This window comes from Nuphar pumila, chromosome 2 (assembly GCF_984573655.1).
Source record: "Nuphar pumila chromosome 2, dmNupPumi1.hap1.1, whole genome shotgun sequence".
Taxonomy (NCBI): domain Eukaryota; kingdom Viridiplantae; phylum Streptophyta; class Magnoliopsida; order Nymphaeales; family Nymphaeaceae; genus Nuphar; species Nuphar pumila.
In genome coordinates, this window is record NC_143250.1 from 9,642,196 (window position 1) to 9,786,374 (window position 144,179).

General features: G+C 36.7%; 2 protein-coding genes and 1 pseudogene across 2 annotated transcripts; 2 read left to right on the forward strand and 1 right to left on the reverse strand.

The window, feature by feature from the left end:
• Positions 1-4,180: 4,180 nt before the first annotated feature.
• Positions 4,181-119,955, forward strand: LOC149844701 (uncharacterized). The gene is made up of 13 exons (XM_089985978.1): positions 4,181-4,590; positions 6,146-6,224; positions 6,344-6,433; positions 6,514-6,558; positions 21,341-21,376; positions 25,978-26,071; positions 48,286-48,353; positions 70,440-70,550; positions 70,654-70,805; positions 70,884-70,923; positions 92,675-92,737; positions 92,842-93,041; positions 119,475-119,955. The coding sequence occupies exons 1-13, from the start codon at positions 4,181-4,183 to the stop codon at positions 119,953-119,955; spliced, it is 1,869 nt and encodes a 622-aa protein (XP_089842104.1).
• A 1,752-nt stretch (positions 119,956-121,707) lies between these two features.
• LOC149844702 (phosphatidylglycerophosphate phosphatase 1, chloroplastic/mitochondrial-like) lies at positions 121,708-129,581 on the reverse strand. The gene is made up of 5 exons (XM_089995172.1): positions 128,916-129,581; positions 128,695-128,772; positions 127,092-127,165; positions 126,909-127,016; positions 121,708-122,113 (listed from the first exon to the last, which is right to left on the reverse strand). The coding sequence occupies exons 1-5, from the start codon at positions 129,376-129,378 to the stop codon at positions 122,009-122,011; spliced, it is 828 nt and encodes a 275-aa protein (XP_089851298.1). The 5' UTR covers positions 129,379-129,581; the 3' UTR covers positions 121,708-122,008.
• Positions 129,582-143,009: 13,428 nt separating this feature from the next.
• LOC149844703 (galactolipase DONGLE, chloroplastic pseudogene) overlaps positions 143,010-144,179 on the forward strand; it is a 1,325-nt pseudogene continuing 155 nt past the window's right edge.

Here is a 144,179-nt window from a genome sequence, read left to right on the forward strand (position 1 = left end):
TTATGTAAAAGCTTATACACACGGGTAAAGACTCGCAATACATGTAAAAAACTCATAACATATATTAAAAAGTTCTAATACATGTCAAAAGCTCATAATATATATTGAAAGCTCATAATACATGTTGAAAGCTTGTAATACAGGTTGAGAGCTCATAATATAGGTTGAAAGCTTGTAATATAGGTTGAAAACTCGTAATACAAGTAAAAAACTTATAATATATATTGAAAGCTTATAATACAGTTTGAAAGTTTGTAATATATGTTAAAAGCTTGTAATACAGGTTGGAAGCTCGTTATATAGGTTAAAAATTTATAATATATGTTGAAAACTCATAATAGAGGTTGATAGCTAAAAATATGGGTTAAAATCTCATAATACAGGTTGAATGCACATAATATAGGTCAGAAGCTTATAATACAGGTTGAAAGTCCATAATGTAAGTTAAAAGTACATAATACTGATAAAAAACTCATAATATAGGTTAAATGTCCTCTATACAAGTCAAAAGTTTATAATACAGGTTGAAAGCCCATATTACAGGTTAAAAGTTTGTAATATATATTGAAAACATGTAATATAGTTTGAAAGCTCATAATACAGGTTAAAAGCTTATAATACAAGTTAAAAGATCATAATACAGGTTGAAAGCTCATAATACAGGTTGAAAGTTCATAATATATGTTGAAAGCTCGTAATACAGGTTGATAGCCTATAATATAGGTTGAAAGTATGTAATATTGGTCAGAAGCTTGTAATATAGATTAAAAGCTCATAATATAAGTTGAAAACTTATAATGCAGGTTGATAGTTCATAATACAGGTTGAAACCCTATAATACATGTTGAAAGTCGGCAATATAGGCTTAAAACTCATAATATAAGTTGAAAGACCATAAAAGCTTGTGATACAGGTTAGAAGCTCATAATATATGTTGATAGCTCATAATACATGTCAAAAACTCATAATACAGGTTGAATATAATAATTGCTTGTGCTTAATTAAAACACATGTGAGATTATTGAAACATAATTAATCATACACGAGCACATACAAAACAAGAATATATATTTAACATAAAAAATTATGAGTGTTTGGTATAGGGACCTACACTGTAGAGCGTATCGACAAGAGACAATTTTTTTTTTGAAATATCCTAGGGAATTTTCCTCCAAATGCGATTTTCTGACGATCTTCACGTATGCACAAGTACATCAAGGAAGGTGGAGTCAATTTACGTAAATTGGGTAACGGGAAACCGATAAAAAAAGATAACTGATTTGAGGAAAATCGGGTCACTAAGAATCTGAACAACTAGGAAAACCATGTTATTAAAGGGAGAACCAGTTACCAAAGGGCAATAACGAATCAAGGGGTGAGAACTGAGCTAAGGGGGTGCAAACCAGCTAGCCAAGGAGGCGAACCAGGTCAAGTTTAGGGACAGAACCGACTGGGTTGAAGTGGTGGAGGACCACCAGTTTTGGTGGTTGAAAGGGTGGCTAAGAGAGGGGACAAGGGAGAGAGGAAGAGAGGGCTCAAATGAGGTCTTGAGAGACAAGGTGCCCTCCCCTTTTATAGGGGGAGGGAGGGGGCAAAGGGGTCATAAGGGGGTCGCCACTTGGCTACCCTCCCATTACAAGTGTTAATGCACTTTAAAATCCATCACAAACCATGGTACGTAACCATCAACGATGCAGGGTTACCATAGTGGGTCTGGATATAGGCCAGATCCAGTTCCACAAATGCAGTAAATGCCTTGGTTTGGTTAGAAGTTAAGTCATTCTTTTTCCTTCTCTTGGTCTAAACAACCAATAGTTTAGTTGTAGTTAGGTGATAACTAATTCCTAGCTAACCGTATAGCCATTTCTAAATGGCCATTTATCTCAAATAGATACTTTTAAGTTTAAGAATTGAGTTTTTTGTGAAGTAGATATTGTCAAAAACAATTTTATAAAGTTGATCAAGCTTGGTTAACAGGGGCATGAACGAAATTGACCCTCAAGTCACCACGATCCCTGAAAACCATCAAAATTACCTCTATGCCCTTAGAACTTGCCGACCATGTTTCAAATGCATTTCAACTTTGATTTTGATGAAATCAAAACCATTCTTCTTTGATTTTCGATAGGAAAGCAATTATGTGTTTGGAAATTATAAAATAGAATTTCACAATTATGATTTTTTCCTTGGTGTTGTCGGGCATGCTATAACTTCGTATGAACTCTGATTTTGACGAAATCACTTTTTTTTTCTTTGAATTTTCGATGTGAATGCTACCATATTCTCGAATAACATAAATTATGGTTTTGTCATTACTGAAGAAAATGAAAAAATAATAATTTAGTAGTTCTTTCGATACTCATATTTCTCTTGAAAATTTTCAGATAAAAATAAATGTTGTCATATATCCGAGATTTAATGATCCAATAACTTTAGTAAATACCAGAGTATTATTGATAAATAATTTGATAATAATATTTAATCATAATTAATGTCATTAATTATGCAAAAATAGTTTATTTAGAATCCTAAAAAAATTATAGGCATTATTTATAACATTTAATCACAATTTTTGTGTTTTGAAATCACAACCATCCATCACTTCAATCACTACCATTCATTGCAAAAGCAATGTGGCCACCAACATTACTGATGCCATCAATTCAGAATGGATGGTGGTGATTGAAGTGATGGACTATATTAATTTCAAAACACATAAAACTTGTGTTTTGCCAAATCACCTTATCTGTCCTTTCAATTTCATATTTCATAAGATCTCTCTTTCTCTAGCTCTACAACTCCAACCCATTCCCAAAATCGGCCTCACAATTAAGGGTGCAAATGGACTGGATGAAGTTGGATATTTGATCCCAATCCAACGCATTACTTTAGGATTGAATCTTAAAATGAGATTAGAATGTACATTCAAATCGTAATGGGTTCCCCTATGATCAGACTTTTTTTGAATTCATAATAGCAGTCTCCATCTCTAACCATAGTTGCAAATATCACTGATATTGTGACAATTTGGCAATATGTTCAAAGCTATGTCAGATGGATAGACCATTGTTTACTTCATGTGCAGGGTCACAACATGACACGAGGATACGATACGTGAGACGTATGAGCAAGGATTTAATATTTTAATAAATTTTAGTTGTTTTAAAAATGTTTAAGAATAAATATTCTATACATTCAATATAAAAGATTGTTTTTTATAAATAAAATAACAAAAAAATCAGTGTTCCTGTATTGTATCTTGAGAAAGATTGCAAACTTGCAACATAAACTCGTCGCACCAAGCCATGGGGTTAATGTCAGTGACATTGTAACATAGGCTCAAAGGCCTATACTATACCCTCACAGCATAATATTTTATTAATGTCGCTTAGTTTGAAAATGCCGCTTGTTTGACATAAATTAATATGATAAAAGTCACTTTTTACAAAGTTTTTTACCTTATTAATATTTTATGCATACACTTCATATTTCTTTTAAAAAAATTAGGTTTTGCAAAAAAATGACATTTTTGTCACCGATATTTTTTCCAAGAACAATAATTCTTTTTGAGGAACTACAAGTATATATATGTTTTATACTATACATATATATTATATTTGTATTATCAAATTTTAAAAAAAGACTTAAAATATATTTAAAAAAACAAGCCAGCTGGCAATCAGCTGCGCACTAAAGTGTGCAATGTGATTGCACCTGATCTGTCATATCTCTTGTCTGATCCATATCAAATGTGGATCCAAGTTCAACTCTGTCATGTGGGATCTAGTTCGGGCTCGAAGCATGACTCGGATCGATTGCATAATGTTCGATCCGGATCTACCCTGACTACTGGACCGGTTCCCGTCCTACATGGTGGCGGTGCCAACCTCAACGCATCTGAACTTCGGCTACGTTCAATCCTCACCGCACATCTGAACCACTCGGAGAACTATGATAGTGGGCCCCATGCGATAGGAGATTCAACAAAATGGGTCCGGTACGACTCGCTTATTTACAATACGGTCCGATAGAGTTCGGAACCGGATCAGGTCTCTGATCGTCGCATAACGTTCGGATTCGGATCTACCATGATCCGGACATTATCCAAACCGTTTGCATCCCCAACTCCTGGCGCGCTCCCAAGTGAATTTTGCCAACTCTCTCACTCTCACTCTGACTCATGGCCGACTCCTCATCTCCTTCCTCCGCCCCCATTGTCGTACAACTGAGCGTCGGCGACTCAGAAGATGGCGATTACAACCCTCAAAGGACCAGAAGAATCACCAGGAGCAGTGCCAGTGGGAGGAGGAGCAACAGCCGAGGGAGGACGAGGAGGACGAGGAGGAGGAGAACCACCAGCTCCCCCATCGTCCGCTCCTTAAGCCCTGAGGAAGCGCAAGCGTCCGACGGCGATCGCCATCCAAGCGGCGCGATCGACAGCGAAGAAGACGGCGTTGGTGAGAAGGAAGAATCGAGGCAAGATTGCGGCGGAGCGAACGCGGACCAGGGTGCTAGCATGGACGATTCGAAGGATTTCAGTTGCCCAATTTGCACGGAGCCGTGGACGTCCACTGGCGCCCACCGCGTCTGGTACGCCGAGAGTGAATGCGCCTCTTTCGTTTTTCTTCCGTTCCTTTCGTCCCTTTCGATGTTTCCGTTCAAGCAGTTGGCTTTCTTGCTTCTCATTTTAGGAAAATGTTCCTTAATTTGCTGGTTCAATGTATTTTCTGTGTTTTTTATATTGGCGTTACCCTTAAATAAGAAATCGAACCGAAGTTAGTAAGAGGAAGAGGTCTACCTCCGTAACTCGAACGAGTACTAACTGCTAATTCCTGTGTCAAACTCGTGAGGGTAAATTCGCTTGTGATAGACAACGAACTGGATTGAAATTGGTCTTTCTAAGGCTTCAACTTGTTCAATTTTAGTATGAAACTGCAGAAAGTTTTATCTGTAGATTGGCATTTAGTGTTGTTAAGGTTGACCTGTTAATTTGTAATTCCATAATGAAAATTTGTGCATCAAACTTTGGGCTCTGAACGTTTAATCGATCGATCAAGATTCGTAATGTTTCTGCAGTTGGGCTTGAAAATGACTCAATCTTAACCATTAGGGATTGCGGGAGGTGCATCACTGCAGTACTCTCCATTCTTCCCAAGATCTCAGATTGACCCTTTCGAACTCGCACAACATTGCAAGGAGATTCATTTGACATTGATAACATAGATATCCATTTTTTTCCATTTTCAAGTAGCATATGGATTATGGAAGTTTCTTTGTAGTCGTGTTGGCCGTGTCATCCGAACCTTTCTTCTTCTTGTATGTTACTATTGGTGCAGCTTGAGATTCACAATGGGCATTGCCCGATAACGTGGATAGGATACAATTAAGTTTGTGCTTTGCAAAATCTCTGTTGAATTAGTGGCATGAAAGGTTAATAAATGCAATCTCATTGGGTATGTTTTGTATAGTAAGTGCTATTTTTTCTCTTGATAATTTAAAAGCTCATGCTCGAAGGCTGATGAGAAAGTAGGGATTGAATTATGTTATATGTAAATTGCCATTCCTGTTGGTTGTTTATGGTTCCAGCAACAGTTTTGCAGTTCATTGGGTTGCTACCTATGTAGTTCTTCTTCTTTCTCTTTTTCTTTTTTTCTTCTGTTTTTTATAGATATATATTTGTTATATATATATATATGTTTTCTACATATATTATGTATATATCTGTTTGTGTGTGTATGCATGTTCATGTGTCATATATAACATGATTTACTATTGGGCTTTACGATTTTTATGTATATACATGTGATTTATGATTTTACTAAAACATATGACAGATTAAAATATCATTATGTTCTGATTAAGTGGAACAATCATTCTTTATTTCTAGATTAATAGTTTTAGAGATTCCTACTTTTGGATCCTTTCAGTTTTCTCTCCCTCTTTTTCTTCTTTACTATTGACCCGATAAAAGGTAGATGAACTTTTAGTAACTTTGTGAATTGGTCTTCTTTGTTATTGTCAATCTTTTTTGTATTTCATGCTGGTACCTCTACAAACTAGTAATTATTTTCTGTTGATCTACAACTACCACTATTTCATTTCCAGCAACTCCAGACTAAACAAAGTGTTTATTGCAAATATGCAGTTGTCTTCCTTGTGGTCACGTATATGGCAGATCCTGCATCAATAAATGGATTGACCAATGTGGAAGAAATAATGGCGCGGTATAATTTCCTTACCTAGTTCATTATCAATTTTCTAACTTTTTTACTATTTTGGTTGTACATTTCACTATTCTGCTACTTTATTTTGCTTCTATGTTTAAGCTTTGTGGCTTCTTCAGTGTCCCCAGTGTAAAAAGAAGTGCAAAGTAAAAGATATTAGAAATATATATGCACAAAAAATAGCAGTTGCAGATGAAGACTTGCAGCAGGTATTGCTTTTCTATATTATTTATTCTAGGATGTGCATGTATTTTAGTTGATCCCGATGGTGATTTTTGTTGCATGGCAGGAAGTCGTCTCACTTCGAGCTGAGAATGAATTTCTTAGACTACAGGTACAACCACTATGATAAGTGAGACATTTGCCTAAGCAATCTTGGTATCAATTCTTTAGATAAGTAGGATAGAAATATTTCTTATGCATCCATCTTACCTTGTGAATGTCCCTCTGGTGGCTGATTAGATGCTCTTTTCTGCTTCTGCAACATTGACTGCTGGATTCTAGGTCTGTTAAGTATTTGGTCCACAAATTTCTTTTGTATTTGTGGGCCCATAGACTCTTTGTGTTACCATGGCGAAGAGCTTTAGAGGAGGATATTTTATTTTTATTTTATGTTTGTTCTGTACATGGGATAAGGCATGGAGATGGTGATGGTGATGATGATTTCATATTATATTCTTTTATTCTGGTAAAGTTGCAAATTATGATTTGTTCTTTTGAGCTACTCTTTCATACATATAGTCCGAATTTTCCCTTTTCCCTTTTCCCTTTGTTTTTATGGGAAACTACTACTACTCAAAATGCATATATTATTTTTAGATGATTTCAAGCATGTTAGCTGCAGGTATATGTGGAATTGGAAACTTTGGACAATTTGGCTTTACTTATTTATTATTTGTAGAACTTTTTAATATAAAAATACTATGCATTGGTTATTCAACATTAGATGGGTTCAGCTATATCTCATTTATATCCAGTATATCTCTTGCAACTGCATCACCCTGCACCCCAAAGGAGTATATACAGGAATAATCAGCAGTATTCATGTCATGATATAATTCACATTCTAACAAATGCTCCATTTGGTAAAATAGATTTAATTTACTCAAGAATATGTGAGCACCTATGTCACAGGGATTCGGCCAACTAGGTGTCTTACCCGCGTTGATGCGACGCGACGCGGATGCACGTGTGGGTGCGGCATCCGGTGCAGTCAACCTGACCCTGGGTGCGGCCAATGCACCCAGGGTCATTTATGTCCAACTTTTGGACTTTATATATATAATTTTTTATATTTTTGCCGCAGCCCCACACCCCCGTACCCAAGTTTTTTGAAAGTGCCGCACCCCCGCACCCGCACCCGCACCCGCACCCGCACCCATGTGACATAGGTGAGCACACATGAACGACATCTTGGGAGAGTTGAGGACTGGGGACAAAAGGAAATATGCTTGAATGAAATGTCAATGACCTGATGGTTTATCAAATTGGAGCATTCTCTATTGGGTCTTTGGTGGTCCATTTTTTGTTTCTTTGTACATATCATGTAGATTATTTGTTTACTTCAATTCTATTTTATAGTGGAAACAATCATTGGCAAGGCTTGGATAAATACTTTAAAATTTTGAAATATGGAAATTGATGCAAGTTGCAACTTACAACTAAAAGTATAGCTATATATAATATCCTCAATAAATTGGGATCTTGGACCACTGAAGCTGGGATTTTGTTGCACCATGGGCAAGAAGGAAAAGGAGGAAATCATAGCTCTTGTGAGAGATGGGCAGGCAGAGGCTTTTTTTGTCATTTTATGCCTCAGGAGTATTCTGGTCATTACATACTAAGACAATGGCAGATTGATTACATTGCTTTAATTTATTCATTATGTTTTATAGCAATGTATTATGTATTATTGGGATCAATAGTAATACTCAAGGAAAGTTATGTGATTTTACCTGCCCTATGCAGTTACTACTTACTAGTATATAGACACTAATGGGATGCCCCTAGGAATCAATTTTAGGGTCTCTTTCTTGCAGCCAAAAGCATCCCTCCTCATTGTCATTTTTCCCTTCTATTTCAAGACATACTGAAAATCATTTATGGTATCAAAGCAAGAAGCGATCACCAAGGTACTCATTATTCCCTTCTCCTCCTTAAATCTTCCTTACACCATTCTTTTGATCTCCTTTCTTGTTTGGATCCATTTTCTTTGATTCACCCTTCTAAAACTCTTCTTTCTTGATCTTCTTTATAATCCTTTTCTTCAAAATCAACCCCAAAACCTATTTTTCTCGTCTAGATCCATGTTTAATCAAAAGTGATTCACACAAGATCATGTTTGTTAAATTCTATAGAAGCATGGCTGGACCATGCAACACTTGACCCAACATTGTTTATGCTCCCATCGTCCAAAAAAATATCCACTTAGGTTGTGTTTGGGAGCCTGTTTTGGGGCTAGATATGCCAAATCTTGGATTTGACATATCTAAGATTTGAAGACTATGGGATTTGCCAAATTTGATTTGGGAGCATAGTATATCATTCTCGGGAATTTCTCGGTAAGGGAAAATCTCAGGAGATTTAAAAAAAAATGTTTTTCTCAGAAAAAACTTTGGAAAATCTCGGCAAATTTATATAAAATGTAAAAAAATAGCAAAAAATAAAGACAATAAAAAACATTATTTTATTTTGGAAAGACATCAGAAAATTCTCGGTGAGACGGTAAACCTAGTAAGTCCTCTGAAAAAACATCGGGAAACTCACGGACCACGTCCATTTGCTCCAAATGTGTCTCTTGGCTATCCGTAGCGGACACACTGATCAAGAACACCGCACAACCTTGCTTGCAATATTTAGTGATCTTCATCACAGACACAATCTTCACCTCACCCACCAGTCTAGTCGCCTGAAACACCAATGCTGACAGATTAGGTCGATTTAAGCTGACCTTTTTGCCTCGACATTGATGAGTCACATTATGCCGTGATAGCCAATCCATACCCTGAATGACATCGTAAAATGTCATTTCGAGTATGATAAGATCGGCTGACAACTCGTGTCCCTCTATGACTGCTCGAACTGTAGGGAGATACTTCGAACAATAGGTATTATATACCTATAAGAGAAGTAACTTTTAATGCGGTCTCTAAACTAAACGGTGCAATGTCATGTAACCCAGCAAAAGAAGAGGATATAAAAGAATGAGTTGCCCCCAAATCAAACATGACACAAGCAAGATGATCAACGACTACAATAATACCTTTGATCAAATTGGTCTGATCGTCCTGCTCTGTGGCCGTAGTAGCGTACACCTGTCTATTAGTCTTCCTCTGCACCTGCTGTTGCTGCCTGCCCTGGGCTCTTGACTTATTCAAACAATATTGGGCGATATGATCGGGCTGCTTGCATTGGTAGCAAAACCAATTGAAGAGAGGTCAAGAACCGAAAGGATGATTCTTGTTACATCTCTTGCATATCGGCTGTGTCTTTCTCTGTTGCTGTTGCTGCTGAAGACAATTCTTGTGGTTCCCCTGCAGAGTCTTCTGCTTCTTGCTCTGTGTCCCCTGTGTCTTGCCACCAGCAGGTGGGTTCTTCCGAGCTCCACCATTGTCGTTATCACCCTTCTTTGACTGCCCTATCTTGAATTGCTCCAACTCCTAATTTACGATGGAGGCCGATTCAATGACATCGCTGAATATCGTAGGACAACTAGTCATCATCCGAAAACGTAGCCTGTCCTTGAGCCCCCTCACATATTTCGCTGCCCTGATCGTTTCATCAACAAACAGGTTAGGGCAGTATCTTTACAAACTCTGAAATTTGGTAGTATAGCTCACCAAACTCATGTTCCCCTTCGTCAGCTCGAGGAACTACTGTTGTATTTTTTCCCTGGCGAAAGAAGGAAAGTATGCCTTAAAAAACTCCTCTCAGAAGGTCTCCCAGGGAATGGTCTCCTCAGTGACGTACTTCACTCTATGCATGGTGTCCCACCACTTCTTGGCATCACTTTTCAGACGGTATATGCCAAATCCAGTTAGTCAGTCCTGTGGTACAGGCAGGACACGAAAAACACACTCAATCTCCTCGACCTCTTTCTCAGTGACTTCAGGGTCAATCTTTCTGGAGAAAGTTGATAGATCTAACTTCAAAAATTTCTCGTAAGTCATTGTACCAGGGTTCGCAGTCATAACTGAAGCAAAGTGTACACACATCGTGGGCTAAGCAGTCTGTCCTCTGGTACAGGCAAGACACAAAAAGCACACTCAATCTCTTCGACCTAGCTCTCAACAACTTTAGAGTCGGCCTTTCTGAAGAAAGTTGGTGGATCCAACTTAAAAAATTTCTCGTAAGTCACTGCACTAGTGTTTGCGGTCACAACTGATGCAGGGTGCACACAAGTCGTGGGTTGAGCTCAAGCGCTTGAATATGCGTAGTCACAGTCTCAGCCAGTCTATTGAGGGCATTCGTCAGAAAATCTCTCTCCTCTTGCTAGTTTTTAGGCTCATTAGCACGAACACAAGTATACATCTAAAAAAAATTGAACTAAAAATTATCGGTAAATTTATACCTCTAGATCAAGCCTACCCCCTTAGGATTGATCCTGTTAAAACAATACATTTATATCAAGCATACAATTTAAATCATCACACACTGATTTAAATATAACTATCCATACAATAAAAAATAAATGTTTTCATAAATTCAAGGCATTAAGTAAACAAAAATTCACAAGATACCCCTTAGGAGTGATGTAGAGACTGTTTCTAGAGTGCAAGTTTATGATCTGTATGGTGGTGGTTCTGACTAGCTTTGATACCAACTCTGTAACGATCCCAAACTGACCTTCGAAAAATGCAATTTTTTTTAAACAATTGCGGAAAAACTTTCCAAGGACCAGGGCACATTACAAATTTAATATTTACAACCCATCAACCATTTCAGACATAGAATAAATTTAAACCATGACTGAAATTAAATTAAATTTAATTGAATAATCTCAATGAAGTTTCACACCGTTTTCAAAACAAAAAGACAAAGCATCCATATCCGTCAGAACTCGATCCACCAAATCCATAACCCTTGAGTCCTCCAGCCAGCTAGTCCCATCATCACGAAGCCTCAACGCCTGAAAAACATTTTTAGAAAACTGGCAAGAACTGAAGTTCTCGTATGAGACCTTCTAAATTTCCAATAGTAAGGAAATATCATAAAGTAAATTAAGCATAAATTTAAGAGGATTTACAAGTAACATATCATCAGAACATACTTACCATCTAAGCAGTTCAAGCAAACACTCAACAATTGCATGCTAAATTAACATTTAAGGATAGCATGAAATCAATGCTAAACATTTAGGGATGCATGAATCAATGCAACATGCATGAACAACTTTTTAAGTTAATTTATCAGAATTGCTTTTGCATGCATGTCTCTATTTAATGCACACAAATTTAATTTTGACTTTCTTATAAACTTGCAGATACTCAAAATGGGCAAAGTTCTCGAGGTTCAAGGCAGTTTTCAGTTGTAGCTTAACACACAATTTGTATTTTAATTACTGGGTTCTACACTTGTTATTCGATCGATATTAAGAATCATCACCATTAATCAGAACATTATGAATCATCACCTAATGCCGAGATATCAAGAAAATCATCATCCATTGACGTCACTTTCTTGGTGTACCAATAAGTGCAGTTAGTCAATAACACCACCCTTAGACAAAGTGGTTGAAAGTTCCCTACAACCGTGGCTGGGAACACAAACCACTCATTGGGTTCTTAGGCATAACAAATGTTTACAGTGTTTAGTTGTTAGATTTCACTAGGATTTGTCACACGTAAAAAGAGAGATGAAAGAGAAAGGAGGAGTTGCATCTGTCACGATTTTTAATAATAAAATTGTGACCTAAAATGTGTATATATATTCTTTGTTTACAGTATGAATCGGGTCTGATATATTATTCAGACCCAGAATACAAAATAACAAATACAAGTAAAGAATACACAGACAATACACAGACAAATAGACTTTTTCACCCTCCTCAAGTTGATCATGGTTTTGAACCATAAACAACTTGCCTTTAAGTGTCCAAAAACGATCCTTGGTCAAGCTTTTTGTGAATATGTCTGCAACTTGTCTTTCAGTGTTAACAAATTCAGGCTCGATCTCTTTTTCTTCAACCTTTTGTCTCACAAAATGTTGATCTATCTCAATGTGTTTGGCACGACTGTGATGAACCAGATTGAATGACATGTTGAGAGCACTTTGATTGTCGCACAACAAGATAGACTGAGATATCACTTCTCTCACTTCGGTTAGCAAATGCCGGACCCATGTAACTTCAGCAGTAGCGGCAACCATGGATCTGTACTCGGCCTCAGGACTTGATCTAGCAATGCCTTTTTGTTTTCTACTGCTCCAGGATACTAAGTTTCTTCCAATGAAGATGCAATATCTTGATGTAGACCTTCGTTCATCTGGATCCCCTGCCCAGTCTGCATCACAATATACAGTAATTTCGCACATGTCCTTGCCAGATGGTTTTGGAGAGTATATCAATCCATCCTCAATTGTGCCTTTCAGATATCTGAGTATCCTTTTAACAACCTCCATATGCCCAGTACGCGGTTCATGCATGAACTGGGACACCTGATTGACTGAATAAACAATATTAGGTTGAGTGAATGTGAGATACTGTAACATCCCCATTAGGCTGCAGTAGCTGGTGGGATCCTCACACAAGTCTCCATCATGGGCACTCAGCTTTTGGTGAAGAATACTTGGAGTCCCTAGAGGTTTACAATCCTTCATACCTGCTTTGGTTAGAACGTCCATCGTATACTTGTGTTGGGTGAGAGTCAACCCATCAGCTCGGCTATCAACTTCAACTCCAAGAAAATAACGTAGGGCTCTAAGGTATTTCATTTTGAATCTCTGACTCAGTAGTTTCTTTACTTCTTTGATATGATCCTCAAAGTTTCCTGTGATGACAATGTCATCAATATAAATTAGCAATAAGGTGATCACATTTTGCCCTCTAAAGATAAACAATGAGTGATCTAGTAGGGAGTGAGCAAAGCCATGCTTCTGAATCTCAAGAGAGAAGCTGTCAAAGCAAGAGCGAGATGCTTGCTTTAGACCATAGATAACCCTTTTTAGTCTTTATACATTTGTGTTACAATCTTCCTCATAATATCAAGGTGGTTGTTCCATGTAAACTTCCTCATTCAAATCTCCATGCAAAAATGCATTCTTAACATCAAGCTGACTCAGTGTCCATCCATGTTCAACAACTATGGAAAGAATGATTCGAATCGTTCCCATTCTCACCACTGGACTAAAAGTCTCATCATAGTCTTGTCCTGCTTCTTGTGTGAAACCCTTTGCTACGAGTTTTGCCTTGTATCGTTCAATGGTTCCATCTAGTTTATATTTTATTTTGTAGACCCATTTGCATCCTACCACATTTCTGTCAGGCGGTCTGGGAACAATTTCCGAGGTTACACATTCATGCAAGGATTGCATTTCATCATTCATGGCTTCTACCCATTTCTTAGAAGTGGCTGCCTGATAGTACATAATAGGTTCATCCTCCTTGTTGAGAGCAGTCAAAAAGAGGGAGAAATTGTTGTAGCTAACCCACCTATCAATAGGATGCCGCATGCGACTAGACCTCCTGACGTCAAGGGTGTGTGAGGAGGTAGGTGCAACCTCTTGAGCCCGATTTAGGAGTTTTGAAGCAGTTGTTCTCTGTTTGGTGTAGGAAATGCTTTTATACCTTCTCGATTCCAATGGTGGTGCTGCTTCACAACTCTGTGATTCCGATGTACCAACGATCTTGGAACTCTCTTCTTCGTGTTGCACACAGTCCGAATGACATTCTTCATTCGAACTATCAAAGAGCTCTGAATTCAGTCAAGGGTAATAAACTTCAACTGAGGTAGATGGCATGTCACCTATGTCAATTTTATGATCGAAGTTCAGCTCGTCAAAAACAACATTTTTCAAGATTTTGGTGCGTCAACTAATGGGATCATAACATCTGTATCCTTTGTAGTCATCCGCATATCCCACAAATCTACATTTATGAGGCTTATCCCGAAACTTGTTTCTCAATGACTGATCAATATGCACATAACAAACACATCTAAAAACACGTAAGTCATGATACTCTGGATGAATTCCAAAAAGGCAGTGATAAGGAGATTTGTTTTCTAAAACAACCATGGGCAGTCTATTTATCACATGTATAACAAAATGAAAAGCTTCTGTCCACATATTGATGGGAAGATGACTATCATGGAGCATACTCATCGCACTTTCAACAATATGCCTATGTTTGCGCTCAACAATCTCATTCTGTTGTGGCGTGTGTTAAAATGTAAAACTGTACATATATGTATATATAATAATATTATATTATTATTATATATATATATATATAAATACATTTTTAATTTCTTTCTTTTCTGTATTTTTTTTCCTTTATTTTTATTTTTTGTCTTTATGTCATCTAGTTCAGTTTGAACTAGAATGACTGTTGCTAGTCAAGTCCTGTCCAGACTTGACTAGCAATAGAGCTGTTGGACTGACACAGTCCAACAGCTCTTAATAGAGCTGTTGGACTGTGCCCAACAACTCTATTGAGTCCTCTTTCAGCTGTGTATATAAAGGGGTGCAGCCCCTCTTGTATTTCACTCCAATGCTTCTTAAGCAATTGGTTTTTCATATCAATAAAGAATACATTTTTATTTTTATTTTGTTTCCAGTTATACCCTTTTTAAGGGTTATGCTTTAGTGTCATTCTTGACACTTGCTCTTGTTAATCAAAGCTCGTGTTTCGAAGATCCCCATTTCATTTCATGGTATCAGAGCCGCGGAAGTACTAAATCTTGAGGAAAAGCTGCCTCGGTTTTCGTGCCCATTTGCAAAAGTGTTCGCCACTTGAAGAGAAGTGTTTTATCACTTCATTGGAGAAGATTTCACATCTTGTTGTATTGTTTTTTTTTTCTTTCTTTCTCATTTTCCTTCTTGTTTCTCTTCTATCCCTATTCTTTCTCTCCTTGTAATCGATGGATGACAATGATAAAGTCACCATCATGCCTATGAAACTAAGCGATACGAACTATGTAACATGGGCTTCAATCATGAAGCACCATATATGGGGAAAAGGCTTATGGGGGATTGTGGATGGTTCCGATTCGGAACATAAGCTATCTCTTACTAAAAAGGAGGGAGATAAAGACGTCCCTCTATCGGAAGAAGAGAAAATCAAGGCTATTGCCTCATACGAGAAGAAATGGAAAGAATGGAGAATATCTCATGCGAAGATAATGTCATGGCTTATCAATAGCGTTGACATTAAAAAATGCTCAAGTCTTGCCAAATTTGATCATGCCGATAAGGCATGGGAATACCTTAAGAATATGTATTCCCTTAAAGATATTGCACACGTGTGCAACCTCCAAGAAAAAGTTCGAATGATGACACAAGGAGACAAAACTATTCGTGAATATTACAATGGGTTGTCCGAACTTTGGGAAGAACTTTCCCTTTTAGAACCAAAGTGGCATTGTGCCGAAGACATCGAGCTTCGTCAGAAACAACTCGATGTTGAACATTTTTACCAGTTTATCACTGGATTAAGGCCGGAATTTGAAACCACTAAATCGGCCCTACTTCACCGGGGAAAAATTCCTTCTATTGTTGAAACTATTGAAGAGTTAACAATGGAAGAAAATCGTCTCCGGAAAGGTTCTTTAAAAATTGAAGATGATTCCGTTTTAGCCGTGTCTAGACCAGGGAATCATGTTCGATCATATAGGCCTCCTCACTTTAACCGACAAAATGGTGACTATGATAAGAAGAAAGTTATTTGTCATCACTGTCATGAACCGGGACACTACAGGCCACAATGTCCCAAACTTAAGGAGCTGAGAGAAAAAAGAGCTGCAATTGCTGGATCGGAGCCTAAAGATCAGGATGCACCAGTTTCCCTGGCCCAACTAATGGAGATCCTTCAGCCTCTCATCAAAGGTGCCTCTTCCTCATCTGAAGCTTCAACCGGCGCAGCAGCCTCATCTTTTTCTGATTTAGGTAAAATTTCTTGGCTTCTTGACTCTGGTGCATCTTTTCATATGACCCCAAATAATCAAAGTCTATCCAAATGTGTTAAAAATAAAACAAGTGTGTCAAAGGTCTTTACTGCTGATGGGACTTCTCTTGAAATAGAAGGAATAGGAGATTTTGAAAAAATTTATAAAACAAAAAATTTTTTTATTCCAGAAATTAGACATGTTCCCAAATTAAATTTAAATCTTTTATCTGTATCTCAAATTTCTAATTATGGGTGTAATATTTCTTTTTCTTCTCATGGTTGTTGGGTACAGGATCGCCAGTCAGGCAAGCTGATTGGGGAAGGCCATAGAGAAGGAGGACTCTATTACATGGATTTTTTGGAAATGCCGAAGAAAGCTTTTTGTTATAATATTCAAAAAATAGAGTTGGAACTGTGGCATAAGAGACTTGGTCACCCACATATAGCCAAAATCCAACATTTTCCAAATCTAGGGAAATTTTGTAACTCTGAATCATTTGATTGTAAAGATTGTATTCTCGGCAAAATGAAAAGATTACCATTTCAGAACATAACCTTTTTCTCTTCAAGACCACTTGAATTAATACACTCGGATGTTTGGGGTCCTGCACCAGTAATTTCTAAAGGAGGATTTGTTTACTATGTTATTTTTGTCGATGATTTCTCCCGACATACGTGGATGTACTTTCTCAAACATAAGTCTGAAGTATTTTCATACTTTCAAACTTTTCATAATATGGTTAAAAACAAATTTCAAAATGATATTACTATTTTTTGCACAGATTCAGGGGGAGAGTTTTTATCCACAGATTTTCAAAATTATCTTAAATTGCATGGCATCACACATCAAAGATCTTGTCCTTATACACCTCAACAAAATGGACTGGCAGAACGAAAACATCGCCATATTATAGAAACCACTAGAACTTTATTAATAGCAAATCAAGTCCCTAAAGACTTTTGGGCAGAAGCTGCCTTAACTGCCACCTATCTCATTAATAGGATGCCATCTTCTTCGTTACAACATATCACTCCCATTGAAAAACTTATGAACATTTCTCCAGACTACTCTAGATTAAGAATATTTGGGTGCAAATGTTTCATATTTACTGACAAAAATGATAAACTTTCCCCTCGTGCGATTCCCTGTGCCTTTTTAGGATATGCTGAAAACCAGAAAGGTTATAGATGTTTTGACTTCAAAAATAATAAACTATATGTGTCTAGAAATGTTTCCTTTCTTGAAAAGGAGAGCTTCTTTGATTTTAGAAAATTAAAAGACGTCACTGAGTACTCCTTTTTGCTAGATCTAACATCAACATCTGATGAATATGACCTTGATTGTAACTTTGATGATGATCCAAGAATTATTGATCTTAATGTTGAAAATGAAGAAGTTCATAGAGATACTAGTATTCAATATTCCAGGCGACAAGAGTCTAATACTCCATGTGCACTTGAGAAATATTCTAACATTCCAACTAGACAATCATCCCGAATCTCGAGGCCTCCAGAAAAGTTTGTATCATACGAGTCTTTCTCACCCACATATAGGGCAGTTATTGCATTAATTCACTCATATGAAGAACCATCCACATATTTTCAAGCAAAAAATGATATCAAATGGATAGAAGCCATGAAAGTTGAATTAGATGCACTTGAAAAGGCTTCTACATGGAATATTCAAGATCTTCCTCCAGGGAAGAAAACTATAGGATGTCGATGGGTTTATAAAATTAAAACCAAGAGTGATGGTACTCTTGAAAGATATAAAGCTCGTTTAGTAGCCAAAGGTTATGCCCAAGAATATGGGATTGATTATGAAGAAACCTTTGCTCCGGTGGCTCGTATGACTACTGTCCGAACCTTAATTGCCTTAGCTTCTATCAAAAAATGGTCTATTTTTCAAATGGATGTCAAAAATGCTTTTTTAAATGGAAAGCTAGTTGAAGAAGTATATATGGAACCCCCTCCTGGTCTAAGTATTCCTAAGGGTAAAGTCCTTCGCTTAGAAAAAGCTCTTTATGGACTTAAACAAGCACCAAAAGCTTGGTATGATAGGTTTAGTCGTGTTATGATTGATATTGGTTTTCAATTCTGTTTAACTGACACTGCTTTGTTTATTAAGAATTCTGATGCAGGGATCATTGTGCTTCTTCTCTATGTGGATGATATGATCATCACCGGAAGCGATAAACAGGGAGTTGAAACAATCAAAACACTTCTTAAATCTCATTTTGAAATGACTGATTTGGGCTTGTTGAGATATTTTTTAGGCATTGAAGTTGCTTATTCTCCTAGAGGATATTTATTATCTCAGACTAAATTTGCTTTTGATATTGTTTTCAGGTCTGGTATTACTGATGATAAGAAAGTTGACACTCCAGAAGTTGTTAATGTTAAAATGAAGATTGATGATGGAGAACTTCTTGCAGACCCTACTCCTTACAGACAGCTTGTCGGGGCACTTTCCTATCTATCCATTACCAGACCAGATATAGCACATGCTGTTCATACAGCAAGTCAATTTCAACATGCTCCTACTTCTGTTCATATGGGAGCAGTCATGCGTATTATCAGATACATCAAGTCCTCTCTTTCACGAGGACTTTTCTTATCTTTCTCCTCTTCTCTTGATTTAATTGCATATACTGATGCTGATTGGGGAGGTGATCCCAATAACAGACACTCAACCACTGGCTTTTGTGTCTTTTTAGGGGAATCATTAATCTCGTGGAGGTGTAAAAAGCAGCAGAAGGTATCTCTCTCATCCACCGAAGCTGAATACAGAGCCATGGCAACCACGACCATGGAAGTAGTTTGGCTCCGACGACTGCTTGCTGACATGGGAGTTGAAGCAACAAAGGCTTCACAAATGTGTTGTGACAACAAAAGTGCGATCTACATTGCCAGTAACAGAACATTCCACGAACACACCAAACACATCAAAATGGATTGTCACTACGTCAGAGAGGAATATCTACACGGGATAATTGATCTGCCATATGTCACTTCAGAATATCAGTTAGCAGACCTCTTTACAAAGCCTCTCGCTGCTCCCCGATTTCACTTTCTCTTAGACAAACTTTCGCTCATTGTACCGTAAGTTTGAGGGGGAGTGTTAAAATGTAAAACTGTACATATATGTATATATAATAATATTATATTATATATATATATATATATATAAATACATTTTTAATTTCTTTCTTTTCTGTATTTTTTTTCTTTTATTTTTATTTTCTAGACTTTATGTCATCTAGTTCAGTTTGAACTAGAATGATTGTTGCTAGTCAAGTCCTGTCCAGACTTGACTAGCAATAGAGCTGTTGGACTGACACAGTCCAACAACTCTTAATAGAGCTGTTGGACTGACACATTCCAACAGCTCTAAATAGAGCTGTTGGACTGTGCCCAACAACTCTATTGAGTCCTCTTTCAGCTGTGTATATAAAGGGGTGCAGCCCCTCTTGTATTTCACTCCAATGCTTCTTAAGCAATTGGTTTTTCATATCAATAAAGAATACATTTTTATTTTTATTTTGTTTTCAGTTATACCCTTTTTAAGGGTTATGCTTTAGTGTCATTCTTGACACTTGCTCTTGTTAATCAAAGCTCGTGTTTCGAAGATCCCCATTTCATTTCAGCGTGTGTGGGCATGACACTCTTCTTCCTATCCCATTATTTTGAAGAAAAGAAATGAAGTCACTGGATGTGAACTCCCCTCCTCCATCACATTGGAAAAATTAAATGGACTCGGAGAATTGATTTTTTACTAAGGAGAGGAAGTTCTGAAACAAAAAGAAAACTTCAAACTTATTTTTCATGAAGTATATCCAGGTGTATCAAAAGTAACTGTCAACAAAAATTAGATAGTACTTGCTTCCAAATCCAGAGTTGACTGGAGCAGGCCCCTATACATCAGAACATATTATCTCAAAAGGCTTTGAAGCTCTCTTATTAATGGAACGAAAATGTAATACATGACTCTTGCATGAAAGACAACTGGAACACTTTTGACTTCTCTCTTCTACATTGAGACTTTCTTTTGGAATGAGATTATTAGAAATAAGTTTCTCAATAAAATGACTCCCACAATGTCCTAAACGACTGTGCCATAGAGAAGACTTATTACATTCAGAAATACTAAGAACATTTTCAGATCCTATATTCAAAATTGCTAAATCGGATCTTCTACAAGATTTAGGACTCATAACGGGTCTAACTAGAGTCCTAGCTTCACTTAAACTCTTGAATTTCTCCTGAATTTAACTTGAATTTCTCTTGAATTTAACTTGAATTTTGCTCGAATTTAAAAGTTAAAATGAATAAAATTTCATATATGGATCTCTTCAATGGGCCCTGGACCATGTCCAGGGCCATACTGACATCAGCCTATATATAACTATTTATTATTTTTAGACATAAATATAGTTATTTATTTAAAATTATACTTTTAAAATTTAAAAATTTAAAAATTAGAGGAAAATTACGAGATATTACATAAATGCACAACAAGAATTCATATGATCATGTCCTAGCTGAGGTAAATGATTATTTTGTCCTTCACTTCACTGACACTGTTCTCATTGTTGCAGCACGATAAACACACACACAGACACAAACGAGCATACATGCATATTTAAAATTGGCTTGAGGCCAAGCTTGATCGAGGCATGAACCTAAGAGAGCCAAGCTTGAACAGTCCACACTTATCTTGATTTGCTTGTTTAACATCATTAATCAATTTTTATATGTTTTACATTCATGTCAAATATTTCATTTTTGTTGAAGTTGAGAATTCTAGGAGTTCCTTATTAGTGGAGCTTTGATGTTAATTGATGGATTAACCTATGAACAACTATGACAGTTTCCATATTCATGTTCGTGCCCAGTCTTTGAAGATATATATTGCATTATAATAGACTTATTTGTCTTTGGAAATATGTACTGTGTTATAGTAGTCACTTATTTACTTTGTATTTATGCTTTTGATGTTGAATCATTCATGCAGAAAAAAAAATTGTTTGAGGAAGTTGATCAACTTAAGGTAAATCATGTTTTGTTCACTTTAATATTGAGTACGTTGTGTGCTAGACATTATGTGGTTTTATATAGTCCCCTCCTATTGATTGCATGTAATGAGTGTTTTTTACTTTTTATTTTATGCATGTAACATATTTGAATGGTGATCACCATGATATTTCTAGTCATATCTTGTTATTCAGTGTGGTAAATATATTGGCTTTAATAAACGTTAAAGAATGAATTTATTCAGGAGTTGTTCATTCCAAGATGAATTAACGGGATTTGCTACATTTCCATGAGATAGTGGGCAGTTATCAGGCATGACTCTTGGTAAAACCCTGATGAACACATACAGGGCTAGATTGCTAAATAATACAAGCAACCATGAATATTATGGTATCCCTCGAGGGTACAAAAGGTAAGCACATATATGTGTACGTATCATACCAGGATATTTTTAAAACATCTTCAAAATTAAAATGTGGCATTGTTGTTATGATAATATCACGATGTTATTGTGGCAATATCTCTATATACTTTGAAACAATTTTCTATCATTATATTTTAAAAAATTTTCTTATTCTTTATTTATTTACATTTTAAAATTTTCATTATGTTAAAAAAATTGCTAAGACCTATTCTTTCTTATTTAGTTGCAATTTTATTATTTTTTCAGTTTTTGAGTGCTGAGATTTTTTTTTTTTGGAATTTATTGAAAACCTCTAATATCCCAAAGATTTTACCTGCCCAGATATTGCCAAGACGATATATATGTGGCTATGGTCTATGACCTCTATATGTATTATATATGTTGGTGTGTGTGGGTAGGTATGTGGGCACACACATCACCCACATAAAAGACTAATACATTTAAAAATTTTATATAACCAAGTTTTTTCAAAATTAAAAAAAAATGAACTAGATAACGTCAATCATAAGTATGAACTGTCTCCAAGGGGCCTTATATGTTTAAAAAAAAAATAATAAATAAATGCAACTTAAACTGCATTTATAGCATATCATAAAATATACCCCATATCAGGGTGTATTGTAAGATATAGGGGCATATCATAAGATACACCCGACACAAGTACGATACACACCCGTGTCAAGTTACAGGTGCATATCGTATCGGGATACCCCCATCGAGACAATACATATCATAGCATATTGTATGGTACAGTAGAAGCATTACATAGGATACCTCATCAGTAGGAATGCTGCCTAAGAAGCCCTACCCTATTGCCAAATCATTTGTCTAAAGCACTCATGCTGCTGATTATGTAATAGCAACATTTGCCAATTAGAGGATTTAGGTCATATTTAATCTGTAAACCCTGAATATTCTAAATGCAATACAAATATGACGAGATAAGTGCATTAGCATAACAAATTATCTTGGCTCCTGGTGGCAGTACATACCTTATAGTACGAGAGTGCTCTTGTCAGGTCTCCAGTCTCCATGAAAATACTAGCAAGATTAGACCAAGCAATAGCAAAAGACGGCTGAATACGTATGGCCTCAACATAGCAACTGTATGCCTGAAAGATTATGGCATTGTGTAATTAATAAGTTGCTTGATTATCATTATGCTGACAACATCCTCCAAGTAAACCCTTTCTGAATAAGTTTCTCTACTACTGGAATAAAGAGAACCTTGCAACACCATAACTCCATCATGTGTTGAACAAGAACGAGGGAGAATTGTCCCAAAAAAATGAACCTGAATAAATTTTAAAAGAAAACCAGAAACATATGGCCGTACTTCCATTACAATACATTTAAAGTTGCTGCAAATACTAGACAAACCAAACAAGAGAATAGGACATATGCTTAAACAAAAGCAAGAGTAAAGATAACCCAAGACAAACTATATCACAGGGACACTCCAATTCACTCTTGTGTCATGTCCTCTAATACACCATCCTTAATGGAAATTTCCAAAAAATGGCATCCCTTGCCCTTTTTCTGTGTCCTTGTGACACAGAAGACAAGTTTGAAATTCTTAGTGGTTTTCAACTTTGCAAGGGTTATCTTCAACTCTTGACAAAAGCAAAGAAAAAAAACAGAAAATCCAAAGAATCCATGTCGCCATAAAACCATGAACCACACAACGTGCTACAGATCCAGATGGACAGAATGTAATTCAACTTCATAAAGGAATATCTTTCACCCTTCACTAAGCAAGGAAGAGGACAGGAAACCTCAATCTAATGATGAGTTTTGAACTACAAAAAGGATGTGAAATTGGCCACCTAGTATGAGACCAGTGAATATCAGAATATTGTTTCATTTGGTAACTCTCTTTTTTATGATTCAAATAAAACCATGAAGATATGACCAATACCAAGTGATCAAGATGCTCATAGTTTTAGACAAATTTAACAAAATTAACCAGAAGAACATGTTTGATCCCAAAAATGGAAAGTTCAAATCTACATTTGAAAGCTAAAATTTGAAGTGTCTAGAGGTGTTGGTATCACCAAGTGCTGGTCATAGCTGACTGTAGGAGTACCTTAGTAACTCAAGTCTTTAGTACTTTTGACTTGAAATGCATGACAAATCCACAATTTCTGAGTCGCCAAGTCATTTCCGAATCACTTTAATATGAATTGTGTTCACATCATTCTAATGTGAACATATGGAACATGTGTCCATGTGTTCATGCATGTGTATTATGTTGGTTTCTCACAATATTATTTCAAAATATTCACAAGCCATGAGAAAAAGTTCTCCTAATTTCGATGAATCACAATATTAGCACGATTTTTCTAGACTCCAGCTTTTTTTAGTCTCCAGTTTTAATATCTGTTCACATTTATTTTATTTTCCTATGTTTTTTAAATGTTGTATACCCTAAGATTTTCCAAATATTTTCTCCAAATAAACTATTTGTTTTTTAAATCTCATATGGTTTTGCCTTGAGAAAGATATGAGGATGAGATTTGTGACACTGGTTTTACAATAGAGTCCACTCCTGGATGCATCTCAACTCTAACTGAAAAAAACACTATCAGTATGTATTTCCCCTAAGATCTGCCTTAATGTAAAATTTCTTAAGAACTTCAATGTTTATTGGCATGACATTCCTACTTAATGATTTGATCTATGTGCAGTGTTTTCCTCTCTAGTGTAACTACACACACAGAGACTACACAAGCTGTCCTATTGCTATGCAAACCTAGCAGGGCCATAAAGATGCACACAATTCAAGCAGCATCCTGAGAAGAAAAAAATCACGAGTAGGTAGAGTGAACAAACACAGGAACAGGTACCCACCCCACTGAGTAATAAAGAAGAAACCTCACTGACCTTAATTAACTAAGGACATAGGCGATTAAGCACTAAAAACAGAGGATTTTTTTATAGTGTGATGGATAGAAAAAGAGTCAAATCAACGCAAGTAGCATGGGGGGGAGAAATACAACTATAAGTAATCAAGTGTAAGCACCCCACCCTGCTAGTCGACATTATTCCGACTTTTGTCATACGTAGGAGAAGAAATAGTGAGTGTTTGGTTTTTTTTTTTCATGGAAATAAGGTGTGTGTGTGTGTATGTATGTATAACATGTGAATGCAATTTATGCTATAAAAAGAGAATGTCTGATAGTATTTTATATGAGAGATGAAAGTTGATAGAACGCTTATGAGAACATGAAATTTAAACCAGCATGCTTCAGGTTCCTTTTTCTTTCAAGCAGAGGAAGTAAGATGGTTTGAACTTTGAAGCTCCAGTTCATGGAGGCCAAGTCCAATAAGAATATTGACAGGCAATTTTTTAAATTTTCACATACAAAAGGTCTTGGATTCAGTGTCACCAATATAGCTGATCTTTTGAAAATATTGAGATATTATTGGCAAATCTAGTTTTACCAATATAACTGATATTTTGAAAATATTGCGATCATATCTGCAAAATATTGCCAGGAACAAGAATATCTCGCAATATTATAGCGATATTTTGGAAAAAATATTATTTTATATTTTTAAACCCATTTTTTTTGGTTTCTTTTTGTATTTTAAAAGCTTTTCAAAGTTATTTCGTTATATTTTCCCAAGAATACCTATTATTTTCTTATATTTCTTATTATTTTTCATATTTTTTGCATTTTTAAAACTCTTGAGATTTTCCTGACATTTTCCAACTTTTAAAAATCTCTCCCAGAAAAACCATCACCGAGAAAATACCTTGAACGATATAGGTAAAAAAATTGCAATCTTATGATCATCTGCTTATGATGTAAATGATCAAAAGTCAAAACCCTTGGTAAATGACTTTATGATCAATTCAGTAAGCACCCCTAATACGTATGGATACACTAGAATAGATCTTTGAATCTGCGAGTGTTGATAATCAGCATTTTTTTCATGTATTACAAATCGCCTATTTTTTCTTGTTGGTCTCTATAAAAGAATTTTGCATATGCATAACTTATTCTTACAGTTTGGTTTGCTTAGTTGGATTCAACCATCTTTGGCATGTGTTGGAAAATTCTAAGCCATATTGATTACTTTTACAAGCTGGTTAACATGGTTTCTCTGTTTTCTATATCTTCAATGTATGAGCTCCATTTAATGATGATGTCCCTTTCAGGCATAATGCTAATATTTTATGTATGCAGAAAATTGCTAATCCAAGTCCTGTGTCATTGGGAGGGGCAAAAAAGAAGCATATCATGTATAAATTGGAAGGATGTCAGATGCAAACTCATATGGGTAAATGTTTATTGCATAAAGTAGAAATTTATACTTTAAACTAGGCTTGCTTTGTGTTTGTATAAGCTAAATATCAAATGAGGAATAAATTCAGAAGAAACTGGGAAAATCTATTAATAATGTGGAAGCTGTTAGGAGAGATAATGGAGCAACTTTGTGATAAATGGTGTCTAGTCATATGGATCAATGATAACGTTGAGAAGATCTTAACACAACTTAACAATTGCATTAAAACTGTGTTGGCACTAACTCGGGTGAGATTTGATGACCAACTTGATCATATGTCAGATCCTGTGCAGAGATAGCTCATCAATAGAAGATCGTAATGTGTCAATTTGGTTCTTCACCTGGATGGATGAATGTGTCAGTTCCAATTACTCATCACAATGGTCACTTTTTTGCTAAGAAAGCTGCATGATGTGAAGCATTGTTTCTGTTCTCGTATCTTTCCTAGTTTCTTGATATAGTTCTTCCACATCACGACTGTCCTGTGATCTGGTTTAAATAGTTTCTTTCTGTATCTGCCCTTTTGCATAACCTATCATATCAATCTCTTTCACTTCTTGCTCTTTATGCTGGTGTAGATTCTCATGTTCTTCCACAATCTTTCAAACATGAACAGTTTTATCTTGTTGTGCTGTGGTCTGCTCTTCTACTGTCTTTTGTCCATCTTCAGTATGTAGCTCTATTTGTTTCAACTTTACAGTCTTCTGCTATATTATGCAGATTTCTGATGGTTCTTGTCATAACCCTTGAACTAATAACAGAATCATATCTGGCCAACTATTTTGGCTTATATTGTTGTAGAACTCGAAATGGATCATAAATTGGTGGATGTCTGACTTGGACCTGATCAGAAAAATTGGATTATCTAAGATTTCTTCCCTCTTTTCAAAACATTAGAAAATTTAGAAACACATTGGAAATACAAATATGAATAAGTGAAATTACAAGTAAAAAAGGAAAAATACTACCTTAAAAGTCTAACATTTGAATTGCATACACTTAAATGGACCTTACATTGAAAGATAGTAATATATTAATAATCATGTGAAGTAGAAAGCTCTTGAAGTTAGATTTCACACGCACCAAAGAGACCAATTATATGAATAAAAAGGTTAAAGAAGAGAGCACTTGTAGAATAAAAGTTTTACTGGGCAAATATGTGAGTGAAAACTAAGAAACAAAAAAAAAAGAATAATATTTGCCTTCTTTAAGGAAGATAATTCATTAATTGCTTTTAATAATATTAGAAAACTATGGCAAGTAGGTAAACAATGAATAATAAAGAGTTGGAATTTCACTTACATTCATATTATGGAATATGTGTGTGATTATGATCATTCAAAATTCTTAACCATGAATATCTTCTTAGGTGCAAATTCCTGAACAACAATTTATGATTAATAATTTTAAGTAATAAATCCAACTTGAAATTGAAACATATGTCCTCAATGACAAATTTTTAGGGATGTAATTGTAATGAAATACAAGTGCCAAAAAACAATGTCACAAAGTACTACAAGAAGGCATAAATACATAAGCAAGATGTCACTAATGGACCAAATACAATGTGCCACAAAGGGCAAACACCAAACACACAAAAAATGAGAAGAGAGAACTTAAAAATCTAAGTCACAATACAACAACAACAACAACAACAACAACTACGCCTTCATCCCAAAACAATTGGGGTCAGCGATATGAACCAAAAAGAAATTCATTTTGGGTCTTCCACATGAATCCTTTTCCTCCAATCATTTCTATCCAACGCCATGTCCTCGGTGAGGTTCAAAGCATTCATATCCTTTCCTATCATCTCCATCCAAGTCTTCCTAGGCCTACCCCGACCTCTTTTAACTAATATATTTTCCCATTTCTCCAACCTTCTAACTGGAGCATCATTAGGCCTTCGCCGAATATGTCCAAACCACCGTAAACGATTCTCTCGCATCTTATTTTCAATGGGTGCAACACCTACCTTCTTACGTATCTCTTCGTTCCGAATCTTATCTTTTATTGTATTTCCACACATCCATCTAAGCATCCGCATCTCAGCTACACTCATTTTTTGAATATGATGTCTCTTGGCAGCCCAACATTCCGTACCATATAGTAAAGCGGGTCTAATAGTCGTCCTATAAAACTTTCCCTTCAACCGCAATGGCATTCTACGATCGCACAGCACTCCAGTAGCACTTTTCCATTTCATCCACCCAACCTTTATCCTATGATTTACATCTCCATCAATTTCTCCATACTTTTGAATGATGGATCCCAAATATTTGAAATAATCATTCACCGGTATATCTTGCTCACCAAGCTTCACTACACTCCCATCACTACTTCGTTGCTTACTAAACCGACATTCTATATATTCAGTCTTACTCTTACTCAACTTAAAACCTCTAGCTTCCAATGTCTGTCTCCATAATTCTAACTTAGCATTAACCCCAGCTCTAGACTCATCAATCAAAACAATATCATCAGCAAACAACATACACCACGGTACATTTTCTTGAATTGATCTCGTAAGTTCATCCATCACTATCGCAAATAGGAAAGAGCTTAAAGCAGATCCTTGATGTAACCCAACCGTTATCGGAAAATTGGTTGTCACCCCTCCACAAGTGCGAACATTGGTTACTACTCCTTCATACATATCTTTAATTATACTAATGTACTTGAGAGAAACACCTTTCTTCATCATTGTCCACCAGAGAACGTCCCTAGGTACTCTATCGTATGCCTTCTCTAAATCAATAAAAACCATATGCAAATCTTTGTTCATCTCTCTATATCTTTCAATAAGTTGTCTAAGAAGATGTATAGCTTCCATAGTTGATCTTCCAGGCATAAAACCAAATTGATTCTCCGATATCATGACAACCTTCCTCAACCTAGACTCAATCACCCTCTCCCAAAGTTTCATAGTATGACTCATGAGTTTTATACCACGATAGTTTGTGCAATCTTGTATATCACCCTTATTCTTATATAAAGGCACCAAAGTACTCTTCCTCCACTCATTAGGCATCTTATTTGTTCGCCAAATCAAGTTAAAAAGATTTGTCAACCATTCTAAACCTTTCTCTCCCAAGCATTTCCAAGCCTCGATAGGTATACCATCTGGGCCAACTGCCCTTCTTGATTTCATTTTCTTCAAAGCCTCTGCAATTTCTTTCTTTTGAATCTTGCGCATGAAGTCACGATTTATCTCATGAAAAGGAATGGAGAAGTCTCCAAGATCTTGAGCATGACTATCATTAAATAGCTTATCAAAATAATCTTTCCATCTCTCCTTAATCTCCTCATCTTTGACTAAAACCCTTTGCGTTTCATCTTTGATACATCTAACCATACCCAAATCCTTCGATTTCCTATCTCTCATCTTTGTAAGCCTATAAATATCCTTCTCGCCTTCTTTGGTATCCAACTTGTCATAAACCTCCTTATATACCTTAGCCCTCGCGTTTCGAACAACTTTTTTAGCTTCCTTCTTTGCTATCATATACTTCTCCAAATTCTCATTTTCACGACTCTTACTTAGATTTCTATAACACTCTCTTTTAACCTTAATAGCTAATTTGACATCCTCATTCCACCATGATGTATCCTTACCTAGTGGTGCACCGCCTTTAGACTCACCCAATACCTCCTTAGCTACTTTTCTCATACCACCCGCTATCTTATTCCACATTGATTCTGAATCATCCTCGAGACACCAATCAACTTCCTTAACTACCTGCTCTACAAACATTCCTTGTTTAGCTCCTTTCAGTGCCCACCACTTAATTCTAGGATCTATCCTATGTCTATCCCTTTTGCGGCATTGTCTAATTCTAAGATCTAAAATTAAGACTCTATGTTGTGTAGCTACACTTTCTCCTGGTATAACCTTACAATCGATGCAACAACCCCTATCTCTCTTTCTAAGTAGGAAAAAATCTATTTGACTCGTATTAGCCCCACTTTTAAATGTTACTAGGTGAGACTCCCTCTTCCTAAACCAAGTGTTTGCTAAGATCATATCATAGGACAAACAAAAATCTAAAATCCTTTCTCCACTTTCATTTCTTTCTCCTATACCATAGCCTCCATGGATATTCTCAAATCCATCCCTACTAATGCCTACATGTCCATTAAGGTCACCGTCGATGAAAAGCTTTTCTCCATAAGATGTCTCTTGTACTACTCCATCTAAATCTTCCCAAAATTGATGCTTAATGGAATCATCTAAACCTACTTGAGGTGCATAAACACTAATAATATTAATAATATCCGTACCTAATACTAATTTAATAAGTAAAATTCTATCACCCTTCCTACGGATCTCAACTACATTATCTATAAACTGACGACTCATAACAATCCCTACTCCATTCCTATTCCTATTTATTCCTGTATACCAAATCTTATATCCCCAAGGTTCTATCACTTTAGCTTTCTCACCTACCCATTTGGTCTCTTGAAGACATAAAATATCAATCTTTCTCCTACACATAACATCTACTAACTCTACCAACTTACCAGTTAAAGACCCTATGTTCCAAGTGGCTAACCTAATTTTATGGTCTTGGACTAACTTCTTTACCCCCACCCGTCCAACAAAGTGAGGGAACCCTTGCCTATTTGACACCACACCCGTCCAACAAATCTAAGTCACAATATATTATGAAATGCTTGAAAAAGCATTAGAGAGAGACGGGGAAAGACCCGATATTTATACACACAAAAGGGATCCAAGTGGGCTCCCATACAGTCATTGGGAGCCCCCCAACGGTCACATTTCTCCCAATGGCTCTAGTGGAGCCCCCTTTTACATATTTAAAATGAAAAATAAAAAATGAAAATAAGAAAAATAAAAGAAATTAAAAAGGGACCCTATTAGTCATGCGTATTTCACATGGAAAGAAAAATACTATATATATGACATATTTTAACGTCCCCCCTCAAACTGACGGTGAGATCACCAAAAATTTGCTTAGAAGAAAGGAAATCCTATGGGATGGTAAGCTTTGGTAAAGAAATCCGCAAGCTCATACTCTAAAGTAATGTATGGAAGTTCAATAGTGCGTCGTAAAAACTCATCTTGAACATAATGACAATCCATGTGCTTTGCCCGCTCATGAAATGTATGATTGCTAGCAATGTAGATGATACTTTTGTTGTCACAACATAGCTTTAAAGGACTAGAGATGATAACTCCCATATCTTTGAGAAAACTTTTTAACCAAATAAGTTTAGTTGTAGTGGTGGCTATTGCTCTATACTCGGCTTCTGTGGAAGATAGAGAAACCTTCTGTTGCTTACATATTCAAAAAATTAATGATTCTCCAAGAAAAACACAATAACCTAAATACGATCATTGAGATTTTCATCCCAATCAAAGTTAGTATAAGCAATTAAATTTGGAGAAGAAGAAGATAAGAATAACTCTTTCGTTATAGTTTCCTTTAGATATATGATAATTCACATAACAACTGCCATGTGAATAGTAGTAGGAGCATTCTAGAACTCACTTGCATTGTGTACAACATAAGCAATATCTGGTCTGATAATAGACAAATATGTTAGAAATCCGATTAATTGATGATAAGGAGTGTGATCTTCTAAAAGAGGTTCATCATTGGCTCTCATCTTAACATTGATTACTTCTGGAGTTTTCACTTTCTTTTCGTCAGTTAAGTCAGACTTAGAAATGATATCTGATGCAAGCTTCATTTGGGACAAAACATATCCCCGAGGAGAATGTGCAACTTCAATCCCTAAAAAATACCTTAGAAATCCAAGGTCATGAAAAGAGGTCGTCATTTACATATGGGTTTGGATTCGAGATCCAGACCCAAACTCGAGTTTATTTAGTCACATGTTCATTAATGGTTCATTGTAATTTAGTTTGTTGTGTAAAGGGTATTTTAGTACCCTAATATTTGTATGAGCTAATACTCAATGACAAGCTATATACGCAGACCCTGATTGAGGTTTTCTGCAACCACACGTTTTCTCTCTCTATTCTTTATTTGTTCTTGTGAATGAATGACAGAACCCATGATTTCTAACATGGTATCAAAGCCAAAGATCCAATCTTGAAGATCGTGCCCTTCTTATGAGCCTCAAGTAGAGTTTCTCTGTCTCTTTCTAAGGTATCTCTCGATCGGATCTTATCTATTCTCCATTTTATTCCCTTATTCTTAAACCCAATCTTGAACCTATTCAAGTTAACGTGTTTCCTTTCTTTTAAATTCCGAGTTTTGGATTTGTTCACGTCGACTTTGCTTTTCATCTATTTTCTTCTCTCTGTGTTCTTCGTTTCTCATCGCTGAATGTGATCTCATCCAACAACCGTTTCAATAATCACACAAGATCAAATTTGATCTATGCGTGATTTCAAGAGTCGAAATCACGTCAATCTAGTTCTCGTGTCGTTTTCAAATTAACGCCAGATCAGATTCTGATCCGAACGTGACCTCAGATCTGTTTTTAATTGATTGATATTATCTTTGAATCTTTTTAGATCAGATTCACCTTTTGAAGTTCTTCTCTTTTCTTTGCAATTTCTAAAAACGAAAACACGCTATTTTCAATAACGTGCCTCTTCCTGGTTAACTTCGTTCAGAACAAATTTTACTGCATAGCCTGGTTTTCTTCCTCGAATCTGCAGATCGTTAATTTAAGAAAAAAAGGGCAGCAGAATTCTTTGACATTAAAATCTCAGTTCTGAATTTTTTATTCAGATCCAGTAGACCTTATTTGTTCTAAAGTAAATCTTCTTGTTTCTTATTTTTTCTCGTTTTTAATTTCAATAGACTATGGATTCATTTTCCTCTTCTCAATCTGGTCTCTTTTCAAACTTTCTTAGTCAACTAGTGTCTGAGAAACTGAATAATTCTAATTTTCTAACCTGGAAGAGATAAATCATCCCATTCATAAGAAGTCAAGATCTTTTTGGACATCTGGATGACTCTGTTTCTGTTCCTCTATAGTTCATATCACAAAGAAAGAAAGAACGGTGAGAGAGATACTTATATTACTTTTGTTAGAAATCCAGAGTACATATCTTGGATGAAGCGAGATCATGCGTTGGTTGCCTACATCACTTTCACTTTGTCACCGGAGGTGCTTGTGGCAATCCCAGATGACTGCTCAACTATGCAGTTATGGCATCGACTTGTTCAAACATATTCTCAAGTTTTTTAGGCCAAAGTATTATTTTTAAAGAAAGAGCTTTAAATGTTGAGGAAGGACTCCATGACTATCATGGAGTACTTGAACAAAATGAAGACTATTACAGAACAGTTGGCCATTGTGGGTTGTTCAGTCTGACAAAGATATGGTGCAACAAACTTTGAGCGGGCTGGGACCCGATTATCATATGATGGTTACTTCTTTATTGTGTTGGCAGATTTACCTATATTTGAAGATCTTCGTGCCAAGCTTTTACAATATGAGATGACTTTGAAGGGATTCTCTGAGGAAACTCACATTCATATTGGAGCACAAAACGTCCTTACCACAGGAGTTATCTATGGTCTTGGACGTGGCTGATATGAATCTCAGGAAAGGGAAGGTCAAGAGAGGAATGGACAAGGAACTCGTGAAATATTACCTACATCCAATATTCCTCCTAATTTGCAGAGGCAAAAGACAATATCCACTTGCTTTTTATGTAACAAAAAGGGGCACATCAAAGTTAATTTTTGTTTTTAACTTTAACCCTCAAAATAGAGGAAAGCAATCTAAGACAAGAAAGGGAACAAATAAATTGAAGAATAGTGGAGAAGTCAAAGAGTTGCTATTATCTGCCTTGAATGAATTGAATTTAAAATAGAATGATTAAGGCACTTGGTATGTTGATTCTGGTGCAGTCACTCGTGTTATCGATGATGCTGATAAGCTCCTAAATCTTGTTTCTTATGTTGGTAAAAATAGTATAGTCACTGGAGATGAGTTTCATCACCATATTTCTCACATTGGAAACTCTGTCATTCCTATGTCCAATTCTTTCCTTGCTCTTTCAAATGTTTTTCATGCTCCTAATATCAAGAAAAACATTGTTTCTGTCTCTAAGCTTGTAGATGACATTAATGCTTCAGTTGACTTTACTCTTTTTTCTGTTCATATTAAGGATCTTTACACGAGAGAAACGTTCGCTGAAGAAAAACGACAAGAGAATATGTACGTGTTCCAAGAGAATCCAAACCCTAAGAGTATTCAGCCTGTTGATTCCACCTTGAAGCTCACATCACCATCTTCTTCAGCACTCCTTAAGAGTGTTTATAGTCTTTCTGAATGTACTGAGCTAAATTTTTGGTATGGTCGTCTAGGTCATTGTAGCAATCATTTTATTGAAAAACTTGTTTTAAGCAGTTTTATTCCCAAGTCAAGTCTAAAATTAAGTGTCGATGATAAAAAATGTTCTAGTTGTCTTCAGTGTAAGAGTCATGTTCTTCTGTTTCATTCCATTAATAAAAGACCTTCAAGACCGTTTGAAATTATCTATGCTGATGTTTGGGGTCCTGCTCTAGTTTTTGTAAGAAAGTGGGTGAAAATGAGTAACAAGAATGCTTAATGCATTCACAAGGTCCAACAATGGACAAACACGAACCCACAATGGGGAATAAAGAAATAGTCCACTAAGGGACAACACAAGAAGCCTTCAAAGAGGCAAAACATAAAAAAAAATACTCTTTATTGAACGAGGGCTTAAAAAGACATGAGTTACATAGGGGATTATCCCTCTATTTATAAGCAAAGGAGTGAGAGAGTGAGTGAGAGAGAGGGCATTGGGAGGCCCAACAAGGACTTGTTGGGGGTCCAACTACTCTTAGTTGGGACCCTCAATGCAATGCATTTAATGCATTTTACAATAAAAAAAGAAAAAGAAAAACAAGAAAAGAGAAAACAAAAAAGGAAATAAAAGAAAAGTAAAAAGACTGAAATGCCTCTATTGGGCAAAATTACAAAAATACTCTTTATCGGGTATGATGTGTATATATATATATATATATTTTAACACCTCCTCTCAAACTTTACGTGGGGATAACGAAAAGTTTGAAGATATAAATAAAGGATGCCAAGTCTTTAATGAAAGCCATAGTCTTTATAGCACATGAAAGAACTTTACAAATGTCTGCCTTTAACTGTCTTTAATGATCATCCCCAAGCTCCTTCCATGATGTATCATAGGTATTTCTTTCATCTCATCTTGAAGATCTTATAGAACAAGCAAAAAAGCTCCAAGTAAAAAGTATATTTGTATCAAAACATATCAAATAAAATGAATCAAGAGACCATAACATTGATCAAGAAGAATTTATGATTCATAAAAAGAAACAACGATTCAAAAGATATTTCACGTATTTTAATGCAAAAATGAATTAATCTTAAATACAATATTGATAAAACTCATTATGTTCTTCAAGAAAAATATGTGCACAAAGGCCCAATAAATACTCACAAAGGAATTTATCAATACTTGGAAGTAAGAAGTGTGTGCACAAAAGAACACGGAGCACACTCACAAGTGCACGCAGACACACAAAATATGCGATTTGTATTAAAATCAAAACTCTTTTAGAAAAGTTTTATGTATTAGAAATATCTTTAAGAAGACAATGTTCACACAAGAACTAATTGCTCCCAAAGGAATATGTATAAGAGCATGTTTAACACACATAATTCAATAATAGGGAGACATTTTATCAACAAAAGATGAGTTAATAATTTCTCACACATCTTAGAGAGAAGAAGTCTTATGCCAACAAATATCATGTACGAACTTGCAAGAACATGATTTAATTAAGTATAATAAATACATCTACCCAAGAGTCAAGAATGAATGTTATTTGCGTAGAGAACCTTACTCATTGAAGAATTTCTCCCTCAAATTTTTGCAAATACAAAAGCTCACTAGGTGGCCGAAAACCATAAACACTTAATATGCAAAGTGTCTGAATTCCTTATAGGGTAAATGTTAAAATGTAAACTTGATTTTCAAATATGCATATCAATGATATGATCTTTTTATTGATAAATATTTTTCTTTGCAAGTAGCAAGGAGAACTCATTTAGAAGGAAATCTCATATGATATATGCAGATAAAAAACAAATTAAGAATGAAATTAGATACAAAGAGAACACTTGAAATGCAAAAATATCTTCAAAGATGGGCACTACAAGCACAAACTCTACGAAGGGATACATGTACAAAGACACACCAAGAACACTTGAATAAAAAGTACACAAAGGTACAAAAAGAACACTTGAAATGCAAAAGATTGAATCTATTGAGCAAGGGTGAGCACAAAGGCTCCCAAAAGAATGAATTTTTGCAAATTTCAACAATAGTTCATCCACTACAAGCAACCACCTCATTAGTCCTCAAAAACCCATAAATCAAATGTATAAGCTACTAGAACAAAAATATAAACATAATGCCACTAAAGGCCAAAGACACACACAAAGGTGTTTATAAACACCTCTTGTTTGCGTAAAATAATACTTGAAATGAGTGTATCAGCGACTAGAACAAGACTACAAAAGCCAACCATGGGCTAAAATCACACATAAAAATGTGAATAAACATCTCTTGTCTACATATAATGACACTCAAAATCAAGTATGTTCAACTACTAGAACAAGAGTAGAAAGCCAACCATGAGCTAAAACACACACGAAGGTGTGACAACACATCTCTTGTCTACATAAAATGACACTTGAAATGAGTGTATCAGCGACTAGAACAAGAACACAAAAGTCAACCATGGGCTAACATCACACACAATGGTGTGAAACAACAAGCCTTGTTTACATATAATGACGCTCAAAACAAGTGTGTTCATCAACTAGATCAAGAGAACAAAGCCAACAATGGGCTAACAATACACACAAAGGTGTGAACAATATTTCTTGTCTACATATGATGACACTTAGATAAGAGGCGTAAGAGGAGAAGACACTTGAGGCAAGAAGACTTAACAGGAAGGATATCATTTTTTCAATAAACCTTGAAACACTATGGTTTCAAACCTTAGACATCCATCACATGTATACATAATTAAGAGCATTCATAATAATATCAATGGCCAAAAACAAATGAGTGCACACTCATAATCAGAGATCACATAACATATCATTTAGAGTCAAACTACAAGTTGACAATCTAAAATGCCATAACACAAGGTACACATAACTCACCCCAACAAACATCTCTATAATAACAAGGCCAAAAAGGGATGCATTAAATAACAACCTGTGATGGACAATATAAACGCCATAAGAAGGCAATAAATACTTAGTGAAATCATTTTCCAAATAGGTGATTTTTATAAAGAAGACCGATTTGAAAAATCAAATCAAAGATCCAATATTGGTAGATAATCGATTTTAGATAAAGTGCAATCATATGCACAACAGAATGCCTTATGACAACAATTTTGCATAAACATGGATCATGCTTAACATGATCAATTCTTCAAGATGAAGTTAAAAAGGTATATTAGGAGACAAACACAACAAGAAATATTAAGCAAATAATGCATATGAAGTTTTTAGAAGGACCTCTTATAACACAATTATTACTAATCATGATTACTTGAAAGATAATCCAACAATTCATATAGAGGCTATGAAATTATGTCAATTATTTATTCATAATGCAATCTATTTTGTGTGATTATGACACATTTTTAGAGAAAATTGAGTTAACATTATAAAATGTATTCAAGATATCCAAAAATCAAGCTAGCGATGAACAAAAAACTAGGATCATTCTAAAAAATTATCAATCTAAGAATTAGTTTTGTATTATGAAAAAACATCTTAAAGTTATCAATTGTAATGAAATATAAAAAATACTCATTACAAAAGATAACACAAGCGAGTTTAATCGAAGCACATGAATAGATAAAAGAAACCATATGAGAGACCAAATGCATACATTCTCATAGAGAGATCAAAAGCACTCATGCAAAAATTAAAGCCACATGTCTCGTACAAAAGACATGCTTCCAATCAAGTTTAAGTATATATGCAAGTTTAAGCATGAACACGCATGTCTATCAAAGATGAAATACAATTTGTAATTAACGATTTTATATATATATATATATATATATATATATATATATATATATATATATATATATATATATATATATATATATATATATATATATGAAATGAGAGTTCAAACAAGAATATATTTTGTGAAATAAGACATCATTATCAAATTATTTTAAGATAAGAATATGATTGACGAACCATCTAGAATTAATAATTCATGATTATATATATATATATATTAGAGTCATTTTCGAAAAAGCTTTGAGATTCAAACATGATACATATATTTTGTTTTCTTAAAACAAGTTCATTGATGATTAAAATACTAAAAATTTCAAAAAACATACATTTTGTTTTTTTTATTTTAATCATACAATATATATATATATATACAATGATAAAAAGAGTTTTTCTCATGCATAATGGGCTAAATACTTGAAAAATATAAAAATACATGCCAAGTAACTCTAAGGAGAAGAGAGAGAATACAATACAACGATGTTGCTCAAGTCCTTCTTTCCAACAAAATCCTCTTGTAGCCGATAGAGACGTGATAAAACACTCTTTTGGCAAGTGATGAAACACACCTGGCCAAGTAAGGAAACACTCTTTGCAAAAACAAGGTAATAACACACCTTTGCAAATGAAGCACGGAAATCGAGGCAAAAGCTTTTCAAAATCAAAAAAATTTCGTGGCTCTGATACCATGTAAGAAAGTGGGTGAAAATGAGTAACAAGAATGCTTAATGCATTCATAAGGTCCAACAATGGACAAACACGAACCCACAATGAGGAATAAAGAAATAGTCCACTAAGGGACAACACAAGAAGCCTTCAAAGAGGCAAAACATAAAAAATAAATACTCTTTATTGAATGAGGGCTTAAAAATCCATGAGTTACATAGGGGATTATCCCTCTATTTATAAGCAAAGGAGTGAGAGAGTGAGTGAGAAAAGAGTGAGAGAGATAGGGCATTGGGAGGCCCAACAAGGACTCGTTGGGCCCCCAATGTTCACATTTGTGACTCGTTGGGGGTCCAACAACTCTTAGTTGGGACCCCCAATGCAATGCATTTAATGCATTTTACAATAAAAAAAGGAAAATAAAAATAAGAAAAGAGAAAAGCAAAAAGAAAACAAAAGAAAAATAAAAAGACTGAAATGCCCCTATTGGGCAGAATTACAGAAATACCCTTTATTGGGTATGATGTATATATATATATATATATACATGATTACATATATTTTAACAGTTTCCTCTATGTCTGAAATTAGATATTATCTCATTTTTGTTGATAGTTATTCTCTTTATACATGAATTTTCTTTATGAAATGTAAATATGAAACTTTCAAGCTATTTCAGAATTTTCATTCTTTTGTTCAAAATCAATTCTTTGAGAATATTCTTTGTTTCCAATGTGATGGAGGGGGTGAATTCTCTTCAAGTGACTTTATTAATTTTCTTCAAGCAAATAGAATAAGTAGGCGAGTATCTTGCCTTTATACACCTCAACAAAATGGGATTGCTGAACGGAAACATTGCCATATTGTTGAGAGTGCAATGAGCATGATGCATGATAGTAACCTTCCAGTTACTTTTTGGGCAGAGACTTTCCATTCAGCGGTCTATGTCATAAACCGATTGCCCATGAAGATCTTGGAAGACAAATCAACCTATTTTTCTTTAGATGGTGTTCATCCAAATTATCATGGTTTGCGTGTATTCGGGTGTGTATGTTATGTCCATGTTGATCGTTCAATGCAGCACAAGTTCCAGGATAAGGCCTTGAAGTGCAGATTTGTGTGATACGCTGATGATTATAAAGGGTACAATTGTTATGATCCCTTGAGTAAGCGCATTCAAATATCCAGGAATGTTGTCTTTGATGAATTAAATTTTGATCATAATGTTAACTCTTCTCCTAAAATTGAAGTTTATCACCCCTGGTTGAACTCTGATTTCTTTTCTAGTATTGATGATATTTGCCCTTCAGAATGTAATCAAAGGAATGAGGTAAACATGTCTGATGCTGCACAAACGATTTAGGAAAATGTGATATCAGAACCTCTCTCAACTCCCGAAAGGTATAAAGGCATTGTTTAATCTCGACGTGAGGAGGCACCCCTTAGCTCTTATTAGGAGATGAATTCTTCTTTTGTTTTTGTTCCCAGAAGATCTATTCACTCTCGACATTCAATTGACAGATGGGTTAGTTATGACAATTTCACGATGGATTTCCAATTCTTCTTAACCTCTTTAGGTAAGGAAGATCAACCCACAACATTTTATCAAGCAGTAAATTCTAAGAAATGGATCAAAGCTATGAATGAAGAAATGGAGGCTCTTCATGAATGTGGCACTTGGGATATTGTTCCCTGACCTCACGATAGAAATGTGGTTGGGTCAAAGTGGGTGTATAAAATAAAGTACAAGCCGGATGGTACCATTGAACGATACAAGGCTAGACTGGTTGCCAAGGGCTTCACACAGGAGCAAGGACAAGACTATGATGAGACCTTCAATCCAGTTGTAAAAATGGGTACTATTCGAATTATACTATCATTGGCTATTGAGCACCAGTGGACTCTCAGTCAACTGGATGTGAAAAATGCAATTCTACATGGAAATCTGAAGGAGAAAGTGTACATGGAGCAACCCACTGAATATGTAGAAGGAAACTCCAAAGAATACATATGTAGGTTAAAGAGAGCTATATATGGTTTGAAGCAGGCGTCTCGATCTTGGTTTGACATTTTTTCTTAAGAAGTAGAGAAATATGACTTTAGTCGATCTCTTTTTGATCATTCTCTTTTCATATTCAGATACAAAGATATAGTTATCTTGTTATTGATATATGTAGATGACATTATCATTACAGGTAACTCTAATGAATATATTGATCAGGTCAAAGAGCTCCTGAACCACAGATTTAAGATGGACTTTGGTAAACTGCGGTATTTCCTTGGCGTTGAAGTCGATAGGACCACTGAAGGCATGACACTTACCCATAAGTATACCATTGATGTTATCAACAAGGTAGGTATGAAAGATTGCAAGCCTCTAAGCACACCCAGTGTACTCCATCAGAAACTCAGTTCCCAAGATGGAGAATTGTACGAGGTCCCTACAGGATATTGCAGGATAGTAGGGATGCTTCAATATCTCACCTTCACTCGGTCTGAAATTGTTTACTCTGTTAATCAGGTATCTCAGTTCATGCATGAACCACATATTGGGCATATGAAAGCTGTTAAACACATTCTTCGATATTTAAAGGAAACTATTGGAGATGGTCTTCTGTACAGAAAGAGTATGAATGGACATCACACACATGAACTTCTTGCTTACACAGATGCAGACTGGGCAAGAGATTCAGATGAGCGCAGGTCGATCTCAGGGCATTGTGTTTTTATTGGTCTAAATCTTGTCTCTTGGAGCAGTAGGAAACAAAAGGCCATTGCCAGGTTGAACACAGAAGCTGAATATAGATCAATGGCAGATGCTACAGCCGAAGTAACACGAATCAAACACCTGTTGACAGAAGTAGGAGAATTGATATCTTGATGTCTTCTCTTATGTGACAATCAAAGTGCCATTAACATGTCGTTTAATCCCATCTACCGCAGTCGTGCCAAGCATATTGAAATTGATCAACATTTTGTGAGACAGAAGGTTGAAGAGAAGAAAATTGAACTTGAATTCGTTCAGACTAGTTATCAAGTTGCTCACTTGTTTACAAAGGGACATATTTTGGATGTTAAAAGGCAAGTTGTTCATGGTTCAAAACCATGTACAACTTGAGTGAGGATGAAAATAAGTCGTCATTCACATATGGGTTTGGATTCGAGATCCAGACCCAAACTCGAGTTTATTTAGTCACATTTTCATTAATGGTTCATTGTAATTTAGTCTATTGTGTAAAGGGTATTTTAGTACCCTAATATTTGTGTCAGCTAATACTTAATGACAAGCCATATACGTAGACCCTGATTGAGGTTTTCTACAGCCACACATTTTCTCTCCCTATTCTTTACTTGTTCTTGTGAATGAATGACAGAACCCATGAATTTTAACAGCCAGACATATCAAAATTGCTTTTAAGAACATTTTTAATAAACTCAAAGCCCTTTTTATCATTCTCAGTGATGATCATATCATCAACATATAACAATAAAATAGTTATGTGATCACGTGCATTCTTAATAAAAAATACAATATCAGTATAACAAGTAAAATCATTATCAAGAACAACTTTACTAAAGCGAACATACCAAGCTTTTGGAGCTTGTTTAAGACCGTAAAGAGATTTATTAAGTTTAAAATTTTTTCCTTTCCCAATCTCAAGACCTGGCGGAGGATCCATGTAGACTTCTTCGCAAAGGTCCCCATTTAAAAAAACATTTTTGACGTCTAATTGATAGATAGGCCATTGTTTGATGGATGCTAAGGCTATTAAAGTTCTTACACTAGTCATCCTAACAACCAAAGCAAAGGTTTCCTCATAATCAATTTCATATTCTTTTGCATACCCTTTAGCAACTAACCTAGCTTTGCATCTTTCTAATGACCTATCAATCTTAGTTTTGACTTTATAAATCCATCTACATCCAGTAGCCTTTTTTCTAAAGAGAGACTTACAATTGTCCAAATGTTAGCTTTGCTGACTGCTTTTAATTCAATGTGGATGTTGCTTGACTTCTTTAAAATTTGAAGGCTCATGATAGAAGTGAAACATCATTAGACAAGTTCTATAATTTGGGGAAAAAGAATCATATGACACAATTTTTTTAGGTCTACTACTCCTAGAAGATCATCTAGGTATGGATTCTTGTACTTGATCTTCTAAGGAAATGTTTTGTGAATACATGTCAAAAGCATTTTGATGTTCATTTTTCTCTCGCCGAGTATACACATGGATATCATTGGGATTCTCATTAGGAGAATTATCATTTTGATGAAGCAAATCATTATTTTGATGAGAATTGTCATCACAAACATTATTGTTTTTGAGATTCAAATGCATTTTGTTCTTCAAGAAAAGACATATTTCTTGAAATATAAAGTTTGTTATTTTTAACATCATAACACCTATATCTCTTTTAATTTTCACCATACCCAATAAAAACACATTAAAGAGCTTTTGGTGAAAGTTTATCTTGTCCTTGAAAAAGAACAAGGCATCTAGAACAAAAAAATCTTAATCTTTTGAAATGCAGAGATATGTTGAACAATTTTTCAAAGGAGGAAACATTTTTTAAGGATTAGGATGACATCTTATTTATAAGATAAATTGCGGAAAGAGCGGCTTTGGCTCAAAAGTTCTTTGAAATATTTTTAGATATAAAAAGAGTTGTTATTTCAATAAGATGCTTATGTTTTCTTTCGACAAAACAATTTCGTTGGGGAGTTTTAGTACAAGATCTTTGATGAATAATACCGTTTTATTTACGGTATTTTTGAAATTCATTTGACATGTATTCTCTTCGAAATCGGATCTAAAAATCACTATATTGTTTTGAAATTGATTTTGAATAAGGATATAAAATTCTTTAAAGAGAGAAAAAACATCAGATTTGTTTTCAATAAAGTAAACCTAAGTGTATCTAATGAAATAATCAATAAAGACAACATAATATGAATATCCTTTTTTAGACATAACGGGTGCCGGTCCTCATACATCTGAATGCACTAATTCAAATGGTCTTTTAGAAATAAAGTTGCTATGTGGATAAGGAAGAGAATGTATTTTTTCAAGAATATAATCATTGCATGTAAATTCTTTTTTATTACAAATTTTTTCCAAAAAAAGAAAAAGATACAATTTAGAGACACTAAGATGACCAAGCTTTTTGTGCCAAGTGACAATATCTTTATATTGGACATGATTACACAATGATTTGGATGGTAAGAACAAAATATTCATATAATATAGGTCTCCTCTTCTATAACCTTGTCCAATCTACTTTCCAGATGGGAGATCTTGCACATAGCAATAGCCCATGAAAAAAAGATACTACATCCAAAATCGGTTATTTGAGAAACGAAGAAAATATTTAAATTAAGTTTTTGAATAATTCAATTTTTTGGAACATAAAATTCTTTGTTTTTATTTAAAAACTTTTCAAGGTTTTCCATTCCTTTAACATCTAAAGATGTTCCATCGGCCATGAAGATGAATGATTTAAAAGAGAAGATTTGGTTTAGATAAAAGAAATGCATTTGAAGTCTTATGAAAGGAGACACCAGAATCAATGATCCAAGAGGACATACAGGGAGTTAATGAGACCACAACACTGGAGGTAGAAGGTATGGAAGAGTTGTTTCTCATGAATTGTTGGAAGACTTTCTGTAAGTTGAACAATGAAGTCTTTTATGTCTCCATCTCTTCTTAATTCTTCACTTGAATTGCTTGGACTATCTCCAACAGAAGCCATTTTCTTCTTAACTTTAGGGCATTCAGGTCTAAGATGTGCCCTTTCATTACGACAAACAAATTTTTTTTTACCATTGTTATTTTTTCAAAAGTGAGCAGGTTTATATGTCATATTTTTTTTCAGTTTAGATACCACATGGACTTTATCAAAGTCTTTTTTAAGAGCCAAACGGGTTTCTTCTTGGCATAAATCGGCAAGTACTTCACTAAGAGGAGTAGGAGCCTTATGAAGAAGGGATCCTCTTAGTTGTTCAAATTCATGATGAAGCCCATGAAAAAATTAAAAAAATCTTTCTTTCTCCATTTGCTTTTGCCTCATGACAATATCACTTCCTTCTCATTGAGGTTCAAGGAGAGCAAACTCATCACATAGCGGAGACAGAGTATTATAATAGTCTTTAATACTCATGTCTCCTTGCTTGGTTCTTCTTATCTTTTCTTGTAAAAAGAAATGCCTAGCAAGGTCCTTTTGAGTGTACTTACCTTTTATGAATAACCATGCTTCATTTGCCTTCTTAAATTTGGCTAGATTAACACAAATCTTGAGCTCCACGTTATTCATGAACCATGCTAATATTTTGGCATGCTTACTTTTCCAATCTTCAACTTTAGATTGGTTTTCTTCAATAACTTTAGCTTTTTCTTCATTTTCTTCCTTCTTGGTGAGCTTTAATTGTGGTTTCTTGCCTTTGAGGTTGTTTTCCATAGCGACCACCCACATTCTATAGTTGGTCCCATTCAATTTGAATGAGAGGTCAATCTTTGCATCTTTGTCGGCCATTGCGGAAGAGTTGAAAGAGAACACTAGTATGAAGCTTAATCACACTAAAAAGTAAAAAGAAAGAAGTCCCAAGAGTGTTCAAACACCTAGGAGCTTTGATACCATGTAATGAAATGCAACTGCCAAAAAAGAATGACACAAAGTGGCTACAAGAAGGCACAAATACATAAGATGTCCCTAATGGACCAAATACAATGTGCCACAAAGGGCAAACACCAAACACAAACAAAGTGAGAAGAGAGAACTTAATAATATAAGTCACAATATATTATGAAATGCTTGAGAAAACATTAGAGAGAGATGGGAAAAAAACCCTATATTTATACACACAAAAGGTACCCAAGGGGGCTCCCATAGAGTCATTGGGAGCTCCCTAACGGTAATATTTGTGATTGTTGGGGGGTATCCCAATGGCTCTAGTGGAGGCCCCTTTTACATATTTGAAATGAAAAATAAAAAATGAAAATAAGAAAAATAAAAGAAACTAAAAAGACCCTACTGGTCATGCGCATGACCGTTGGGGGGTGTCCCAACGGCTCTTTGGGCGACCCCTTTTACATATTTAAAATGAAAAATAAAAAATGGAAATAAAAAAAATAAAAGAAACTAAAAAAGACCCTATTGGTCATGCGTATTTTACATGAAAAGAAAAAGACTAAATTTCCCCTAGTGGGCATTACAAGGCGTAGAGGGAAATATATATATATATATATATATATACACACACACACACATATGTATACCATATATATATGGTACATATATTTTAACAGTAATTGGGTGGTATACTCTATCTGTGATTCCAAATCAATCAGAGACTGATCTGACCCGATCTTGGTATACCCATGGGTTTGGGTTGGGTCCAGAATATGGGCCCGTTGGAAAAATGGTTTGGTTCTTGGGTATGATGGATGGACTCGGACCCGTTTGGTCTTGAGCCATTTTTTATACCTGACCCAAATGGTTATACACAATCTATACTCAAACTCACCTGAACCCTAACCTGGTATCTAACCAAACCAGAACGGGGTATGTACTTAAACCTGGTATCTACCAAAACCGACCCAAACTTAAACCCGTTTATACACAAAGCTATACCAATCCAAACCTGAACCAGCTGATTTTGATTCATTTTGAATATGGTACAACATTGTTGTCTTTTTATTTTGACTTGATATAATTGATTGGTTTCAAAATATTATTCTTTTTATATTTAAAATTGGCACACTTTAGAATAGTGAATAAGCTTCTCAATTTAAGTGCTTATAGTAAAGTTTGTTAGCATATAATCCTCTTAAAGAATAGCTGACTCCATTAGTTTGTATATCTAAATGTTGACTAGGGGTAACTGGGTCTACAACTATGTCACAGAGACATGGCTAGGGGGACATGGGATATGCCATTTTTGTGTAATTTTCTACTAAGAATAGTATGCAGGAGAATCCCTGTGACATAGGTCTGCAATATCAATCATACACAGACCCGAATTGAAACCGTAACCCATTAAGACTTGACCTCATCATACTCGAACCCATTACTGCATATGGTATACATTTTTCTGCCATACCTAGACCCGGATCTGAATCAAAATGGGCTGGGTCTGGGTCTAATTCTTAGACCTGATCAAAGGATTGCTCTATTCAAGACCTGATCCATATGTATGTGAATACTTTAACTTATATGGATCCACATTTTTCAACCATACCTGACCTGGACTCATATCTGCAGTAGAATGGGTCAGGTTTGGTTCAAACATTTATACCCAATTCAAAATTGGGTTTGACAGGATCCGACCCAGTTACACCCCTACAAAATTTAGATAAAGAACACAAGTAACTTTGAAATAAAGATCACACAAAGGGTGGCATTGATTGTGTTCAACACATGTTTGATTGTCTCAATGAAGTGTTGTTGTGTGCCAGGTATTATGTAGTGTCAACACGGGTCACATGTGGTAACTGGTAAGTAAAGTGTCCATGTTAATCAGCATTTTGGTTTTCTCACAAATGCATAAGCATTCTATATCCTACCTTTTACTGAAGCACCTTAAACATTATTGGAAATTTAATGCTACTATTGAAGTGTCAAGAATTACCAACGAGTGCAAATTGACTATTATCTTTTTTTACTATTTTATGTTTCTTTCTTGCAGATGCTTTGGTAGGCTTATGGTCCAAAATTCATAACCAATAGGGAACTTGTTTTTTCTCCCTATATTGTAGTTTGGTTTGAGGGTTCATTTTGATATTTTTATGCTAGAACACATTCATATTTGAATATTGTGATAGGCTGTTTTAGATAGAGCATTCAGCATTAGTTATTGTTGTTATACTATAACAGGGCACTTGGTGGGAAAGAAAGAGGGTGGCTGCCTTTTTAATGGGGGATCTTAGTAAAAGTAGGAAGAAGTGCCTACTTTGGACATCTAAAGAGAGAGATGTTGGGAGCAAGTAGTGTATTTTGAGAAGACCCTATGGATTTTCAATAAATTGTAATGTTAGATGATTATATTAAGGTGTAATTTACCAAAGAAAAAGCTTGTCTTTCACAGTAACAAATGTGTCAAAATAAAAAAAAGAAAATTGTAATATAACACGGTAATACATACCATTGCCATATTTGGTTGTATCCAAGTGGATTTTAATTTAAATACTAAGAAATCCAAAAAGGATGTGATGAAATACTGATAGATATGATGAATAATTGTGTGCAACACATGAAAACAATTGTAGGTAAAATGCAAATTACTATTCCTGGAAGAAGTTGATTGCAATCATTGATCAGCTTTGTGAAAGACACCTTTAGTTAAACATATGTTTAACTTTAAATAATGCCTTCATATATAAGTTCTGATGTTCTGGTTAATTTCATTTCATGTGTGAAAATTCTTTAGTAGCTGTTTGGAACTTTCCATAATGTTGTTACCTTTGCAGACCAGTACTATGGATCAGAAAGTATCCAAAGAATGTGGGATGCTTCTGGTTGCCACTTTCAGTTGCAGGTTTGCTATTATTTATCGAATGGAAGAATAGTCCTAGAATGTCTAGCATATCACCTACTGTTGATTATGTGTCTCTTCTGGTTTAGTAAATTCAATTTTTGTGATGGTCTATTACACTTCAAGCAAACATTATTGTGGCAGTTCCAGAGTGATATCTTTTGTGGCCTTTTTTATTCTCCTTTTTTCTTTCTAGTTTTCCTTGTTTTGGTGTCTTGATCTTTCATTGATTTGCACAAGTTCTATATTGCTATCTATTTTTTCCTGTTTGGTTGTCTGTTGGTGTTACATATATATCATGACATCTTTGTGTTCTTTCTGTTTTCAAAAATCTAGGTGGATGTAGTGTTCGAATATTATGGATGTTTGCTCTGGGGTTTCATATTTGCACAATATGAATGATTGTTGGGGGTTATAATGAGCTGAGCTCTTGTGAGAAGCTTGGGCTTGGGTCATTAAAAACTTGACTGAAGTTTTTTCAATAAACTAAGTTGAGCTTGACCTCAAGCTTAGGCTCCTTAAAAGTTGAATAATCTTTTATGAGCTTGTTTAACAATGTCATAAAAGGTGTACCACAAGGTGTATTAGGTCTAAGATACGGATTTATTGTATCTAGGGGGTGTCAATTGGTTGGCTTTGACCTGGACCTGACTCATACCAAACCCTATAAGGTCAGGATTTGGTGATAAAGAAGGAGGTTCGATTAGAAACTGGGTCAGACCCAAAGTGTAACGACCCCAACTCCTCCCCTTTCTAAAAATGCATATATATATATTTTTTTTTTATATACAGAAACCTTCCTAAGGATCTGGGGTCCTCACAGTTCCACTTTCCATTGGATATCCCATCACACAAAGTACTGACAATCATCATCAATGAGTAGTAACACCAACCATTTATTTATGAACCAAAGTAAATTGTTATTACCATTCTTTATACAACCAAAGAGTACAAGAACTGAAGAGAACAATGGAGTCAAAAACAAAAATAAAATCTCTCTGCCACTGCCGAACTATCCACTCCAAAATGTGAACCTCGTCCATCCATAGTGAACAACTCATCTCTCACTGCTCTCCATTTCCTGTAAAACCAACGAAGTAGAAGGGTCAGAACAAAATTCTGAGCACTACTATTTCAAGGAAATTAGGTGAGACAAAGATCATGAGTAAGAATTCATATGTTGGTTTGAGTGAGTGCAGATACAACCAACATGCAACATCCAATCATGCATAAGTGTAACATATTTTTCATACTCACGGCTAAAGGACAGTAAGACAGTAATACACAGCAATAATAAAACATTTCAACATGCTTTTAAGAAATGAATTGCATACATTTACCATATCATGAACTAGAGATCATTTCAATTGATGCATGGCTTAGTGCAAAGAAGAAAATGCATGACTTCCTTATTATCTTACCTTTAAGTTTGAGTTTTCATTCCATATGCATGACCTTATTTAATGCGTACAACTTTAAGTTTCTCTTTGAAATTTCCATCGCCCGCGGATACACCAAACGGGTAAAAAAAAAACCCCCGAGGTCAAGTAGGTTCCCAGGGTAGATTAGCACACAAATTGGTATTTTATTACTGGGTTCCAACCTAGCCCTCGACCGAGTCACCCTCGGAACATTAGACCTCCACATCTAATGTCGGGGACACAAGGGACACCCCACGCCCACAAGTGCCACTTCCTTTGGTACCAAACAAATTCACAGCTGTGACCAACACCACCACTCCCGGGTAAAGTGACGGGTTCTCCCTAAAACCGTGGCCAGGAGAAAGAACCTCCATATCGGGTTCTGGGGACCAAAATTCACGCACACAGAGTTTTTGTATCCTCACAGCCTCCCCAGGACTGAAAACTCTAAGATCTCCATTCTCCAGATGGAAGACCTCAGATCAAAAGTTACACTGTTCTTCATTATGTGTTTATTTAATTCAGTTCTAAATTTTTGCAACACCCTATGCAAACGTGAAGTGTAAAGCTCGCATACACCCCTGCGAGAACTCATATGGGACTCCCGCCCACGAATACCATGTGAACAGTGTAGTAGTGTGCCACCATCTTACGTTGTGTAAGTGATGCAGCCAATGTGGAAACAAAACCAACTTTCTTAATAAAGTGCGCAACTTACCACACCATATGCATGTACTATCCATGTACAAGTGTCTCTATGACACCCCCTACCTCTTATGCATTCATCCATCGATCATAAATTCATGACAACAATCCATGCATGATATCACATTTTAAAACCCACATTGATCCATATATGCACATGAGGCATTAACCAATACATACTTCCATGTAACATACCACATATTTCAACAAGCATTCATGATTAACACAAACAACAGTATACTAACCAAGCTCACATTTAACTATCATGAAATGAAATGCTATCATTCATCCATCCATCAGCAATTGTGTAAATCCCAGCACCTACTATGAGTTAGGCTTGCCACACTCGTTCTTTCGTCCCACTGTCTAAGTGGTCCACCCTACTTAGACTGCTGGCTGGAATTGGGTCATCCAGCCCATCCCTGATCATGTTACTGCACACACACCATCTTAAAACGAAAGAAAAGAAACAAACAGGCTATTCCCCTATGGCTGGTGGTCTTTATAACAGAGAAAACACACCATTAGCAGCCGATTATGGAGAAACAGTAATAGCATCTAGAAGAAATGCTAATAATGTCAGTCATTGGTACCCAGACATCTGTTGACAGGGGGATCCCCTGCAAATCCTTATAACATTAAAATGAACATCTTAAAGTGCATTATGTAAATGTTTTAGATTTAAAACATGCAGAATGTATACTTAAAATATTTCAAAAATATAGGCTTAAGAGTGTCACTATAAATCCCCAACTATCACCATTGCTCTCATGAACTGCAAATGAAATTTAAGAGTTATTTCGTACAACTCATAACTGGTTGAGTCCAACCCTCAATACCTTAACACAACTCAGAAAAATCATAGACTTCAGCAGACCCATGATAAAAATGACACTTCACAGCCCTTAAATTATGGTGAACCGAGCTGCTGATATGAGACTCCCTCATACATACACCAAATTTAACCCACTGTTGCAACTTAGTATAAAGCCCATGATCAAGACTATTGTAATCAAATGAAAACTGTAAAAAGATACTACGCATAAAGTAACTTAACATTCATGGTTTTAGTTCTATCAACACCCCTGTACAGGAGAAATCAGATTTTCTTTACGGGAATCGTGTTTACCCCAAAATCGACAGATGAAACCCTAGATTAGGCAAATCAGGTGCTTCCACACTGATTCCCTAAATTACTACACACCAAACCCAAAATCGGTGTAGAGCACGCATGTAAAGTCAGGGATTTACATTGACAAGTTAAACCCTCATTGCTGTCCGAGTTAGGACTTCCCCTATAACCCCTCACATGGAAGATCCGAAACCCCAAATTCACCGATTTGGGGTTTTAGGTTTAGGGCTAATGAAAACCCCAAATCCTACCCTCAAACCCTCATACAAGATCGAACCCACGTTCGATCCCTCACCCATTTCCAAGAATAGCCGTACCTTTTTACGGTGATTTCCGGCGGCTGGTGGCTTCCGTCGTGAAGAGGTGCAGGCCGATGGTGTTTCCCCCCCTACAGCCGTGAAGGGAAATCCTCGCAAGAGCCTTGACGGGTGCGGAAGGTCGAAGCTCCTGCCGTGAAGGCTCCTTCCTCCACTGTGTGCGCACCGGTCGTGAGAGGGAGGGAGGTCGAGTGGGAGAAACAAAACCTGAATGTGGGGACTTCCCCTCCTTTTTAATGCCGAGCTCCCCCCCTTTCCACCTCCTTCCGAGAAAAGAGGGGTTGGTTACGTTCTGCGTAACCCCCCTTTCACCCTCTCGACTTCTTGAAATGCAAGAATCGTGCTTGAGGCACGATTCTTGATTTTTGTTTCATAAGGCTCGCACTCGGGTCCGGGTCCAAACCCTGCGACCCGCAACACCCGATCCAACATATACTTGGATCCGGGTCTTTCTGTGCTAACGGATCCTCAGTTGGATCCTTGCGGGTCCAACTGTGGATCCGACCCTAATACCTGAGTATTTTCCTAATTAGATTTATTTTAAAAATCCGAATTTAACACCCATTTATTGATTCCTTTATGGGTCCGGATATCGGGTCCTAGACCCAAATCGACTAAATATGCCCTAATTCTTCCGGATATTACACAAAGGGTCCAACTCATATATGGAGCCGGGTATGGTTTGTGAAATTTCATACCAGACCCATGTCCAACCCGTGGACCCATGATTTTTCAATATAAAAGAGATAAAAATATTATTTTACTAGGTATGGACCAGGTCTGGTTCATGTCATCTTTGTAGGACCTGGGTATGGTTTTTCTTATGGTGGACAGATCGGGCCCAGGTCCAGACATGGCACCAGCACCTCAAATTCAGATCCGGGTTTGGACTCACCTGGGTGCGAACCAGATCTGACCTGTTGACACCCCTAAATTTGTACGATATGATACACATAAAAAGGCTAAGGGCTTCCACTAGGCAATCAGACCAAATAAAACCAACCTGCTTTCACACGATATCTTTAAACAAATATTCAATACATTTAATAAAAATAAAATATAAGAGGACAGATTAGAGCGATGACCTATATAACATCAAGCAAAGCTAGATGTGGGAAGAACATGAATACTTCAATCAATGTGATAATTATATGTAACAACTAGCAAATAATAGATGGCATTAACAATATGAACAACAATAATTAATAAATATGGTGTGTGAAACAAGCCACACCATATATGAAAATGTAAACAACGCATATAAATACAATACCACATCAAGTACTAACTTTCCAAGTAGCCATTTGAAGAATCTGGAAGTCTTGGAATGATCAGATTTTCAAGGAAAAGGAAGAACTTCAGATCAGGTAGTTAGGTAGGTCCTTCAGGGAGTTAGAGAACAGGTGATGTCAGAGTTGGTGAACTCCACACACATCATTGCTTCCAAATGGAGGAGCCTTGAATCCTGGGAGACCCGTGCTCTGGACTCTGGATGGCTCAAGCTGAATATCCCTGGCAGTTTCAGTCAGGGGTGCCATCTAGTATTCACCATCCGGGAGCACCGTGGAAATTTTATTGAAGCCGGGTGCTTCTCTTGGGAAGTCACGGTAGAAGACAGGGAGTGGAATGGTTGGGATCTTATCCTCAACAATGTCACGAAAGATTATTTTGGAAAGCACCCGCTCTGATCTGATTGCTAGCATTAACAGGTTCTTGGAAGGGGGAGGGGGGAGGGGAAAGATCCCCCACCAGCTGGGGGCTAATTTTTTATAGTTTTTGTAGAATGCAAGTGAGGAAGATTCCTCATCACATGGATGTTTTGGATAGTCATCTAGCAAAATAGCTATAGTGGGAGGATAATGTCTTGGAAAGATCACCTCCTGACTGGCGACCTCCAAATTAAGGAGCTTCAGTTATTTCTCCCCTGTTTCATGTATAATTGATTTTTCTCTCGTACTTATTTTTTTAATAAACCGGAAGGGGTCTGCCAAGCCCCAGTGTATCTATCAAAAAACTAAAAAGTACTGGGTTTGATAGTCAACTACAACTAGTGTTACACTTTTACAACCCACTTCGGTGTATAATCTCTATTTGAACTTTCAATGTGCCAATCATGGCGAAAAAAAAAAACTTAAATGAATGAACTCTAACTCGAGTAATTCATAGTGATTGGTCTCTTCACAACTTGTGCAAGATTCATTCTATGATGAGCTGAAAGTTTGAGTGTGTGTGCTACATATATAGTGATAGAATTTTTGGGGATGAATTCTCTCTTAGAGCCCAAGTATGTGCTTCATAGGATCTGCTCATGATTATAAAGGCTTTCTTTATGAAGATGCTGCAAAGTGGCGAGTATTGATATCTCAACATGTAGTTTTTGGTGAGAACTTTTTTTTATGTAAAAAGTTTAGAAAGATGGGTTAACACATCTTAAAGCTACAAAAAACTAATAAAGAAAATGGTGATCATTATGAAAGTTTTTATTAGTGAATAAATACCTCATTGTTTCAAGGCAGCAGACATGCATCCCTGCCTTTGAACAACTCTATTATTTTGCATACAAAATATCATGAACCAGACCCAAGGAATGAGGAAGAAAGGAATATACCAGCAAAGGGGCAAGTTGAGCAAAAGAACAAACACGACATGCACACATGCTATGGAAAAGGAACATGAACAAGAGTGTGCAAGGTGATGTGCAAAAATGAAGGATTTTAAGAAATTGGGGGCAGCAGTAGGATCATCACAACTATAAGAAGATATAACTACATAAAAATAGTGAATTGGGTGGTGGATTAATATATGAAGCTTTTATTTGGAACACCAAAACTTCATGAGAGCAGTCCAAGCGATAAAAGTGCCTACAAATTGTCTGCAGGCACACAAGGACTAGAGATGAATTGATGCCATGAATGAAGAAATAAGTGCACTCCATGCATGTGGCACATGGAAAATAGTTGACAGGCACATAAAGTGTCATCATATGTGTAAATAGGTTATATTCTCAAATGGAAGGCTTCTAGATATATTTGATTATTAAGCATCAATCTGGTTATAAAGATGGGATCAATCAGGTTGATTCTTTCACAATGATTCACAATGGGACCTACATCAAATAAATGTTAAAATTGACTTTTTATATTGTTATCTAAGGCCTTGTTTGCTTTATGCAACTTACATGTGAAAGTGCTGAGCTGACAACGTCGATGTAATCCTTTCCCACCATGAATGAAACAAACATCAAATCATCGTGGTGGGAAAGTGCCATGCTGGCACAAGTGGGCCTTAGATTTTCCAAGCACCTACCGCTTTTTATGTGTAAATCCTTTCATACCTCCCACTCTATGAAAGCTTGCAAATGGGAAGGCTGAGTTGGCAGGATTTGTTAGAAATCCGTGCTGATTCCCATGTAAAAGCTTTCCTTTACATGGGAATGAAACAAACAATGCCTAAAGGAAGAAGTATATGTAACACATTCACTGGACTATTGGGAAGATAATCCCATTTAGAAAGGTTTGCCTACTAAAGAAGTATATGTAAAACATTCACTGGACTATTTGGAAGATAATCCCATTTAGAAAGGTTTGCCTACTAAAGAACTCTATCTCTGTAGATTAAAACATGCATTTAAGTTTTTGTTCCAAAAAGATTTTTGAGATTATATTCCTATGGTTTTAATGGGAGTCTCATTGATTACTCGATGTTCGCTTGCATTGGAAAATATGGTATCATGATTCTGCTCATTTATCTTGATGATATAGTAACTAAGGTAATTCCTTCCAACATGTAAATGATGTATAGGAATACTTGAGAACAAAGATGGAAATGAAGGATTTGTGACAACTAAGGGGCTCATTTTGTTTCATTCCCATGTAAAGGAAAGGCTTTACATGGTAATGGGCTCGGGTTTTTAAAAATTCCTGCCAGCTCAGTCTTCCCATGTGAAATCTTTCATGGGTGGAGGTATGAAAGGATTTACACATAAAAGATGGTAGGTGGTGGAAAAAATTGGGGCCCACTTGTGCCATTATGGCACTTTCCCACCATGATGATTTGATGTTTGTTTCATTCATGGTGGGAAAGGATTTCATTAAGATTGCCAGCTCAGCACTGTAATGAAATACAAAAAATGTAATGACAAAGCCACTAAGGGCAATCAAGAAACAGAATAAAGTGCACAAGCACAAACCCACAATGGGTAATACACAAGCCACTTAAGGGCAAATACAAGAGTCTAACACTGACAATAGTCCCTAAGGGCAAGCACACAATGTAAAAAATATAGCTTTATTCACCTTTGAAATGCTTAAGAAAAGCATAGCAAGTATGTGGGAAGTATCCCACATATATGTACAAAAGGGACCACATTCTTGCTATGCTTTTCTTAAGCATATCAAAGGTGAATAAGGCTAGTCCCAATGGCTACATAAGAAATGCCCAAACTGCCCCTAATGGGCAGTACCAATTACACATTAAAAAAGAAAAATAGATGAACCAAACTGCCCCTAATGGGCAACACTTATTACAAATAAAAGGAAAACAAAAATACATATAGATTTCGAGATTACATATATATATATATATATATATATATATATATATATATATTGTAACACTCTCCCTCAAACTTACTGTGTGATAACCGAAAGTTTGCCAAGGAGAAACATAAAACGCTGAGAGGGCAAGGCCTTGGTGAAGAAATCAACAAGTTGGTAACCGAAAGACACATAAGGCAACTCTCGTTCCTCTCCAGTACTCTTCTCGAACATAGTGACAATCCATCTCGATATGCTTTGTTCATTCTGCAAGTTAAGAAATAGACAAGTCCTTAAGGACACCACCATTTTTACTTGTTTCGTTTCCTTGAAAGATTCTTCAATGATAGCCATCTTCTTTTTAACTTTGACTTGATCTGCCCTGGTTCATTACAAAAGTTGCCTATGTTCTTACATTGTTACCGTCTCTATATATGACAAGAACTTCTCCTCTTCCTTTGGATATATTAAGTCGTGTTTCTTCTTGATATACTTCGACAAGAGTAGGATCAATGCCCTATGAAGGATGATGGACCTAACTTGCTCAAACTCGGGTCTTAACCCAAAAAGAAAAGTAAATAGATGCCCCTTTTGAAGTTGTTTTTTGTCTTATTTCGGTGGTCTCGGTTTCTCACTTAGGTTCAAGCAAAGCCAACTCATCCCATCAGGAAGAGAATCCCATAGTAGTCTCTAAAACTCTTGTCACCTTGTCTTGTGGTACACATTTTGTCTTAAAGCAAATATTGGCGAGCCAAATCTTTTGCATGAAGATGCCTTTGAGAAACACCCATCAATATATGGTGTCTTTGGCACCTCAGGGTTCGTATAGACATTTAGAATGTACAAGCGTACCTTGATGTCTTATAGTATAATATCACTTATGAGCCATACTCAGAATGTACAAGCATGTTTTGACGTCTTACAGTACAATGACAGTCATAAGCCATACTCAGAATGTACAAGTGTGTCTTGATGTCTTACAGTACAATGGCGGTCATAAGCCATACTCAGAATGAACAAGCGTGTCTTGACATCTTACATTACAATATCAGTCATTCATATGTCATTAAACATAAATGCACCTAATGGCACCATCGAGGTTCCTTGAACCCCAAGGCTCCTACATGAGCCATACTGATTCATGCATGCATGTTATGGCATTTCAACATGTAACAGAGTCAGTAGGGTGCCATGACTCATCTGTCTATTGAGCGAAATCATTCATTGCATGTATCAGTTATATGATGCAACATTTTAACATAAAAACAAAATTATCACATAATTCAAAACATATGTATTCCAAAATGTTTAACATCTAAACTTTGATCATTCATAATTCGTACGAATTTGAAGTAATTCATACATATATTATCAGAAATCTCGTAAGCCTATGTAAAAGCTTGTACACGGGTAAAAACTCGTAATACATGTTAATAACTCATAACATATATTAAACAGTCGTAATACATGTCAAAAGCTCATAATATGTAATATCGTGTATTTTTACACTTAGTTAAATTAGATATTTCTAAAAATTTGGCAAAGTATGGAAGAAAAATCGAGAAAACTTTGAGATTAGGAATATGTTATTTGAGTTTGGGCTTGACCTATGTCTCATCGGCAAGGTCTAAATGAGCCAACTGAAAAGTAATAAAAAGTTTTATTTTTAACCTTTAAATTTAAGCGAAATTCAGGTGAATGTTGGAGGCGAAATTCGAAGTACATATCGTTAGATGCGTCTCAGATTTTTGAGTCGAATGATATTTTACTTTTCTGAATTCGGGCTACAGTTAGCTCGAAAATCACAATTTTTCAAAAAAGGCCTACCTCGACGGGCTGGGGCTGGATTTGGATCTAATCCATATGACCCAAATTAATATGGATTTGGACTTTTTCCTAGACCCATATTATTTAGTAATTGATCCATCATAGGATCCAAATGAATTTTGGATCCGGATCTGGATCCAACGAAAACACAACTTTAAATTCAATATACAGGTTTGAATAGAAGCTATTTAAAGTTAAAAAGACTCCAAAAGGAATAACGTACCCTCTGAAAGCTTTTGGATATTTAATTATTAATAAATAAATAAATAATTTATTATTAAATTATAATTAATTCCGAATTTCAGTAATAGCAAACTAATTGGACTCCCTAGATGAGTCCTTAATAGATATGAGAAAGGCTTAGAGTAGGAAAATAATCTAGAAAGAATAAATACTTCATGAATTAGGAGAGAGAGAGAGAGAGAGAGAGAGAGAGAGAGAGAGAGAGTAGGTAAGAGGGAGAAGAAGAAAAAGGAGGAAGCTCCACCATTTTCTCCGGTCATCCGTTTATTCTTCCATTTTTTTTAAGCTTAAAAAAGGTACGGGTGTTTTCTTTTGATTTGGATGAGAAAAAGAGCCTAAGTTAGTTTTAGGCAATATTTTTGGAGGAAACCATAAATTTTATTTTGGTTTCACATGCTTCGATCCATGAAAATTGACATATGCATGCTTGGGATACGTATCTTTGATTCCCATGTACATATATATGCATATATTTGTGTATATATATATATATATATACATATGTAGAATGTATGTATATATATGTCTAGACAGATCTGAACAAATCTGTCCCATGAGATGAACGAGCAGATCTGACCTGTTATGCATACTGTCCGATATGGATAGATCTGTCCACTGTATTAGTGGACAGGTCTGGACAGATTTAAAGAGGGACCTTATAAATGTAACTGAAGAGAATTATAGAGGAAAAAAAACTATATATAAAATATTTTTTTGGGACAGGGCAGATTGCTGTCCAGTCCCTGCTGGTTGGTTCGGCTGGGACTGGGTCTTGTCATAATAAAAAAATGGGGGTTTTACTGATTTAAAACCCCCAATTTTTCACATATGATAAACATGGTATTTATGCTGATTCATGCTTGTTAAACATCCAGATTTTTTATATGATACATGCATCGGATTTCTTTATACATGTTACGGTGCAGATTGTTACATGATCAATGCTTAGGTTTATGCATGATCAAATGTTCAGATTGTGTATAGTTGATATTCAGATTTATACATGACAAATATTCAGATTATGCACATTGGATGCACTGATTTGAGCTTGATTAAAATTCCGTTTGGTGTACTTATTTCCAGATTTACTTATAAGGAATGTTTAAACTTTATGCATGTCAAAAGTTTAGTTTTCTCATGCTTATGACTGGTTGATTATGCATGGTCAACATGTTTAATGCGATGTTTACTTACATATGCATGTGGTGGGTATTGAAAGGAAATAGAACCCCAAACGGAACTTCAAAAGAAGCTCACAAAAGATCTTTCTCAATAACACAAAGGTTCATTAAACACACTTGCAAGAACCGAAATATTCAAAAGAGTGCACACACGAAGAGAGAAAAAATATATCTCATTAAAGTGGGATAAACCCACACACAAAAGTCCTAAAATACAAAAAGTAAAAACCCATATTTATAGGGCTGAAAAGAGCTAAGAGCGGGGGAGTCGTTGGGCTCCCAACGACTCTAATTGGAGCCGTTGGGAGTCCAACGTCACCCAATAAATGCCAATAAATGCTTTATGCTTTATTGACTGAAAAGTCAATAAAGGCATAAGCCTATTTGAATGTTCTAAAAACAGAAAATAAAATAAGTGCTTTATGCTTTATTGACTGAAAAGTCAATAAAGTCATAAGCCTATTTGAATGTCCTAAAAACAGAAAATAAAAGTTGTTCTAACTAGCCTAATTCTAACTAAACTAAGAAGCTAAACTAAAGAATAAGATTACATCTGATATAGTTATATCACATGAGATTAACTATGAGATTACAATTTTAACACCCCCCTTAAACTTACGGTTGGACAACCAAAAGTTTATGTAAAGAAGTCGACTAACTAATATTCTGAGGAGACATATGGGAGATCAAGGGTGCCGTGTAGAGTTTCCTCTCGTACATAGTGGCAATCCATCTCGATATGCTTCGCTCGTTCATTAAATGTCCGGTTGCTGGCGATGTAAATAGAGCTTTTGTTATCGCAGCATAGTTGTGATGCTCCCGTAGTCGTAACACCCATGTCTTGAAGAAGTCTTCTTAACCATGCTACTTCCATAGCGGTTGTAGCCATGACTCTATACTCAACTTCAGTTGATGAAAGAAAGACTTTTTGTTGCTTTTTACACCACCAAGAAATCAAGGATTCGCCTAAAAACACACAAAGACCAACAGTTGAGTGTCGATCATTGGGATCACCTTCCCAATATGCATCAATATAAGCAGTTAATTGTAGTGAAGAAGAAACAAACAAAAAAAGTTCTTTACAAACAGAGGTTTTAAGATATCTGATAATTCGTAATACTGCTCCCATATGAACAGTAGTAGGAGCATGCTGGAATTGACTTGCTGTGTGGACAACAATGTGCGATGTCCGGATGTGTGATGGAAATCTAAGACAATGTCTCAACAAGCTGTCTGTAAGTTGTTGGGTTCTCAAGTGGTTCTCCATCATCAATCTTCATTTTGACAATGACGACTTCAGGAGTATCAATATGTTTTTCATCTGTGATTCCGTACCTGTTAATAATATCAAGAGCAAATTTTGATTGAGTTAATAAATAACCTTTAGGATAATAGGTCATTTCGATTCCAAGGAAAAATCTTAAGAAACCCAAGTCACTCATTTTAAAATTATTTTTGAGATTTTTTTTTATATTGTCAACTCCCTGTTTATTACTCCCTGTGATGATCATGTCGTCCACATAAAGGAGAAGAATAATAATACCTGCATTAGATTTCTTAATAAACAAAGCTGTGTCAATAAGACAAAATTGAAAGCCAAAAGCAAGCATAATTTGACTAAATTTGTCATACCAAGTGTTTGGGGCTTGTTTAAGTCCATATAAGGCCTTATGTAAACGAAAATCTTTTTCTTGAGGAATCTTAATACCAGATGGAGATTCCATATAAACTTTTTCAGCTAGACTACCATTGAGGAACACATTATTGACATCCATCTGAAAGATATGCCATTTCTTTACAAAGGCAAGAGCAATCAAAGTTCTTACAGTGCTTATTCTAGCGACCAGTGCAAAAGTTTCCTCATAGTCTATTCCATATTCTTGAGAATAGCCTTTAGCAACTAGCCGAGCCTTAAATCGTTCAAGAGTGCCATCACTCTTGGTTTTGACTTTTTATACCCAACGACATCCTATAGGTTTCTTTCCTGATGGAATATCTTGAATAGTCTATGTATTCGCCTTTTTTAAGGCACATAACTCTGCTGACATGACTTTAAATCATTTGGGATGTTCTTTTGCAGTATCATAATTAGAAGGTTCAACGTAGGAATCTAATAGGGCAATATACGCTTGGTACTTTGGCAAAAAAGACTCATAAAATATAAAATTTTCAGGTACTTTTGACACCTTAGATGATCTTGTTTCTATACGATCTTGTGTTTTAGTATATTTTTCTAGAGCACAAGGTTGCTCTAAGTTACCCCGTCTGAAGTATTGAATGCATTCTGGATGAGATGATTCAATACTTATCACATTTTGATCTTCTTGATCAACATCTTTCTTATCAATCTCTAGAACTAAGTCCAGTAGAAAGGAATATTCATTGATTTCTGTAGAATTTTTAATTTCAAAGAAACTTTCATTTTCTAAGAAGGATACATTTCGTGACACATATAGCTTTCTAGTTTCAAGATCAAGGCATCTATAACCTTTTTGATTACTTGCATAACCAAGAAGCACACATGGAATAACACGAGGTGAGAGTTTGCCATTTTTATTGAAGAAAACAAAATATTTACAACCAAATACCCTTAACCTTGAATAATCTGGGATTTGTTTGAAGAGTTTTTCAACAGGTGAAATATTGCTTAACACAGAGGATGCCATTCTATTAATTAGAGTTGCTTCGGCCCCAATTTTTTTTGATACTAGATGAGTGACGAGTAGGGTGCTTGTTGTTTCTATAATATGCCTATGTTTTCTTTCTGCTAGGCCATTTTGCTACGGGGTATACAGATATTATGTTTAATGTGAAATACCATATAAATTTAAGTAATCATTAAATTATTTTGACAAAAACTCTCCTCTTGAATCAGTACAAAAAATAGAGATATCATTCTTAAATTGATTCTTAAACAGTTTATGAAATATTTGAAAATAAAAAAATACTTCAGATTTATGTTTGAGAAAATAAATCCAAGTATGTCTTGTAAAATCATCTACAAAAATGACATAATATGAAAAACCCCATTCAGACATAACCCCATACATTCGAATGCACTAACTCAAAAGGCCGAGACGAGACAAAATTTCTTTCCTGAAAGGATAATCTCTTCATTTTTTCCATAATACATTTTTCACATTTAAATGTTTCAGAATTACAAAAGTTTTCCATATTTGAAAAAAACTGAATCTTGGATATGCTAGGATGACCAAGTCTCCTATGCCATAGATTCAAGTTCATTTTCTGAACATACAACAAAGTGTATTCTTAGAAATTTCCAAAAAATCCATGTAGTATAAGCCTCCTTCTCTATGGCCATCTCCAATCAACTTCCCTAACTGGTGATCCTGCACTCGACAACCACGAGAGGAGAAAGAAATGTTATATCTATGGTTAGATAGTTGAGAAGCAGACAAGAGATTGAGATTTAATTTGGGAATATATCTAATTTGTGGAATATGAACTCCTTTTAAGTTTTGAGATTTCTTTTCAAAATTTACTATTGCTTTGATTTCTAGTGATGTTCTATCGGCAGTAAAAATATTAGATTCATTTGAGTTATGACATTAGGATAATATTTCAACATTTAGAGTCATATAAAAAGAAGCACCTGAGTCAAGAAGCCATAGAGTTTCACCTGAATCGGAGATGTTCACAGAAGAGACAACTCCCGTAGATGAAGACGCTCCCTTGAGTAGTGGTCCGAGTGCTTCCACCAATTGTGCAAGAGACATACTTCCAATGAAAGTTTTGCTTGATTTTTGTGGTGGTCCGACGGAGGCAACTTTTTTCTCATAATGTCTCTTTAATTTTGGACAATGAGTTTTCACATGTCCAGGTTCACGACAATAGTAGCAAATAATTTTTTTTCTCAAAATCATCATTTCCTATTCTATAGTTGGGAGGTTTGTAAGTTTTGACAAAGTTTTTAGGTTTTAAGACAGCTAGAACTGAGCCATCGTCACTCTTGAAAATTCTACTTTTTAGTCTATTTTCTTTCATACTCAACTCCTCCATTGTATCTTCTATTAACGACACTTTTCCACGATGGAGAAGAATAGACTTAGTGGATTCAAATTCCGATCGTAATCCACTAATAAAATGAAAAAATGCTCCGCATTGATTTGGTTTTGGCAGAGTTCAATATCTTGTGGACAATGCCACTTTGGTTCAAGAAGAGCTGATTCTTCTCACAATTCCGACAAGACATTGTAGTATTCTCTAATGCTTTTGTCTCTTTGAACCATATTCCAAACCTTAGTTTGTAGATTGCACACATGTGCAATATCCTTAAGAAAATACATTCTCTTAAGGTAATCTCATGCATCATTAGCATGCTCGAATTTAGCAAGACTTGAGTATTTCTTTATGTCAACACTTGTAATAAGCAAAAAACATTTTTTGCATGACTCATTCGGCATTCTTTTTATTTTTTTTCATAAGTGAAAATGGCCTTGATTCTTTCTACTTTCGTGAGAGAAATTTCTTTCTTGCCTTCATCCTTGGTGATGATTAGTGTAGGTTCCATATCGGCCGTCTACTAATCCCCATAACCCCTTTCCCCATATAAGGTGCTTCATAATTGAAGCCCATGTGATATAGTTTGAATCATTAAGCTTAATGGGTTTAATGGTGACATTATCATTGTCATCCATTTTACAAGGCTCAATAAGAAGAAGAAAAAAAAAGACTTAAAGAGAGTAGAGAAGAAAGATGTATCCTACCACGAATGGTAGATATGAACACACCTCCAAGCTTGTTGATCACTCTGTTATATATACTTGAAGAAGAGCACCTCTTCTTCTCCAAAACTTGAGTGACACGCTTCTCAATGCACCAAGATAAGTAGCTTGATCACAACCGTAGCTCTAATACCATGAAAGGAAATAGAACCCCAAACAGAACTTCAAAAGAAGCTCACAAAAGATTTTTCTCAATGAACACAAAGGTTCATCCAACACACTCGCAAGAACCAAAATATTCAAAAGAGTGTACACAGTACACACTAAGAGAGAAAAAATATATCTCATTAAAGTGGGATAAACCCACACAAAATTCTTAAAATACAAAAAGTAAAAGCCCATATTTATAGGGCTGAAAAGAGCTAAGAGAGGGGGAGTCGTTGGGCTCCCAACGACTTTGATTGACGCTGTTGAGAGTTCAACGTCTCCCAATAAATGCCAATAAATGCTTTATGCTTTATTGACTGAAAAGTCAATAAAGGCATAAGCCTATTTGAATGTGCTAAAAAGAGAACATCAAATAAAAGTGCTTTATGCTTTATTGACTGAAAAGTCAATAAAGGCATAAGCCTATTTGAATGCCCTAAAAATAGAAAATAAAAGTTATTCTAACTAGCCTAATTCTAACTAAACTAAGAAGCTAAACTAAAGAATCAGATTACATATGATATAGTTATCTCACATATGAGATTAACTATGAGATTACAATTTTAGCAGGTATGCACAAATCCTGAAAATTTGATAGTGTTCTACACTTGCATAATCGCATGAATGTTCGTATATTGATTATGAGAAGAATCATGGAAAGAAAGTGTATTTCTGAGATCATGTGATCATATGCATGTGAATTTTTTTATTCATGTACATTCTTGTTTAGTATGTATGAATGTGCATTTTGAGAGCATGATAAATGAATTTTATAAGTGACATGCTCATTATGCTTTTCACATTAGATGCATCGGTGGTCAAAAGTGGATCACTGTAGGCAGTTGCAGGACTAGACTGGGCAGATCAGATTGACGCAATTTGTGACGTGCACTGATTGCGTGATCTGATCTGATGAGATCAAAGTTCGACTATTCCGGCCGGTTTGATCTGCACTGCTGCACAGATCGGCGTTGCACGTCTGATTTACAGATCGGATCTGAGCAGTTGCTGCACTCCCACCTATCAACAAAATATTAGATCAGATCTGGTCAGATCTGATTAGATGATCAGATAGACCGATCTAGATGGCCTGATGATTATATTTATTTTTCGTTTTCACTTTAACCCAAAAAAAAACTAGAAAGAAAAAGATTAATCTATGCACGAACAAAACTGAATCACAAAGCTATATTTTCAATGGACTTAAAACTAATTGGCAGAAATAAAGAATCACTTATATACACTAATTTAATATGAAATGGGGGAGAAGAAGCGTACCTGATGGTTCGCTTTCGACGGAGGGGTTGAGAAAAGAGAGGTCCTCCGATGAGATCGCACACGTACCACCACCCTTCGATGAGAGGGAAATAAATAGCTGGCGAGGAGCAAGGGAAGAAGGGAAGAAGAAGAGGAGAAGAAAGAATAAGGGAGAGAGAGAGAGAGAGAGCAAAGGAGGCGTGAATCCCAATATGGAAGACACCCCTCTTAGCCTCTAAAACTAGTATTTATAATTGAGGTTAGGCTTTAGAGGGGCTGATTTAGCAATTTTCAAAAAGGTATTCTAATTCCAAAGAATTTCAAAAAGCCTCTCTTAAAAAAATTTATTTCTAAAAAAAACCAGTTAGAAAATTAAATTATTCTAAAATACAAGTGGGTCCAAATTGTTTTTTTTTAAATGCGATATATCATAGCCCAAGCTTTCACGCAGGGTAATACATCAAAATTGATTAAACACGGGCTTTTAATACATAATACTCGTCATATCATGCATAAAAATATATAAAAATATGGATAAACTATGCATGATCAATAACAAAAATCAATTTGATAATCTTTGAATTAAATTGCACTGTTTCATATTGTAACGGGTGAGGTCCCGTGATGAGTTTTACATGTTGATTCGCGAAACGAATATTGTTGTGTTTTGCATGTTGATTTGTAAAACAAGTATTGTTAAATAAATCATTTTTTTAATAAAATATAAAAAGAGAAAATAGTATAATTAATGTTCTGCCTGGATATCCCTTTTTTAGTGTGAGAATCCTAGATTGCGGTTTTGGGGAACCGTGAGGATACTAAAACTCCATGTGCGTTTGTGCCCCTGAACCCAACTAGGTGGTTCGTCTCCCGACCACGGTTTTAGAAAAATTCTGCCACTTTGCTTGGGAGTAGTGTGTAGACACAACTGTTGTTATTAGTATACAAAGAAAGTGACATTAGTGATTGTTGATTTCCTTAATGTCCCGACTTTAGATATTGATTTCTAATATTTCGATAGATGATGTTGATTCCTGATATCGGTTGACGGCTAAGTGTGAAACCTAGTAATAAAATACAAATTTTGTGTTAAGCTACAACTAGGAACCTAACTTGACATCGAGAATTATTGTGCTCGTTTTTTAGTATCTGCGGGTTTTAATGAAAAGTGAAACTAAAATTATGTCATTTAATAGGGACATGCATACAAAAAAAACTCTGATAAAAGATAATAATTTACTCATGCATGTGCATTGATATCATGCATATTCCTGTTCTGCACTAGATCATGCATATTTAGTTATTTACATGCTTTTTTACTTGTTATTGTGTAATAATTGTTTTTTATTGCATAATAGTTATTCTCTATTGCATGAATGATTATTTGAATAATGATTTTATTGTAATTGTATCCCTTTAAAGTGTTGTATGAATCTTATTTATGTTCTTTTTACTTATTTGAATTATTAGAAGGACTCGTACGTAGGATCTATGATCTGACACCCTATTTTTTGTGTTTTTCACAGTGTCTGAGACCCAATGATGAAACAACTGCTTCAGGGAGCTACGAGGGCAACACGACTGCTTGACAATTTTTACTTTGAACATAAGGGTTTTACTTTTGGGTTTATTATTATTGTTGTTGTTATTATTCTTCATGTTCATTGTTTTTAGACATTATGGTTTTAATTGAATGAAGTTGGTTTGATTTCGTTGATGGTAGTGTAAGATCCCTTGTGGTTGTTGATGTGGTTTGGCCTGTAAGACCCTGGGTCTCTAGGATTGTTTCCGCAATTTTTTTTTTTAAAAAGATCACTTTTCAGCGGGTACGAGTTGGGGTTGTTACATAATATATGTTGAAAGCTCGTAATATAGGTTGAGAGCTCATAATACAGGTTGAAAGCTCGTAATATAAGTTAAAAGCTCATAATATAAGTCAAAAGCTCGTAATATATGTTGAAAACTCATAATACAGTTTGAAAGTTTGTAATATAAGTTAAAAGCTCATAATACAGGTTGAAAGTTCATAATATATGTTGAAATCTTGTAATACAGGTTGATAACTCATAATACAGGTTAAAAACTCATAATATAGGTTGAAAGCACGTAATACTGGTAAGAAGCTCGTAATACAGGTTGAAAGCTCATAATACAGTTTGATAGCTCATAATATAGGTTGAAAGTCCATAATACAACTTGAATGCACGTAATATAGGTCATAAACTCGTAACACTGGTTAAATGCTTGTAATATAGGTTGAAAGCTCATAATACAGGTTAAAAATATGTAATACTAGTCAGAAGTTTATAATACATGTTGAAAGCGCGTAATACTGGTTAAAAGCTCGTAATACTGCTTAAAAGCTCGTAATACAGGTTATAAGCCCATAATACAGGTTGAAAGCCCATAAAAGCTTGTAATACAGGTCAGAAACTTGTAATATGTATTAAAAGCTCGTAATATTGGTTAGAAACTCGTAATATGTGTTAAAAGCTCATAATACAAGTTGAATATAATATTGGTTTATGAGTAATGAAAATACATGCAAGATTATCAAAACATAACTAATTGTACATGAGCACATGCACAACAAGAATATATCTTTAACATCGGAAATTACGAGTGTTTGGTATAGGGACCTACACTGTAGAGTGTATCGACAAGGGACGGAAAAATTCTAAATATCCTACGAGAATTTTTCTCTAGTTGTGATTTTTTGGCAATCCTCACGTATACTTAATTACATCAACGGAGGTGGAGTCAATTTACATGAACAAAGTGACGGGTAACCAGTAAAAAATAGAACCGATTTAAGGAAAATCAAGTTACTAGGGAACCAAACCACTAAGAAAACCGGGTCGTTAAATTGGGAACCGGTTACTAAAGGGCGGAACTGGGTCAAGGGGGTGTGAATCGGGCTAAGGCGGTGCGAACCGGCTAGCCAAGGAGGTGAACCGGGTCAGGTTTAGGGACAAAACCTCCTGGGCTGAAGTGGTGGAGGACCACCACTTTTGGTGGTTGAAAGGGTGGCTAAGAGAGGAGACAAGGGAGAGAGGAAGAGAGGGCTAGAGTAAGGTTTTGAGAGACGGGGTGCCCTCCCCTTTTATAGGGACAGGGAAGGGCAAAAGGGTCATAAGGGGGGGTAGCCACTTCGCTACCCTCTCGTTACAAGTGTTAATCCTATGTTAACACTTGTAAAATCCATCACAAACCATGGGTTGTAACCATGGGCGATGGAGGGTTCCCATAGTGGATCTGGATCCAGTTCTACTAATCCAGGAAATATCTTGGTTTGGTTAGAAGTTCACCAATATTTTAGTTGTAGTTAGGTTCTAACAAATTCCTAACTAACCCTATAGCCTTTTCTAAATTGCCATTTACTTCAAATGAATACTTTTAAGTTTAAGAAATGAGTTTTTTCAGAAGTAGATATTGTCAAAAACAATTTTATAAAGTTGACCAGGCTTAATCAATAGGGGCATGAACAAAATTGACCCTCAGGTCACCGCGATCCCTAAAAACCATTGAAATTACTTCTATGCCCTTGAAACTTGCCGATCATGTTTCAAATGCATTTCAACTGTGATTTTGATGAAATCAAAATCGTTCTTGGATTTTCGATACGAATGCAATCATGTTTTCGAAAAATTATGATTTTTCCCTTGGTGTTGTCGGGCATGCTTTGAGTTCGTATGAAATCCGATTTCGACAAAATCACTTTTGTTTTTTTTGAACTTTCGATGCGAATGCTATTGTATTATCGAATAACATAAATTATGGTTTGCCACTACTCAAGAATATGAGAAATAATAATTTAGTAGTTCTTTCGATACTCAGATTTCCCCTGAAATTTCCTAGATAAAAATAAATGTTGTCATATATCCGAGATTTAATGATCCAATAACTTTAGTAAATACCCGAATATTATTGATAAATGATTCGATAATAACATTTAATCATAATTAATGTCATTCATTATACAAAAATAGTTTATTTATAATCCTGAAAAATTTGCGGGCATTACATTTTTATTCAAAGACTGAAAGCCAATAAGGGAAACATCGTGTAGACCTAAAAAGGTAAAGGTTTATGGAAGCACTATGGGCACATTACATTACTCAACCAGATATAACTTATGCAGTGAATCAAGTGTCATTATTTATACATGATCCATGAGTTTGTCACTTTAAAGCTGTGAAACAAATATTTACATACTTGAAAGATCCACTGGATGATGAACTGTTCACAACACATAATCCATTGGTTATGGTAGGTTTCTCAGTTGCAGATTGTATTGCATATTCGGATTTGAGAAGATGGTGCTGTTTGCATCTGTTATTTTTCTTTTCTATTACCTTCTGGCTGTAATGATTGGTAGGTCTTATTCTTATTTCGAATATTTGAATGCATTCAGTATATATCTATTGGAATCTAGGTTTTAAGCCTTTATCTTTAGTATTGCCATTTACTATTTATGGTATTAGAAGATTTATATGATTGCTTCTTTCTTCAATAATTTAGTCCCTTCTCACCATGTGTAGGGGATATATTAAATTGTATTTTTTTTATTTTTTTGTAGAATGAGTTGGTGCTGGATGGAGCTAGGGTTTTAGACATGGACAGTTTTGGTCAAATGATGGTTGTTTCATCAAAGACCTCTAGCATACGAGGAGATCATGTTCTTACAAAAGTAACTTTTCTGACTTTGAACCATAATCGTTCCTGCTTTAGAGGGATCTCTTGTTACTCTGAAATTTTGAATTCCTCAAGAAAAAAAATTATGCTTTTGACAGCTAAGTCTATTAGTTCCATGTGATCAAGAGATCTTACATCTCCCTCCAAACACTGGTGCTGTCAGAGATCTTCATATTTCTCCCCATAGGATTAACCTTCCTGGTGGGCTTGTACTATTAGCTTCACTAGGGAAGAAACTTTCGATAGTCAGGTAAATACCCTATTATCCGGCCTATGTTTTTAATGATTATACATGTTCATTGATTGTTGATCACATCTACTCTTGCAGCTTGGAGAACAACAATACCGTGCTGACATACAACTTACAGGTAAAGTATGAAAATCTTTTCTTTCATTGTAGTGACATTAATAAGTTGCTCATAGTGCAAATTAGTTGTGGTGTAGGTGTTCATACCATTTTTTGGGTTAGTTATTTCTATTACTGTTTCACTGGTTTCAACTGCCAATCTAGGAATTAGTTTGGAACTTGGTTCAAAACTTTGTCATGCTTGCTTCTATATCATGAACTTCCCATTAATTCTTTACAAGGAAATTGTTGTGCAAAAAATCCTGTTCTGTTCAATTTATTTTTGCATGAGTTCATCTATATCTTGGTAATATGAGATGCTTGTGAAATCTATGTATATATGGGTAAATACTAAATATCCGGTACTATTAAGTGGAATTCACCTTTTAATATTTGTCAGATTTTTTTTTGTTGATCAGATCCTATGGATGTAATCTACAAGGTTCGTTTAGCATGGTTTTTGAATCATGTGAATGTGACATAAGCATGCTTTTTAGGGGCTTAAAAAATCAACAGTATGCTATCTACCAAAATTTCACAAGTAAAAAAATCATATTATTACGTTGGAAAAACACAACCCATGGTTTGATCCTTAGCAAAGAAACCATGTTGAACACATTTATATGGAGAGATTGAATATAGCTTGCACTTAGGATTTCCAACTCAATAGTTCCATACCTTCATTAGTACCAAACCACAACATTCACTTAATCATTTGTTTAGGCATCATAACTGTGTGAATGGTGCACATGACCACAAGTGAAGTTCTTGGAGGAAAGAAACTCATTTACTACCTCTTTCCCCATGACCCTAGAGTTAACAACATCTATAACGACCCCAACTCATACCCCTTGAAAATGCGTTTTTTTTTAATTGTTGCAGAAATCTTTCCAGAGACTCGGGGCCTTTACAGTTTCATTCCCAATTGGATAAAACAACCAACCACAATAGAACTTACAATTATCATCCATACAAAACCAAACCTTTATTGAAATAATAAGTGATAAATCTCGAGACACTAGCATAATTGAAAAATTCAGAGTGCAATAACAACTGAATATAAAGCGAAAGTAAAGAAAAGCTGAGCCACACTGTCCTTCTGTGAATTTATCTAGCAAACGTGTAGCACTCGTAGTTCTCCTAGAAGCGAGACGCTTCACTAATCATCTGCGGCTGCAAAAAACCACAGAAAGAAGGTGTCAGAAATCCGAAGAATTCTGCGTACGAATCCCTCTAATAAAATAAATGAGCATAAAGAACACATATAAGATTTCATGCAATAATTCAGAGGAATGCAATTATGAAATTACATAATTCAATTAAGCATTCATGCAACAAAGAACATTTATTAAGCATGAAAGAACATTAATCAATAACAGGGATCACAATTTTAGTAAACAGAACATTTAACATGCATTAGAAATCAAACATCATGCATCCACCAACATGTAACAATTAAGGAAAAAGGTAAAATATAATGTTCTAATGCATAACGGGATTATGCATGATTTATGTGCAATGCATGAACACTTTATTATTTTTCATTAAAGTTTTTCTTTCTGTTGAAGATAGGTGGTTTTAAGTGAAGTCCTTTTTATATTTGATGCTATTTGTAATTTTGCTTTTATAATAGACTTGGTTGTAATTATTCCTTTAAGCCTCTCTCTATTTAACATAGAGAGAGGCCCTAATAACATTAATCGAGTCCTCTCTTCCTGTGCAGCCGTCTCTCTCTTTCTCTCTCTCTGTTTCTTCTCTCTCTCTCTCTATCTAGGGTTCATAGTATCTTCTACATGGTATCAGAGCCTAGCAGATCGTGGGAGCGAGATCGATAGCCGATCGTGGGAGCGAGATCGATAGCCGATCGTGGGAGCGTGATCGATTGTGATCAAAGCACAGTCGATCGTGGAAGTTTTCTCAATCGTGATTAAACTTCGATCCAATGAAAATATTTTTCCAATCAGGTCAGCGATAAATATTTTTTTTAGATCTGATGATAGATCTGGGCGTGCTGCTGGTCGTGGATGCTTGCTGTGGGTTTGGTAGCTTCTCGTTTTTTTTTTGTGACTACCTGTTGCCGAGTTTCTTCTTCGCTATGAGTTCCTGCCGTGATTCTTTGTTGCCGAGTCTTATTTCATTCCCGGATTGATTCTGCTGTTGGTTATTTCATTCCTTGGTGAGTCTGTTGTTGCTGTTGGTGATTCTGCATATGTTTGGGCCCTGTTTTTTCGTGATTTCCGTGAGACCTTGATATCGTGGACATGGGTACAGTTTGCACTGAACCACGTTAGCTCCTGTGTGTTAATCCATTTGCTTTCTGATCTGCCGTGAATGTGTGAAAGATATCAGTGCTTTTATCCTGATATTTCAGTCGTGAATGTGTTAATCTATCAGTGCTTTTATTTCAGCCGTGATACCTTGATATTTGGGCCCTGAGTTTTTTGTTATCGTGAGTTTATGTCGCGACTTCCTGGTTTTTTGAAGAAACAACAATTAAACTAGTAGTGGTGTTGCTTGTAATTGAAAAATGACTGACTGTCGAGCTGTATATGTCTGGGGAGCAGCCCCTGTTATGAAACAGGTTCTGCGTATGCAGAGTTATGTTGGTCGTGATTCACTGACGTGCTGAAAAAAAATATTTTTTTATGGTTGTGGGCTGCTGTTCCTTAGTGTCGTGGTTTTTTTTTTGTGTGTGAACAGTTGTTGATTGTCATATCGGTTGGTGTGTGGGTGGTACACACGTTTTTCCCTGTGTTGATTGGAGTTTGTCTAGTTTTTTGTTTGCTGAACCAGAAGTATGGCTGAAACTTCGAAATGTGATTCAAAATTGGAAAATATTGGAGAATATAAGACATTTGCCAATCCATTTTCGTACGGCTCGTCTGTAAGGTTGAATGAAACTAACTATGCTAGGTGGTCCAGAACATTTATAATGTCGGTATCTGAACATCGTAGAAAACATGTTTTGTTGGAAGACGAACCCACTGAAAAGGTGGGAAAATATGTTACCTGGAATGAAGATAATGACATAGTTATGTCATGGATTATGAATAGTGTCGAACCTCATATTGCAGATGGTTTAATTTACTATAATACAACCAGACAGATGTGGGACAATCTTCGAGATACGTACTCACAAGAGACTAATGTGAGTCGTATCCTGCAAGTTGAACAGGAAATATATAATTTACAGCAGGGAGATCAAACCTTGGCCCAGTAGTATGCCTCCGTAAAAGCTGCCTTTGAAAGACTTAATGCTCACAGACCCCTCTGATGTTCGAAACAAAAGGATCATCAAGAACAAACTGTGGTTGCTCGGTTTCTTACAGGTTTATCTTCAGAATTCTCTGTTGCAAAAGTCAAATTGACTGGTTCAGGTGTACCTACTCTTGCTGAGGCATATAATCGTCTGAGTAGACTTGCGATCTCTCTTCCACATTCTCAGTCTGTGACTCAGTCATCTGCTTTAGTTGTCTCATATGGTTATGGGCGTGAAAATTTTCAGAACATCAGAGGACGAGGTCGCGGACGAGGTGTGGGAGGCAGAGGAAAACTTCAATGTACATTTTGTGGAAAATCTGGACATTTAGAAGATCGTTGCTGGGATAAGCATGTCCGGCCAACCCCTTCATCAAAGTCATATGCTCCTAAGGCAAATGTTACTACTCTCGAGGCAACAAAGGCACAGGAAAATATCTCTGCAAGTGAAAGTAGTATCACCCTTAGTCGTGCTGAATATGATGAGCTGATAGCTCTTCGACCTTTGAGTTCCACCCCTCCTGTAGTTGGTGTTGCCTATTCAACCGGAAATCATCTTCATTCGACTGACAGTAAGTGGGTTATTGACTCTGGTGCATCCAAACATTTGTGTGGAAATTCACTTGTTTTTTCAGATCTAAAGGATATTAAGGCTCAGCTTGGAGTCTCATTAGCCGATGGTAGCTCCTCCCTGGTTGTTGGTCAGGGAAATATTTCTATATCCTCCTCATTACAGTTGAAAAATGCTCTTCATGCTCCAAACTTTCCTCAAAGTTTACTCTCTGTTAGTTGCCTTATAAAAGAACAAAACTGTAGAGTAATATTTGATCCAATGGGTTGTCATTTTCAGGATTTGCTGACAGGGAAGAAGATTGGTGGAGGCTATGAAGAAAATGAAATTTACTACCTACATCATTCGATGGGTACTGTTCATGCTGCAGTGGAACATTCATTCAGTTTTGTTCAGTGGCATCGTCGTCTTGGTCATCCTTCATTGTCAAAGCTTCGGTCGGTCTTTCTTCAGATTCCTTCCACCACATCATTTCAGTGTGAAGCATGTCAGCTGGGCAAGCATCATCGAAGTTCATTCCCTTCGAGTCAGAGTCAGTCTAGTAATAAAGTCTTTGAACTTCTTCATGCAGATGTATGGGGTCCTAGTAAGATTCCTACTAGGACTCAGTGTCGATACTATCTAGTTATTGTTGATGATTTCTCTAAGTTGTCATGGGTGTTTTTAATAAAGGAACGATCTGAAGTTCCAAGTATTCTCCAATCTTTAATTCTTGAAATAAAAACTCAGTTTGAATCTATTGTCAAGATTGTTCGCACTGATAATGCTTTCGAGTTTAAATCAAAAGGTCTGTTACAATTTTACCAAGATAATGGCATTCAACCCCAAACTTCCTGTGCCTATTCATCTCAACAAAATGGGGTGGCTGAGCGAAAACATCGTCACCTGCTTGATGTTGCCAGGACCATTATGATTCAATCCAATGTTCCTGCGTTATACTGGGGTGATGCGATCTCAACTGCTTGCTATCTGATCAACCGCATGCCTTCATCTTCTGTGGGTGATCAAATTCCAATTCATATCCTAAAACCCAATACCCCCCTCTTCTCCCTCTCGCCCAAAGTATTTGGATGTGTTTGTTTTGTACACAAACTTGACCCTGACCGTGATAAATTAGCTGCTCAAGCTACAAATTGCATATTTATAGGTTATCCCAAAAATCAAAAGGGATATCGATGTTATGATCCTACTTCTCGCCGAGAGTATGTCAGTGCGGATGTCTCTTTCTTGGAATCCACTCCATATTACTCTAGTACTTCCATATTACTCTAGTACTGGTTCCCCGCTGCAGGTTGATCCAGCTGAGTCTTGTCCATTACCTATACCTCTTTTTCCTTTGGAATTCGTGCCCTCATTCCCGAACCAACCTTCATCCTCTTCCAGATTTCATAATCCTCCATTGGTATATATGCGTAGAGATCCACCTCTGCAAGTGCCTTCATCTTCTTCTTCCCCTGAGGTAAGTTCTACTGACAATAGTGATCTTCATGATGATGATAACAGGCCTATTGCTCTACGAAATGGGACACGACAATGTACCTTATATCCCATATCTCATTTTGTCTCCGATGCCAGAATTGGAAATCAGATGAAATCTTTTATTTCAGCCTTATCTGCTGAAACTATTCCTCTGAACTATCAGCAGACAGAGCTTGATACTCGCTGGAAGCTAGCTATGCTAGAAGAAATGGATGCTTTAATATCTCAGCATACATGGGATCTAGTTGATTCCCCAGCAGATGCTGACATTGTTGGATGTAAATGGGTATATACCATAAAGTACAAATCTGATGGTTCTATTGAAATGTACAAGGCCAGATTAGTTGCCAAAGGGTATACTCAGACATATGGTATTGATTTCTTTGAAACTTTTTCTCCTGTTGCACGGATGGCTACCATTCGTCTTGTTCTCTCAGTAGCTGTTCAGCATGGTTGGAACTTGTACCAATTAGATGTGAAAAATGCATTTCTATATGGAGATTTATCTGAGACCGTTTACATGCAACAACCTCCAGGATTCGCGGTTGAGTGAGAGTGTCAGAAGGTGTGTAAATTGAAAAAGGCGATTTATGGCTTGAAACAAAGTCCTCGTGCATGGTTTCAAAAGTTGTTTGAAGTGATGCCACGCTTTGGCTTTAATAGGTCAGCAACAGATCATACACTATTTATAAAGAAAACTAGCTCTGGCATAGTTGTTATGGTGGTATATGTGGATGACATCATTCTTACAGTAGATGATGTGAAAGCTATTGAAGCCACAAAGGCTCATCTTCAAAAACACTTTGTTACAAAAGACCTTGGTTCACTCAGGTATTTTCTGGGTATAGAAGTTGCCAGGAGCCGTGAAGGGATGGTTTTGTCTCAACGGAAGTATGTTCTTGACTTATTAAAGGAAATAGGAATGTTGGGAGCTAAACCAGCAAATATTCCCATGGACCATAAAGTTCAGTTGTTTGAAGAAGGGTCAAAACTGGTTGATAGCAAAAGCTATCGCTCCCTAGTAGGGAAACTACTGTATGTAACTGTGACCAGGCCGGATATTGCTTTAGCAGTAAGCAAAGTTAGCCAATTTATGGACAAACCAACTGAGGTACACTGGAATGCAACTATTATGATTCTCAGATATCTAAAATCTTCACCTGAAAAGGGGTTATTGTTCAGGAAAGGTGGAACTCTGGAGATAGTGACCTATTTTGATGCTGACTATGCAGGATCTGTAGTGGATAGAAAATCTACCACAGGATTCTGTGTGTTTTTGGGAGACAACTTGATCTCTTAGAGAAGTAAGAAACAAAATGTGGTTTCTAGGTCGAGTGCAGAATCAGAATATCGGGCTATGGCCCAAACAACTGCTGAATTAATGTGGGTTCGTACTGTTTTTCATGATCTTCAGGTGAAGGTTTCCTCTCCCATGACCATGATGTGCGATAACAAAGCTGTAACATATATAGCGAACAATCCTGTATTTCATGAGAGAACAAAGCACATTGAGGTTGATTGCCACTATGTAAGGGATATGGTTCAAGCTGGTCATATCACTACCAAATATCTAAAGTCGGAAGACCAAGTTGCAGATATGTTTACAAAACCTCTTGCTAGACCAAATTTCTCAAAATGTTGTGACAAGCTGAGCATGATTGATATCTATGCTCCAGCATGAGGGGGAGTGTTGAAGATAAGTGATTTTAAGTGAAGTCCTTTTTATATTTGATGCTATTTGTAATTTTGCTTTTATAATGGACTTGGGTGTAATTATTCCTTTAAGCCTCTCTCTATTTAACATAGAGAGAGACCCTAATAACATTAATCGAGTCCTCTCTTCCTGTGCAACCGTCTCTCTCTCTTCTCTCTCTCTTTATCTAGGGTTCAGAGTATCTTCTACACTTTTCATATGCATGCCTTATTAAATGCATACAATTTAAGTTCCTCATTTTAATTACCGTTGCTCGTGGATACACCAAACAAGTATAATTTTTCAAGGTCAAGTTCGGTTCTCAGGATAACTTAGCATACAAGTTGTATTTTATTACTGGGTTTCCAACTTAGCCCTCGACCGAATCACTTTCGGAACATCAGACCTCCACATCTAATGTCGGGACACCAGGGACCCTCCACGCTCACAAGTGCCACTTTCTTAATATACCAAAACAACAATTGTGTCGAACACACCACTCTAGGTAAAGTGACGGACTCTCCCTAAAACTGTGACTAGGAGAAAGAACCTCAATATTGGGTTCAAGGGCATATATATAAAGCACACGGAGTTTTTGTATCCTCGTGGTCCCCCAAAACCGAATATCTAAGATTCTCATTCTTCCGATGAGAGATCTCAGAACGTATATTACACTGTTCTTATTCATTATCTTTTTTATTAAAAGTCAATTATTGAGTTTTGCAATTCAGCCTGCAAAAGCAAAGGCAAAAGCTCGCATCTACTCATGCGAGAACCATTACGGGATTCTCGCCCGTGGAAACACATAGAACAATGCAATAAAAATAAAAGTAATTTTTGCGATGCGTTTAAAAGTAAATAAAGAAGGAACATCTAGTGCTCAAGGCTCTCCAGGCCTGCGATGATCCCCTTGTATCATTAATGCACCATATGCGAAAACCAAAGCAAAATGTCATTTACGACACGAATCACATGTTCCAAATGCACATTCATATATGCAAACCTTTATCATGCGTATGAAACAAAAATATTCATAAGCATGTATTTACTTAATTCATATGTTACTATGTCAACTGCATTCTTTCATTTACATACACATATCCATCTATGTCACATGGGTGCCGGAGCGGGTGCGGGTGCGGGTGCAGGTATTCGGCACTTCCAAAAAACCCGGTTGCGGGGGTGCGGCAGGGGCAAAAATGTAATTTTTTTTATATATATATATATATATATAAAATTTTAAAGTTTTAACAGTTTAACATTTAACAGTAAACATTGTCATAAACTCATAATATGATTCATCATGCATGCAGTATATCAACCTAAATATCAAATTATCAATCAAATAAGTAAAGCAATTACATAAATTGACCTAAATATCAATCAAATAAGTATGCATAAAAGAACTAAATTACATACCAAAGTATATCCTGATGAAGTAATGGATGCTAATAATTTTCTTCTTCATCATCAAATGCATCATTAGAAGGAATACTGGGCTCAGCTAAATCCATGTTTGTTACGTTGAATTCATGTTCTCTCTCGAAGTCACACTCTTCTGGGTTTATATCCCAAAATTTGGATGTTCCTTGTCTGCATTATAAACCCAATTTGAAAATGATAAATACAATACAAATATATTTAAATGAAAACTAAGAAATAATCAAATAACTAAGAGAGCAAATTAGTACCTGTATTCATCATTGCTTCGCGAAAGTAATCGAAGATTTGAATGAACATATACTAAATCCTCTGCACGCTTGCTGGTGAGTTTATTTCTCTTCATGTTGTGGATTTGAGAATATGTGCTCCAATTTCTTTCACAACAAGATGAACTAGCAGGCTGCGATAGCAATCTTAATGCAAGACATTGCAGAAGAGGTGTTTCCGATCCAAATGTTGACCACCATGTGATAGGATCTATATTATCTTCTTCTCTCGCGAATAATGCCGGTGCATATAATCTCGAAGATGAAAATTTTCTAAACTCTTGTGTGACTTGATGTAGAAGATGTGCTTCTGGAAAAAGTCTTGTCATACACATATTTCTATGTCTTGATAGCTCTGGGTCAAAATTTGGAGGGACACGACCAATACCACCAGCCCGCCACTTATTTGCATAATATTTTGGATTAAGAGAATGTGCCATGCAATGCAAAGGAGTGTTGCTCTTATCCCATCTTCTGACTAAAATTGAATGAATATGATTAAAAAAATCTGAATCATCCAATGCAGGATTTTTTTCTTCATGCATGAAAACTATAGCTTGTATTTTTTCAATCATATTATCCCACATTTCATAAACTCTGTGAAGCATGGGCTCATCCTTATCAACTTCTCTTAACATTTCCCAAATAGGTTGCGTAAATTGAAGGAAGTATACCACTCTGTCCCAAAACTCATCATCAAGAATGAATTTCTTAATTTCTTGAGCCTTCATATCATCATCAACACGATAGAATGTCCAATTTTCATCAGTCACCATGTTAATCAAAGCATTCTTCACTCTTTTAATCCTCTTCATCATCACAATGATGGACGCAAAACGTGTTTCAGCGACCTTCAACAATTTCAAATCAGAATGCCTATTAAATATAGCATTAGCACGATGGTGGTTAACAACAAAATTCCTAATGCTTTTGACATTTCTTTCTAAATCTTCAATCCATGAACATAAAGCATATGCTTGTGAGTTTTCTTCTTCTTTGGGGTTGCATATGCTCTTTAGGGCTAGATTTAAGCTGTGTGCTACACAGGGAGTCCAAAAAATATGAGGGTACTCACTCTCCAAACTCAACGCTGCACTTTTACAAACCAGAGCGTTGTCTGTAATGATTTGTACCACTTTCTGATCACCCACTTCTTTTATCACTTCTATAAACAATCCCTTCAAATACTCTGCATTTTTATATTCCCCAGATGCATCAACTGCTTTCAAGAATATTGGGCCACTAAGCGAACAAGCAATGAAATTGATTAATGGACGCCTTTGAATATCTGTCCATCCATCAGACACAATGGAAACTCCATTTTGCTCCCATGAATATTTTTTAATTTCTAGCAACCTCTCCACGTTTGCCCTCTCTTCTGGAAGAAGTGTGGTTCGTATTTTTTTTGAACTTGGAGGCACATAACCACTCAAATTACAATTTGCCAAGGATGTTACTAAATCCTTCCAATAAGGATTTCTAGCCGCATTAAATGGGAGTGAACCAGAATAAAAGTACCTCCCAACTTTTCTATCCAATTCTTTTCTTCCATATGTATTGAATGCTGCTTGTATCGTTCCTCTACCTCCTAGATTGACTTTTCTTTTTTTTTCAGCATCTTCTTGGTGGCTTGCAAATGGCACACTGAGTGCAGAAGAATCGGCCATTGCCTTTCTCTTCTCATATTCTTCTTGTATTTTCTTGTATTGCCTTCTCATTGCCTCATCAACTTTTCTGCAAGCTGAAATGCCATGTCCTGGTATCTTCAACAAATGAGCCTTCACTCTTGTGTAAGACCCAACAAAATCTTTTTCGCAGAGCTTGCATCGAAATCTTTTGTTTCCACCACCTCCTTCTCCAGTTTTTGCAAGTTTATCTACATGTACCCATAGTGGCCCCACATCATCAATCCCACTGCAACTATCAGCAAAACTAGCAGCATAACTCACATGTTGGGATGAGGATGACGCAAGTCCTTTCCCTTTATCCGTCATTTTTATCCTGAAAACACAAAAAAAAATACATTACAATTTTCAAATCAATTCGAAAATACAGGGAGAAGGGGGGGCTCAGCCCCTCCCCTGCCAACCCAACAAGAGAGCGAGAGCGAGGGGGGCTCGGCCCCTCCCCTGTCGACCCAAAAAAAAAAAAACAGATGGGGGAGGGGCTCGGCCCCTCCTTTGTCGACCAAAAAAAAAAAAACTGATGGGGAGGGGCTCGGCCCCTCCCCTGTCGACCCCAAAAAAAAAAGATGGGGGAGGGGCTCAGCCCCTCCCCTGTCGACCCAAAAAAAAAAACTGATGGGGGAGGGGCTCGACCCCTCCCCTGTCGACCCAAAAAAAAAAAGATGGGGGAGGGGCTCGGTCCCTCCCCTGTCGACCCAAAAAAAAAAAATTGATGGGGGAGGGGCTCGGCCCCTCCCCTGTCGACCCAAAAAAAAAAAAATGGGGGAGGGGCTTGGCCCCTCCCCTGTCGACCCAAAAAAAAAAAGATGGGGGAGGGGCTCGGCCCCTCCCCTGTCGACCCAAAAAAAAGAGGTAGATGGGGGAGGGGCTCGGCCCCTCCTGTGCCGAAAAATGAGGGAGCAGGGGAGGCTCAACCCCTCCCCTGCCGACCCAACAAGAGACCGAGAGAGGGGGGGGGGGTGCTCGGCCTCTCCCCAGCCGACCCAAGAAGACGAGAGACATACCTGCCAGCCGAGAGGAGGAGCCGAGAGGAGGAGTCTGGGAGGCGGAGCTGGGGGCGGCGGCGCTGGGGGCGGCGACGCTGGGGGCGGCGGAGCTGGGGCGGCGATGGGAGAGCTCGAGCTCAGGGGGAGAGAGAGGAGAGATTAGGGCAAAAATTTTTTTTTGCCCTAATCCTCCTCCTTTTCATCGGGGGGGGATTTTTTTTTCGCCCAAAAATTTGGACAAAAATGACCCTGGGTGCGTTGACCGCACCCAGGGTCGTGTTGACCGCACCCGGTGCCGCACCCGCACGCGATCCCGCGTCGCGTCGACGCGGGTGCGGCACCTGTTTTGCCGAGTCCCTGTGACATAGGTATCCATACACGTATCCATGCCAATGCATATTTCCTTTGAATGTATGTGCTCATGTAAAATGCATATTCCCATCAAGTGTGCATATTCACGTCAATAGCATAAGCTCACAAGCTCACAAAGTCAATGCATGTTCTCATTACATTCTGCACATACTTAACCAATGCATGTTTTAATTACACTCGCATACACATGACAATACATGTTCTTGTGAATTTCTGCATAAACCTAGCAAATGCATGAGCTAATTAAATTCTGCATAAACATAGAATTGCATATTCTCATTAAATTCTTCAGAACCATGGCAATACATGTTCTCATTAAATTTTGCATAAACATGGCATTGCATGCTCTTATTAAATTCTGCATCAGTATATCAAACCAACTTCTTTCTGATGAGCAGTATAGTCAAGTCCGAAGCATGCATATGACATCGATTTCAAAAATGCTCGTGCACATAAGAACCATTGTGTAGTAACATTTTCAATTAGGCTTGATATACTAATGTGCAACACCCAATCTCTCGTTGAATTCTGTTAGGCACATAACACAACCATGGACTGAATGTATATCAGAATTATATTACTGTTATATGTATATACATATATTGATATATACATTCTTTTAAAAAAAGAAATAGGACATGCCCCCACCCCCAACTGAACCCATTTGGCTGGGGCATGGTACCCTTGTTATTAGGCCCTGTACAGGCCGGGCCTGTGCAGGCCTGGCAGGGTCCCCAAACGAGTTCCTTACGGGACTGTGAAGCCACACCAAGCATAATTCATTTAGTTGTTTCTTTTTAGCCTCTTCCTCCTCTTGTACATGGCTGGGTTTACTATGGGGTTTCAAAATATGAATCTGTTAAATGTTCATATTGTATAAATGATCTCAATCTTCGGTCATTGTACATGAGATTTCTTAGGGTGTTGTCAGCAAATTTGATTGGATGTGTTCCTACATGGTCCTGATTGCAAACTGGCTCTAGGTATATGAGCTGTTTAAGTTATTGATTGCAAACTGGCTAGGTATATGAGCTGTTTAAGTTATGTTGTTATTTATGTTATGCATTTTTTAGGCATAATATGTATTCCTGTAGGTCAATGGAGAAAGTGATGTTCCTTGCCAAATGAAGAAACAAAGAGATTGTATCCTCAGAATTTTATGTTGTTTAAAATTCTTATAAAGGAAAGCAAATTCCCACGAGATTAACTCCACCAAACTCTAACCAATGCTAGAAATACGAGCAACCAACTTCTCAAGCAAACCACATCTATCTGATAATCTGAACAATGTCTGAATATCCACAAATAAGAACTCAATACATTGGAAAATATTGGGCATTCAGCAGGTGGACCAAGGTGGCAGTGTCAAAGTTGCAAATTTCCAATCCCTCAGTCCCCAAAACAGACTGGGAAATAGATCGGGAGAAATCTAATCCTTCTCTACCCTGACGGAAAATAATTATATATATATATATATATATATATATATATATATATATATATATATACTTTAAAAAAGGAAACAAACCCCGCATTCAGACAGGCACCAAAATCTCAACATATATATATATATTCTTTAATCAATATGCATTTTTTTTTAAATGAACACCACAAATAAACGGAAATAAACCATACAAGATGTTCATAATAGGCTTGGACAGATTTTAGATTAAACCTTTTGTATCATACAGATTTCATATGCATTCTTGGAAGAAACTCATGTAATCAATCCCATATTCATCTTTAGAATGACTACTTCCAACGTTACCTAACATGCATCTCTTATGAAGATCTACATCTACTAAAAGCAATATCGAGATAGGCATACCCGCTGCCCATAAAAGCTCTGTTTTCGCATAGAAGGAAGTATTCACAGAAATTTATATTCAGCAAGGAAGTAAATAACCAGAAAAGTTCATCTTTGGAAGAGGATCCATGGATCCTCTTTCATATTTGTTGAAGTAGACTTATAGTTTTACACTTTGCTCATGAGTTTCCATCAAACCATGCATGGAAACCCATCTGCATTCAATATCCCATTTGATTCAAGAGAGGAGACCCGTACCTAGTGCAAAAAACGAAGAAAACAACGGTGGAAGGAGTGGATGGGCTGGAGAAGAAGGCTTCTCCTTCTTCCTCTCTTTCTCTTCTCTTTTCTTTCCTCTCTGTCTCCTTTTCTTTCTTTCCTCTCTTTCTTCTCTCTTTTTTTTTATAAAGTGAGGGAGTGGGGGTGACGTTCCCCCCTTCTCCAGCCCTTTTAGAAAGGGTCGGAGAGTCTCCAATAGGGATTTTTTTTAAACTCTACCAAATGTTGACTTTTCCACATTTGGTAGTTTTTTTCTAACTTTATAAAACTTTTAAAACTCTTTCTTAATCACTCATAAGCAAGAGTAAGGACTCTTTTAAGAAGTCCTACTTAGCCCAAAAACAGAAACACAAAATTAATATTATTTAATTGATTAATTTTTGAATATTAATTAATAAAAATTATCTAAAAACTTTCAAAAATTACCAAATTAATCCAAAAGGTTCCCTAACCTTATTAAACCCCAAAATAAAGCTTTATATTGAATTTAAAGCTGGAAAAACATTGGGCTTTGATTTGGATCCGGATCCGAATCCAAGATCCAAAGCCATACCCAAAACGGGAATGAATCAAGACTTGGATCCAATCCAGATTTAAGTAGGACCTAAATAGAACCAAAATTCATAAAAAATCGGATCCTAGGCCTTGGATCCAATCCGATCCAACTCTGGATCCATTTTGACAAATTGCTCAATTTTCAGAAAAACACGATTTTCGGGCCAACCGGGACTCAAATTCAGAACAGTAAAATATCATTGCGCTCAGAATTTTGAGACGCATCCAACGATATTTTACACGAATACCAAATTCCGAACTTCGCCCGAAAATAACCTGAATTTTGCTCAAATTTCACTTGAATTTAAAGGTCAAAATAAAAACTCTTTCCCATGCTTTGATTGGCTCGCCTCGACCTTGTCGATGAAACTTGGGTTAAGCCCAGACTCAAAGGCATTAGTCTAAAAATCGAGCTTCAAACGATTTTTCTCCCAGACTTAGTCAATTTTTCGTCAAAATTATAAAATGACTAAGTACCAAAATACGCAATATTACAACATCTGATGCTAGTTGTAGGATTAGAAGTGGGAAGTGCCTCATTCTCATCAAAATCATCATTACCACCATGCCAAGGCTGTGAGTACCTAATGGTGGCATATATCATTTCCTTATCTTGTTTTTTCATGCTCAAATCCTTGAGCATTTGTTAGAACTGCCACTTCATGGCTTCTGGTTGGTCCGTTGTTGTTCAAGGAGCAACATTGTAGTCTGTCCTGGCTAAATAATGCTTTAGCCGAGATATTTCTTCGACAATGTTCCTCTTGTAAAAATTCCATTGGATCTCTAGTCAGTTCAAACTCTTGGCTTTGGTTCCTCTTTGTGATGTCGGGTCATTATAGGCCATCCTCACTCTCAAAATCTCAAAATACTATAGAAAAGAAAGGCTTTTTACCTTAAATGCTTAAGGAAAAGGTGGGAATTGCGAAGACCATCTTCCTTTGCTTCAGTGGTTGGAAATGAAGCTCCTTCTTGCACAAGATCTCCATCTTCCATGCAAAACACCAAAAACCTCCAAATTTCTTACTCTTAAAACCCTCAAAGCCCTTATCCAAAGGGTCTCAAATGCACAAATATGAAAGGGGTAAAAAACAATCCCTTTATATTTACAGGGTCCTGCCAAAAGAGGCTGGAGCTCTTAAAAGTTTTCAAAGAAAATAAATCGACGCACAGGAGAAAAATGCAATTATATTATACACCCTGCATTGGGGTGTATAGTACAGTAAGTCTTGTATCATGCGATACATACAGTATAGAACCATTACACCCTTGAAGCTACTTTTCAGGGGTGTATTGTGTTAGATGTGGAATGGTAAAGATCTGTATGACTTTTACAACTATGGTTTGAAGTGAAAACTAACACAAAAAATGAGGGACGTGGGGATTGAGTGAGAAGCTTCTTCTTAGTATAAGATTATGAGGTCGTGATTTGATCTGCATATGTTTGATTAAAAGAATGATCTTCTTTCTTCGTAAAAAAAAAGAAAGTGTTCAATTGAAACACGAAAACATGACTAGGAAACCTCAAAGTACAAGGCTAAGTTGGTGGCAATGGATTCGATTGAAACATAAAATCGAGAACATGGCTAGAACACCTCAAAATAAGGCTAAGTTGGTGGCTAAAGTATATTCAAAAGTCTGAAATATATATGAACACACATTTGCTCCTCTTAAATGCCTGAAAATTGTGCATCGATTGAAAGTGGCAGTTATATCAAATGGATGTAAGAAATACCTTTCTGAAAGATGTCCTACATGTTGAATACTATATGGAACTGCCACCTTGCCTGAGAATTCTTAAAGGCTATGTTTTAAGGTTAGGGAAGGCATTATAAGCCTTAAATATGCTCTTAGAATCTGGTATCATACATTCACTCATGCCATGTTAAATGCATGGTTTAGATCTCTCTACGCAAATACCTTTACTCAAATCTTGACCACAAAGAATTGTTATTTTTACTACTATATGATATCATTATGACAGAGGATTACAAAACAACATTAGATAGTTGAAGAGGTGAACTCGTTCATAGATTGAGGTAACATATCTTTGGGTATCTTCATTATTTTCTTGGGATAAAGGTTATGTATTCACCTGATCATAAAGTTGTTGATGCACATAAGGTTTTGAACACTGAGATTGTCAAACTACTTTTGATCTTTTTTCCCTTTATTTTACCTTGTATTCCCCTTTATATATGGGATAATTTCTTATCTTTTTGTGTTATTATGGAGAAAGATACATCTAGTTATTTTTTTTTCAATGAAAAAAAATACTAGATGTATATTGCTCCATAATAACACAAAAGATAAGTTTTTGATTTTACTTATAACATAATGAATCCTATGTAACACGGACTCGGTTAAAGGGTTGCCGCACCCGAGTCGACACGCCCCGACACGGGTGCGGACTCGGGTGCGGCTTCGGACTCGGCCCGGACTCGGTCAATGCCGAGTCCGACTCGGTCAACGAGTCGAGGCCGAGTCCGTCGACATTTTGGACTCGGTCAACTTTGACCAAGTCCAAAAATGTCCATTTCGAGTTTTAAATTATGTTTTGGATCCGGGTCGGGTCGGGTCCAAACCCGACCCAGATCCAAATTTTTTTTGGCAGCCGAACCCTAAAAGGGGTTTATCGACAGGGAGAGGGGCTTACCCTCTCGATTTTGCCTCTCCCCCTCAGTCCCTGCAGCTTTCTCCTGCACTCACGCCGGCGATCCAGACTCCGGCGACGGTACCCACATGCAGCCACCGTCTCACCCTCCGTCAGGTATGTCGACCCTCCTGCACCCTCTGCTCGTAGCCTCCCTCCTTGCACCCTTTGCTCGCAGAAGAGGGGCTCGCCCCCCCTCCCTGCACCCTCTGCTCGCAGAAGAGGGGCTCGGCCCCTCCATGCTTCCCTGTTTTCGCAGGGGAGGGGCTCGGCCCCTCCCTGTGCTTCCCATTCATAGAGGAGGGGCTCGGCCCCCCTTCCTGCACCCTCTGCTCGCAGAAGAGGGGCTCGGCCCCTCCATGCTTCCCTGTTTTCGCAGGGGAGGGGCTCGGCCCCTCCCTGTGCTTCCGATTCATAGAGGAGGGGCTCGCCCCCCCTCCCTGCACCCTCTGCTCGCAGAAGAGGGGCTCGGCCCATCCATGCTTCCCTGTTTTCGCAGGGGAGGGGATCGGCCCCTCCTTGTGCTTCCGATTCATAGAGGAGGGGCTCGCCCCCCCTCCCTGCACCCTCTGCTCGCAGAAAAGGGGCTCGGCCCCTCCATGCTTCCCTGTTTTCGCAGGGGAGGGGCTCGGCCCCTCTCTGTGCTTCCCATTCATAGAGGAGGGGCTCGGCCCCCCTCCTTGCACCCTCTGCTCACAGAAGAGGGGCTCGGCCCCTCCATGCTTCCCTGTTTTCGCAGGGGAGGGGCTCAGCCCTTCCCTGTGCTTCCGATTCATAGAGGAGGGGCTCGGCCCCCCTCCTTGCACCCTCTGCTCGCAGAAGAGGGGCTCGACCCCTCCATGCTTCCCTGTTTTCGCAGGGGAGGGGCTCGGCCCCTCCCTGTGCTTTCGATTCATAGAGGAGGGGATCGGCCCCCTCCCTGCACCCTCTGCTCGCAGAAGAGGGGCTCGGCCCCTCCATGCTTCCCTGTTTTCGCAGGGGAGGGGATCGGCCCCTTCCTGTGCTTCCGATTCATAGAGGAGGGGCTCGCCCCCCCTCCCTGCACCCTCTGCTCGCAGAAGAGGGGCTCGACCCCTCCATGCTTCCCTGTTTTCGCAGGGGAGGGGCTCGACCCCTCCATGCTTCCCTGTTTTCGCAGGGGAGGGGCTCGACCTTTCCCTGTGCTTCCGATTCATAGAGGTAGTGTTTATTAACTTTATTTTATTTACTTATTTTCTTTTCAGTTTTCACTTTTCAGATATAATGGCGAGTTCTAGCGGCAGTGTCAATACATTTGGTTCAAGTTCTAACCCTGAATTAGAAGTTTCTCAACTACTTTGGAGGCTTGTGACAAAAGGGATAAAAGGTAGTAGTGGTGGTGGTGGGAATATGCAGTTTCATTGTAATCTATGTAAGACTGTTTTCACAGGTTCTTATACGCGTGTGAAAGCACATCTTTTGCATATTCGTGGTCAAGGAATTATGACATGTTCTGGGGTTGACAAAGACATGTTAAAGCAATTAAAAAAAGAACAAGAGGAAGCTGAAAAGAAGAAAATTGCAGAGATGAAAAGCGATTCGATTAATTTGTCTTTTCCTACTGCTAGTGATATACAAGAGCTTTTAAAGAAAAGAAAGATGAAAAGCAATAAAACAATACAAGCGTCATTCAAAAACATGGCAAGAGCAGAAATTGATAAAAAGATTGGTCGATTATTTTACTCAAGCTCAATTCCTTTTAATGTAGCTAGAAGTCCATACTGGAAAGATATGATTACATCTTTGGCTAATTGCAATTTGAGTGGTTATGTGCCTCCTAGTTCAGAAAAACTAAGAACAGTCATTCTTGCAAAGGAAAAAAATAGAATTGAAGACTTGCTAGAGACCCAAAAATTTGCATGGAAACGACATGGAGCGTCGATTGTTTCTGATGGGTGGACTGATATACAAAGGCGACCACTGATAAACTTCATTGCTTACTCACTTAATGGGCCAATCTTTTTGAAGACTGTTGATGCATCTGGAGAGTATAAAGATGCTGAATATTTAAAGAGATTATTTGTTGAAGTGATAAAAGAAGTGGGTGAAGAAAGTGTGGTGCAAATCATTACTGACAATGCTCCAGTTTGCAGTCGTGCAGGAATGAATTTGGCAAGTGAAGATACATATTCACATATTTTTTGGACTCCTTGTGCAGCACACAGTTTAAAATTGGCACTTAAGAGTATATGCAATCCATCAAAAGATGATGCACATGCACATGAAATGTTCTTATGGATTGAGGAAATAGAGCATGATGTTCGAAATATTAGAAATTTTGTTGTAAATCATCATCATGCCCTTTCTATATTTAATAGGCATTCTGATCTCAAGTTACTGAAAGTTGCTGAAACTCGTTTTGCTTCTCTCATTGTTATGATAAAAAGAATTAAGCAACTCAAGAATGCATTGATGATGATGGTGGCTGATCAAGATTGGGATTTTTATCGTACTGAAGATGATGTCAAGGCTCAAGCTATCAAAAAATGCATCTGTGATGATTTTTGGTGGGATTAAATTACATATTTTGTTGAATTTACAAAGCCTATTTGGGAAATGGTGAGAGAAGTTGACAGAGATGTACCCATGCTTCATAGAATTTATGAAATGTGAGACAATATGATTGAAAAAGTTCAAAGTATCATTTTTAAACATGAGAAGAAAGATATTGCACTTGATGATTCAGAATTTTACAATCATGTACATTCAGTTTTAGTGAGAAGATGGGATAAAAGCAATACACCTTTGCATTGCATGGCACACTCTCTCAATCCAAAATACTATGCAAAAAAATGGTTGACAGCAGGTGTTGGTCGTGTTTCTCCAAATGAAGATCCTGAGATATCAAGAAATAGAATGATATATTTGGGAAGACTTTTTAATGATCCTCACATGTTTAAGGTTGTAAATAGTGAGTTTGGCAAGTTTTCTACTGGGAGATTTGATTCTTTAGCAGCACTTGTGGCAAGGGACGAGGAAGATCCTCTTAATTGGTGGGCAACATATGGATCAGAGACACTAAATCTGCAACGTCTTGCAATGAAGTTGTTATCCCAACCTGCTACATCATCTTGTTGTGAAAGAAATTAGAGTACATATGCTCAAATTCACAACATTAAAAGAAACAAACTTACTAGTAAAAGATCAGAGGATTTGGTATATGTTCACTCAAATCTACGATTAATTTATCGCCGCACTAAAGAAGAGTATAGGTACTTTTTTTTCTTTGTATTCAAAGTTTTAAGTTAGATACTAATATAGTGATTTTTTGATGCAGTTGTGGACCATCCAAGAATTGGGATGTAAATCCAGAAGATTTTGACTTGGAGGGAGAACATAATTTACATACTCTCAACATGGACTACCTCGATCCTGTTCTTCCTTCTAATTCAGACGATGAGGCAGATTTATGATAAGTTTTGTTGTTTATCACACTCACAAGCTTCTTTATGTGTTATATTTTGGTAAGTTTGTGTTGTTAAGAATTGTTTTTTTTTTTTGCTTTAAAATTTACAATCTTTATGTGTTAATTTATTGTTATATATATATAATTATAATATTTAAAATATATATATTTATAATATATATTTTTTAATATATATATATATATATAGCCGAGTCCCCGTGTCCAAATTTTTTGGAATTGCGTCGCACCCGCACCCGCACCCATGTGACATAGAATGAATCTAGTTCATGTATCTTATGAATTTTGATGTGAACACAAAATGTTTTCTCTTCCAAACTTCCGTTCTTATTCCCCTATCTTCTGCTTCCTCTTCTTTCCATGCCTGTACTTATTGTTTTCCTGTCAGTGTTTCTTCAGCTGATGGGAAGTTTGGGTACTATGAGACGCGAGACAGTTTAGCATTTACTGCATAGAATGACCACCCAAGAATTTTCATATTATTGGAATACTTATGTGATTTGTACTATTAATTGTTTTTTTTAGTTTATTTGTTTTTTTTCATGCTTCCTTGAATAAGTATTGTTTAGTGATGTAATATAGTGTATCATGTGTATGTGGTCCTACCCAGAGTTACCAGTCGAGGAAGCGGGAGCGGGAAGCGATACGGGAAGCGGGAGCGGGAAGCGAGGCACTTTCAAAAATTTAGGAAGCGGGGAAGCGTGGGACCACTTAGAAGAAAATTCTGAACCGTCTCGGAAGCGACCTAGGAAGCGAACCAGAAGCGAGGGGGAAGCGAAAAAAATGGAAAAAATGGGGAAGCGAGGGGGAAGCGTGGGGGAAGCGCTTCCCATAAAAGGGAAGCGCGCTTCCCAAAAAAGGGGGACGCTTCCCCTAACGCTTCGGAAGCGCGACGTTTCGCGCTTCCGAAGCGCGCTTCCCGTTTTGCCTAGGCGCTTCCGGTAACTCTGGTCCTACCCCCACTACATTTGCCATTATTTATGAGGGCAGGATTGTCCACTTACATGTACTGCTATTGTAAAGTCAAAATGTCTAAGAGCCATTGTTGTCCATTTTAGAATAGGAAGTTAGAATGAGGGGCCGATCTATATGTTGTATTCTCTTCTTTTGTTTTTGCTTAATGAAGTTTTCTTTGTGCTTTTGCCTCTCACTCTCTCTCTCTTCTTCTACTTCTTCATATTGTTCTAATAAATATTATGGCTTCAATTTTAGGATTTCATTATGGTAGTTATTGCTGAAAAGAATCCTTACAAATCCAAATGCTGTCTCTTTTGGTTCTCCTTCCAGGGTCCTGCTTGGTCGTGTGCATGGGATTTGGATGATTCGAATTATGTTTATGTTGGATTACAGGTTAAATTCAAGAGCTTGCTTTTGTGCCACTTATGCAACTTAGGAATTAATTGATTGTTTCTGGGGTTTGGATATGTTGATGACCTCTCTCTCTCTCCTTGCAGAATGGGATGCTCCTGATTTTTGATTTACGTCAAACTATGCATCCTGTTCAACGAATACATGGTCTCTCTACCCATCCAGTTCATACTGTCCACTCTATTGCATCAAGTGGGTTTCACAGTGGAAACTCGGGGCCTAAAATGTTTCTTAGTGCTTCTGCCTTTGGTCCATGTACATGGAATACTGGCCATCTTGACAGATGGTATGTATAATGCTATGTTCGTTATCTTTCATATTGGCTATAGTAGAAGTTTATGCTTTTACATTGAGATTGACTTCATTTTTCTACATTTGTATATTGTATTCCTTGAATATATATATATATATATATATATATATATATATATATATATATATATATATATATATATATATATATATGGCAGCAGTTTGATATTGTGTTGTGATTGTTGCTGGTGATTGCCCTATTCTTTATTCCTTTTTTTGAATTAGTCCTATGATTCCATTGTTATTCTATTGTTAGCATTAGTTTGGTTTTTGTAGTACCTTCCTTTTGAGATGGATTCAAATCACTATTCACCTCTATCCTCCACCTTTATCCCTCAGTGGGTTTCTGAATCCAATCTTCTTACCTGAAAGAGGTATATTACACCCTTTATTAGAAGTCAAGATCTTGCAAGGCATCTCAGCCGGTCAATTGAGATCTGTGGCTTATATTGTAATGAATCCTTAAGCATTCAAATATAGAATGCCTACTATAGGCAAGAGTACAAGAACAACCCACAAAGGGGGACACTCACAAAGCCAACACAAGAACACAATCTTTAAAAAATTATCTTTATTTATCAAATATGCATTAGGAAAAAGCATAACATCTAATGGGACAAGAGGTCCCTATTTATATACAAACAAGAGGGCCAAGAAGACCAACAAAATATTGCTGTTAGAGATTTCCAACGGCTATATTAACTAAAAGACAAAACTGAATATAGCTGTTGGAGATTTCCAACTATATTGATTAAAAGACAAAAATGCCCTTTAAAAAAATGTAAAGGGCTGAATAAAAATAAAATAAAAACGAGGTCAGTTCTGACCTTAAAGGACAGAGCCTATTACATATACAAAGTTACCACAATACCCCTAGAGGGTATTACCTATTACAAAAAAGGGAAATATATATATATATAGGGTAAATATTGGCTACTAATGAAGGTATTGAACTAATGAGCTAGAAATCATAGGTGCAAGTTGTATCGACTCAATCTAAACACACAGATGTGTTCAACATGGTTTATTTGCTAAGGATCAAGCCTTGGATCATGCTTTTCTGTTGTAAAAAATGTGTTCTTTTTGAGTTAGGAAATTTTGACACATTGTGGGCCATTGATTTTTATATCCCTTTAAAAGCCTAATTACTTGTCATAATCACATGATTCAAAACAAGTTTCCTACTAAACAAACCATGTAGATCACATCCATAACATTTGATTTGCAAAAAATAAAAAAAAATTGGAGAAAAAAGTGATTTCTAACTCATTAGTTTTGTACCTTCATTAGTAGCCAATATATATATATATATATATATATATATAAGATACATATATTCTAACACTTCCCTTCTGAAACTCACAGAGTGACAACCGAGAGTTTGCCTAGAAGGAAGTGAAATCTTGAGGACGGAAGCGCCTTTTTGAAGTAGTCCGCTAGTTGATACTCATATGGTACATATGGCAAAGTAATAGTCTTCTTCAAGAATTCTTCTCGAACATAGTGACAATCCATTTCTATGTGTTTAGTATGCTCATTAAATGTATGGTTGACAACACTCTTGTTGTAAGAGCATAATCTCAAGGGTTATACTATGTGAACTCTCAAGTCTTCTAGCAATTGTCTTAACCACACTAGTTCACTAGCCATAGTGGCCATAACACGGTATTCGACTTTTGTAGAGGATAGGGATACCTTTTGCTCTTTTTTTGCATTTTCAGGATATCAAGGAATCACCTATAAAAACACAAAATCCAGTGGTTGTGTGTCGATCATTCACATCTCCTTCCTAATCAGAGTCAGAATATGCAATAATATCTAACATGAAAGAAGATAAAAACAAACCATGATTAATAGATTTTTAACATATCTAGCTATCTTCATTACAACAATCATATTTGCTGTAGTGGAAAAATGCTGGAATTGGCTAGCACTATAAATAGCATGTGCAATATTAGGACGAGTAATAGAAAGGTAAGTTGAGGAGCCAATCATTTAATAGTATGGAGTTGGATCTTTCAGAAGGTTCTCCATAAAATGACTATACATATATAAGAAGACTTAACAAACAATACAATATCAGTGTAACAAGATTTAAAGCTTAGTTGAACCATCACATTGCTATAACGATCATACAAAGCCTTTTGTGCTTTTTGAAATAAAACAAGTGCATAAACACTATGCCACAAAGAGGCTATAAATGTGCACATTTACAAATACAAAAGCCACTTATGGGCCAAATACAAAAGAGCCACTAAGGGCTAACACATAACCTCGCAAAAGAGAGCAAGAACACAAGTAAATGTAAAAATATTATTTCAGTATGCTTAGAACAAGCATAGAAGCAAATGAGGGTGAAAGCCCTCTCTATATACAAGTGGCCATGGCCGGGGAGCTCCCAACGACTATATTTATAGCCGTTGGGAGCTATCCATATGACTCTATGGTCATGATGACCATAGTATTAAAATATGTTATACATACATATATATATATTATGACATACACATATATATTACATATATATGTCTATGTGTCTATCTACATATATAAATATACATATTTCTTTTGTAATACCCAATAGGGGCAAATTAGTCTTTTCACATTGTACACGCATATCCTAAAAGATATGCTCTTTTTCTCTTTTCTTTTTTTTCTTTTTCTTTTTACCTTTTTTCTCTTCTTTCTTTATTGGTTGAGAGGGGTCCACAAAGAATCGTTGGACCCCTCCAACGGTCATAAATATGACCGTTGGAGGGGCTCCAACGACTCTATGGGAGCCCCTCCTTGGGTCCCTTAGTGTCTATAAATAAGGGGTTTGGCCCCATGTATTCTTTAAGCTTCTTGTAAAGCCTCATGTGAGTGAAATATATTTTTTCACCTTATTTTGTGTGTTTTACCACTTTTGTGGTTTATTGCAATCTTGCCCATTAGTGACTTCTTGTGTATGTGGATGCATTCGTGCTTGCTCCTGGAGATATCGCCTCACTCTTTTGGCACTTCATTACATGGTATCAGAGCCAACTTCATCGGATCCTCTCTTGACAAGTATTATCTCTCATCTTTCTTGCTTTCAAACTCTTTTTCTATAAATGACCAACAAGGATGCAAAAATCGACCTCTCATTCAAATTAAATGGGACCAATTACCGAATGTGGGCGACCGCTATGGAAAATAACCTTTAAGGTAAAAAACTTTGGGGCTATGTGTGTGGAACCATTCCGGAACCACAATTGAAGTTAACTAAGTTTGAAGGAAATGAGGAAAGAGCATTAAACAAAGAAGAAAAAGAGAAGGCTATTCTTGACTTACTCTTCAAAAATGGAAGATTGGGAAAGTGAACATGGTTCATGAATAATGTCGAATTAAAAATTTGTTCAAATCTTGCAAAGTTCAAGAAGGCTAACGAAGCTTGGTTCTTTATGAAAGACATGTACACTCAAATAGACCTTGCTAGGCATTTCTTTCTACAAGAAAAGGTAAGAGAAACGAAGCAAGGTGATATGAGTATTAGGGACTATTATAGTGCCCTATCTTCTTTATAAGATGAACTTGTTCTTCTCGAACCTCAATGGGAAGGTCACTATTGCCATGAGGCAAGAGCAAATGAAAAAAGAAATGTTTTTCCAATTTATTCATGGACTTCGTCCCGAATTTGAGCAACTTAGAGGATCCCTTCTTCATAGGTTTTCTACTCTAAGTGATATTTTGGCCGACTTATGTCAAGAAGAAACTCGTTTGGCCTTGAAAAGAGATGATGAAGTTTATGCCGTGTCTAGACCCGGCAACAATGTAAGATCATATAAACCACCTCATTTTTTAAAGAATAATGGTGGTGGAGGAAGAAAAATCATTTGTCATAATTGTAATGAACTGGGCCATATTCGTTCGGAATGCCCCAAATTCAAGAAGAAGGTGGCTTCCGTTGGTGAAATTCCTCCAAACACAAATGAAGATTCAAAGAAGGATGGAGACATAAAGGAGTTCATCGCTCAACTTATCGAAACTCTTCAACAATTTATAAAGATGAACTCCTCTACATCCTCCTCCTCACCCTCTACTTTCGGTGCCACCATCTCCTTTTTTCCAGGTATGACCTCTTGGATTCTTGACTCGGGTGCTTCTTTTCATATGACTCCAAATGCATCACTTTTGTCAAAACCAAGTCTTAATAAATTCAAATCATATGTTTCATGGAATATCCTTGGATGTTGAAAGAATTGGAAACCTTGAGAAAACGTATGATAAAAAAAAAGAGTTTTTTGTTCCCAAAATCTGAATTATTTCAAAACTTAATTTAAATCTTTTTTCCGTTTCTTAAATTATCGATTTTGAATGCAATGTCTCTTTTTCACCAACCCATTGCTATGTGCAGGATCTCCGGTCCGGGAAGCGGATTGGGCAAGGCCATAGAATAGGGGATCTTTATTATATGGATTTTTTTTCTTTGCCATCCAAATCATTTTGTAATCATGTTCAATCTAAAGATATTGAGACTTGGCATAAGAGGCTTGGACATCCTAGTATTTCCAAGTTGTATCTCTTTTCTTTTTTGAAAAAATTTTGTAATACAAGTTCATTTACATGCAATGATTGTATTCTTGGAAAGATTCATTCGCTTCCGTATTCACATAGTAATTTTGTGTCAAAAAGACCTTTTGAACTTGTGCATTCCGATGTATGGGGGTCAGCACCCGTTATGTCTAAAGAGGGATATTCGTACTATGTTACTTTTATTGATGACTTTACTAGATATACATGGGTATACATTATTAAAAACAAATCCGATGTCTTCACTAATTTTAAAGAATTCCATGTTATTCAAAATCAATTTCAAAACAATATAGCTATATTTAGATCTGATTCTGGAGGTGAGTACATGTCTAAAGATTTTCAAAATTATTTCAAAATAAATAGAATTTTGCACCAACGATCTTGTCCTAAAACTTCTCGACAAAATGGTCTTGCAGAAAAGAAACATAGACATTTAATTGAAACTACAAGAATACTTCTTGTCTCTAAAAATGTTCCTAAAAACTTTTGGGCCGAAACTCTTCTTACCGCAACATATCTTATCAATCATATGCCCTCTTCTTCTTTAAAAAGAGTATCACCTTTTGAAAAATTATTTAAAATTACTCCAGATTTTAATAGACTAAGGATCTTTGGATGTAAATGCTTTGTGCTTGTTCAAGGACAAGATAAATTATCACCCAAAGCTCTTGAATGTGTGTTCATTGGCTATAGTGAAAATAAAAAAGTCTATAGATGCTATGATATTCAAAACAATAAACTCTGTGTCAAGAAATGTAAACTTTCTTAAAGAACAAAATGGTTTTGATATCCACACATCTAGATAAGACATTGATTATTCCTTCCGATTTGACTTAGCTCCTAGAATTGAGTCCCCAGATGCAATTATTTGCGATAATACTTGTGATGATATTTACATCATAATCTCAAAATGAGAACCTTAATGATATAAATGTATATACCCGACGGTTAAGAAATGAACATCAACCTACCCTTGAAAGATATTCTCAAGACTTCTCTTTAGAAGAACCTATTGGTGACAATCAACCTAGGAGATCTTCCCGTAATAGTAGGCCACCACAAAAATTTGTGTCATATGAATAATTTTCACCTAATTATAGGACTTGTCTCATGTTGATACATTTGTATCATGAGCCCACTTTATTTAAAGAAGCTAAAGATCATCCACATTGGATTGAAGCCATGAAAATTGAATTAGAGGCTCTTAACAAAGCTCAAACTTGGAGCATTATTCATCAACCATTAGGAAAAAAGGCAATTGGGTGTAGATGGGTATATAAAGTTAAAACCAAATGTGATGGATCTCTAGAAAGATACAAAGCTCGTTTGGTTGCAAAAGGCTATGCCCAAAAATATGTGATTGATTATGAAGAAACCTTTGCTCCAGTTGCTAAAATGACTAGTGTGCGAACATTAATTGCCTTGGCTTCTATTAAGCAATGGACGATATATCAACTTGATGTTAAAAATGTGTTTTCAAATGGAACTCTATGTGAAGTTCTCATGGATCTTCCGTCAGGTTTTGAAATTGGTAAAGAAAATATTCTAATGTTAAATAAAGCTCTTTATGGTCTTAAACAAACACCAAAAGCTTGGTATGATCTTTTTAGCAAAGTAGTTTTCGCTAATGGTTTTTCCTCATGTTATACTGATACTGCTTTGTTTGTTAAAACCTCTAATGAGTACATAACAATTTTGTTGCTATATGTTGATGACATGATTATCACAAGTAATGATAAAAGGGTATTGACCTTACTAAAAATATTCTCAAAGAAAATTTTGATATGTTTGACCTTGGTTTTCTAAGGTATTTTTTAGGGATTGAAGTTGCATACTCCCCTAAGGGGTATGTTCTCTCTCAGATGAAGCTTGCCTCCGACATTATTGCTCGGTCTGGGCTAACAGATGACAAGAAGGTGGAGACTCTAGAAGTGATCAACGCCAAGATAAAAGCCAGTGATGGCACTCCTTTAGCAGATCCCACGCCTTATCGTCAGTTGATTGGGTCACTAACATATTTATCTATCACTAGGCCCGGTATTTCTCATGCGGTTCATAATGCTAGCCAATTTCAGACTGCTTCTTTTACCATTCACATGGCCGCAGTAATGAAGATTATCAAATATTTGAAAAACACCATAACTAAAGGATTATTCTTACCCTCTTTTTCACCTCTTACTTGCCTATACTGATTCTGATTGGGGGGTAACTTCGATTATCGTATTTTCACCACAGGTTATTGTGTGTTTCTTAGAGAGTCACTTATTTCATGGAGGTGTAAGAAACAAAAAAAAAATTCTCTCTCTTCTACAGAAGCAAAGTATCGTGCAATGACCACTACCACCACTGAGATTGTATGGTTAAGAAGTTTGCTTAAAGATATGAGCGTCTCATTCTCAACTCCTTCAAAGTTGTGCTGCGACAACAAGAGTTCTATCTACATTGCCAGCAATCACACATTTCATGAACGAAGCACATCGAGATGGACTATCATTATGTTCGTGATGAGTTCTTACGAGGCACCATTCAACTGCCATATGTTCCTACCGAGTACCAGTTGGCGGACTTCTTCACCAAAGCTTTACCATCGCCTCGTTTCTACTTTCTCCTTAGCAAACTCTCGGTGATCTCACCATGTGTGTGAGGGGGGGTGTTAAAATATGTTATATATATATATAGATTATGTCACATACACACATATATATATATTACATATATATGTCTATGTATCTATCTACATATATAAATATATATATTTCTTTTGTAATACCCAATAGGGGCAAATTAGTCTTTTCACATTGTACACGCATATCCTAAAAGATATGCTCTTTTTCTCTTTTCTTTTTTTTCTTTTTCTTTTTACCTTTTTTCTCTTCTTTCTTTATTGGTTGAGAGGGGTCCACAAAGAGTCGTTGGACCCCTCCAACGGTCATATTTATGACCGTTGGAGGGGCTCCAACGACTCTATGGAAGCCCCTCCTTGGGTCCCTTAGTGTATATAAATAAGGGGTTTGGCTGTTAAAATATATGTAATATATATTTATATATCTATATATATATATAAATATATTTGTCATTCACTACCCGATAAGGGGTAGTTCTGTAAACTCGCCCAATAGGGGCATTTTAGTCTTTTTTCTTTTTCTATTTTTTTCCTTTTACCTTTTTCTATTTTTTCTATTTCTTTTTGTCTTTTTTTCTTTTTCTTTTTGTGCATTTAATGCACAGCCATTGGGGGCCCCAACAAAGAGTCGTTGGGCCCCCAACGGTCACAATTGTGACCGTTGGGAGCCCAACGACTCCTTGTTGGGACTCCCAATGGTCCCTCTCTCTTGCTTTTCTCTAACTCTCCCTCACTCCTCTCTTGCCTATAAATAAGTGGGGTCTCCTCCTTTGTAATGTGTGGCTTCTTCAAGCCCTTTAGTGCATTTATAAGATTTTATGCTTTCTAGCCATTATTGGCTTTTGTGTATGTCCTCTTTTGAACTTGTTCTTTGATTTCTATGTGTGAATGTCCATTGTAGGACATACATTTCTTTTCCGCATATTTCATTACATGGTATCAGAGCCTTGGTTGTGCTCTTGATTCATATAGCTAGTTGTCTAGCTTTCTCTCTCTTTGTTTGTCCTCCATTCTTGACTATATAATGGAAGGAGAACAAAAGATTGATCTCTCCTTCAAGCTTAATGGTACGAACTACATGATGTGGGCCGCCGCCATGGAAAACAACCTCAAAGGTAAAAAGCTTTGGGGATATGTGATGGGAACCATTAGGGAACCTCAACTTCAACTTACGAAAATTGATGGTGACCAAGAAAAGGCTCTAGAAGGAAGTGCTCGCATGAAGGCTATTGAAGATCACCAATCCAAGGTAGAAGATTGGGAAAGTAAGCATGCAAAAATTCTTGCATGGTTCATGAACAACGTGGAGCTAAAGATTTGCGCCAACATTGCTAAATTCCGCCTAGCAAATGAAGCATGGTTCTTTATGAAAGGTATGTATACCCAAAAAGACCTTGCTCGTCAATTCTTTATCCAAGAAAAAATTCGTACCATTAAGCAAGGTGAAATGAGTGTAAGAGATTACTATAGCACTCTTGGACCTTTATGGGATGAGCTATCCCTTCTTGAACCCAAATGGGTATCAAGTGAAGATGTTGAAATGAGAAGAGAACAAATGGAGAAAGAACACTTTTTCCAATTTTTACATGGGCTTAGGCCCGAATATGAGCAAGTTAGGTCCTCTCTCCTTCATAGATCAAAACCACTTCCATTGGAAGATGCCATAGCCGAAATATGCCAAGAAGAAACACGTCTTGGCATGATTAAAGGAGGAGATGAAGTTCTTGCCGTGTCTAGACCCAGCAATCATATGAAAGCATATAAGCCTCCACACTTTGGGAGGCAAAATAACTATAATGGCAATTATAGGAAAGCTATTTGCCATCATTGTCAAGAACCGGGTCATATAAGACCTAATTGTCCAAAGATAAATGAGCCTCCAAAAGGTAAAGTTGCTACTATTGAAGAAGTTCCCCAAAAGAAGGAGGAGCCAATGAAAGGGAAAGAGTCCTTCTCCCTTGCTCAACTATCCGAAGCACTTCAAATTCTACTCAAATCGCCGTCAACTTCGGGAGCCGCCATTGCCTCTTCTTCTCCTCCAGGTACGCCTTCTTGGATTCTTGATTCTAGAGCATCTTTTCATATGACCCCTATCGAAAATGGATTATCCAATGTATGTAGCAACTCCAAAAACTCTTTTGTCTCCACCGCCGATGGTACCTCTTTACAAGTTAAAAGTTTTGGAACCTTAGATTTTTCGAAAGATTTTTTTGTGCCAAATGTAAGAGTAGTACCTCAACTTAATTTAAATCTTTTATCTGTCTCTCAAATATGTGATCATGGATGTGAAATCTCCTTCTCAACCAAGGATTGCTTTATACAGGATCTCCAGTCCGGGAAGCGGATTGGGCAAGGCCATAGGAGGGGAGATCTCTACTACATGACCAATTTGATGTTAAATATGTATATGTAAATGAATATATTTCTGTACTGTATTGTACCACTTGTACAACATACTGTACTGTATTGTACTACTGTACTGTATTGTACTGTATTGTACAGCATACTGTACTGTATTGTACTACTGTACTGTATTGTACAGCATACTGTATTGTACTATTGTACTGTATTGTACAACATACTGTACTGTATTGTACTATTGTACTGTATTGTACCACTCATACAACATATAAATATCAATGGAAAGGGGAGAAGACATTACGCCCAACATTTTTTTTCTCTCTTCCCTCTTACCTCTCTCTCTATCTCTTGCTACGATAGTAAGGTGACTCCCACATCTGATTTCTCACATGGTATCAGAGCCAAGGGCGTGGTAATCACGATCATCTGGAAGGCCCCTAAGGACCTTGACGTGCGTTTTTGGGCGTTCTCAAGGAAAGTGTTTTTTTTTTCATCTTTTCTCTGTTGTTTCTCCGTTGAATCACTATATTTCGACGTCGTTTCTTCATTTTCTCATATCGTGCATCTTTTCCTTCTTACATATTCTGTTATCCCCAATTTTATCAACCCTAATTTCTGTTTTCCCCAAATTTGGGAACCCTCATTTCTCAAAAGTGCCTCTTTTCTCAAACTTCTTGTGATTTCTTATCTATTTCTTGCAATATAGTTGATAAATCGTACATTCTGCACGATTAACTAAAAAAAAATCGTGATTTCCAAAACTCAAAAATTTCTGTCCGTACGGTTCTGTCCGTACAACCTACGAATTTCTGTCGTGCTGTTTGATTCATCTTTGATCTTCTTCCTTATGGATTCTAAAATCAGCCCCGGATTTCTTTCTCAACTTGTTTCTCACAAATTAACTCATGATAACTACTTACTTTGGAAACGCCAAATTCTGCCGTTTATCCGAAGTCATGGTCTTTCCGGGCATCTGGATGGGGGATCACCCGCCCCACCTATGACTATTACGCAAGAGGTAACTGGTAATGATGGGAAGGTGAGTTGCATTGCTATTCCAAATCCTGCGTATGATGTTTGGTTTCAGAAGGACCAATCTGTGGTTGCCTATTTGACTGCCACGTTATCTGATCGTATATTACAAACTATCTCTGACCATTTTACTGCTGCAGAACTATGGAGACATCTTGCTCACTCTTATTCACAGGTTTCTGAATCACGTGCACTTCAACTGAAATGGCAGTTCCAATCTATGCGAAAGGGAACTAAGACCATTACTGAATTTCTAGGGGATATCAAAATTATCATTGATCAGTTGGCCGCTATTGGATATCCTGTTTCTGACAGAGATGTTGTTCAGCAGGTATTGGGAAGCCTTGGGCCCCAATATCGTATGTTTTGCACTGCATTACAGGTTGCCTCTACACTTCCATGCTTTGAGGATTTACAGGCCAAACTCCTACAGTATGAAGTTAGTTTGACTCAAGATCATCTTATTGATGATCCTCATCCTGTCATGTTTACATCTGGGTCTACCTCATTTCGTCCACCTGCTGCTCATATGGGCCGTGGAGGACTCCTTCCTACTCCTACTGCTCCACCTGCCACTAGAGGTACCCGTGTCCCTACTTGCTTCCATTGCAACAAGCGTGGCCATGTGAAAGCAGATTGTTGGCACAACCCACAGAATCGCAACAAGGCAGGGAGGCCAGGACCAAGAGCTGGACAGATGAATGTTAGACAGTTTCAGGGGCAGCCGCAAGGAAATTTTCGAGCACATCAGGGTACTGATCAGGGACAGAGTGCAGGGTTGCCACATGATGTGCAACAAATTCTGATGACTGCATTTAACAACATGAATTTGCGTCAGAATGATGATGGAGTTTGGTATATTGATTCTGGAGCAGCCGCACATGTTACTTCTGATGCAGGTGAACTTTCCAACATGGTTCCTTATATTGGCACTGGCACTATTGTCACGGGAGATGGTTCCCACCACCCTATTTCTCATACTGGAAATGCATCTCTCTCTTTGTCACAATCTACACTACCATTGAAAAATGTCTTACTCACTCCTGCCATTGAGAAAAACATTTTATCTGTTTCTAAATTGGTTGATGAAACAAATTCATCCATGGAATTTACTCCGTCTTCTGTTTGTCTTAAGGACCTTCGAACCAAGAAGATGCTCGCTAAGGGTGAACGACGCGGAAACATGTACGTCTTCGAAGCAGCCCCCAGGACTTTGAAGACGTCATCTACCGTGTCTCCATCTTTTCCTGCTTATTTGAGTCAGTCTTCTTCTGTTATGCAATGTAATAAGCCAGTTTCTTGGCATCGTCGGTTAGGTCATTGTAGTCAAGGGTTCCTTGACAAATTGTCTTCTCAGGGTTTTATTCCCAAAGTCAAATTAGATCGTAAGTGTCCTAGTTGTAATGTCTGCAAGAGTCATGTACTTCCCTTTCAAAGTATCAATAAAAGAGCTTCCAAGCCATTTGAAATTATTCACTCTGATGTTTGGGGCCCAACTCCTGTTTCATCTCTATCTGGCTCTCGTTATTATGTGTTATTTCTTGACTCTTTCACTCGTTACACTTGGATTTACTTTATGAAATCTAAATCTGAAGTGTTCAAACTTTTCAAACAATTCCATGCTCTTGTTCAGAACCTTTTCAATTCAAATATCACTTATTTCCAGTGTGATGGTGGTGGAGAATACATATCTCATGATTTTAGTGAATATTTAAAGGACCATGGCATCACACGTAACTCCTCTTGTCCTTACACTCCACAACAGAATGGAGTAGCAGAACGTAAGCATCGGCATATTGTTGAAACCGCGTTAAGTATGATGCACAATATTGATATTTCTTTCTCTCTTTGGACTGAGGCCTTTCACACTGCAGTGCATATCATTAACAGGTTGCCTATGGAATTATTAGGAGATCAGTCTCATTATTTGCTTCACGGTTCTCACCCTTCTTATGATGATTTGCATGCTTTCGGATGCATTTGTTATGTCCATGTGGATCATTCTTTACGTAACAAGTTTCAGGACAGAGCAGTTCAGTGCAGATTTCTGGGATATGCCGATGGGTATAAAGGATATAGATGTTATGATCCTATTTTGGGTAAGATTAAGGTGTCTAGAAATGTTGTTTTTGATGATGACCATTTCAGCACTTGTGATACTTCTCAGGTATATGAGCAAACTACTTATGATCCATGGCTTTGTGATACTTTGCTATATGACTCTATCAGAGATCCTGTTGTTGATGAACCAATTCAGTTTGAAGCAGACAACTCCATCATCCAGGATGCACCTTCACGGTTTTCAGGTTTGGTTTATGCCCGTCGAGGAGCCCCTTCAACTCCATCTCACGAGGCTCTCCCTCTTCGACGATCCACACGTGAAAGGCATCCTATCCATCGTTGGGTTAGTTACAACATTTTTTCTCGACTTTCAGTTGTTTCTAACCAATGTGGCCAAAGAGAAAGAGCCGTCTACTTTCCATCAGGCAGCCCATTCTCGAGCTTGGGTTGAAGCTATGAACGAAGAAATGGCAGCACTTCATGAATGTCATACATGGGATATTGTTCCTCGACCTGTTGATAGAAATGTTGTTGGTTCCAAATGGGTTTACAAGATCAAGCGTAAACCAGATGGTAGCATTGAAAGATATAAAGCTCGCCTTGTTGCACGCGGATTCACACAACAATATGGGCAAGATTATGAGGAAACTTTTAGCCCTGTTGTCAAAATTGGCACCATTCGTGTGATCCTCACTTTGGCACTTCAGCATGGTTGGTCTCTTAGCCAGTTGGATGTCAAGAATGCGTTCCTACATGGGGACTTGAAGGAAGAGGTGTATATGGAGCAACCTCCTGGATATAGTGAACATGATGCGGCTACATGGGTTTGTAAATTGAGAAGGTCTCTTTATGGTTTAAAACAGACATCTCGGTCTTGGTTTGAGAGTTTCTCCATGGAAATTCAGCAGCATGGCTTTTCTAAGAGTATACTTGATCATTCTTTATTTATGTATAAGAATGATCATGTTACTACTTGGGTTCTTATATATGTTGATGACATCATTATCACTGGGAGTGATGATGCACATATTGCCTTGGTCAAGTCTTTACTCATGGCCAAATTCAAGATGAAGGACTTAGGCCCATTGCGATACTTCTTGGGAGTTGAAGTCGATAGACAAGATGATCGACTCACTCTAAGTCAACACAAGTATACTCTTGACATTCTTCACACCACTGGTATGATTAATTGTAAACCTCTCAGCACCCCATCTGTCTTAAATCATAAGTTTAGTGCAAAAGAAGGCCAATTATATCATGATTCCACTTTATATCGCCGCATTGTTGGTATGTTGCAATATCGTACATTTACAAGACCTGACATTGCTTATGCTGTAAATCAAGCATCTCAGTTTATGCATGCTCCCACTGATTGTCATATGGAATGTATTAAGCGTATTCTCAGATATCTGAAAGGGACTATTGGAGATGGATTGCTCTATCACAAAGATGAAAGCTTCACTACAGGACACCGTTTACTTACATATTGTGATGCAGATTGGGGTGGGGACCCTGATGAGCGTAGGTCGGTTTCAGGATATTGTGTTTTTATTGGCCCAAATATTGTCACTTGGAGTAGTAAGAAACAAAAGGCCATTGCTAAATCCAGCACTGAGGCAGAGTACAGGGCAATGGCAGCAGGGACAGCTGATGTCACTTGGGTACGGCATCTTCTTCAAGAGTTGAATGAACCTATCTCTTTCTCTCTGCTTTTATGTGATAATCAAAGTGCCATTAATATTTCTTTTAACCCTATTCATCATTGTCGCACGAAGCACATTGAGATTGATCAGCATTTTGTTAGACAAAAGATTGAAACAGAAGAAATTGAGGCTTCGTATGTCAGATCAGAAGACCAAGTAGCAGACATTTTCACCAAAGGATTGGTTAGTCATCAATTTTGGTTACTTAAGGGCAAGTTGAGCATGATTGAAGATCATCCTCAACTTGAGGGAGGCTGTTAAATATGTATATGTAAATGAATATATTTCTGTACTGTATTGTACCACTTGTACAGCATACTGTACTGTATTGTACTACTGTACTGTATTGTACGGTATTGTACAGCATACTGTACTGTATTGTACTGTATTGTACAACATACTGTATTGTACTATTGTACTGTATTGTACAGCATACTGTACTGTATTGTACTATTGTACTGTATTGTACCACTCGTACAACATATAAATATCAATGGAAAGGGGAGAAGACATTACGCCCAACATTTTTTTTCTCTCTTCCCTCTTACCTCTCTCTCTATCTCTTGCTACGATAGTAAGGTGACTCCCACATCTGATTTCTCACATTTGAAACTTCCCACTAACTCTTTTTGTAATCATGTCCAAGATAAAAATATAGAAACTTGGCATCAAAGACTTGGACATCCAAGCTTCTCAAAAATGTACTCCTTTCCCTTTGGAAAGAAATTTTGTAATGAGAAACATTTTGTTTGCAAGAGTTGTATTTTTGGAAAAATGAAATCCACCCCCTTTCCAAAGAGAACATTTGTGTCAAAAAGACCCTTTGAATTAATTCATTCGGATGTTTGGGGTCCTTCTCCGGTCATATCAAAAGGAGGATACTCATATTATGTTACTTTCATCGATGATTTCACTCGATATGTGTGGATCTATTTTCTCAACTTAAAATCCGAAGTTTTTAACCTTTTTAAAAAATTTCATATGATTGTCAAAAATCAATTTTCAACTAATATCTCCATTCTTCGATCCGATTCCGGTGGAGAATATCTATCAAATGAATTTCAAGAATATTTGGAAATCAATGGAATTTGTCATCAAAGGTCATGTCCTAGGACTCCCCAACAAAACGGTCTAGCCGAAAGAAAACATAGACACATTTTGGAAACCACTAGGACTCTTCTCATTTCTAAAGAAATTCCTAAATGCTATTGGGCCGAAGCCGCCTTAACCTCCACTTATTTGATAAATAGAATGATATCCTCATCCCTTCAAAATATATCTCCATATGAAAAACTTTTTGAAAGAACACCCGATTTTAATAGGTTAAGAATTTTTGGGTGTAAGTGTTTTGTCCTTACACATAAAAGAGATAAGTTATCTCCTAAAGCTATCGAATGTGTATTCTTAGGATACGGAGAAAATCAAAAAGGTTTTAGGTGCTTCGATCCCAAAAGCAACAAACTATATGTATCCAAAGATGTTACCTTTTTGGAAAATGAAAACGGCTTTGAGAAAAATAAAGATATTGATGAAAGCGAATATGCTTTCTTATTTGATCTTCTCTCTCAAGAAGATGTGACTCCTCACCTAGAGGATGTTCCCAATGATTTAGAGGATACTCCTCTTAGTAATGATGAAATTGAAAGTAATGATGTTGAAAATAGGTCAATTCAAACCTATGCTAAGCGTGGTCAAGAAATTCCCATAAGTGCCTTAGAAAAATATTCTCAAAATTCCAACATAGAAGAAACCTCTTTAAGGAGATCTAGCCGAATCTCCAACCCTCCTAATAGGTTTGTTTCCTATGAATCCCTAACACCTAAATATAGGGCATGTCTAATTGCATTACACTCTTATCATGAACCATCACACTATAATGAAGCCAAAAACATTCCTCAATGGGTTGAAGCCATGAAACTAGAACTTAGTGCCCTTGAAAAAGCTAAAACTTGGGAAATAACTTCATTACCCGCTGGAAAGAAGTCTATTGGATGTAGCTGGGTCTTCAAAATTAAAACTAAAAGTGATGGGTCATTAGAACGTTATAAAGCTAGGTTGGTAGCCAAAGGATATGCTCAAGAGTACGGAATCGACTATGAGGAAACCTTTGCTCCCGTAGCTAGAATGACTAGTGTTAGGACTCTTATTGCGGTTGCATCCATTAAAAAATGGCCTATCTATCAATTGGATGTTAAGAACGCATTTCTTAATGGCGAACTAAGTGAAGAGGTCTATATGGATCCTCCACCAGGAGTATCCATTGGTGAAAACAAAGTTCTTAAACTAAAAAAGGCACTATATGGGTTAAAACAAGCCCCAAAAGCTTGGCATGACAGATTTAGCAATGTGATGGCTAGCTTAAATTTTCGTTCATGTTATACTGACACTGCGTTATTTGTGAAAAGTGCAGGGTCCTCTGTAGTTATTTTACTACTATATGTTGATGATATGATCATCACTGGAAGTGATGAGCAAGGAATCCATGATATTAAGAAAATTTTAAAAGAAAATTTTGACATGTCTGACCTGGTTTCTTAAGATATTTTCTAGGTATTGAAGTTGCATATTCACCCTGAGGGTATATTCTCTCTCAGATGAAACTTGCTGCTGACATTTGTGCCAAGTCTGGAATTTCGGATGATAAAAAGACAAAAACCCTTGAGGTTATCAATGCAAAGCTAAGGCTGGAAGATGGGACACTTCTTGAGAATCCTACTCCCTACCGTCAACTCATTGGGTCTCTGACATACTTATCCATCACTCGGCCGGACATAGCTCATGCAGTTCATTCCGTCAGTCAATTTCAACATGCACCTACAACTGTGCACATGAGTGCAGTCTTAAGGATTGTCAGATATATTAAGAACACCATAACTAAGGGAGTTTTTCTTTCCTCTTCATCATCACTTGATTTAATTGCCTATACAGATGCTGATTGGGGAGGAAATCCCAATGATAGAGTCTCAACCACTGGTTTTTGTGTTTTCTTAGGTGACTCTATGATTTCTTGGAGATGCAAGAAGCAGCATAAAGTATCATTGTCCTCAACTGAAGCGGAATATCGTGCAATGGCCACTACAACCATGGAGCTTGTGTGGCTTAGGAGTCTCCTCTGTGATATGGGCATCGTCATCTCAACTCCTTCGAAGATGTGTTGCGATAACAAGAGTGCTATCTATATTGCAAGCAACCACACCTTCCATGAGCGTACTAAACATATTGAGATGGATTGCCATTATGTTCGAGATGAATACCTAAAAGGAACCATTACACTGCCCTACGTCACATCCGAGTACCAGTTGGCGGACTTCTTCACCAAAGCTCTTGCTGCTCCTCGCTTCATGTTTCTTCTCAACAAGCTTTTCGTTGTATCCCCGTAAAGCTTGAGGGAGGGTGTTAAAATATATGTAATATATATTTATATATATATATATATATATATATATATATAAATATATTTTTCATTCACTACCCGATAAGGGGTAGTTCTGTAAACTCGCCCAATAGGGGCATTTTAGTCTTTTTTATTTTTCTATTTTTTTCCTTTTACCTTTTTCTATTTTTTCTATTTCTTTTTGTCTTTTTTTCTTTTTCTTTTTGTGCATTTAATGCACAGCCATTGGGGGCCCCAACAAAGAGTCGTTGGGCCCCCAACGGTCACAATTGTGACCGTTGGGAGCCCAACGACTCCTTGTTGGGACTCCCAATGGTCCCTCTCTCTTGCTTTTCTCTAACTCTCCCTCACTCCTCTCTTGCCTATAAATAAGTGGGGTCTCCCCCTTTGTAATGTGTGGCTTCTTCAAGCCCTTTAGTGCATTTATAAGATTTTATGCTTTCTAGCCATTATTGGCTTTTGTGTATGTCCTCTTTTGGGCTTGTTCTTTGATTTCTATGTGTGAATGTCCATTGTAGGACATACATTTCTTTTCCGCATATTTCATTACATTGGCCCCATGTATTCTTTAAGCTTCTTGTAAAGCCTCATGTGAGTGAAATATATTTTTTCACCTTATTTTGTGTGTTTTACCACTTTTGTGGTTTATTGCAATCTTGCCCATTAGTGGCTTCTTGTGTATGTGTGTGTGTTCGTGCTTGCTCTTGGAGATATCGCCTCACTTATTTGGCACTTCATTACACATAGCGCCCTTACATTTAATCAAAAGGACATAAAACAATTAAAACAATAAAAGGACTAAACTGTCCCTAGTGGGTAGACCCTATTACATGTGTGAAATGACCAAACTGTATGTTGTTGACATGGTGACTCAGGCTAGGCTAGCAGAGGATAAAAAGCATGTAGACACGCCCATTAAGGCAAATGCTAGAATCAGATCGACAGATAGTGAGCCAAATTGTTGATCTACAATGTATTGTCAGTTGGTTGGGAGCTTCATTTACTTGGCAATTTCATGACCAGATATTGCCTATGTTGTACATTTAGTTAGTTTATGAGTGCACTCTATACAGTTCATTTGGCTTCAGTATTGAGGATCATTCAGTATGTCAGAAATACTATGCATTATGTATTGTTCTTCTCTTCAACCTCTTCACTTGAGCTTAAAGTTTATTGTGATTCTAATTTTGGAGGATGTGGTAGTTCTCATCATTCTACTGCAAGTTTTTGTATATTTCTTTGAGATTCTTTGATCTTCTGGGAGAGCAAGAAGCAACATGGGATTGCATTGTCTATAAGAAAGGCTGAGTATTGAGCTATGGCACAATGCAGAGATTGTTTGACTTCAACAATTACTTAGGGATATGGGTGTTATTCTGTCATCATCGACAACTTTTTGCGATAATCAGAATGCTATCCATATGGCTAAGAATCCAGAGTTTCATGAACAAACATATAGAGATTAATTGTCACTTCATATGTCAGGCATATCTTGATGGCACCATTACCTTGCTTTATGTCCAGTCTGTTCATAAGATTGCCGATGTGTTTACTAAGGCACAACCAACCATTCCAATTCACACCTTTATTTCCAAACTTGTGATGGTTCCTATTGCACCATCTTGAGTTTGTAGGGGTGTGAAAATAGTGAGTAGGTTGTGTCTTAGGAGGTATAGTTTGTATTTTGATATTTGATGTCTTTTTTTCTACATATTTTTTTATTGTTTCTTGTTCTTATCTTTGTTAGGGGTATTTTAGTCTTTGTAACGTTTCTTTGTAATGTAAACCCAATAAAGAGGGCAGACTCTCTTGTATACCTTTTCTTAACGAAATAAGACACTTAAGATTTTTTCCCTCCACTTTAGTGTGTGTGCTTGTGCTTCCTTCATATTGCAGAATTTCGAGTCTGCACCGAAAAGGTCCTTATCCAAATCCAAACCTATTTGATTACTTTGAATCTTGGATCTACACCAAAAGATCCTTATCCAAACCTATTTTGATTATTTTGGTTCTCGGAACTGCAGAATGAGGCCCTTATCTAGATCCACTAATTTGAGATGCTTTGGATACTGGATTTACATTGAAAGGTCCTTATCCAAATCCAATCCATTTGAACTACTTTTGATCCCAGGTTTGCACTGATAGGTCTTCATTTGAGTCCAATCTATTTAAATCATTTTTGGGTCCTGGATCTGCACTAAAAGATCCTTATCTGGATCCAGACGTTGGATTCTTTTTGGGGAGATGATGAAGAGAGGAGAGGAGAATTGCACAGCTGCAGAAGGTCCGGGATTTCTATTCTGGGCATCCTTTCATTTGACTTAATTATGTTTGCATCTGGTAAATTTACATATATACCTCCATGCATATATCCTGACTAAAAGATGTACCATTTGTGGGTAATTCACAATAAAATAATACTGGGCATGCCAGTAATACCAAGCAGCACTGGTAATGAACACTATACCCTTGTGGGAAGTTCTAAATTTCACTTTCACAGCTTCAGAAAACTTGGTGTCCATATTTTCTGGACATTACTCTGGATGTCAAAGTAGAACTGGTTTGTGGCAGCTATAAACTTGTGATTATTGATTCATTTTCATTTTAAATTTTTTTTAAACCTTCAAATCATAACTTATATGGTTTTGCCCATCTTTTATTCAGTTGTCTTCGTTCTAATTGCCCCAGTCATTCTAGTTATTCATTTTCTTTACTGAGCACACATTTAAATTTATGTGCTCCTAACATTACAAAGAACCATTCCAACAGATACTTAAATCGTTACTGGTTTTCCGGCTGGCAGCCATTTTCCCAACCATTGTAAATGTGTAAACTATTGATGTGAATCAGTGTGGATTAGGCTCTGTTTGGGAGCCGGAGATGGGAGGAGATGGTATTTAACGAGGGTGTAATTAATACCACCTACTGTTAAAAATGTAATATCATAATTTAACTCTTTTTACTTTTTTGACTTAGTTTTGTACTCTAGTTAGAAACTAGTTAGGCTAGTTAGAAATTAGTTAAGTTACCTTTTTAACTTTGCTTTTTTGGACTTTTTTTTGGACTTTACTTTTTGACCAAAGTCAAAATGTAAAGTTGTACTAGGGAGTTGTTGGGCTCCCAATGGCTCTAATTAGAGCCGTTGGGAGCCCAACGACTCCCTCTTGTAGCCTTCTTTTGTGCATTATAAATAGGGGCTATTTCCCCTTATTATGTATCACTTTTGTAAGTGTGTTTTACACACTCAAGAAGATTCTTTTTCCTCATTTTATTGAATACCTCTTCTTTGGGTATTGTTGTATGAACCCTTGTGGTTCTTATGTGTGTTTTCTTTCCAGTATTTTGATTGAAGCTATTTAAAGCTTCTTGTGGTGATAATCCAAGAGCTTGTTTTCTTACATGGTATCAGAGCTTGGTGATCAAGCTAAGTCTATTCTCGGTACATCGGGAAACGTGCCACTCTTTTATTTTCAGAAAAAGAGTGAAGTTCCTTTTGTGATCATGTGGTGGAGGAGCACTTGTACTCACTCTCGGTGGTGGAGTACTTACTACCCTCTCTTTTCTCATTTTTCTATCCTTATTTTCTCTTTATTTTTTCTTTCCTAAAAACCTTGTAAAATGGATGACAATGATAATGTCACCGTTAAACCTATCAAGCTTAATAATTCCAACTATGTTACATGGGTTTCAATAATGAATCATCTCATATGGGGAAAGGGGTTGTGGGGATTAGTTGATGGAATCGATATGAAACCTAAACTAATTTTTACAAAAGTGAAAGGAAAAAAAGAAGTACCTCTTATGGAGGATGAGAAAAACAAAGTCATTACCACTTACGAAAAGAAGTGGAAAGAATAGAGGATGGGACATGCCAAGATTATGTCTTGGCTCATAGGTAGTGTTGACATCAAAAAGTGTTCAAGCCTTGCAAAGTTTGAACATGCTAATGATGCTTGGGATTACTTTAAGAGAATGTATTCTCTTAAAGACATTGCACATGTGTGCAACCTTTAAGACAAAATTCGTAATATCGTTCAAGGGTACAAGAGTATTAGAGAATATTATAATAACTTATCCGACTTATGGGAAGAATTCTCTCTCCTTGAATCAAAGTGACATTGTCCACAAGACATAGAACTCCGTCAAAATCAAATGAATACGGAGCACTTCTTTTAATTTATTAATGGGTGAAGATCGGATTTTGAATCAACCAAATCCGTTCTTCATCGAGGAAAGGTTCCTTCCATAAAAGATACAATAGAAGAACTAAGTATGAAAGATAATAAGCTCAAGAAAAGAATCTCTAAGGGTGATAATGACTCGGTTCTAGCTGTATCTAGACCGAGAAATCATATTCGTATATACAAACCTCCACATTTTGGGAGGACAAATGATGAAAAATAAGGAAATGAATTTGAAAAAAGGAAAGTCATTTGTTACTATTGCTGAGAACTGGGACACGTAAAGACTTACTATCCAAAATTGAAGAAATCCTATGAAAAAAAAAGGTTGCTACGGTCGAATCTCTGCAAGAATCAAATGAGTCATCCATTGGAAGCATATCTCTAGCACAATTGGTGGAGGCACTTCAACCACTTTTCAAAAGAGCATCCTCGTCCACCGGAGCCGCTGTTCCTTCCGTTAGCATTGCCATCCCGGTAAATCTCATTGGCTCATTGACTTAGGTGTTTCTTTTCATATGACACCAAATATAAATGTGCTATCCAAATGTCATAATACAAGTGGGTCAAATGTTTTTATCGCAGATAAAATCAAACGAATAGGAAATTTTGAAAATATTTTCCAAAACTCAAAAGGATTTTTTTATTCTGTAAATTAGATATATTCATAAACTCAACTTAAATATTTTATCTGTTTATCAATTAACTGACTATGGGTATAATGTTTCCTTCTCCTCTCGTGATTGTCGAGTGCAGGATCACCAGTCAGGGAAGCTGATTGGAGAAGGCCATAGAGAAGGAAGCTTGTACTATATGAATTTTTTGAAAATACTCAAGAATACATTATGTTGTAATGTTCAAAAAATAGACTTTGTATCTATGGCACAAGAGACTTTGTCATCCTAGTATATCTAAGATTCAGTTTTTTCTAAACATGATTTTTTTTTGTAATTTTGAAGCCTTTACGTGTGAAAAATATATTTTTGGAAAAATGAAGACTACTTTTTCAAGAAAGAACCTTTGTTTCGTCTTGACCACTTGAGTTAGTACATTCAAATGTTTGGGGACCCACACCTATTATATCAAAAAATGGTTTCATGTATTATGTAATTTTCGTAGATGACTTTACACAATATACATGGATCTATTTTCTTAAACATAAATCCGAAGTTTTCCCACATTTTCAAATATTTCACAATCTAGTAAAAAATTAATTTAAGAATGATATTTCAATATTTCGCACTGATTCAGATGGAGAGTTTTTATCAAAAGAATTCAAAGATTATTTGAACCTATACGGTATTACACATAAAAAATCATGCCCCTATACTCCTCAACAAAATGGTATAGCAGAAAGGAAACATAGTCATATTATATAAACAACAAGCACTCTACTCATTATGCATCAAGTCCCAAAACCTTTTTTGGGCTGAAGCGACTTTAACTGCAGTCTACCTTATTAACAAGATGCCATCTTCCTCACTAAACAATATTTCTCTTATTGAAAAACTTTTTAAGCAAAGTCTAGATTATTCTATGTTAGGGGTTTTTGGGTGCAAATGTTTTATTTTTACAAATAAAAACGATAAACTCTCTCCATGAGCTCTTCCCTGTGCCTTCTTAGGGTATGCGAGTCATCAAAAAGGCTATCAGTGTTTTGATCTTAAAACTAAAAAATTATATGTATCAAGAAATATATTCTTCTTAGAAAAGGAAAGTTCTTTTGAAAGTGAAAATCCTGAAGTAGATGAGTATTCTTTCTTGTTGGATTTAGTTCCAAAAATTGATGAAAGTGACTTGATGAAAGTCAGGATGATCAAAATGATATAACAAGTACAAAATTAGTTGGTGGTAATCAAGACTATTCAATATTTTAGGCGGGAAAATTTAGAAAGTCAATGTGCTTTTGAAAAATATATTAAAGAACATGACCAAATTTCAATTAGAAAGTCATCTAGAGTCTCAAAAGTTCCTGAAAAATTTGTTTCCTATGAGTCATTTTTACCAAAGTATCAAGCCTACATTGCCTTAATACACTTCTACGAAGAACCTTCTAACTATGCTACAGCTAAAGAACAACCCGAATGGGTTGAAGCTATGACAACAGAATTAGAAGCCTTAGAAAAGGAAAATACTTGGACTATTCAAAACATTCCTTCTAATAAAAAACCTATCAGATGTCGATGGGTGTATAAAGTTAAAATCAAGAGTGATGACACTTTTGAGAGGTTTAAATCCTGATTAATTGCCAATGACTATTCTCAAGAACATGTAATAGACTATGAAAAAACTTTTGCCTCCATCGCTAGGATAACCATAGTTAGGATCCTAATAGCTCTTGCTTTTGTAAAGAAATGTCATATTTATTAAATAGATGCCAAAAATGCATTTCTCAATGGAAGCCTAGCTAAAGAAGTATGCATGGATCCACCACCTGATATCAATATTTCTAAAGGAAAAACGCTTCGTTTAAATAAGGCTTTGTATGAACTTAAGCAAGCCCCAAAAGCCTGGTATGATAAGTTTAGTTAGGCTATGCTTGTTTTTGGTTTTAAATCTTTATCTTACTGACACAACTTTGTTTGTTAAGAATTCTGATGCATGTATTATTATCCTTTTTCTCTATGTTGACGATATGATCATTACTGGAAGTGATAAACAGAGTTAACAATATTAAAAAGTTTCTCAAAACACACTTTGAAATGAGTGATTTGGGATTTTTAAAATTCTTTCTTGGCATAGAAGTTGTGTACTCCTCTAGAGGCTATTTGCTAACTCAATCTAAATTTGCTCTAGATATTGTTGTCAGGTCAGGTATTTCAGATTAAAGACACGTTGACATTCTCGAAGTTGTAAATGTCAAAATAAAAATTAATGATGAAAAACTACTTAAAAATCCAACACCTTACAGACAACTTATCGGGGCACTATCGTATCTTTCCATTATAAGACTTGACATTTTGCATGCCGTTCACATAACAAGCCAATTTCAACATGCTCCTACTACTGTCTATATGTGAGTTGTTTTACGCATTATTATATATATTAAAACTTTCATTTTTAGAGGACTCTTTTTGTCTGTTGCTTCCTCCTTGGATTTAACTGCTTATACTAATAAAGATTGGGGAGGTAAACCCAATGATCGACACTCAATTATTGGTTTTTGTCTATTTTTAGGTGGATCGTTGATTTCATGAAAATGCAAGAAGCAACAAAAGGTATCTCTCTCGTCAACTGAAGCCGAATACAGAGCGATGACTACAACCGCTATGAAAGTAGTCTAGCTAAGGCGCTTGCTTCATGATATGGGTGTTGAAAGTATGCTGCAACAACAAAAGTTTTATTTATATTGTCAGCAACCTGACATTCGACGAACGCACCAAGCATATTGAAATAGATTGTCACAATGTGCGAGAGAAATTTCTATATGGCACTATTGATCTTCCCTGTGTTTCCTCAAAATACCAACTGACAAACTTTTTTACAAAACCTCTCGTTCTTCTCGATTTCACTTTCTCTTTAACAAACTTTCGGTTAGTCAACTGTAAGTTTGAGGAGGAGTGTTAAAAATGTAATATCATAATGTAACTCTTTTTACTTTTTTAACTTAGTTTTGTACTCTAGTTAGAAACTAGTTAGGCTAGTTAGAAATTAGTTAAGTTACCTTTTTAACTTTGCTTTTTGGGACCTTTTTTTGGACTTTACATTTTTACCAAAGTCAAAAAGTAAAGTTGTACTAGGGAGTTGTTGGACTCCCAGCGGCTCTAATTAGAGCCGTTGGGAGCCCAACGACTCTCTCTTGTAGCCTTTTTTTGTGCATTATAAATAGGGGCTATTTCCCCTTATTATGTATCACTTTTGTAAGTGTGTTTTACACACTCAATAAAATTCTTTTTCCTCCTTTTATTGAATACCTCTTCTTTGGGTATTGTTGTATGAACCCTTGTGGTTCTTATGTGTGTTTTATTTTTGGTATTTTGATTGAAGCTATTTGAAGCTTCTTGTGGTGATAATCCAAGAGCTCGTTTTCTTTACACCTACTCCCAACAGGTGTTTTGGGAACCCTTGTTTGGGAGATGAGGCTGGTGTTGAGAGTGGAGATGGGCCATTTTCAACTACATCCTTACAAAGATGTTGACAACTCCAACCTCATCTCCCATTTTCATCTCTACTCTCATCGGCCCTCTCATCTCCTCTCCAACACCAGCTCCCAAACACAGCCTTATTGGTTTTAGTTGGGCAATGCCCATTTCTTAGAATCCTAATCCAATCGGAATCATAGTTTCCTCCTTTCAGACCATTTTTTTTCCTAATGCACATTGGTGCAGGTGCTAATATTGGTGGTTCCACCATTTGTTATATAATTTGTTTTTACCTTATTCTTTTAGGTTTCCTTGATAAAATGTGTAATGCTTATCTTATGCACATTTTAGACCTTATCCAGTTTCGTTAATAGTTGTTTTTGATGAAATATTATTTGAACAAACTATTGGTGCAGGTCTGGCATTGTCCCTGGGTTGGAGAATCAAGATGTATGTATATCGCTTGCTTATTGTAGCTTGACTGATAATATTGTAGCTTCCTTCCGGCCTAAAGTATCAACAACAGATGAGAATTTGAGCACTCAACCTTCACCTTTAACCTCAGTTGCTGGACCTGTAAAACCGGGCCGTCATTTTCTAATCAGAAAAAACAATGATGGTGTTTATGCAGAGGGTGGGACCTTCACTGGGAATGTTAGTGCAGTCCGTTTGCCAAAGTCCGCAATCATAGGTTTGGCTAATAACAGATCATTATTCACATACGGGGACGAAACTAGGTGTTGTTTGGGTGTGTGGGACCTGCAACACTTAAATTTCGTTTCTTTTCTTAAACCACACCAGCATCCTATACTTGATGTAAAGTATGTGCATTCCACTGGCCCTGGCTTACTTGGTTGCATAAGTGAGAGCAAGCTTCAGCTTTATAGTTGCTATTAAGTGTGTCTGTATAACTGCTTGTGAATAAGCATGCCAATTTTATTTATCATTGCAAGTTTTCATTCTTTTGAGTTTCTGGTATTATCATGTCACATGGATACGGGATGCAGACATTTTTGTGAAGTTTTCAATATGACTAGTATATAAGGGAACACAATAAGGGGTCCAAAATGCCCCTAAGCTTTCATAATGACAGTATGTCTGGAATTACCAAAGTCCCGTCTCACATGCCAATCCAAAATTTGGAAGGTGGCATTTTTTATATATTTGTAATGATATTTTGGTGTTTTCTTCCTCGTCATTGATGTAGCCATCTCTCTCTCTCTGTTTGGGGGGTATTGTGTGTTGCTGAGTAGGGATGAAAATGGTTCCGATTTCAGATCAGAAAATACATTGGGGAGTCAGATTGGATCGGATCCAGGACAGCTAAAAATCCCCATCCTGAATCCGCCCCGTTTGCAACATTATTGCAGAGATTTGGGGCATTGAGAAGGATTTGAGATTTTTTTTAGCGCTAATGTCTTCATTTTGGATGATATCACTTATTAAGGCAAACGTTAAAATGGAATCAGAAATTGAATTGATTTTCCTACTTTCAGTGGAATCAGAAATTGAATCGTGAAAATAGAATCTTCTTAATACATTAGCCAAAACAATTTCCATATGACCCAACACGAAGATTGTGGGTTTCCATTAAGCATCTCATTAGTTCAGCCTTCATGAAAGCAACCTTGAATTCTCAGAATTTTTACTTATAATTGGACGTGGAACTTGGCTAATAAAAATCGTCTTCGTTAGAATCCTTAGGTAAAATCTCTAATTGAAAGAGAGCTCGAGTATAGCATTTCTAACTTGTTTCATCATATGTTCACATTATTTTTTTGGAAACTTGCAAAACATTATGCTCATTGAGATCTCCTTAATCTTAGGACTTGAAAATTTTATTTATAAATTATAATAGGTTCCGAACCCCCAATATCTGCTTGCATGAACCTAACCACCAACTGTTAGATTTAACCTGACAGATGTGTTGAACATGGTTTATTTAGTCCTCGTAAGATTTAACTTTTAAGATGGTGAGAAATCGACTGCTCAAAATTCATCAATAATGGTTTAAAAATGGCCAAAAACATGATTCAAAGGATAATTTTGCTCTCGGATTCTTAGATATATGTAAATTAAGTGCATACCACCGTGGTTATGGTGGCAGCAAAACGCGATTAACAATCTGTCCTTGATATTCTAAAAATGGCTGCAGCCAACACTAATAAATTGTTCAAGTACTTAAGCCGTAAAGGAACTATGGCATTTCACCGAGAAATTTTACAAAATAACCATTTCGGAGCATTCATTCATGAAACAAAAATGGCTACAGCCAACATTAATAAATTGTTCAAGTACTCGAGCTGTAAGGGAACCATGGTATTTCACTGAGAAGTTTTACAAAATAACCATTTCCGAATAAATTGTTCAAGTACTCGAGAAGTAAAGGAACCATGGCATTTCACTGAAAAATTTTATAAAATAACCATTTCCGAACATTCATTCATGAACCAAAAATGGCTGCAGCCAATACTAATAAATTGTTCAATTACTCTAGCCATAAAGGAACTATGGCATTTCACTGAGATATTTTACAAAATAACCATTTCCAAGCATTCACTCATGAAACAAAACTTCAAGGTTTCAGTGCCCAACATCGTGGCTTTTGATTAAAAGAAATACATGACCAGAAATTAGAAAATGCCAAACTTGGAGAAAAATAGCAATTCTACATTTGGATGCAATGTCAGGTTCCTTGCTTCTGCAGGGGGCTTGTTTTGGAAGTTGCAAGCATCTCCCTACATACATCTACTATGGTATGCAACAAATGAAAGGAATATTACAGTCTCAAAATTTGGAATGCCTAAAAATCACTTATGTGCATGAGAATGCAGCTCCGCAGATGAACAAAACTAAATTGGGAGACATCTAGCAAGATTCAAGAGGAAAGACCAAGGCACATCAAAGCCATGACTGGATACTATACTAGAATGCAAGTGCTGTATATCGTTCAATTCTTCACATAATGATTCTTGTCCAGCAGAAGAGTGTGGTCTTTTGGCCTCAACCCTTTCTTGTGCCATAGATCTAGTAAGTAGGTTTCTAGCTTCCTTACCTGAAAGAAAATTGATCAGTTAGTCCACACTTAACAGGTTTTTTTTTTTTATCTTTTAAAGGAGCTTGGAACAGGTTTACAAGTTTAGGATACTATAGTCCAACTTGAGTGCTATCACATTCAGCCATTTCCACCTCCAAAAGGATGCACCTCAAATTTCATGTGCCAACAACCCCTTTGTAATAGTTTGCAGCTATTCAAGCTTCAGAAGAGGTAAACAAGAAAATCCATGGGAAAGAAATTTTAAGAGGCAGATGATCAATATAAGGGCCCAACCAGAACTTGTTCCTTTAACTACCCAGCTGAATTTAAATCCCTTCTTTAAAGTCAAGTACTTGAAGCTGACCCTTCTAAATGCCTAATATCATCCTTCAATTATTACATATTTTCCATTTGCTCAGCATTCAATATAATATCATACCTTGATTAGGTAAAGCCAACCATCACCTTTTCTTCATATCACCATCTTCATTATTAGAGCTAAACTTATTGCATCTTGCCACTTGATTCCAAGGTTTCCAAGTAATTAGATACCACGAGTAGTTGAGACCTTGTGCAAACCTTTATCACATTCCTTACCCTACCAAAGCGAAGCAGTCATCACCATTTTTGTTCTTTTAGATACACTTAAATTTGAAGGGACATAGTCAAGACACTTGGTTAAGAGTATGTGACCACCACATTGGAGGGACCTTTATGAAGTGCAAGTCCCAAGTACTTCATAGGGAGGCAGTGGTGTAGCAGCCCTCCTCGCTAGAATGAAGAACCAATACAAATTTATTTCATTCCTTGAGAACTGAAGTATCCAAAAGAGATGTTGACAGCAACCAAAACCGCCACATCATCTAGTCAACATAAGCTCTCCAAAAATCAACAAATCATTGGAAAATGTAGATGCATCAGAAGAGGGATACAAGGCAAATCAAGACCCTCTAAGAAACCACAATCACTGCCTTTTCATGTGATGGTTACACACTTCACTAACAATGTTAAAAAAGCAATGGTGATCATGTTTTTCCTTGACCCAACCCCCTTGAGAAAGATTCACCACTCATGCCAGTTGCTAAATCGAAATGGCATCAAAGCAATGTTATTAAAAGCGTGCCTCAAGGCGCAAAAAGCATGCCTCGCCTCAAGGCGAGGGGCTTTGTGCCTTGAGGCGCAGGCATAAGGCGCAAAAGCCCTGAGGCGCACGCCTCATACGCCTTGAGGCGTATGCCTCATACGCCTTGAGGCGTACGCCTCATACGCCTTGAGGCGTACGCCTCAGGGCGAGGTGCCTCAAGGTGAAGCGTACGGGCCTCACCTTGTTTTGGTGAGGCCGCATTGGCCTTCTGCACGAACCCTCGGACGTCCCTCACGAGCAACGACCAAGCGAAGACCTTCCGGACAGACTGCCTCCCGTTGCAGATCACGCACCTCCACTTATTGATGCTCTTCTTCTCTTGCTTCACCTGAATAAAAATGGACTTGCCGGGATTTGGTGCCTTAGTCCGAATGCCGATTGCCGTAAAAGACATGTACAAAATACCCTTTTACATATATAATATGACTTCTACATCCCTAATGCCTTCAGCGAAGGGAGGGGATCCAACCTTCATTTTCTTGAGTGTTAAAAATTCACGTGGCGATATTTTCGAGGAGGTTATATCGCGAAAAGCATAATATTTTCAAAATAGCCCTAGTTCAGAAAATACCGCCTTTATAATGTGATAAAAGCACCTTTCCGATATTTTTATATTGTTCATACTTCCCTCTATATGATTATGTAAATCTCTGGCATTCTTTATATTTTGATTTGTGCGATATTTTCCTTATGGAGAAACACCTATCTTTTAGTATATAGGACTTTTTTTTCCTTGCCGAGTTTTTCATGAGAAAGAGATTCTATTGTAGGGACGTTAACAGGCAGGATTCAGATCCACATCACTGAAAATCCTCACCCTCAGATCTGGACTCGATTCAGATGAAAAAGCTACTACCAAATTCAGATCCAATTAGCTATTGGGAATTTCGGATATCCCTCATACACAACTGGATTTGGATGTTAGTTGGATTGAATTCCAGATTCAGATGTAAAACTTTTGCTTTTCCTTTTTTCTATTGAATCCGATTAAATTGATAAAAATTCAGTTGGATATCTAACCCAAATCCAAACTGTTAGCATCCCTATCTAATGCTAATTAAAACTAACCAAACCCAGTTGGCAAGGGTTCTTTAGGCCCTTTTGTATCCAATTGAATAATTGGTGAAGTTTGGGATTGGGTATCCAGATCCAGGCAAAGAAATCAGACCCATTTGGGTCAATTTACCAATAGTGGTAGGTTCTTAATTGAAGAGAATTTTGGTTTCTAATGTTTGAAAAACAACATAAATAAGAAGATCTCATGCTGTGAGAGAATTTTGGTTTCTTAGATACTTATGTAGATCAAGTTGTTGCATTAATGTTACTTTTACATGTTAATCTCATATTTTTTCGGTATTTATTTGAGATTTTTTATTTCTTGTTGGTTGTTGCTTCATCAATAAAGTGTTTTTTATTTATTTATAATTTTAGATATTTTTTGTAGTTTTTTTAAGTTTTCAAAAAAAAATTGAGGTTTACGCTTTACGCCTTGCCTCAGATTTTGGTGGAGCGCCTTGCTACGCCTCAACGCTTTTCACAACACTGCATCAAAGACAAGAAATTCTTCATCCAACAAACAGTTAGGTGGAAAAGCCATACTCTTCACATGAAACACTAAAAGATTCCATCTCAATGAGTTAAAAGCCTTCTCCAAGTCAATCTTTAGAATAAATGCTTGTTCCTTGGATGAGTGTAGTAAAGTTTTATTTCCCCAATGATACATTCTTGGATTCAACAATCCTACAGAAAAGCATTTTGATCGGGAGAATAGTATCGCTAATCTATGTCACATAGGTGCGGGTGCGGGTACGGGTGCGGATGCGGCACTTTAAAAAAACTTGGGTGCAGGGTGCGGGGAGGATATATATATATATATATATATATAATTTTTTTTAACAGTTTTAAGTTAACACTATGTGTATTTGTGTGCATTATGGATTTGAATAGGGTTAACTGAATCAACTTTTGGATAGAAATGGACCTCAATGTGGTTGACTTCACCTAACACAAAGGAAGTTGCGTCCAAGTGTCGCACCCGACTGAGTCTACTTTTGGATAGAAATGGACTTCAGTGTGGTTGACTTCACCTAACACAAAGGAAGCTGTGTACAAGTGTCACACTCGCCAGGGTGTGGGTGTGGCACGGGTGCGGTGCCATGTTAGAAGAGTCTGTGTGACATAGCCGCTAATATTTTCTATGAGCACTTGCAAGGGAAACTCAGAAATATTTAGGGTATGTTTGGTTGTGTCTTAGAAAAGTGAAAAGAAATCACATGAGATTTGGAATCGCATGAGATTAAAAATCACGAGTCCTATTCCTCATTTTGAGAACTGTAAATTCTGGGCCAAACAATAAATTTTTTTATTCATACTGCATTCTGATTGTGTGTCCAAGCAATCAACCTGTCCTTTGCCTTTGTTCTTTTTTCCATGGTTACAATACGCAAACAAGCATATAAAATCTACACAACCAAACATGATGCATATATATGTGTGGATGCACATAAACACATACAAATAGAGACATCTATAAAGCATAATATTTAAGGGAATATATACAAACACATCACACAGGAAGACATCCCAGCGAGGGGTGAAGTTTGCCAGCACCGTTTTGCGGCTAGCTCCACCTCACCTCAATTAACTACAATACTCAATGGAGTGAGCAGAGTGGAGGAAATACAGAAAAAAAGATGTTGGTTAGAACTCGCCAGAGTTGGTACTCCGGCCAGCTCCCCCTCGGTTGCCCTTCCTCCTGATTGCAAGCCAAAATAGAGGTTCACTGGCATGAACCAAAACAGATTGTATGACAATTTGTGTCAAGTGTTTGGAGATACTTCAGCTACAGGGTATGTTTGGTTGTCTTAGAAAAGTGAAAAGAAATCACATGAGATTTGGAATCTCATGAGATTAAAAATCACTTGTCCTATTTCTCATTTTGAGATGAATATTTTTTATATTTTTGTGTTCCTCTCTTTAGTTCTTTGATGTCTTGAATGCACTTAGTGCTTGTATAGTGCCTTTGTGTTCTTGTATTGTCCCTTAATTAGACTTGTGTATGTGCATGTGCACTTTGTGTTTATGATCTTCTCATTTTGTATTTCTGCATATTTCATTACAGTTGCTACATAACACTATCATATTTATTGAATTATGTGTGTTTCTATATCAAGTTTGCTTGATGTGGTAGTTTGATTGCTTAGATATGTTGTTTTTCATCTCTGTAATCAAAATCTCCAAACAAAAAATATTTTATATTTTTCTTATTCTTAATTTTTTCATATTATTTATTTTTCAGCAGATATTACAATATGGTACAGTGAATTTGTATCTTAGACCTTTTGATATACCTTATAATATGCATTTTATAATATTGGTTATCATCAACAGAACATTATTTTGAATATACACATTTTTCATCTTTGGATTTTAGTCTTTAGGGAAATTCATATGCTTATCTACTTAAACATATATTTTGTATGATCTACTACATACGATGACCAATATTAAATGATCAATTCTATAAAATCAGGCTTGTCCCCTTAATTAAGGTTGAGAACTTGAGTCTGAAATCTATTTATCTATATCCTTCAAAAATAAAAAAGTATCACTGAAACCAAATGATGGCCTGCCATATAAAAGTAATAAACAAAAGTCCAGAAGACGCACCTGCTTGACAACATTAGGCTCTTCAGTTAATGTTAATGGTTCTGTTAAGATGGTTAAAAAACCATTTCTGTTTCCATACACAATGTCAGTGAAAACACGGTCACCAACCTGCAATAATTAAACATATATTATGATCTCAAGTTTAAATCAAACAAATGATACAGTATCACTACATTTTCTTACCATGACCAGGAATGATGCATTGTATCCAAAGTACTTCTCTATATCTTCAGCTGAACCTGCAGGCTTTTTTGTTCCTGTTATTTAAAATGCATAAGAATTTTTGCCAAGACAGGATTGGAATAGGGTTCAGTCAAGTTTTTGTACCATTATACTACAAGAACAGGAAGAACACAACCTTTTTATTTTCTTGGAGGAAAATGAATAATGCAACATTTTGTTTAATTATGATGGACACCGTTTTTAAGTGTTGTATGGATGAGACAATCCTAGGCCAACAAAATCTAGGTTAATAGGGCCAGACCAACTAAGCAAGCTCTTACACATCGAATAAGATAATTCAACAAAAAAATCTCTATACTGATGGTGGTTGGTACAGATAAAGTGTCAAGTATAGATACACGCACAAATATAAAAACTGCATGTTGAACCAATTGTGTCCTGTACTTGGTCTATGCGACATAGGCAATAACCTTAAGATACCAAGAAACAAAAGTCACAAAAAATGAACTGTAGAAAATTCTCATGAAACCTAGAGCATGGTAAGTCTATTTACATGTCGAACTTGAAAAGATCTCTTTCAGTCTTCAAACTAAGTTTATAAGCATATTAGAACATTGTCTCCACTCATCCTTCTTTGACAAGACTAAATGGCACCTATGATTCATAAGCTTCAGCTTCAGGGTTTCAAAAGTTTCAACAACCAAGAGAATCTATTACACACATAACTTGATGACCAAGATCAACCTACATTTCCTATAAGTAGTCATGCCCTTACCAGCTTTTCAATTGCATAAAGTGTACTTTCCATCCAAAGCTAGCATAAGAAGAGAAAAAAAGGGCATCCTTCAGCGTGTACTAATCCACTACCAAAGTGACATGCAACTAATAGTTTTGAAAACTGGAGTCCGGAGAAAGGAAATAAGAATATGATGGAAGCTGGTCATTGGTTTTAGAAAAATTCAAGTATTGGAGATTAGGCTTTAGCTACACGACTATTTCAGCCTCTTGATATATTATTCTTGATTAACTTGGATTGAATAAGAATTATAGGCTGATAACCATAACCAATGCAAATCAAATAGAAAGAAAAATCATGAGCTCCTAGATGGTGAAAAATCGATGTAATATAGAGAAAAGATTTAAATTAAGCATCTACCCTCAATGTAACAGAAACCTAATATTTTGATGCTTCCATTTGATAAAGTTCAATTAAACCTATTTATCAAAACAGAAAAAAGACAAGAAGTTCCTCAAAGAAGAGATGGTTGCATAATTTGTCTGGTTCAGAGCTCAGCAATGCGGCTTATGGAATGGACCAACTAAGATCTACTATAACAAACTGCAAAAACTTCCCCTCAGATAAGTCATACCAGCACATTAAAGCAGACCGCAATTAAATCTATTTATCTCATTTCCCTTTACAAATAGGAGCAAACAAACCACACTAACCATTCCATTTTTTCAATGCTCAATCAAAGTGACAAAACGCTGCTTTCAAAGACATACAGTTACCAATCTCCAGACACATTGAACGATCACCAACAAAGAAATGTTCGCAATAACTACAAGAAACAACAAATGGGTACTCAAAAATATCACTTGCCATGCCTTATCACACTAACTCCTGTCGATCTTTCCAACGCTTTAGCCTTCGAATCATCCGGATCATACTGATACAGACCTACTCCGCCACAAAACACCCCAAAAAATCGATGAATTAGACGAATAAACGAGTACCCACATCAGAATTCAACAAAATCAGCACTCTTAGACGCACATCTCACAAAAATCGACCGGAATCAACGGCCGAGACGAAATGGGTACCTGCGGAATTGCTCAGAATCGCAACATTCCCTTGAAAAACGGACTTGCAGTCGTCGACGGAGTCGGAGAGGGAAGGCCAGAGGGAATCAGAGTAAGGTGCGGTGAGGGTGTTGTCCTTGTCGAAGACGACGCCCTTGAAGCCTCGGTTTTTGAGGTCCCTCCAATCGATCGAGCGGACGTCGCGGACAGAGAGGTGGGGGAGGGCGAGGTGGTGGTCGCGGAGGACGACGGAGACTGAGGAGGCGATGCCGTCGGAGTTGAAGCTCTGGCCCAACTTCCCCCACATGGATTTCTGGTCGATGAGTGAGGAAGGAAGGGGATGGTCGCTCGGTGGTCTGCCGCCGTTGTTTTGGAGTCGGAGAGTGGGAAGAGAAGAGGAGGAAGAAGGCGGGAAAGGAGAGAGTCGAGAGACGAGGATGGCGTTAGAGGCAAGAGTGAACGAGGGTGATGATGATAACAACATGTTGCTCCAAAATCTCGCGAGATTTCATCATCTCTCACCGACGAGAGGAGGTTGGGGGGCACCCGGAGGAGAACGAAGGCCTTTCCTGCGTCGGTCCCAGCGACAAAGCGTTTGAAACGGCAAAAATATCGCCGTCCTTTTTCTCGTGAGAAGCTGAAAATGTTTATTTTTCACGCATTAAAAAAAAAAGTTAACAAAAATTTAAAAAATATATTTTATAAAGAGATTAAAAATTAAAAAAATGTATTTTATATCTTTTATTGATAGAATGTTGTTCACTGCCAAATCCAATTGGACAAGATGTTGACATGGCAGCGTTTTTAGAAACAAATTCTGAATATGATGGAATTAAGCTCTCCTTCGTTATATTTAGTTTTCAATAAGGGCTAGAGTAGGTGTCAATGGGTCGGGTCTGGGTCCGTACCAAACCCTATAGAGTTAGATTTTGGTGATAAAAAAGGTCCAGTTACCAAGGGGGGGGCTCTGCTTGTCTGGTAGGAGCAGCTAGTGCACGTCACCTTGTGTTGGGACGTTGCAGGTTCAAAACCCAATGGTATAGTTGTTTAACTGGTACGAGTCTGCCTAACCCCAGCTTGCTTATCAAAAAAAGAAAAAGGAGGTCCAGTTAGTATATGAAGTGGGGTATGGTTTGTGAAATTTCAGTTTGGTTTGATACGCATGTTTTTTAATATAAAAAAGATAAAAAATTTATTATTTTACCGGATATGAACCAGGTCTGGCTCATGTAATCCATATAGGACCCAGGTATGATTTTTTGTATAACATATCCAATAGGACCAGGGTGCAGACCCATTACCAGCACCTCAAAGACAGATCCGGGTTCAGACTCACTGGGTCCAAACCAGATCCGACCACCCCTAGTCTAGAGCACTAGTGGCAAACTGGCAGACTAAGTCAGAAATGTAGAGTTTGCTAAATTTTGGGGGCATTTGCTTCGAGCAAAAACATGAAGAATTCTGCAGAAACAAACGGCACATCTGGTTTGGTGTGTCAGTTTAAGGCATTCTTGAAGGATGTCATGAGTTCCAAAACCGAGGTGTGCATCCCTTGCCTTATGGCCAAAGCAGCAAGCTCCCTGGTAAGGGGACGGCCGAGAAGTGGTGGGAAAGTGCCTGGACCTCTTTTTACTCTTAAGCATTTCCCGTGGGAAAGTGGTTGGACTTTGTTTTCCATGGAAGAAGGCTCCGGACATACGGTTTCGGCATGGAAGCCACATGCAAATGTTGATTAGCATCCTAAATGACCATTAGGCTAGTCTATACTCGAGTTTCAATGCAACACCCTAGGCATTTCTAAAGCAATGTTATCAGTATCGGTGCGTATCGGCAAAAAATCGAAAAAATTCAGGGGTGAATCGGCTATTTTTTAATAAATGCAAAAAAATACTAGAAATTTATTTTTTTATATTATTTTAATAGTTTTAACACGTGTAACGTTATGATTGACACAATATTTTTTATTATTTTTTGACCGATACAGAACGATTCACTTGAGTATCAGTATCGGGCCCCGATACAGCTGAATTGGTGGCCAAATGATTCAGGGCCGATACCGATACTGACAAAGACAACCTAACTTGAGCCAAATAGACGTCAGTTAAGATCTCAAAACAACAAAGATCACAAGAAAAAAAAAACAAAGCACATGGTTCTTGCACGCTCACATCCTTGATGCTGACACTGAAATTTCCGCTCTAGTAATTTTTTTTAAGTTATTTTCCACAGAAAGCTATAGGATTACCAAGAAAGTTTGTGACAAGTAAATCTTTCAACTGCAGAAATTCTTCAAAAGTCAAATCTTAATTCTTATAAATATGATAAAAACGATTCAAGTTTTCTCAAAAGATGTATCATAGGGTTCATCCACAAACAAACTTAAACACTAATTACACAATATGTTGGCGAGGCTATTGCTTATTTTGTTCCAAAAAAAAAATTCAGTCTAAACCATCCTTTTATTTTGCAGAAAACATTGGCATTTCATCATGGTTCAAACAAGGTCTGGAAAGAAAACAACACCAAGCAGTGTCGAAGAGATGAGTTCCCCGAGACTAGTCAAGAGGCAGGACCAAACAAGCGAATATGACATTGATCCAGCCATATACATGATGTTTCAAAAAATGATGACAAAGATGCTATCAGAGTTACCCGAGTCAAGCGTCAGAAAGGAGCCAGCCAAGGAGATGACACCAGTCATATTCGTTATGAACATCGGGGGCAACAACGGCAGCAACAACATGAGAGGATCTAAGCTCAGCGAAAATACCAATGAAGGCAAAAAAGAAAGCACCTTCAAGCCTACTGACCAACCTCTCCAGTCCAGTCCTCAATAAAAGAAAAAGAATCAGGAGAAGCCAAAACACAAAGACTGGAGCACTGATCAAAAGTTCACTCCTCTGGACCAAAAACTTGAGACTGTTATGGAATATTTGCTCGCAAGAGAGATGATCCGTTTACCAAAAGTCGTCAATCCCCCGGCAATTATGGGTATATTCAAAGAACAATTTTGCAAGTTTCACCGAGCAGTGGGGCATGACACATAACATTGTTTTGTTCTTAAGAACATTGTCCAGGACTGCATTGATAAGAAAATTTTGGGGGAAAATAAAAGAGATGATGAAGGAGACATTTAAGAGTTAGGTTGATAACTTTGAAAGGATATCTCTTTGATAAAAGAGATTTTAGGAGAAAATAGAAATTTTGAATAGAGTTTGGAAGACACATATGAAGAAGAAAAATCCGAGAATAGATGGTAAGATTTGAATATTTTGAAAAATTACAGGCAGGATCAGAAAGAATAGAAGAGGGCAGAAGAAGAAAAAAAAAATACACTTGGACTTTTGAAAAATAGAAGAAGACTTCAAAACAGATATCTAGGGTTTTTTAGAAAACAATTCTAAAGAAATATGAAAAGAGAAATATATACCTAGATATTGAGAAATATAGAGAAATATTGAAAAATGTCTAATTATCTTGAAGAAATAGAGAAAGAGAAATACATACCTGGATTTGGAAAATATGATTGACCGCCGTGATCTAACCATATATCAAAATATCCTATTCTGATTGGCACTTTGGGGATGCAAAAAACTAAATATCCTTCGCGAGTCAGGCTACCGGAGAAAGATATATCTTAACAGATTGATCTTTTTGCCAACTCCTACACCCGTTAATGTGGCATCAAAGAATCAGTCAGCAAATGATAAAAGCACCCATTGTGTAAGAAGGTGCAATCCACAAAAAACATTGAATCGTGAGTCCGGACCCATCTTCATATCCCTTTTAAATTTTATGATGACCAAATTAGACCTTAGAGATAGATTCATCATGGTCGACTTGATAAGAAACGACCATTGGATCTTATTTTTTTATGAAAAAAATATGATTTTTAAATCATAAGATTTTATGTTTTGTCAACCGTTGATTTTAAATTCTGAACGCAAGTTGGATTTTTGGCGATTTAAACATTGACCTTCACTAAATGATTGACGTAGATCACATTTATGGAGTCCAATTTGATCAAAACAACTCCCATAAATGAAATCGCAGGAGGGGCATGAGCATAGAGATGAGTGGAATCGATCTGTTGAAATATAGGGCTCTCAACGGCTCGAGTATCTGACGCATCAGAGTGTCTTTGAACCCTGCACAAATAACAAGTTGTTGGATGCGGGTTTCGGTTTGGGTTTTGCTGGGTCATGAAAATGAAATCCCAAATAAAGACCTTGTATAATTTCACAAGATTAACGAAAAAATAGATGTATAAAACACTCGGGTCAGGTTGAACACTCGCAAAAAAGCCTGGTTGAGTTTGATATCCAACAAAAATCATAACCCATACCCTGACTGCATATTACTGGGGTCGGGTTCAGGTGAATCTGAATAATATTCGGGTCATTTTTTTATGCCCACACCCGAAAACTCGAGTTCGGGTCAAGTCGGTACCTGATACAAACCTGACCAATGTTAAAATAGGTTCGCTGGGTGAATCAGTTTCTTTAAAAAAAACAAAGAATCAAATCAAATGGTTTTTTAATCAGAAGATTATTATTCAAAAATCAGGAAATACAAAAAAACATCAGAAAATAAGAAGATTTTTTTAAGGAATTTGGCTGATTCTGAACTGATTCTACTTCAAATCAACCAATTTTGGTTGATTCAGCCAATCCCATCCAAAAATTGATTGATTTTGAAGGGGGTCGTATTGATTTCTGTTTTGAATCGCCGGCTTTGACAACATTGAACTTGACCCATCGACAACCCTATTGAAATGTACCTTGGAAAGTCTCTCCATGAGGTGATTACTAAGAGCACGTTTGGAAGAGATAGTGATAGTAGGAAAAGTGATGCGAAATGAAAAAATTCATAGAGATTCGCTGACCTTTCCAAACGAGAGAGATTTTTTCGCTGAGAGAGTTTTCCTAAAAAGTACACTTTTTGATAGGAAACATTCCTCCATGAAGGGTGGTGAAAAAATGCTTTCTACCAAGAGAATTTATTTTTACTCCCCACCACCCACCATCTCACCATCACCACCACCACCTGCCACCATCATTACTACCCTCTTTCTCTTCTCTCTCAGTTTTTCACATTTTTCCATTCTGTTTTTCTCATGCTAAATAAATAAGTGAAATTTTTTCTTTTAGAGAACTCATAAAAAACTCTCATAGGCAAAACTTTCTTTTCCTACCAGAGTATTTCTGTCTTTCAAACATGCCCCATCCTTCCAATAGACTTTGGTAATTCTACTAACGATCCGTGCCGCTCTAGCGATAGCTTCTTCAATGATGTCAAGTCCCCAAACGGTTCTGGCAGAGTGGAAAATCGCGAACATCCATTGATATTAAGGGTTTCAAGAGAACTCAGCTGACAGATGCTGCCTGGTAGTTCTCCAAGCGATTCACATCTTTCCATATCCAAGAAAACCAATTTCTCAAGGTCTCCAATCGATTCATCAACCTTGGATAAACTAACACATCCTTTTAAGTAGCAACTTCACTGCTAGGCTTGGGAAACTGGCAAAATTGGGTGCAGTAAAGAGATGTTCGCAACAAGAGAGATCAAGGACTTTCAACCTGTCAAAAGTCTGCAACCATTTCTTTTGTTAAAGAAACAATACAAAGAGATGGGACCAAAACATGAGTAATATATCATAAGTCATTCTACAACACCAATCACATGCAATTGATTTGAGTAGTGCCAATGTTCAAGAATTATGGGGCCCATGCAATACTGATGCTTGCCCAACAAAATGGGAAGCAGATCAGGTCATGCTGAAAATGAGCGTTTTTGCTCATGCTGACATCGTGGCCATCCGATTTGCATTTTAAAAAGCTCAAAAGTCAACAAAACCATGTGTCATTCATCCAAAATGCAAACAGACGGCCAAGATGTCCGCATGAGCAAAAACACTCATTTTCAGCATGACCTAATCTGCTTCCAACGAAATGTGCCTTCGCGTAGCTTATGCACAAGTTCTGCAAGCTTTAACTTGTCAAGATAAGCAAGACGATATCCTTTCTTAAAATAGCGATGGAATATCAAAGAGTCCTAATCTTATTGTGTGTGTGCATTTGGCAATCAGCTGGATAGATGTTGTATGAGATCTAGACACCGTTTGAATAGATTAGGATAGATGGTTACATATAGGAAGTTGTAACAGTAATTGTAATTCATTTTTTAGTTTTCCTTATATATCATGTAAATCCCATGAGCTATGAGATGTCTATATAAAAACAAACTCTTTTAAATGAAAGAAAACATGATTTCTTCATCCTCTATCTGCAGTAAATTTCTCATGGTATCAAAGCGTGAGATACATGAACATCATTGAGAATCGTGTGCACTGATTCTTCATCAGCACGTGTGCATCTAGGTTGATCCATCCCCAGCGTGGGTCCTTCACTGCTGAAGTTCTTTTATCATTTTGACTTCAACAGCTCGTGTGCATCCAGACTGATCCGGATCTAGCATGGGTTCTCTGCTGCTGGAGTTCTTTATTGTTTCGACTTCATCAGCCTGTGTGCATCCAAGCTTATCCGGTTGCAGCATTGTTTGTAACACCTACAAATTTTGTTTATCTTAACTTTTAAATTTGAGTGAAATACAAGTTAAATTCAGGTTAAAATCAAGTTAAATTCAGACAAATTTTAAGAGTTTAAATTGAACTAGGATTCTAATTAGATCAGTTATGAGTAGTAGATCTTGTAGGATATCCCATTTAAAAATTTTGAATTTTGGTTGAATCATAAAATGCATTTTTTAAATTAGACTGACCTCTATTTTGGGTTTTTTCACTTAGATGATCGGATCCAGAAATAGATTTTTCAAAATTGATCGGACTGTATTTTAGACCCAACCCAGAGTCCTAATAGGATGCCACAGTGGTATAGGTAGCCCAGATGGTCACGCCCAGCCTAGTGGAACGCCACATGTTAATGCGGGGCCCACAGAAGGCATGGAGGTGGTCAGGGGTATAATAGACATTTGTACCATCTCTATGCCGAATGGTGATTCCAGAATGTATAGAGATCCTCCAAATGGATTCCAAGTCATTTAGTATTTTTTTTAAATAATAGATTTTGGATAGGTCATATATGGATCTAAACATTAGTATTTGTATCTAATACATATTTGGATTACTTAATCAATTTCAGATATTTTGGATATGGATCTAAATTATATTAACTGAATTCAATGTGGGTTTGGATTAGATTTTGGGTCTGGACTCTGAATTAAAGAGTTTGGATCGGACTTGATTTGGTCGTTTGATCCAATCTCAAATAGATTGGACTCATAGGGTGGGACACTTTGAACAACGTCATTACTATTTTGACATAAATTTTAATCGACCGGTGACTCATCTATTAAATCAAAGTTGACCTTGATGTTTCTTATCTCTAGGGCATCGATATCGAATATCTATACGCCTGAATTGGTTGTGATTTGAGTGTTCTATAGTTGGTCAAAGTTCATGCCTAATTGCAGGTCAAAAATCAATAATTTTTAGCATCAACTAAATTTTTTTACTGATCCGTGTGTGTACGATTAAATTTAAAACCACCACGACGATCTATATTTTAAGAACTATCAAATCGACTATTTAAATGTCAATTTCTATTGAGTCTTTGGTTTTGTAGGCCTCCCAAAAGGTTACTATGTCATTGGAGTCCAAACCAGGGTAAGAAGACCTCACCTTTCTTTTCTAGCTTAATTAATTTTGAAATCTAATAAAATTAGGACATATAATTTATTTTTTATTTTATTAATAAAAAAATAATATATATTGACCTCTTATATTAGAGATGAAACTCTTGCCTAAGCCCATCTATAAATATAAGTTCTCATGAGTAGGATTAACAAGATTAGTTCTTTCTCTCTCCCATAATTCTCATTAGAATTCTCTAATCTCTCTCTATCATCTTCTTTTTCCTCTATTATTTATGCCCTAGGAGGTCTGGTGTATTTCTTGAAAAGCCATTAACCCTACATATTACATCATGGTGGTGGCAATGAAACTACCAGATCACCCGATTTCTTTTCGGTTAATCGATCTATAGATTCTTTCAGGTAAGATTTATGTAGTTTATGTTGTGTACATACACCAAGCATGCATATGTATATTTTATATATGTATTTTCAATATTAGATTAGTTCATACACGTTTTTATTGAGAGATGTTGCTTATTGGGACTTTAATAAAACACAAATCATGGGTTTTTCATAAAAATAATTTTAAAAGGACCATCTAAATAAGTTTTTAATTGTTGGATCAAGTTAGATTTAGTTATAATATTTTCCTTTGATATTTTCCTTAAAATATCCATTGTGTAATCTTATTGAAACAAAAATATTAAAGTTTCAAAAACTTTACCGGCTTAGGATAATTTTTAGCAAAAATATTTTTTGAGAAACTTTTGTTTGAGATGACTGTTATGTCTTCTCGACTAGTTTCGAAAATAATTTTGTATCTCTGAGAATATCAGTCCAAAAAATTTAAATAAAAAAACTGAGATAGTCTACACATACAAGGCTTAATTTTAGAATCTTTTTTTACCCGATTTGGATCAGTTTTGAGAGAGAAACATCCACCATAACAGATCTTAATTTTTATGCCCAAGTTACTGGACTGTTTTGACCTGTTCTTTTGAAAACTATAGAAGCCTAAGCAAAAATACTCAAAATAAATTATGAAAAATCTGAGTGAAACCCAATAGACAGTACAAGATCTATAAAAAGGGTTTTGTCAAAAACATTTTTTGTAAATCCCAAGAAACTACAATTTATAAAATCTGGTTTATAATTCTTTCAGAATAGGATTCAGTAATAGGATTTTTATAAGCTTTATATACATGATTTTGAAGATCGATTTCTTGGGTTGTGTTTGTGACGTGTGGTCAGCCTCAATAAAAATTTGAAGGTTATATCTGTGTTATAAAGTTTTTGGTGGATTTTGCAAAATTGGGTCAAGAGAGATCCAAATTTTCTTAATTAGTTGTGCATATGTTTAGGCAACGTGTATGGATTTAGTTGCTTTATTATTTTTCCTTCATATCCTGTATATTATCAGCAATAAGATACTTAATTGAACCATAAATATAGACCCAAGTATTGAAAAAGATCTAATTTTGAATTATGCAGGTCATGTTTAGAAAATACTGCAAAAATGTAGTTGTTTATGCGATTTAATTATTTTGGTTGATTCTAAAGAATTGTATTTATATATGTATGGATTATTCTTATCATTATAGCCTATTAAATAACTAAAAATCATGTTTGATGGAAGAGAAATTGAATGACTTGTGTTGAGGGAATCAAAACCCTAATTTCTCAAAAACTCATTTAGGGTTTTGGGTTCTTTTTTTGGAATTTGATTGTTATAAATCTATATGATGTTGTGGTTTGATTTTGAGGTCATGTATAACATAAACTGAGTTAAATTATGTGGATTTACTTTGTATAAGCTTGGTTACAACTAAAATATAATTAAAAACATATAAGTCTTCTGATTTGGGCTTATGAGAGCTTTTAGGAAAAAACCCAGCTCGTGTGTTTTTGGTTATGAGTTAATTGTAATAAACTTGTTGATTCAATCTAATATTATTAATATTTTAATTACGTCTGAGATAATTTAATATACTAAAAATCAATATATTAATCATGATCATATTGATTTGCTCGGCATGGGTTTATGGGAACTCTTATCGGGAAAGTCTAGTTTTGTGACTCTAATTATGTTTTGATGATTTCTTTAATTTTTTTATAAATTCAATTTTAGATTATATCAGATCTAATGTAAATATTTATGATTGAGATGATGATGAGTTAAATCATAATTGGTACATTATGGTTTTGGTGTATGGATGCTCTGTTTCGGAGAAATAGGCTCCTACACAATTTTATATTGTTGTTAATGATTAAATTCACTTATGATAGTATGACTGAATTTATTTTCATGTTAACCTGAGCATGATTATGTTTTAACTGAAATGATTTCAAATATGAATCTGGACATGTTTGAATGCAATGTGCTTGACGAAGCATGCTTATGTTATTGCAGATTCAGGCTACTCTAGCCATGGGACCCAAACAACTTAACAATGATATAAAACTGCGTGTCATAGAATGATATACATTTGTGATGATGATGTATAACTAACTAATTACTATTCATTGAAATTATGTGATACTTCATGAATAACTGTTAAATAACATGTTTACATGATTCATGTGTTATGAGAATGCATGTTGTGCTATGTGATGCAGTATATGAGAATTACATGCAAGGTGATAGAAACCCATAAAGTTGAGTGTGTATATGGGTGTTCAACAAAATAAATATTGAATTAAGGTTTCAAGAGATGATCCATGTGATGATTATCACAATGCACTAACCTATACACTAGTTGTATTCACCCATGGCCATAATAAGATATCCCTTGAGTAGGATTTCGGGTATACCTTGCCAAGGTATACTTAACCAGAATGATCCTTTGTCTACCTTAAAGAAAGTAGACAATATAAACTTTCTAGGCCCTAATTTCTATGTTTCGAAGGGCAATGCCTCGGTAATCCCCAGTCTAGAGAGGTTATGGGGCCAAAACTGTCAAATATTTGTCCTAGGTCGGCATATCCAGGAGTCTTCTGTAGAAGTTAGTGATCAATCCATTATGACTCGAAGTCATGCTCTAGGAAGTTTCTCTCGGTGTAACACCACTCTTAGGGAATGACTCAATCCGATACTCAAAAAATTAAAATACAGAGCATAATAACCACCTTAATTAGACTCTTGAGGATCCTTCTCTGATCCCTCCAAATGACCTCCCTCAGGATCCCCCTATGCACTATCGATCCAACTCAACTTCAAACTTTGGCTAAGCATCTGATTCGACCATAGGACCCTTAGTCTGCAACATTTCTTCAGGACCCTCGATATCAATCTCTACCTCAACATCTCCAACTTCTCTATTATCCCCCATCACCTCAACCTTAGGCTTTGCATCCTTTTTGTGTTGAGGTACCTTATCCACCTTTGTACAAGTTCCTTCCCCTCTATTATATACACTCTTTCTTTTCATTTTGCCACTACCACTACAGATAGCCGCATCTTGCGCTTCCTCTAGCTGTATATTGAGGTTGGCAACAATTTCAAACAAAACCAATGGCTCAAACTTCTTCACCACCAACTGCACACATGAGTTTCCCTCCCCCTCCCTCACCTTAGATGCTTTCTAGATAAGAGATATAAATGAGGTTACAAACCCTTCAACTTTTTTTTTAAACTTAGCCATAGATTTAGGCCACATAAGGTGTTAGTTGTTGCTTGTTTGAGCATATATTTCTGAGTTTTTGCTGACTAAAGCTACAAATTTTGTGAAAAATGTCACACACCCATGCTTTTGGCTACAGAGGAGAGTCCCTCTCTATCTACTTGTCAATCCTAATCTGTACTTCATAGTAGGAAGTATCACCCAGTGTGTAATTTTTTCCTTTGAGTTTTGTTACTCTGTTGCAACAATAGCACATGGTGTGGGTGTGGGCCCCTTCGAGTCAGTCTCTTCAATTGTCATTTTATAATAAACAAGTTCAAAATTTCTTACAATAATAAAACAAAGAATAAAGGTTATTAGGGGGGTAACAAAGATAGAGAATAGACTATTGAAAATGAAAAAAATACGAAAATGATGTATGTGTTCCCTACTCATGTCAATAATACAAGATACATAACAAATAAACAATCAAATTCGAAGATAGAGGCATATCAATCGTTAAGGAAACAAAGCGGCAAACGAATATTTACTGAAAAATGATTTAATAAAATAAAAAAATAGAATACGCTATTGAACATGCAAAGATAACTTGAAAACCATGTAATTTTTCTACAAAATAACTAACTCATGTCAATACTTCAGTTATTTACTGATTCATGCCACTGTTTCAAAAAACAACTGATTCAACAATTAAAGATGTGCTTAACAGAAAAACTCACCATCGATGATTCTAAAAAAGTTACTGATGAAGTGTCACCGATGAAATGTCGAAAATAGTTGTAAAAAAATCACTAAAATTTTTTATTGGGAGAACAATGTTAGGGACCACATAAAACCCTTGTTTATGCAAAAATAGTCCTGAAATCAGAACCATCACTTTTATATTGATGATCGTCACATTTAATGATCGTACAAACATTCACAAAAACTAAGAAAATTTGCAGGCAAGTTATTCTTCAAATTTGCAATGCTAAAAACTCTGCAAAATAGTCAGAACTTTCATATATATAGAGCAAATTCACAACGACAAAATGGGAAGGTCGGAAACATTCACAAAAATTATATGTGAATGTCGCCATACATTTGCAGGCCTCCTTAAGGACCATTTACTTAAAGAAGATTCACATGACAACTTGTGAATGCCGTACTATATATGTAATGGTAGTACCTTATTTGCGGAGATCGATCAAAGTGCGAAGGTCGAGGACATTCACAAACATTAATATGTGAATGTCACCACACATTTGCGAACTTACTTGATAATCAATTACTTAAAGGAGATTCATACAGTAGCTAGTGAATGTCATCTATATATGTAAATTTTGTACGATATTTACAAAGCTATATAAATTTCAGTCACAGGAGATCCGCAAATTTGGTTATGTGAACTTCGTGAGGTCCACGAAATCATGTAAATGTACTTTTTAGTGAGAGGTTATGAGATTGGGATATCACACCTATATATCGCGCGAACCTCAGGAGGTTCGCTCGTGCGAAGAGTAAAAGGGTCCTAAAAAATTCATTCATTTGCGAATTTGGGCATGGGCAGATCTCGAAAATTGTACTTTCGAGAAACATGCCATTTTCCCATACAATATGATCATTTTTCATATAATTTAACTTTAATTAATAGATAATAATAAATGTAGGTTTTGTTTGGCAGTTTAGAGGAAAATAAACAATCATATCAGGAAATTCAAAAGCATGTGGCTCAATTTATGGAATTAAGTGTAAAAAGTTGGCTCCAAAATAAAAATTTTCCCAAACAAAAAAACCACCAACCCAAAACATAAAAACTAAAACGACATCAACCTACTTTTCCCTTTGATTTGCCTTCCTTTCACACGCATCCCAGTGAGAGAGAGAGAGAGTCACCTACCCTTTGAAGACTCACCCACTTGCATAAAACACCATTTGATCACATGATGTACATGATGTACGGCACGCCATCATGTGCCCCGCGTTAGCTTGCAATGGGTATGCGTCAAGAGAAGCGCCGCGATTGAGGACTCTCGCTCTCTCTCGACGTAACTTCCCTCCCTTGAGGGGATCCCGTCATTCCTAAAATCATCTCTCGTTATATCCCTTTTGAATCTTGTTATTGTAATATGTTTTCATCACATCCACCTCAAAGGCCTCGGGTTTGGCGTAGTTGGGTTGGGCCTTGGCATTCATACATGTAGTCAAGGTTCGATTTCTGAGGGCACCACCCTTTTGCACAAACTAACACCTAGCATAGACCTTGGGGGTGATGGTCCTAGCTACAGTTCTAACTGGTGAGAGGTTGATCTATGATTTACCTGCGGCTTTGGGTTTTTCTATATAACTAAAAAAAATTGTTTTCATCACATCCAATTACATAGATGGATAAAGGCATGATTTTTTTTTTCCTCAATAATATGGCTGGGAATTAAGGCCCCGCATTTTACAACAGTTATGCAACCGATCTCTCTATTCGCAAGCAGAGCCGCAAAATGGATCGATTGACTTCTTAAAACCCCAACCGACCATTGAAATCAAAGGAAAGGAAAGAGACCTGAATTCTGAGTCAAATCCACTTGCCAAACATGCTGCAATTTGTACCCACAGGGGCTCTGCTTTGTCTGGCAGGAGCAGTTAAGTGCACGTCACCATGTATTGGGACGTTTCAAGTTAGAATTCCAATTGTATTGTTGTATAACTGATAGGGGTCTGCCTAACCCCAGTTTTCTCTGTCGAAAAAAAAAAACATGCTACAATTTGTTAATGTCATGACGACGGCAGTGATGGCAGGTTTCATGTCCTCATATTCTCTCTCCAATTATATAAGGTCTCTCATAATCTCCCATACTTCTCCACTCCACCTTCTTCTCTCTCTCTCTCTGTCAATGGCCTCCCAAGTTTACATGCCAAACCGATCTCTCTATTCGTCGGGAATTCGATCATTCCGATCTCGGCGATCTGTTTTCTGTTGCAAATTCACATTTGAGAACAAGTCATCCTGCCTAGTAATGTCGTCTACTACCTCTAACTCTTCAACCGAACCAAGAAATGGCCTGGCAAGCATGTGGAGAGAGATACAAGGATCCAACAATTGGAAGGGTCTTCTTGAACCCCTGAATCCGATCCTCAAGAATGAGATCATCAGATATGGGGAGTTTGTGATGGCATGCTACCATGCCTTTGACCTCGACCCGAGCTCGAAGAGGTACTGCAGCTGCAAGTATGGAAAGGACCGGCTGTTGCAGAAGGTTGGGCTAGAGAGCTCTGGTTATGAGATCACTAAGTATATCTATGCAACCCCGGACATCAACATCCCACTGCAAGAGTGCCCGAGCTCGAAACGATGGGTCGGGTACATTGCGGTTTCATCGAAGAATGAAACCAAAAGGTTGGGAAGAAAGGATATTCTGATCAGTTTCAGAGGAACTGTTACCCCAGCTGAGTGGGTTGCCAACTTCATGAGTGCACTAACACCTGCTAGATTGGACCCTCATGATCCAAGGCTGGATGTTAAGGTGGAACTTGGCTTTCTTAGCCTGTACACATCCACTGACAACTCTTGCAAGTTTGGTAATGCAAGCTGTAGAGAGCAACTTCTTGCTGAGCTCTCTAGGATCATTAACAAGTATAGAAAAGAGGAGGTGAGCATAACTGTGGCTGGGCATAGCATGGGGAGCTCCTTGGCTATGCTATTGGCATATGATATTGCAGAGCTTGGACTTAACAAGATTGGATCAAGAGAAGATGTATTCATCACAGTTTACTCATTTGCTGGGCCAAGAGTGGGGAACTCTGGGTTCAAGAGAAGGTGTGAGGAACTGGGTGTTAGGGTTTTGAGGGTAGTCAATGTCAATGACCCTGTTACAAAGGTACCAGGAGTTTTCTTCAATGAGAACACTAGGGTTTTGAGGGGAGGGGGTAAGCTTCCTTGGCGCCATTTATGCTATGCTCATGTTGGTGTGGAACTTGCCCTTAACTTTTTCAAGATGAGAAACCCTGCCTGTGTTCATGACCTGGAGGCCTACCTTGG

What these genes read in the sequence shown, in the direction of transcription:
- LOC149844701 (XM_089985978.1), top strand. Translation starts at nt 4,181, where the DNA reads ATGGCCGACTCCTCATCTCCTTCCTCCGCCCCCATTGTCGTACAACTG. An exon ending in AGGAAGTTGATCAACTTAAG is followed by an intron (nt 21,377 to 25,977) that starts GTAAATCATGTT and finishes TTATGTATGCAG; the next exon opens with AAAATTGCTAATCCAAGTCC. An exon ending in TGCTGACATACAACTTACAG is followed by an intron (nt 70,924 to 92,674) that starts GTAAAGTATGAA and finishes TTCTCCTTCCAG; the next exon opens with GGTCCTGCTTGGTCGTGTGC.
- LOC149844702 (XM_089995172.1), bottom strand. Translation starts at nt 129,378, where the DNA reads ATGTTGTTATCATCATCACCCTCGTTCACTCTTGCCTCTAACGCCATC. An exon ending in AGTTAGTGTGATAAGGCATG is followed by an intron (nt 127,166 to 128,694) that starts GCAAGTGATATT and finishes TTTAAATAACAG; the next exon opens with GAACAAAAAAGCCTGCAGGT. An exon ending in AGCCTAATGTTGTCAAGCAG is followed by an intron (nt 122,114 to 126,908) that starts GTGCGTCTTCTG and finishes ATTTTCTTTCAG; the next exon opens with GTAAGGAAGCTAGAAACCTA.